At 43.4% G+C, this 128,528-nt stretch overlaps 7 protein-coding genes across 13 annotated transcripts in view; 2 read left to right on the forward strand and 5 right to left on the reverse strand.

Annotated features, from left to right (window-relative positions):
- Window positions 1–3,138: 3,138 nt before the first annotated feature.
- Window positions 3,139–11,579, reverse strand: icmt (isoprenylcysteine carboxyl methyltransferase). The gene is made up of 5 exons (XM_078254160.1): window positions 11,331–11,579; window positions 10,274–10,362; window positions 8,011–8,180; window positions 6,073–6,290; window positions 3,139–4,840 (listed from the first exon to the last, which is right to left on the reverse strand). Exons 1-5 carry the CDS (start codon window positions 11,547–11,549, stop codon window positions 4,661–4,663), a joined length of 876 nt encoding a protein of 291 aa, XP_078110286.1. The 5' UTR covers window positions 11,550–11,579; the 3' UTR covers window positions 3,139–4,660.
- Window positions 11,580–13,110: 1,531 nt separating this feature from the next.
- Window positions 13,111–59,234, reverse strand: rtel1 (regulator of telomere elongation helicase 1). Of its 2 annotated transcripts, none has more exons than XR_013502224.1 (33): window positions 58,886–59,234; window positions 56,920–57,118; window positions 55,371–55,464; window positions 54,238–54,319; window positions 52,793–52,853; window positions 50,042–50,117; window positions 49,351–49,435; window positions 46,295–46,360; window positions 43,517–43,670; window positions 43,347–43,385; window positions 42,272–42,347; window positions 40,310–40,407; window positions 38,086–38,141; window positions 36,893–36,964; window positions 36,713–36,794; window positions 34,832–34,964; window positions 33,635–33,748; window positions 31,373–31,413; window positions 28,862–28,947; window positions 27,148–27,225; window positions 25,600–25,677; window positions 25,032–25,178; window positions 24,597–24,712; window positions 24,329–24,452; window positions 23,030–23,198; window positions 22,769–22,923; window positions 21,326–21,421; window positions 20,348–20,558; window positions 19,459–19,596; window positions 18,270–18,386; window positions 16,194–16,336; window positions 15,941–16,063; window positions 13,111–13,336 (listed from the first exon to the last, which is right to left on the reverse strand). XR_013502224.1 is itself a non-coding variant. In XM_078254161.1 (33 exons), the coding sequence occupies exons 1-33, from the start codon at window positions 58,985–58,987 to the stop codon at window positions 13,272–13,274; spliced, it is 3,522 nt and encodes a 1,173-aa protein (XP_078110287.1). In that variant the 5' UTR covers window positions 58,988–59,234; the 3' UTR covers window positions 13,111–13,271. The 2 variants fall into 2 exon arrangements, 1 of the variants encoding a protein (XP_078110287.1); XM_078254161.1 differs by having other exon boundaries at window positions 16,148–16,336.
- Window positions 59,235–60,219: 985 nt separating this feature from the next.
- ndufb11 (NADH:ubiquinone oxidoreductase subunit B11) lies at window positions 60,220–62,252 on the reverse strand. Its single transcript, XM_078254162.1, has 3 exons — window positions 62,028–62,252; window positions 60,848–60,978; window positions 60,220–60,433 (listed from the first exon to the last, which is right to left on the reverse strand). The coding sequence occupies exons 1-3, from the start codon at window positions 62,199–62,201 to the stop codon at window positions 60,304–60,306; spliced, it is 435 nt and encodes a 144-aa protein (XP_078110288.1). The 5' UTR covers window positions 62,202–62,252; the 3' UTR covers window positions 60,220–60,303.
- Window positions 62,253–63,073: 821 nt separating this feature from the next.
- On the forward strand, window positions 63,074–71,909 carry LOC144520450 (large ribosomal subunit protein eL22). 2 transcript variants are annotated; one of them, XM_078254163.1, is made up of 4 exons: window positions 63,074–63,166; window positions 64,930–65,040; window positions 67,193–67,317; window positions 71,710–71,909. In XM_078254163.1, exons 1-4 carry the CDS (start codon window positions 63,155–63,157, stop codon window positions 71,852–71,854), a joined length of 393 nt encoding a protein of 130 aa, XP_078110289.1. In that variant the 5' UTR covers window positions 63,074–63,154; the 3' UTR covers window positions 71,855–71,909. The 2 variants fall into 2 exon arrangements, with proteins under 2 accessions (XP_078110289.1, XP_078110290.1); XM_078254164.1 differs by having other exon boundaries at window positions 63,081–63,166; window positions 64,933–65,040.
- A 3,355-nt stretch (window positions 71,910–75,264) lies between these two features.
- On the reverse strand, window positions 75,265–96,585 carry rcc2 (regulator of chromosome condensation 2). 2 transcript variants are annotated; one of them, XM_078254165.1, is made up of 13 exons: window positions 96,477–96,585; window positions 93,414–93,628; window positions 90,577–90,670; window positions 86,549–86,692; window positions 85,557–85,688; window positions 84,747–84,835; window positions 83,207–83,321; window positions 82,141–82,307; window positions 79,993–80,173; window positions 77,912–78,017; window positions 77,450–77,522; window positions 77,258–77,335; window positions 75,265–76,402 (listed from the first exon to the last, which is right to left on the reverse strand). In XM_078254165.1, exons 2-13 carry the CDS (start codon window positions 93,612–93,614, stop codon window positions 76,298–76,300), a joined length of 1,485 nt encoding a protein of 494 aa, XP_078110291.1. In that variant the 5' UTR covers window positions 93,615–93,628; window positions 96,477–96,585; the 3' UTR covers window positions 75,265–76,297. The 2 variants fall into 2 exon arrangements, with proteins under 2 accessions (XP_078110291.1, XP_078110292.1); XM_078254166.1 differs by lacking the exon at window positions 96,477–96,585 and adding an exon at window positions 93,851–93,872.
- A 3,952-nt stretch (window positions 96,586–100,537) lies between these two features.
- LOC144520170 (uncharacterized) lies at window positions 100,538–126,472 on the reverse strand. The gene is made up of 8 exons (XM_078253836.1): window positions 126,336–126,472; window positions 120,617–121,760; window positions 113,131–113,265; window positions 109,247–109,421; window positions 108,193–108,291; window positions 105,833–105,924; window positions 103,159–103,299; window positions 100,538–101,279 (listed from the first exon to the last, which is right to left on the reverse strand). The coding sequence occupies exons 1-8, from the start codon at window positions 126,470–126,472 to the stop codon at window positions 101,076–101,078; spliced, it is 2,127 nt and encodes a 708-aa protein (XP_078109962.1). The 3' UTR covers window positions 100,538–101,075.
- A 1,440-nt stretch (window positions 126,473–127,912) lies between these two features.
- Window positions 127,913–128,528, forward strand: part of phc2a (polyhomeotic homolog 2a (Drosophila)) — a 10,612-nt gene continuing 9,996 nt past the window's right edge. For 2 of the 4 annotated variants that reach the window (XM_078254171.1, XM_078254168.1), the window contains exon 1: window positions 127,913–128,250. The gene's annotated coding sequence lies outside the window, so the exon portion shown is untranslated. The remainder of the gene's footprint in view (window positions 128,251–128,528) is intronic. The other 2 variants (XM_078254172.1, XM_078254170.1) reach the window with 1 other exon arrangement.

Consider the following 128,528-nt stretch of genomic DNA (forward strand, 5'->3'; position numbering starts at 1 on the left):
GGCGTTATGCCGTAAACCGTTTAACCTTCTAAAACTGTTCCGGTCAAATATTTACACATTCCCTGTACCATAAATACGGCATTTTCCATCAGATTGCCTCAAGACTTTATGATATCCTTCGGTAAAAGGCATTTGAACACATACAATTCATTGTGACTACTTTTTGATTCGAATAGGTTTCTTTTTAAGATCAAAATAAGAGCAGTAAAAACTGTCCGCGAACAACTGAAGGGGGGGTAGCAACGAACAGTGTTTAAAGGTTAAATCTGAGCATGCGCAACTCATATCTGCACTTGACTCACATCGGGCAGCGACAGCCTTCCTCCAAGGGGGGAAACGTCTGAATTCTCGCTTTAGCGAAACGAGGCAGACCTGGTTGAATGTTTAACTTTTCCGTCTTCGGTCCCCCTACAGGTTGTCTCATGGAACTACAGCCGCGCCAGCGCTACGCCGTTAAGCTTTCCAGTGTACTAAAACATTTCTCAATTAAATGGATTACATTATAGCCAAACATAACAAGGACTTGTCTCTTTAAGCAGATTTATTAATAGCTAATATACCTGATAAACTTCCATTCAAACTGGGATTTGGGTTTCAGCCTGAGTGCGTTGACCCTCGTGTTGTCTTCCCGTCGACTATGCAACTTCTTGTTTTTCTGGGTCAACATTTGAAACTTTTTGCTCATCTTTTTCGACACTTTCCAACATTTTTGTCACTTTTTACGATGTTTTTGAAGCTTTTTTTGTCAATTATTTCAACGTTCTTCCAACCTTTTTTTCCCTTAAATGCTATAAAATTGAATAAAACACCCAAATTTACTTAAAGTAGTGAACTGATCATTTATTTTTTACTTGTGAAGAGCGTTGTATGGAACCATCCACGTTGTTTTTCTTCAATTTGGTTGAAAGAAAACCCAAATTTCTGATATAGAAACTTTGTAAAATGGGTCAAATATGAGCCGAGGACAACAGGAGGGTTCAGACGTAAATCAGGCCGCTATTATCTGTACATGATGGAGCTTCATCATTTAACTACATTTATACAGCCCCAAAAACCTGATAGAAACCCAGACTTTCTTTACACTTTCTATTCATTCTATCAGTTAAATAATGCATCTGATAATACATTCTGAAATAGAAAATGTGTCACCTATTGTTCCCTTTACCACCGTTTGGATGCACTGGAAAAGGAAACATTTAGGGACAATATTGACTAAACTAGGGACAGTGTTGACATGACAACTTCTTGAAAATATTTCCAATTTGCAGGGTCCAAAACTGGCACCAATCCACCAGCCAAATGCTGGTCAAATATGCAAGCGGCTGCTAGATTTGCTTCACTCACCAGCCAAAGAAACAATGGTTTCCTATCGAGTGGCTGGTGGACGAAAAGGTTAGTTTTGGACTCTGTTAAAGGGTAACTAACGTATTCAACCTGGACCCTAAGTTCCTATGTTCCTCTGTCTAAGTGACTGATGGGAACAACAATCTTTGACATTGGTCCAGTATTAAGAGATCGCTGCAGTTGGCAGCGGTGAAACAAGCTACAATGTAAGTTAACAGTAATTGTCCAGCTTGTGTTTACCTTCACAAAAGTGCTCGTTTAGCCGCTGACAGACTCAGATTCTTCTTCTAAGTGTCTGCAGACTGATCTCATGAAGTGGTGTATGTACGACACGCCAATTGGTATGCCATTATTGGTGTGTTATCAAGATGCATACTCGCTTTTCAGCGTGTTTATCAACAGCGTTTGGCCTCCATTGACTTACATTACCTTGCGATTGCGTGTGAATGGACACCGTAGCGAGTAGTATGAAAGGGCGAAAATCCACGTAGGGAGGTTGGTCGGGGGGGGGAGGATGGGTCAAACACAGGACTTTCACCCAGGAGACCGGGTCCCACATGTCACGTTTCCTAGACTCAACCGTCGCTTTCTTCTTTGAGGGTTACCCTAACCCAACCCATCCGCTGGATACGGCGCTCAAAATGCGTAAAGATAACACGCCACTTGGCTTTAGGAAAGTTGCGTGTTTACGCAATGACACGCCGCTTGTAGAAAGTGGTGTGCATGTTTACGTCCGCTGTATACAGCGTAGACATACACGCGGATAGCTCAAAATGCGTACAGATAACACGCCACTTGGCTTTAGGAAAGTGGGCGTGTATGTTTACGCAAAGTCATGATGGCGTCTGATAACATTATGGAAAGGATTTCTAAGGATGTTAAACCCACCAGACTCCATGTAAATAAACAGAAATTTTAGCATCGTAAAATACACTTCATTCAAAGTCAACAGAAACAAAATAAAGCTATGAAGAGCCGTTTTGGGTCGTCTTTCCTCTTTTCCAACCATCACAACTCTAGTTTTGGTTGAAATAAACACATAGTTTACCGATTTACATGTTAACAATATGTTGGCTCTATACACGTTAAAAGTGTTCCTTTTTTGAATGGAGTCTGGTGGGTTTAGCGCCAGCGACTTCAGAGCTGTTTCTGGTTAAACAGAAAGGTCTCAAAGAGGTTTTAAAGGTCTATCTCTGTAGGGATCCTTTCCATAATGTTGTCAGACACATTAATCAGACATGATTAATCACATTAATCAGAATATTAATCTGTGCCTGTCAGCGGCAAAACGAGCACTTTTGTGAAGGTAAACACAAGCTGAACAATTGCCGTATTACCTCACATCGTAGCTTGTTTCGCCACTGCCGACTGCAGCGATCTCGCTTAATACTGGACCAATGTCAAAGATTGTTGTTCCCATCAGTCACTCAGACACAAACACATGGGGAAAGGTTGGGAAAAAACGGTAGTTACCCTTTAATGATCATATCATTTAAAGAAAAGAAACAACAAGTGAACCTGGTTATCCTGTGAAACTCTTCAGAGATCATCGTTCATTTCCCTCTCTGCTGATATAAGACTGTTATGTTCCTTCAACACAACAGGTCATCAGTGAAAACACTAAGCATGGTCCAAGCATGCAAACACAATCAGACGCCAGGGTTCCCCCTCCCCACCTAAAGCCGCTGGGTTTTATTTTATTTTTTTTAAGTATTTAAGAATTTTGTTTTAAACTACTGTTACAGTGGTGCGGCTCGGTTGGAAACAGACGTAGTCTTATTTTCTAATCTCCAGTTAGCTTGTAGCTCTGACTTAATGTAGAGCTCTGAGGAATCGGTCTAAAGCCCAGTTCAGACCAAAGATTGGCGACGTAACGAGTTGAGACTTCTTGCAGCGCGTCGGTCTGCAGCGTTCTGAAAGCTGCCAGGTCACACCAACGAGACGAGACGGTGTCTTGTCTCCAGCAACGACTCTTTGTACTTCCGTCCTAACTTCCGACTTCCAGGCTTTTTGTAGATGAACATATAATTCGTTGTGTCTAAACAGTAGAGATGGTCCGATACCTGAACTTGCGTATCGGCCGATACCAGTGTGTCATATATTTCATTATGTTTTAACAGCTGTATACTACTATCCCTGTATGGATGATATGATGTATAACAGCTGTATACTACTATCCCTGTATGGATGATATGATGTATAACAGCTGTATACTACTATCTCTGTATGGATGTGATATTATTTCTATCTTTGTTGTCAGTCTGGCTCAGGTTAAACTCCTGAACGCCCCAGAACTTTCTGTTATTCTGCAGTTTGACAGTCAGTTATAACGGAGAAAGAACATAAATAAACTACTTTAACGTAGATTTTCTTACGGCTTTATTACGTGGTATCAGATCGGTGCATTAACTCCAGTACTTCCTGATACCGATACCAGCGTTTTAGGCAGTATCAGAACATCTCTACTAAATATGAATGTGGATAACGTTGGTGAGAGTGAGATGCCTTGCTACAGTTACATTTCTAGAGATGAATCGGCGAAAACACGTTTTATTTCTCCAATTCACGGCTTTGTTCTAATGCCGTAGGGCGCTCTCTCTCTTCAGTCACGGGCGCACGATGAGCCTCCGTTAACAGTCCGTAACAGAAATAAAATGGATTACGGATCATTTTATTGTAGCTGACTTTACCAGCTGACTTCTCCATTGGCTGTTGAAAGAGGAGACGTCTCTTACGGTCTAAAACCAGCCTCTGGAGACTCGACCAGCTGAGTCGCAGCGACGCCATCAGCTGGTTTGAGTCAAGCTGAGACGGGCCGGTTCAGACCGCTGAAACTTTTCATCTTGTCGCGTATCTTTGGTCTGAACTGGGCTTTATAGCTTTTTTTAAATGCTCAATTTTGCGATTCCTTCCATGATTCTGTGATCACAGAAACTACTGAGCTCTGCATTAATGCTGCCATCAGCCTGTGACAGGCCCCAGCCGCGCCCTCGTCAAAAAAAAGACATTTGCTCGGGCTATACTACTTTTGTGGGGGGGGGGGGGGGGGACCCTAGATGGTGCGAGTGCTATTGGAGTACATGTAGGTGTAGTACAGTGGTGGTTGTCTGGTCTTTAACTGGATTTTGGAAGTTGGTAAAAAAACAGCAGCCCAGCTGCCGGCTGGCGCCCCGACGGTCACGATCTCTGTCTGTGAGCTACAGGCTCTAAAGCCAGCTGCAGGGTTCCCCTTCTGGAGGGCAGCCGCACACAGACCAGCTCTGACCTGCCCGAGTGCTTCAAGTCTGTTATGTCCCGCGTCCCCGCCTCGGGGGGACTAGTTGACACGGATGCCTGAGATGAAGGGCAGCCCGGTGGGAACCTTCTTCTTGTACTCCACGTAGTCCTCGGCGAAGAAATGGATGAGGGAAAGCTCCTCCTCCTCGATGCGCTCCCGGAAGAACCGCCAGCTTGCTATCGTGTAGCCCAATATACACACCGGGTTACACAGCATGACCTGCAACAGGCAACACAACACGTGGGAAAGGTTGCTTCACAACCACAGAGCAGAAAACCATTTTTATCATTTCATCCATCAGTTATTAAGGGGCCGCACCACCAACAGTGTTGCAACCAAGCGGCTGGGTCTTTTAACCTTTATTTATTCAGGGGAGTTTCACTGAGAGGCAGCCTCTTTTTTGCAGGAACGCCCTGATCACATTCACACCTGGAAGCTGCCCGGTACAACCACAGTCTGATCTGCTGGCCACTGAGCAGCTCCACTGGAGCGGTTGGGGTTAAGGGACTTGCTCAAGGGCACCTCAGTGGTATTAATGAGGGAGGGACAAGCGCAGCTCTTTCATTTTCCCACCCAGATTTTATCCTGTTGGTCTAGGGATTGAACCGACCTCTCTTCTCTAACCTCTAGGCCACCACTGCCATCACAACATTTCTGGAAGATTTAGGTGCGTGTATCTGGCTGGGGCTTTAGGGGTCTCAATGCAATTTCCCCCATACATTTTGTGTCTCTTTGTTGGATTTTGTGTCTCTTTGTAGTCGTGTTGTGTCTCTTTTTGAATGATCTGAATGTCAGATTCTACGCTTACCAGAATACTTTGATTAGTTGGTAAAAGTAATTACACATGAATGAGCACGTTTGTTTAAGAACAAAGAGGTTTTTTGCTGAGAATCAACTCAAAAAAATGACACAATGTAGGTTTAAAGACAAAACTTGCTAAAGAAGTCCATCTACAATGATTAGCTCTGAGAAAAGTCTTTTAGTTACTTTCATTTGGCTTAGGTGCTGCACCTAAACCTTAGAATGGCGAAGAAATCTCTCTCTCTCTCGCTCTCTCGCGCTCTCTCTAACTTCCAGCAGGGGGAGACTCCACCGGCTCCAAACAGAAGTCTGTTTCTATAGAAGTCTGTGAGAAAATGAGCCTACTTCTCTCTTCATTTATTACCTCAGTAAACATTTTCATAATGAGTTTATGGTCTCAATCGCTAGTTTCAAGTCTTCTTCAACACAGCATGATGTTCATTTAGTAAATGATGCTCCCGTTTATTTTAAACCAGACGATAAAGCAGGGGATGCTTTAGGACCTGTCAGTCAGGACAGAGGCTTAGCGATGCTAACCATGCTAACACTATTTTGTTATTGCCAGTCTGTCCGAACCCTCTGACCTAAATAAAAAAACAGATGCGGACCTTTGAGTGGTGCGTTTGAGGACCCGTGCTGCAGCGGCTCACCTGTGTCCCAGTGCTCCAGTAGAACCAGCCCACATAGGACGGGTGTCTGAAGAAGGCGTAGACCCCGCTGGTGACCAGCACGTGGCTCTGGGCCTTCTCGTTCTGGACGATGTGGTTGAAGTTGGAGCCCGCCGTCAACATGGCCGCCTTACGCAGGCACTCGCCGCACAGCACCAGCAGCAGACCCACAACGCTCAGCCAGTTCAGCTGCTTCAGCTCTGAGAGAGAGAGAGAGAGGTTGATCAAAGGGCTCACAATGCGATATGTAGAGCTGTAAAGATTAATCCATTAGTTGTCAACTATTGAGTTCATTCAACGGTTTTGATAAACGATCGATTAGAGTCTGATTCCAGCTTTTTAAATATGAATATTTTCTAGTTTCTTCACGTCTCTGCAGGGCTGCAGCTATCGATTATTTCAGTAGACGAGTATTCTACCGTTCATTCCATCGATTATTAGCGTAATCCGATGAGACAAACTTTTGGTTTATTACAGAGCAATAGTAAAGAGTGATTTGTTTGGCTAAACATACCCGGTGCCCTACCCTCATGGCCCTTATCTGATAGCTCCTCATCCTCGGTCCGCAGCTGAACTGGAAGTTGTTCTGTCCCTCCTCGGTGAAGGCCGTCTCAGAGCTCTTATTTCTGGCCTGAGGAGCGAGCATCGAGGAGGGATCATCGAGCAGCCTTCCTGGAAGCCGTGCAGCTGAAGGAGTTGCTAACTCCGCCCAGACAGCTGACGACTTCATGGGACGCTTCAGAGGAAAGGACGTCTCATCTCTCTAAAACACATTTGCTCGTTGCCTCTCTCCACACGTGATTTCCTCTCGTATCTCCCGTGCCTCCTCGGTGGGAGGGACTAAGACGCGAGGAAGGGAGGCAAGTGGAGGACTCGAGGAGGAATTTAAGCGACATGAGATGCAGCTCCTATTTACACCAGGCGCATCATTAAAGATCCCAACCACCAGGACAACAGCCTTTTCTCCCTATTGAGGTCGGGAAGAAGGTACCGGATACACCGGGCCAGAGCTCCCTCGTGAGTCCGCTAAATCTGGCAGGGGTCCCCCGGTTTCCCGTCGCCCGGCAGACTTGGCAGATGACCTCCTTATCTCGGCTAACATTCATATTGATTACTTTACGATATTAGAACGTTAGACTGGATGCTTCCTGCTGAGAGCTGAGGCATCGACGTTGTGCTATTGTGCAAAGCTGGTTTGGTTTATACGCTGTCGAGTTTTCGTTTTGTTTCAGCTTGAAATGATCCAACGTTTGGACACTTTGTGTCGTTTTCTCGGGCCTGTCCCACCCGTCACCATTTCCCCTCTCTTCTTCCATTTTGCAATCCCCGCCGTCTTCCGTCTACGTCAACTGTACACACAACACCCACACACTTTACTGTTAAATTGAATGCAGTATAGGAGGTGGATGAAGAATGTATTTGTCATCATGTATTTTTGTTTGTTTGTTTGTTTTGTCAATGTATATGTCACCATTATGTGTACCTTTTAATGTATAGTGAATGAGTGCTGTACGACTGCTGGCTGTCTCTACGTTAGTCCTGTGTCACCTGCCTAGGGACTGCAGATGAAAGTAGTTATTTTTAATAATTTGGGCATATTTACATGGTGTTTTTTATACAACAATGTTCATAAATATGCATGGTCCATATCAAATAAACCAATACAATACAACACCGTAAGCGTGCAGTGCGGCAGTAACAATCGTGTGTGCCGAAAACCCCCCCTCTCTCTCTCTCCCTCTCTCTCTCCTCCCCCCCCCAAAAAACTATTTGCATCGATGATCTTTCTGACAAACTATTAATCGTTTGTCGACTACTGGTTGCAGCTCTACGCTGATACACTGGAACATTGTGCTATCAACAAAACACACACGACAGTTCTGAGTGCAGGGATGACAGAGGCTGAAGACACACACCGACCTGGAACGGTCAGCTTCTCCACGGTGAACTCCACCCATGATGAGACAGCAGCCAGGGTGTACTCCACGCTGTGGTTGAGCAGGAAAGAGTCCAGCGACAGGCTGCGAGGGTTGATGATGGCCGTAACCAGGTACTCGGAGTAATGGAAGAACGACAGGGAGCACATGTACCTGCAGAGAGGCACCGTTACTACACATGTTCAACTGCAGCAGGCCTGGATTACAAAATACACATCCTGGGCTTTCCCTCTCGTTGTAAGGTTTGGGAGCAGCACCCGAGCAGTTTTGGGTAGCATTTAAGCCGAATAAATGAAACTTAAAGACTTCTCTCAGATCTAATGATTGTAGTTGTTCCTCAGAGGACTTCTTGCAAGTTTTGTCTGTAAAATATTGGAAGGTTATGTATTTATTATCTGCTCTAGCTTTTCCAACGTTTTAAGACACAGACATTGTAATAATAAGGGTCCAAAATGATGAAACAGCATATTTTATTGAAAAACCTAACATTTTCTTGAGGACCCCCTAAACCCCCCACAACATAAATGCACCTAAAGCGTGATTTATGGTTAGTGGCCTGAAGTTTATACTTGTGCATTGGTCTCTTTAAGAGGATAGCAGGGCCGGCATGTGTGTTAGTGAGTGTGTAGGGAGTGTGTGTGTGTGTGTGTGTGTGTGTGTGTTAGTGACTCTAGAGTCATAGTGAGAGAAACAAAGTGTCTAGGGCTGCACGATAAGAGGAAAATATCTAATTGTGATTAATTTTGACTGATATTGCGATATGATTCACGATATTGGAGGTAATGATCATTTTTGTATCATTATTCTCACTTTCATTGAATATATATATATATATATATATATATATATATATACATACATACATCAAGTATGCTGCACTTTCGCCACATAAATTGCCGATTTCCGTGCAAAATACGCGGGGCTTGCATGATTTCATAATCCCCGCATTTTCGTTGCAAAAAAGTCCCAAATATCTTATAGAAAGATGAAAAATGTTGTGTTTACTTCACACAAGAGCAGCCGTTTTCCCCTGTTGCCATGAGAACGTTATGAAGTGATGTGATTACGCGACGTGAACGTCATCTAAAAGCTGCAAACCCCGCGATGAAGCCACGATGACGCCACAGTTTCTGCAAGTTCCCGCCATTTCATCGCATAAATATCCCACATATTCCATCACATTGTTTAAGAAAACGTGACGCATAATTAAGGAGTTTAGCCCAAAACAATCACAAAAAAACCTCATTTTTCTGGAAGGACTGATATATATAAAATGATTATAGTGTGATTTTTGCGAGGATCTGTACCAAACAAAGATGTTTTCTGTAGTCTGTTGATAGGATTTGTAGGCCGGGACGTCTCTGCAGCCCCAAAATACGTTATTTTAGAACGGTTTGACATATTTTGCCTTTAACAAATATTGCGTCCCCTCTGCAATTTGGATATTGCACTAGTTCATACTGCGATTTTGATAAAATTGCAATTAATTGTGCAGCCCTAGTGTCTCCTCTGTTCTTTCTGACCACGCTGGGAAATCTGGAGCAGGAGACGTTAACGTGAAATCAAGCAGAGGGTTGTTTATGGAGAAGGAGAACCAGGAAATGAGTCGGCGGGGAAATGCAACGCTGCCAAGCCACGGCCGAGCGGCGTGCGTCACAGTGACGTGTAGTAACATTTCTCGAGAGGTGACGCCAGGCTACATCGTAGAGTCGGTGTCTCCACAGCGTAGATTTAACGCAGAAGCATAAAAAAAAATATATCACACTTTGCTTTTTTGTCGTCGCGGTATCAACTGGCGAAATAAACACGAAAAGCTGCGACACATCGCGAAAGAAAATATCAGTAGAAAAAAGCCCTTTAACATGTAACTGTCATTCTGTTTTTAGTGGAGCCTTTTATGTTCAATCTTCAATAAAATAATGTTTGAAATGATTTCCTTTCATTCGTTTTTAATTCTACAACACTTCAAAAAAAAAATATGAAAGAAATATCGCTATCGCGATGTTCAACAATATTTTTTGGGATACAAGTGTCAGCTAAATGACATGTAATGAGCTTGCATATTTTCCTCCTATCGTGCAGCCCTAGTGGGTAACATCTATTATAGACATTGATATAAGCTTAAACAAAACATAAATAATAAACCCAACTACAATTTAACACATATTACAAAACTGCAGTCAGGTTACTTAAAAGAATAAAATATTCACAGTATATGAGAGATGTTTGAACATATATCTACGTACCAGCCAAAATGTGTCCAAGTGGTTTCAGAGCAGCTTATAATTAAGCCACAGCCAAAGGTAACTCCCAGAAAGCAGGCTCTCACAGCGACCTAGAACGAGTCAGGACACTCATGTTATCCCGGGTCAAACAGCTGGCGTCACGTAAACAAAACCCGTTTTCTCTCTACCTATCCTCGAGACAGGTTGGCCCCATTGCCGTTTCACCGGGCTACATTGGACCAGTTGTAATCATACAAATGGCCCCAAGCTTTTTTTTTAATTTTTATTAATTATTTATTGTACATACGTTCATATACAAAAAGGTAAAACACTGTAAATGGCCCCAAGTTGATTTCCTGTTGCAGTGTATGTGAATGACATCAACTGACAGTTAAGAAAGGGGCCAGGCTGTTGCCTAGCAATGGAATTCCATTGAAAAGGTCTATTCAGTGGCGCCCACCAAACTCATGCTTAATATCTGGCATTTTATTTGATTTCATTTAAAAAAAGAAGCCACATACTTAGCATTACATGAAGGAAGATAGTTTGCCAATCATCAGAGTACGCCCTTAAATTCGGTTGTTTTCCCCTCCATCTTCAAACAACAATAGCAAACCAACTCTAAAAGTTAAGATAGATGTTTAGGCCATGTATTAGTAACGTCAACAGTTTTATTGCTGCGAATTTCGCCTAATTTGTACCATGAGTTTGGTTAGACCTCTAGTCACACACCGAACGACTTACAACATGCCTGGGTTGAGTGCTGTCACATTATTGTAAGCCACTGCAGCTTTACCTGGCTTAGGTTTCTATCTCGAGCACATCAACGCCAGCTGTCTTGTTCCTCTTTAGCTAATAAGATTAACGTAGCCTAGTTAGCTGATGGTAGCTAGCTAACATTAGCAGTGCAACATTAAAGTTTAACTGCCGACGTAAATTACGTCAGACAACTGTGTCAACACAAGCTTGAGGAAGATAAAATACTTTACTGTTGGACAGCACTGACACTTATGTGCTTAAGTAAGAGATACAATGAGAATTAAAAGGGTTAGGTTGGCTTCCTAACGTCAATGCTTACCTTGTATAGAGGTCCTCTGTAAACGATTAGCAAGAGGCCGTTGGCAACTGCAACGTGAATACAAATCACTATTTTTCCGGGAGTTTCCGTCAGATTATCAAAGACCCAGTCAATATGTCCAAACCACGTTCTGATCAATGGGATTACAACCACGCTGAGTCCTAAAATAAATGCTTTTACACTCACTCTTCCTTCTAGCACCAACTTACTGCCTGCCATGATGGAAATACTGTGCTCAAGGAACTATCGCGATACCTAAATGTAAACCTCGCGATGTCAATTTACGGCTATTTAAATAAATAAATAAATAAATACATAAATAAGGGATAAATATATACTCAAGTCTATAAAATAAATCCTGTAATAAATAAATGAGGGAATAAATATATAAATGGGTCAATATAGTTTTTAATAAAATACGTTTTTTCAAAAGGACTCATTTTATTTATTTCAGGGCACTTTTTTTTTTTTTCCTAAGGCCACATTTATTTTACTCTCTTTTTATAACCATTTCTCATATTCAAATAAAGGAGGCGTGGATATGTCACAGACTCTCCGACTAAATCAAACAGCCAGTAGCCTGGCATCGCCAACATCTCACTAACTGCAAGAGCAAATCAAACATCATGAGCCCGGCAGATTTGTTTGGTTCCCAGGTTAAAGCTTGGTTTTGGTTCTGCTTAAGGCTGTTTAATGCTTCTGCGTCGAATCGACGGCGAACCCCCGCAGACCCCTCTGCGTCGACGTGAACCCCTCTCCGAGCCCTCCGCCGTAGCTCGCCCTGCACCTCCAAACAATTGTAACTTTTGCGTCGAGACGACGCAGACCGCAAGGACTGTGATTGGTCAACTGGTCCTGTGTTGATAGTCGGTGTTTCCAGCAGCCGACTGTGGGGAGTAGCAACGTGCTAGTTCACTGACGTCAGCTTTGCAAATAAACTCAGACATGTTTTGGTTACAATGTACAAACGGATAACCCCGTCATTGTAACCAAAACATGTCTGAGTTTATTTGCAAAGCTGACGTCAGTGAACTAGCACGTTGCTACTCCCCACAGTCGGCTGCTGGAAACACCGACTATCAACACAGGACCAGTTGACCAATCACAGTCCTTGCGGTCTGCGTCGCCTCGAAAGTTACAATGTTTTGGAGGTGCAGGGCGAGCTACGGCGGAGGGCTCGGAGAGGGGTTCACGTCGACGCAGAGGGGTCTGCGGGGGTTCGCCGTCGATTCGACGCAGAAGCATTAAACAGCCTTAAGCAGAACCAAAACCAAGCTTTAACCTGGGAACCAAACAAATCTGCCGGGCTCATGATGTACGCGGTTATCCGTTGGTAAAGTGTCTATACGTCAGTAACGGTTTTGAAATTAGCACTTCGCCAGCAAGCAGTCCTTTGTGGGCAGTTGTGCTGAAGTTTGCTTGCTCACATAACGCCATACACCCCCCCCCCCCCGCTTCGGTTCCTCTGCTAGCGTTACGGCGGTGAAATGCACCGTGATGCAAAGCAACTCCGACGCAGAACTCCGAAAGGGTCACGACGGCGTAGCAGCGACGGCGTAGCAGCGACGGCGTAGCTACAGCGTGGAGTTGACACAGAAGCATAAAACAGCCTTTAGGGGCCAAATACGACCCCCCCCCGCAGATTTTGGCCAACTTAGGTTCATAATACATTTTGGCCCACCTAGTTTTTGTCGCTTTTTTTGCTAGAAGACACTTAAAACTTAGATTTAATTAGTTGAAGACATTTCAAAACTTCACATGAACATAATATTCCTCCATATTACATTGTCATGAAACTCATTTAATACAAAACAATTGAAAACTGCACCTTATTTACAATGACATTACAAAGGCCCAGAACAGAGCCTGGCTGGCTTGTGCATAGTTCTGTCAGCAGCATCAGTTACGAGCGGTTTAAAAATACATGTTGTAACTCAGATTCTACTTTCTTTGGCTTTTTAGGAAAAAACTGGAGAGCTTGCTTTGTGTCTTCGGTGATGATGAAGCTGGAAAACAAACAGACAGACAAGTAAAAGGAGTATTAAGGTCCATAGCTGTAAGAAGTCTCGTTATCCCTAAAAGCTTCTACAGTATATCAGAAATTTGGGTTTTCTTTCAACCACATTGTCAAAAAAAAAAAAAGAACGTGGATGGTTCCCTACAACGCTCTTCACAAGTAAAATAAATGATCCGTTCACTACTTTCATTTATTTTTTTATTTTTTATTTTATAGCATTTGAAGAAAAAAAGGATAAAAAACGTTGAAGAAAAGTGACAAAAATGTCGGAAAAATATTCAAAAACGTGGGGAAAAAAAAACACAAACGTCAAAAAGTGCAGAAAAAAAAAAAAAAAGACAAAAACTTTGGAAATAGTGACAAAAAAAAAGTATCGAAAAAGATTCCCAAAACGTTGAATTCTGACCCAGAAAAACGAAGTTTCCTGGTCGACGGGAAGACAACACACGGGTTAAATGTAATGTTCATGATTGATTTTTGTTCTTTCTGAGAATGCAAATGAATGAATCAGAAAATATCTCTTATGGCGTTTTTCCATTACGTGGTACCTGCTCGCCTCGCCTCGACACACTGTGCTTCCGTTTTCCACTGCAGATGTTAGTACCGCCTCAGCGTGGCTGGTCGTTATATGCCGGCTCGACACAAACACCAGCACACAAGTATAAACATCAGGCCACTTGAGCTAGTTTTACAGTTCTGTGGAGGCTCCACGCAGAGCTTTCTCCGTATACTATGTAAGTGGCCTGATGTTTATACGTGTGCGCTGGTGCGTGCGTCGAGCCGGCCGTGTGTGTGTGTACGTGGCTACGGTGAAAGCTCTGCCTGGAGCCGCCGCAGAACTGTAAAACAAGCGGCGCCGCAGGAAACTGCCGTGACATAACGCGACACACAGAACGTGGACGGTGTGTTGTTGTTGCCAGAAGACACATTTAGTTTCAAATGAAGCTGGAGGCAGCAAAAAATAAAACAGCTGGCTGAACTATTTAAAGATAGCGGGTTTGTTCAGGACACCCCCGTCTGTCGCTTTCACGTCAGCTTTTCGGCTCGCCTCAGCTCGCTGGGAACCTCGACTGAGGTGGTACTAAAAAAAAGTACCTGTTAGCAGGTACCAGGTACTTTTTTTCGTAATGGAAAACCAAAAAAGGCGAGTAGAGGTGAGCAGGTATCACGTGATGGAAAAGCGCCATTTGTGTCGTCTGCCCGTCGACCACTTGTTGTTCTCCTGGGAAAACGTACCCTTATTTAGACCCTTTTTAAAATGTATTTCTTTTACGCTTTTTTCTGTTTCTTTCACTACCAGCAGATACAGCACTAACATGAACTTATTATTAAAAAAACCTTTTTATGGCTTTTCCCTGAAGTTTTTGTGAGTTCTTCAACATTTTGGTCACTTTTTTCAACATTTTTATGGCTTTTCCCCGACGTTTTTGACTTTTTGGTCACTTTTTTCAACATTTTTATGGCTTTTCCTCAACGTTTTTGTGACTTTTTCAACGATTTGGTCACTTTTTTTCTACATTTTTATGGTTTTTCCCTGACGTTTTTGACTTTTTCAACGTTTTGGTCACTTTTTTCAACATTTTTATGGCTTTTCCCTGAAGTTTTTGTGACTTTTTCAACGTTTTGGTCACTTTTTTCAACATTTTTATGGCTTTTCCCTGACGTTTTTGACTTTTTGGTCACTTTTTTCAACATTTTTATGGCTTTTCCTCAACGTTTTTGTGATTCTTTCAACGATTTGGTCACTTTTTTCTACATTTTTATGGTTTTTCCCTGACGTTTTTGACTTTTTCAACGTTTTGGTCACTTTTTTCAACATTTTTATGGCTTTTCCCTGAAGTTTTTGTGACTTTTTCAACGTTTTGGTCACTTTTTTCAACATTTTTATGGCTTTTCCCTGACGTTTTTGTGACTTTTTCTAAAGTTTGTAGGTCTTCTGTCAGTGTTTTTGACAGTTTTTTCATTGTTTTTGTTGCTTTTCCTAACGTATTTTTATACGTTATAAAACAAACGTTGAAAACAGGTCAAATTTGACCGGAGGACAACATGAGGGTTAATTCCAGGGTTCATACGCATTTAACCAATACTTTTTCATGACTTTTCCATGACTTTCCATGACTATGTATTCCTGAAAATGTCAGTCGACATTATACAATAAGAATAACAATCTGTTGAAGTTTCCCCTCAGAGGTTTAACAATAAAATGAATGACTATATGTGGTTCATAGTGGGAGTCGTAATATCGCTCCCCGAATAGAACGGTGAGGTTAGGACGACGTGAAATACATTTTCTGGGTCTTTTTATGTTTCCAAAACCTTTCCAGGCCTGGGATTTGCATTCTTTTCCAGGTTTTTTCAAAACGTATGAACCCTGTAATTCACAGTAGAAGGCTGCTTCGCTTCACTTCACTGACTGACTGCCAAAAACTACCTAAAGGGTTGTTACAGATATTAATGGTCTCCATGAAGATGATTTCAAATGATTTTAGTGACCACCGAGCTCTTCTCAAGAGGATTTAAAAAGTATAGGGCAAAGATATAGGAAATACAAACACGTTTCTATTATACAATAATACATTGCGTTGTTCTTTACCTCGTCTCTGCTGGTCTTCACTCACAGCAGGAACATCAGCGGCAGAGACAGAGTTACCTATCAAAGCATCCACCATCTCTTTGTACTGCTTCTTATGGCGAGCGGGAATAAACATGCCAAATCCTGAAGAAAAGAAAGATAAAAAGTGAGTCAACAGTGACAACCTCTGAAGAGAAATTCTCGTTCTAAACCTGTGAAAGAACTTACTGACTAGAAGGTTGAAGTGCTCATCTCTCTCTGTGAATAAGCTCACCACCGTGGTCACCAGGTTTTCATAGTTGTCTGTCTTCTTGTAGCTCTGAATGGCCTGGAAGAGCTGAGCTGACTTTTCTGCTCCGACGGCTTTTTTCACATCAGCCAGAAAGGTAGCGGGGACGTCACTATTTGGAGCAGCACCTGATACACGTAAGAAGAAAGTACTGGAATTAATTTCATACTTAAAACTGAGGAGCACAAAGGAGCACTCAGACTCAGGAGATCAGGATATTACTAGAGATACTGCCTAAAACGCTGGTATCGGTATCAGGAAGTACTGGAGTTTATGCACCGATCTGATACCACGTAATAAAGCCCTAAAGAAAATCTACGTTAAAGTAGTTTATTTATGTTCTTTCTCCGTTATAACTGACTGTCAAACTGCAGAATAACAGAAAGTTCTGGGGCATTCATGTTTCACAAAGAGTTTAACCTGAGCCAGACCGACAACAAAGATAGAAATAATATCACATCCATACAGGGATAGTAGTATACAGCTGTTATACATCATATCATCCATACAGGGATAGTAGTATACAGCTGTTATACATCATATCATCTATACAGGGATAGTAGTATACAGCTGTTATACATCATATCATCCATACAGGGATAGTAGTATACAGCTGTTATACATCATATCATCTATACAGGGATAGTAGTATACAGCTGTTAAAACATAATAAAATATATGACACACTGGTATCGGATCGGTACTCGGTATCGGCCGACAAGCAAGTTCAGGTATCAGAATCGGTATCGGGCCATCTCTAGATATTACATTACATGCCATTTAGCTGACACTTTTATCCAAAGCGACTTCCAACTAAGTGCTTTCAACCCTGAAGGTGCAAACTCCAGACAACAAGTATTAAGTGTAAGTACATTAGCTTTAAATAAGCAAAACTACAAAGAGACATGTGAAAGTGCAGCTTCAAGAAATATATATCATATTTTTATGTTTATCCGAGGTGTAGTCGGAAGAGATGTGTTTTTAGCCTTCGTTGGAAGATGCGTAGGCTTTCGGCCGTCCTGATGTCAGTAGGGAGCTCATTCCACCATTTAGGAGCCAGGACAGCAAACAGTCGGGATTTCGTTGAGTGATGAGTTGTCCCTCGCTGTGAGAGGGCAGCAAGCACGTTGGCTGATGCCGAGCGGAGTGGGGGGGGGTCGGGGTGTAGGGTTTGACCCCTCCTGGATGTGAGCTGGGGCTGAGCCGTTCGTGGCCCTGTATATGGCCCCTGGATATAGACTGTCTTCACCTGGGGCCTCATTTATAAAACTGTGCGTACGCCACGTTTATACATGAGGCCCCTGGTGACTGTCTAAGGCCTCATTCACACGGCCTGCGTCGGCCGTAGGACGGACTGGCAGAAACGCAGGTCTTTCCATTCATTTTGAATGGGGGTAGTAGAGCTGAGAGTAGATCTTTGCCCGAATGGGTTCGGTCTTAACAAAACTCAGGAAAACTCCAAGGCCCTCGCTTTAGAAAAATCAAAAAGCCTTTATTGTTATGGCTCGGTCATCTTAAACCTTTAAAAAAAACTCTGACGCGTTTCGGCATACAAGCCTTCGTCAGGGAGTCGACAGTTTTCAAACAGGAAAAGACTTTCTTATAAGCTTTCAAACCACCAATCAGAAGCCTCCATTTGGCAGGTTTAGTTGCGTCATGTTAATCATGCAGCGCCCGAGTGCATTTCGACCGGCATGACATCGGCATATGTCAGACTGACCGGCCTGATCACGTGAAAATCGGCCAATCGGTGCATCTCTAAGGCTGAGGCCTAACTTTTAAGGCCTGATTACAGCTCTAGGGGGTAGTGCATTTAAACTGCGGTGGGGTTGCCGCAGCGGGAGGGGGGGGCATGCACAAAAACACAACTAAATAAAGTCTACTTGTGCTACATTGGGAGGTTAAAGAACACGACAGGATGTCTCACAAACGGGCCGTTTGTGACACTCCCACACAGCCCGACTACCCTGCGTCTGAACGCAACCTTATGTTTAAACCTGCAAATGCACTGAATTCTTCAGAAGCACTGAATTCAAAAAGGTAAAGGATGTAATGTCCTACCAGTGTGAGGTTGTGTCAGTCCGTGCTGGTTTAGGTGGTGTCCTCCTTTGTTGAGCTGCTGTGTGTTCAGCTGACTGCAGGCGGAGCCTGGACCCCCAACAGGCTGACTGGCTGCAGCTTTAAGGAAACAAAAAAATAACATAACATGTACACGTCTCGTCTTCCTTTTCCTATTGTACTGCCAGTGAACTCTTGTGTCAACAGGACGTTTTCATATTCATTGAGTACGTTTACATGCACACTATTATTCTGAATATGACAATATTCAGAATTTGATACAGGTCATGTAAACAGCATATTCCGGTTAGATATTCAGAATAAGCCATTGTTCTGAATGTAGCATTTCTGATTAAGATGTGGGATATTCCGGTATTATTCAGATATTAGAGGCATTCTTTGGACATACAGCGCATTCAGAATATGCGTCTCAATTGGGGTTTTTACTGCAGTTTATGGTCAGCTCTGTGCGTTGCTATGGTTGCTGTACACAAACCAACCAGCCAACAGTTTGCAAGGCTGCAGACCCGATAAGGAGGAGAAACACAGCTACTTTTAAACATTATCAAAGACTTGGATATCTACAGGTTTTTGCATATGAGCTCACATCGCTACGCCGACCTTTTCAAGAAGCTGGTTGAAGGAATGAAAGAGGGACGCTGTGTTCACACGCTCCAACAAGTCCTCCACCGCTGGGAAACTTTAAAAAAAATCTTATTTTGCACGGCTACATGTAAACGGGAATATTAGAGGAATATTCACCTTTATTAACCATGTAAACAGATTAGTCAGAATAGCGTCTTTTTCTGAATAAGGGCAACAACCGGAACATTATGTGCATGTAAACGCAGTTAATGAGTTGTCATTTAATAGCAAAAATACCAAACATACTCTAGTTCCAGTTTCACCAATGTGAGGATGTTCTGCTGTTCTGTTTCGTATATCAGTATATCAGTTTATTATTATAAAGTCAATATCTTTTGGGCTTTTGGACTGTAGCAAAAGAAGCAATCAGACGGTGTCACTCTGGACTAGAGGGAGTAATGTCCATTTTATCGCACATTTCAGAAACTCTACAGACCAACATGAACTGGAAAAAATATAGACTATTGAAAAAATATTGTATCTCTGAGCTTGCCTGTCTTGTCAGACACATTTCCAACATGTAAAGAAGAGCGCAGTGTTTTCCTACCGCCCTGCAGCATCAGGGCTTTCTTCTCGTCCACAGAGAGCGAGTGATCAGGTTTGTATCCACAGCCCTTCCCCGTCAGCTGCTGGCACTTCTCATCAAACCTCTTCTTGTGGTGTGGGCGGATAAACTGGTAGAGGCCTGTGACACAACGAGTGACTCAACGAGTGACACAACTTCATATGGAAAGACAAACACAAACTGTCGGGATGCTCAGGCAAAAAAAAACAAGTACACTATAATACATAATAGGGCTACACAATACATCGTTTTTATATTGCAATATCAACTGGCACAATAAACACTCCAAAGGCTGCGACGTATCGCGGAAGACACTCAGAGATTTATCTGTTAGTTGAAGGGAAATATCAGCAGGAAACTGGACTTTAAAAAGTAACTATTCTTTGTTTAATGGTGCCTTTTATATTCAATGTTCAATAAAACTAAAGAATGTTGGAAATGATTTTCTTTCATTTGTTTTAACCCTCCTGTTAACCCACCCTCCTTTCTATGTCAGAACTATGACAAAAGAAAGTTGAAAAAAGGGACACATTTTGGAAAAAGCTACAAAAACACTGAAAAAAGTGACCAAAAAAAACATCAAAAACATCGCCAAAGGTGACAAAAACTTGTTAAAAAAGTGAGAAAAAAAAAACATTGGAAAAAGCAACAAAAAACGTGTTAAAAAAAATTGACAAAAACATCATTAAAAAAACGCCAAAAAAGTGACAAAAAAAATTGGAATAAAATCGACAAAAAAGACCCAGCGGAAGGGCGCCTGGGTAGCTCACTTGGTAGATCGCGCGCCCATATATAGAGGTTTAGTCCTCGCCGTCATCCCCCCCTCTCTCCCTCCTTCTTCATGTCTTCAGCTGTCCAGCAGAAGGCTTACCCCGCAGCAGACCGTAAGTATTGGCGTCCTCGGTTAAGACGGCCGTCTCAGTCAGCAGGACGTCCAGGTTGTCAGTCTTCTTGTAGGTCTGCAGAGCCTTGATGATGTGGTCAAAGCTACACTGGCTCAGGGACTTCTTCATCTCTGCCAGGAAGTCCTTCACCCTGCTGGCTGTCCCCCGCTCAGGGACGGTCCCCGACGCGCTCGATCTCTTCAACAAGGATGGAGGGAAATACACTGCTCACATTTGCAATGTAATGTACATTAAAAGTTACATTAAAAATAGTTTGATTTGCATTGGGATGGTCCTGGAATTCACACTATCAGGTACTATAAATTGAATAAAAAGATTATTTTCTGTACTTCTTGCAGATCTTAGCCAAACGGTTTGGTTTAACAACATACAATCATGACTTGGAGGTGGAGCTGTGCAATTAATACAGTTTTGGTTTTGGCTTTTAACGATCACAAAAACAATGTAATCAGGAAAACGGAAAACTTTGCAAGTAAACTCTTATTTTGTCTTGAGTTCTATGGGGGGAAATTCAAAAGAAAGACACACACACACACACACACACACACACACACACACACAGACAGACAGACACACACACACAGACAGACAATCACATGTACACACACAGACAGACAGACAGACAGACAGACAATCACACGTACACACACACACAGATAGACACACACAGACAGACAGACACACACACACACAGACAGACAGACAATCACACGTACACACACACACAGACAGACAGACAATCACACGTACACACACACACACACAGACAGACACAGATAGACAATCACACGTACACACACACACAGAGACACAGACACACACACACACACACAGATAGACAGACACAGACAGACAAACAGACAGACAGTTAAGTGCCTACGTACAACCATAATCTCACACCACCAAACACTGGTGCTCTTATTCTACTGTAATATGTATCCTACCTGTTCTTGGACCAATTTGATTTTACGTTTTCCTCCCCGCAACTCATCATCCATCCTCTTGTCACATTGAAGAGACAGTGTGGACAGACGGTGTGCCTTCAAAAGAAAAATGTTAAATTGAAAAATGAAGTACAGTTGTCTTGGAAATACTTTTCTACTGTCGTTTTATTTCACATCAGTGTTCCTGTATCCGTACCGGCCCACTTCACACACGAGTCCCTCCCCTTTCCACTGGACCCCATTCCATTTTGTGAATAAATATGTATGGAAGTGAACGGGGAGAGACACGAATTACAGATATGATGTTTGTCAATTTAAAAGAAACTTTGCAACTAAAGAAAGTCTCAGTTTGTCGTAGTACCACTTCATTTTAAGTGAAACCGCTCAGTGAACTACATCTCTCGTCTCGCACAATACATGTCACCTCGCTTTATGCTCCGCTGCAGGCGAACTGTAGCCTAGAAATCTAGACCACCCTAGCGGCAGCAAATGTAATTTACAGCCAGGGTCGTCTAGCAGCTCTCCGTTGCTTACGAGCTGGAAAAACCAAACTCTGGTCAGGCCAATCACATCGTGTATAGAGTCGGTGGGCGGGGCTTATGGCTGCTGCTGCTGGTGAACAGCGGTCTTCTGGAAGACTTCAGCTCAGCTTTTCTTTGAGAAAAGAACAAAGAACGGCACTGAAGTCATTCTTAAAAAAGGAAGATGTGTTCGGAGTTTTGACGACCGGATACGGCAGAAGTTTAAACTATCAACTAGCTCCGCTACCTTCTTCGTTGCTCTGATTGGTTGTAGAGCTATCCTATTGCGTGCAGAGGGAATTTGAAAGACAACCGTTTATCCCGCCCCTCGGATTGAGCTCAGCCAATGGGGAGTTCCCAGACCCAACATCTGGATGTGGTCGGGCTTGTCAGGCTAGGCAAAATTAGCTCGGTTCCTCAAAACATGTAATGTTATCTTACCTGATGTGTAACTTATTCACTTCCCGCTGCCTCAAGATAGCAATACGCCCAGAATGCACCTGAACACACCTCCCTGTAAGACCAGCACACCCATGGGCGCACACAGGGGCGCAGGTGCATTTGTTATTTAAACGACGTGGGCAACTGCGTCGGTCTTAGACTAGCAAGACACTTGCGTCGGGCTCTGCGCTGCGCCGGGTGCAAGATAGGGCCCCATATATGTCATTCATGGCTTAATTCAAACAGGTTTAAATAATTATTTGTTTCTCCCCGTTCACTCCCTTTAAAAGGGGACCACCGGAAGGGGAGGGACTTTGTCTCTCTATTATACACAGCATGATTCTCACTGCAAATGTACTGTACCAGACAAGGTCTTATTTATTTCTACAAAGCCTCTCTTTCTGACACACTTGATACAAACCAGTTGCATGTCAGAAAGACTGGTGGGACAGAAGACGGGTGTCTCACAGAAACATGCTACCTTCTCTTCTCCCATAACGGAGTCATCGTCCTCTCTGCAATGGTCCCCTCGGTCCAGAGCGTCCAGCAGGTTGGCTGGTCTCTTCTGACTCTCCTGCAGCTCACACTCGTACTCGATACAGATCCTGGCCATCCCATTGGCTCCAGTGTGTTCGTCTGATCACAAAGACCAGACAAAAGGCAACGAATCAACAGAGGACTAACCATTACTCTGTGGATTTAAAGCAGGCGTGGAAACACTCCCTTTATCTTTTATACTCACTGAGTTTCCTCCTCTTCAGGCTGGGGAGGTGGGCGTCCAGCACCTTGGCCTTCTGGGTGTGGGAGCTTTGGGAGGATGAGCAGGAAGTGAAGCCAGGGGACTGGAGAGTGTCTGGTAAAGACTCTGTCTCACAGCTTTCTGCTGCAGACTTCTTCTCTACCACAGGCCTCTAGCACATTCAAACACAACCATAAAAACACATTTATTGAAGGTTTTTGCCCTATCTTGCACCTGGCGCAGCGTGGCGCAAAGCCCGACGCAAGTGTCTTTGCTATTTTAAGACCGTCCAGCGCCCACGTCGTTTAAATAGCAAATGCACCTGCGCCCATCTTTGCGCCCATGGGTGTGCTGGTCTTACAGGGAGGTGTGTTCAGGTGCATTCTGGGCGTATTGCTATCTTGAGGCAGCGGGAAGTGATCGCGCCATTGACCAACAAAAACCTGGTCTAAAGTCAATAACGCAGCATTTCATCGTTATTTTAGCAGCACATTAGTAAAAAATGCTCCTAGGCTCGTGCACAGCGCGCGCACACTATGCTTGTTACACACACAGGGACGCACAGCAGCACACACACATGCAGAAGATTACAAATACAAATATTACGGTGCAAATCCTCCATCATAACAGCAATGCTCCAAGGTCCAAACGCGCCTGGCTTTTAAAGGGAATGGGAGATGATCTCTGATTGGTTGATTGCATGTTACGCCCAAAACACACCTCTGATTAATGAAGACACTAAGTACAACACTTTTGAACCACGCGCCCGGCACACGGACCCTTTTTTCCGCCGTTAAAGTAGCAAAGGTGGATTTGGACACGCCCTAAACGCACCAGGCGCTTCACACCGTGCGCCGAGATCGTTAAAATAGGACCCGTAGTGTATTCATCAAACAGACACAGAAGGCTAGAGTCACAGTTTACATTTTGTAGCGCTGCAATTAACGTAACGTCCACAGTGCCATGTTAAGCCTCTGTCCTGATTTACAGGTCGGTGTGTACCCATGCCCACAAATCATCCCCTGCTTTATCGTCTGGTTTAAAATAAATGGGAGCATCATTTACTAAATGAACATCATGCTGTGTTGAAGAAGACTTGAAACTAGCGATTGAGACCATCAACTCATTATGAAAATGTTTACTGAGGTAATAAATCAAGTGAGAATTATATATATATTGTTTACGCTTTCAGCATCAAAAGCCAAACACGAGTTACTGAGTCACAGCAGACAAATCAACCTCAACTAAATAGTTCATGCGAGGACTCGTATTTGTGTGACCAGTGTGAATGCTAGAACCTACCATTTTCTGTGCGACCCTGAAGAACTGAGAGACGTCACGGATTACGTTCCCAAAGCCGGTATACAGACGCACATACGGCCTGACCCACGATGGAAGCTGAGCCCTGGCATTAGAGCCTTTGAACCTGTGGAAGAAGTCTCATTATGACGGATGACAGACGATAAATTGACATATTGAATTATTGCTAGGGATGAAAATGACTAAACTATAGAGCAACTCTGGGTCAAATTGGGTCAAAGCTTACTGGGGGGGGGGGGGCTGGACTGACCTTTGATCACACAGCAAGATGGCTCCATAGTCCTCCTTGTGGCGAATGACTCTACCGATGGCCTGGTTCACAGCTCTGAAAGCCTGCTGTCTGTACCACTCCTGTCCAGACAGGTACTATACACACACACACACACACACACACACACACACACACAGAGAGAGAGAGAGAGAGAAACACACAGAGAGAGAGAAACACAGAGAGAGAGAGAGCGAGAGAAACACACACACACACACAGAAACACACACACACACAGAGAGAGAGAAACACACACACACAGAGAGAGAGAGAGAGAGAGAGAGAGAGAAAAACACACACACACAAAAACACACACACACACACACACACACACACACACACACACACACACACACACCATAGGATTGAGCATCCAAGCCTTTTTTCTGTAACACTCAGTAAACCGTTCCCGCTCACCTTGACCCCAGGAGTTTTCTTCCGACTCATCTCATCCAAGAACTGCATCTTCAGGATGACTCGAGGGTCCATCTTTGGAGGGAAAGGAAGGCCGGTGATGATCACACCCCGACCAAAGGTGTCTGCAAAGTCCAGACCCTCGCTCGCCTGGCACAGGAAGACATTTATAGAAACGCAGTGAGAGGGAAGCATTTGGGGAAACTTGCATGTGATGTTGTGTCCCTGCCGCTTGTCCTCATCTTTCTCTTTATCGCTCTTAAAAGCTTTTTGGTGAAGCCAAAAGCCAGAAGCCTTCTGAACCATAGCTATTACACAATCAACAATGGGAAAGTAATGGATGAAAAATAAATATATAGAGTGACAATGTTTTTGAGCTTAAAGCCTTTCCGGCAATAAGCCAAAGAAATGACACTAGAGGCAAGGAGTTGGGGCCACAAAAGACAAGATATCTCGTCTGGGTATATCATAAATATTCATAATTAATTGAATGACAATTATTACTTTTTGGAAACTGAGTTGTCATGGTAAAACTGTACATTTCAAAACATTTGACACACAGTAACCCCACCTTCCCGCGACACACAGCAAAGAAAGTTCCTCCTTTGGATGTCGGATCGTTGACTTTGTTGTAATATCCGTCAATAACCTGCGAACACAAAGAGAGACGAGATTGACTGTTGGTATCTGTGCTCACACCTGACAAAGCTTACTCTTGGCGGGAATTGTTGGGTCTCTGTAAATTAAAGAGTGTGGTCTAGACCAGTGGTTCTCAAACTGTTTTCAATAATGTTCCCCCTTTGAGTTGTTTCTAAGCCCCCCCGACCAGCGCTAAACAGAAAAAAAAGAGTCGTACGTACAGTACATTAGAGGGCTGGCATTTATTGATTTACTGAAAAACCTTTAAAATGCTATGTTTCAAATGTTTAGAATCCATCATATTTCTGATATATATGTGTGTGTGTATGTATATATTTTTTTTTTAAACTGGTCAAAATTTGACCCAAGGACAACACAAGGGTTAGGGTCCCATGGCATGAAAATGTCACTTTATGAGGTTTTTTAACATTAATATGAGTTCCCCCAGCCTGCCTATGGCCCCCCAGTGGCTAGAAATGGTGATAGGTGTAAACCGAGCCCTGGGTGTCCTGCTCTGCCTTTGAGAAAATGAAAGCTGAGATGGGCCGATCTGGAATCTTCCCTTTATGACGTCATAAGGGGAAAGGTTACCTCCCCTTTCTCTGCTTTGCCCGCCCAGAGAATGTGGCCCCCCCATGAGAGAGAGAGAGAAAGAGAGACATCATGGCTTTCAAAGGAGCAAAGTGGCAGTTGGTCAAGCCCCCCCCTCTCTCCTCCTCAATAGCATTTAAAGCTACAGACACAGAAATGTCTCATCCTAAGGAAAGCTCATTGTGGGACTGGCTCTAGTGGCTGTAATTCTGCACCAAGGCTGAATTTCAGGAAAGAGACTTCAGATACAGTATTAGGGGACCACTAAGGTCTATATAAAAGAGACTTCAGATACAGTATTAGGGGACCACTAAGGTCTATATAAAAGAGACTTCAGATACAGTATTAGGGGACCACTAAGGTCTATATAAAAGAGACTTCAGATACAGTATTTAGGGGACCACTAAGGTCTATTTAAAGAGACTTCAGATACAGTATTAGGGGACCACTAAGGTCTATTTAAAGAGACTTCAGATACAGTATTAGGGGACTACTAAGGTCTATTTAAAGAGACTTCAGATACAGTATTAGGGGACCACTAAGGTCTATATAAAAGCATCCAAAAGCAGCATGTCATGGGACCTTTAAGACCTTTACTTAAGGAAAATTCTAAAAAGTTGACTTTAACTTTTACCAAAGTCATTTTCTGGGAAGATACTTGTACTTAAGTATTACTTTCAAGTACTTTATACAAGACTGGTGTAAGCCTACTCTATCTGGAACGTGTCCTGAGATAACTTCTGTTATGATTTGAAACTATAAATTAAACTGAATTGAATTGACAAGCCCTTAAGGAAATGTTACCAGCTCACACCACGACTAGCTGAAGAAATATTGTTGTTGTTTGTTGCATGTACAGTATCTTGATATTTCACAAAACCAAACTCACCTCATTGAAGTTGCCCTTTCCTTTGGGTTCAACAAACATGGGTTTGACATTCTCGATGCGATCTGCGTGTCCGTTAGCCTGGTGAGACAACACGCGCACTGAACATGAACTAACATGGCAACATTCAACTCAATCATTTGGAACATCCAAAATTAATGAATCAACAACATTACAATAGACTATAACTAGGGGGATGTCTCGATCAGCTTTTTTTTTGGCCTCGGATCCTGATCCGATTTTTTGAACATTTGCCGACACAGAGTCCTGATCCGATCTACTGCTAGCGCCTCGCAAAAAGATCATATTGCAGATATTGCAAGTGGATGTTGGACTGTTTTGACTTTCTAGTTTAAAATACTTCCACACGGCTGACATGTTAGCCACGTTGCGAGTTAGTCTATCATAGCCAGACCTTCCTTCACAGCGCTGCGGAGGAGGGTCTGGCTAGTCCACACAGCATTCCTGGTTGGGAGAAAAACGGGCTCTGGTTTATTGGCATTTCTTTGAACCGATCACTATCGTCTTGGGCGGAGGATGTTTCCCAAATCGACTGGAGTTTAGAGCACCAACACAAAGAAAGCGGAAGGTGAGTGACATCCGGCCAAAAATGAGGGACATCTAGCGGGACCTCCGGCGGCAATGGAACAATTCCATAAATGAAACGTTGTCAATATAGACTACTTGAGAGTTCACGTTCCGCCGCAAGTTGTGCTCAGCTGAAGTAAGGTGATCGCCGATCAGTTAAAGTGCTCATATAATGCTCATTTTCAGGTTCATAATTGTATTTACAGGTTATATCAGAATAGGTTTACATGGTTTAATTTTCAAAAAACATCACATTTTTGTTGTACTGCACATTGCTGCAGCTCCTCTTTTCACCCTGTGTGTTGACCTCTCTGTTTTAGCTACAGAGTGAGACCTCTCACTTCTGTTCAATCTTTGTTGGGAGTCGCACATGAGCAGTACCTAGGTAAGGACTACTAGCCAGTCAGAAGCAGAGTATGAGGGCCCTGACAGTAGCTAGGTAAGGACTACTAGCCAGTCAGAAGCAGAGTATGAGGGTGTGCCCTGACAGTACCTAGGTAAGGACTACTAGCCAGTCAGAAGCAGAGTATGAGGGCGTGCCCTGACAGTACCTAGGTAAGGACTACTAGCCAGTCAGAAGCAGAGTATGAGGGCGTGCCCTGACAGTACCTAGGTAAGGACTACTAGCCAGTCAGAAGCAGAGTATGAGGGCGTGCCCTGACAGTACCTAGGTAAGGACTACTAGCCAGTCAGAAGCAGAGTATGAGGGCGTGCCCTGACAGTAGCTAGGTAAGGACTACTAGCCAGTCAGGAGCAGAGTATGAGGGCGTGTCCTGACAGTAGCTAGGTAAGGACTACTAGCCAGTCAGAAGCAGAGTATGAGGCCGTGCCATGCTAGCAGCTAGGCGAGCATTATAACGTGTGTTCCAAAGTGACCACGTTTGTCTCTGAAGTAAAGGCTGGACTACAATAGAGCTGTTTGGAGCAGTTTGTGAACAGTGTTTTCTGTTGGAGATGGTAAGTCCCTTTGGGGGGGGACTTTGGGCTTTTTCACTTTGTAAATTTATAACGTGCACAAAAAGATATATAACACAATAAAGGGAAGGGAAAAAGCCAAAAAGCATCATATGAGCACTTTAAATATAACGCTTTGTTTTCCTACAGGTGATTGTGCTGAATTCCCACTTACTCTCCAGAAGTCCAGGGTTTTTTCCATTAAAGGGAAGGAGGGGAAAAACACTAGGAGACCATGAGGAACCACACGGCTCAGGTTGGCTGAGGAGAGAACACAGCAAGCAGCACGTTCATGTGATGACCAAGACAGAAAAGATAATACATCTTGTACTACAGGCACAGTTAAAAATGAAGGGGAGAAAGCCGACAAGCCTTCTGTGTTAATAGGACATTTTCTGGTGAAACAATAATGGAGCTGAGAAAAGAAACATCTTAGGGCGCTTTTTCATTTGGTTGGGTTTGCATTCACAATTCACTATATCAAAACGCACCAAACACTGTAAACAAATGTCACATGGTAGAAACGGTCACTCCTCTATTGGACAGAATATCTGAGTCAAACTCTCCGACACTTATTAATAATAATAATAATAATAATGGAGCAACACCAGATTTATAACGTCTCTGGTTTTCTGGTCCTGCTTCAGTGTATCTAATATTTAAGAATAAGAAGAACGATGTGATCAGCTGACAGACAGCGAGAGAAGGAGAGAGAGATGATGATGATGTCACACAGACGACCAGCGATGTGCGCTAAGAAGTAGTTATGGATCTGAAAGTTATCGTCCCTTGTGGGAATTGTGTCCAAAATGAGGCCCTACGGCCAGTCTAATCTGACTCCAGTTAATTAATTCCCGCGCCTTCTTTCTATCGGGCTTAAGTTTACCAGAACACAAGGATCAATCTGAGACGAAGAGATCAGTTAAGCAAAGTTTACAGAGTCCAGCATGAGAGTTACAACACAGCTGTGGGTTCACAAAAATAGAGTCTAAGTTTCCCTAGCAACAGACATGAAGTCAGAGCCCGGTCCACCAGGATCTCGGTTCGAATGAGCTCCGATCTATTGTCTCCCTTCAGCTTTTATCCTCCCCTCACAGGGGGGTGTCTCCTGTTATCGTCACAAACACACACGCCAAGGTCGGGGCCTCTGTGTGGTGCAACTTCCTCTCCTAATCTCGTAACTTTAACTGTCTTTTCTGTTTTTCTGCTTATCTGTCCAGTACACAATGCACTTTTATGCCATATAAGGCTTAAAGTGCCCATATTATGCTCATTTTCAGGTTCATAATTGTATTTAGAGGTTGGACCAGAATAGGTTTATGTGGTTTCATTTTCAGAAAACACCATATTTTTGCTGCAGCTCCTCTTTTCACCCTGTGTGTTGAGCTCTCCGTTTTAGCTACAGAGTGAGACATCTCACTTCTGTTCCTATCATTGTTGGGAGTCGCACATGTGCAGTAAGTACTGCTAGCCAGTCAGAAGCAGAGTATGAGGGCGTGCCCTGACAGTACCTAGGTAAGGACTACTAGCCAGTCAGAAGCAGAGTATGAGGGCGTGCCCTGACAGTACCTAGGTAAGGACTACTAGCCAGTCAGAAGCAGAGTATGAGGGCGTGCCATGCTAGCAGCTAGGCGAGCATTATAACGTGTGTTCCAAAGTGACCACGTTTGTCTCTGAAGTAAAGGCTGGAATACAATAGAGCTGTTTGGAGCAGTTTGTGAACAGTGTTTTCTGTTGGAGATGGTAAGTCCCTTTGGGGGGGACTTTGGGCTTTTTCACTTTGTAAACCTATAACGTGCACAAAAAGATATAAAACACAATAAAGGAAAGGGGAAAAGCCAAAAAGCATAATATGGGCACTTTTAACCACTTCCTCAATGCCTGCACACAGCTCTTTTGCAACAAACACAACTTTAACTGCTAATAGTCTACACCCTTAAATCATATACAATATAAGACATATACATATATAAGTCTGTAAATTGTGTGCAAGGTTGAAATTTCAGGCTAGTAAATGCTCTGTTTTTGGTCCACTTCCTGTATTTGGGTTAGATCACGTTAAAGTGAACTGAACTATTGAGCACTTGGAAGCGAATCAAGAGTTCAGCTGTTTGAATGAGCTTTCACACCGCCCCAAACTGTTACTACACTTTCACTCTTACTTATTAAAACGGTTTGCATAGAATAATATCATACTGATTACTATTCTTGTCTCTCTGTTAAATTAAACTGCCGTGGATATTGTTAAGAAACCATAACACTACTTGAACTCACAAGATAACATGGGAACCACTGTCTTGTCCTTGCTGGAGCACGGTGTGATGCTGAGGAAGGAACAGGCGCTCCCTGACTAGATAAAGGAGACGTCATCGTCTCTCACCAGATAACAACTGACGACACCAACTCTTTTATCATGACTGTATTTCACACATAAATAGAGAGTTTTTCGTCAGGACATTGTCTGTGCTATTCTGTAGTGCGAGGAAGGCCTCCTTGCTGGGTTCACAAGTAAAATGAACTTTGATATAACTTCAGTGGTTCTGTCTATCCTTTGATAATGTAATTATTCCAACACAAACCAACCGGACTATCCCACCAAACGCTCCAGGGTTCGGTTAAAACGGCCGAAACTGCTCAGGTGTGAAAGCAATCTTAGAATAAATACATTTCAATAGTATATTCTTACCAACAGTGCTGCCTAAAGATGCCATGTTTTCAGGAACGAACCTGTCACAGAAGGAAAGATTATTAGTTTGATTTACATTGTTACAAAACAGAAGGTAAACCCTCTGTAGAGTAAAACTATTTTACTATTAAAGCAACTGCTTTAAAGGCAGAGTCACATCAGGACGTTGTGTCAGATGTACACAAAAGATACGGTTAGTAATGCATGTTAGGAGATACTGTATGTCTAAAGACACGAAGCAGAGTTTAGAAAGAACAGCGAAACAAAACAAAAGAGGAGTAGAAATTAGTTTTTTCAACCTGTTTTTGTCACGCCAGAATATCAGACTTCACAGAAGGCCAGATAAAAAAATAAAAAAATGTGTGACCATGGTCGGATATTAATCCTCGCCAAGCGCCAAATGCGGGAAATTTTCCATTTGGCGAGTATCCAAATGGAGGATTATCTGCTACATGGTGAGTAAATGTTTGTGCCAAAATAGTTCTGTTAATCGGTCTTAATTTTGGTAAAGCTGCAGCTATTTTCTTCTGTTCCTCTGATGTCTGCACGATGAGACACACACACACAGAGACACAGACACACGGACACAGACACACACAGACAGACACACAGACACACACACACGGACACAGACACACACACACACACACACACGGACACAGACACACGGACACAGACACACACAGACAGACACACACACACACACACACGGACACAGACACACACACAGACAGACAGACACACACACACGGACACAGACACACACACAGACAGACACACAGACACACACACACGGACACAGACAGACAGACACGGACACAGACAGACACACAGACAGACACAGACACACAGACACACACACACACAGACACACACACACACACACGGACACACACAGACACAGACGGACGGACACACACACACAGACAGACAGACACAAACACACACACAGACACACACACACACACACACACACAGACACACACACACACGGAACGCCAGCCAGCACGTCACTTCTGTTTACTAATAACCAGCGTTTAATTCGGGCTAATTAGTTAGCCAGTATGTGTTGATTTTTGTCAGCCAGCCTGTCACTGCCGATGTGAGTCGAGCACTGATGCGTGTCGCGCGTGCGTCACTTTGCAACAAGTAGCCTACAAGATGCTAACGAGAGACTTCTTTAACACATTAAATAATAATAGTAATACAGTAAAAATGGACCTACATAACGAAGTTGGTTCACTGCTGGCTACAAGTTAGCAATCAAACACAACGAAGGCTGTCACTGGAACGGCGTTTTGAGCCAACGTTAGCAATCAAACAATCATAGATGGCTAAAACGTTTTTGAAATGATTTCCATCTTCTGTTATTGTACGTAAAGAGAGAAGTTTCAGTATGACACGTTATGCCGTAAACCGTTTAAATCTCAGACTCACATCGGGCAGTGACACAGCCTTTCAAAAGAAAGGATAAACCAGCAGGACTTGCAACCCCAACCAGAAAGTTTTGTGAAGCATGGCCGGTGAGTCAACAAGTTCATTTTGGACACTGCTTGTGAGTCACGTGATGTCACTTCTCACACACAGATACACAAATACAAACCAAAGAGATATTTTCCGACATGGTTTTCATACTGTAAATAGGGACTGTGGCATGTGTGACTTATACGTAACTATCCATCCATCCATCTTCGTCCGCTTATCCGGGGTCGGGTCGCGGGGGTAGCAGCTCCAGCAGGGGACCCCAAACTTCCCTTTCCCGGGCCACATTAACCAGCTCCGACTGGGGGATCCCGAGGCGTTCCCAGGCCAGGTTGGAGATATAATCCCTCCACCTAGTCCTGGGTCTCCCCCGAGGCCTCCTCCCAGCTGGACGTGCCTGGAACACCTCCCTAGGGAGGCGCCCAGGGGGCATCCTTACCAGATGCCTGAACCACCTCAACTGGCTCCTTTCGACGTGAAGGAGCAGCGGCTCTACTTCGAGCTCCTCACGGATAACTGAGCTTCTCACCCTATCTCTAAGGGAGACGCCAGCCCCCCTCCTGAGGAAACCCATTTCGGCCGCTTGTACCCTGGATTTTGTTCTTTCGGTCATGACCCAGCCTTCATGACCATAGGTGAGGGTAGGAACAAAAACTGACCGGTAGATTGAGAGCTTTGCCTTCTGGCTCAGCTCTCTTTTCGTCACAACAGTGCGGTAAATATACGTAACTAGTCGTTGATTAAAATGTAGAAACGTGTTTACAGAATCAAAATACAAACCTTCTATCAAACGCTGAACTTAGCTGCACTCCGTCTGGGCCGCATTCAATGATACCAACAAAGATCTGGTCACGCTCGATCACATGGCTGTTCTCCAGAGTCACGGGGAACTTTCTACACCAACACCAAGCACAAAGAAAACATTGGGATCAAGACCAAGTGTAGGAGCTGGAGCCCGGCCGATAATATCGGCCGATATTAGGTATTTTCCAAACTATCAGCATCGGCTTTTATAACGGCCGATAAATGAATACTTAAAAAACAAAATAAAAACGGACGAAACCCCCTTCAACCATGTTGTGAGTGTTGGCGTTGCGTAGTTTGTCCACCAGAGGGCGCTCTACAACCTCCCTGCTGGCAGCACGTGTTTAACCCTTTACGTTTCATATCATACGTTTGTATTTTTATACATTTTATTTATCAGAAGGTTAATATATTTTGATGTTCTGTTGTGACAATAAAACAAACAAGTTTATTTTTAAACTGCATTATCAGGACTCGTATATAACTACAATATGTGTTTTACGTGTGGAGGAATAAATCATTGCAATACAATCTGGAGTGTGTCACGGTGTGTTTAAGCATCTCTCAGTGTTCAGTCTCTCGCAGCAGCACTTTGTTGGACTGCTTACAGCCGCAACACCAAGGTTTACCTATTGTTAACAACAACAACAACAACAACAAAATGACTGATGACTAGGGTTGGACTAATGAAGTGCTGGCAAGTTTTACATTTGCTATTTTGCATAACATTTCCTGATTTTGATGGAAGCTACTTTTAGTTAATAAAGCTTCTTTGTAGTCATTGAACATATTTGGACATATTGTTTGTAACACTAGATAGTTTTTCCTTTTGGTGTGTTGCAAAGCAATTATTTTTATTGTTAATTGTTGTTCGAAATAAAAGAAAGAAAGAAAAGATCACACATCAACTCCATATTGTTAACAACAACAACATTATTAATTACAGGGTTTCTGCAGGTTTCACCAAGTCAAATGTAAGACTTTTTAAGACCTTTATGAATGAAATTAACTAACATTTTAAACAGTTTTCTACTGATATTGTATGCGTCTTTCGCGATATGTCACAGCCTTTCGGGATACTGTATGTATATGGCGCCAGTTGATATTGCGATGACGATTAAAAAAAACAACAACCTGATGTATATAGTGCAGTGCTAGCGACAGGTGACTTACATCCTCATCTCAGAGGTGAAGGAGGACAGCGGGGAGAGGGTCCCGCTGGTCAAAATGATGCAGCGAACACCTTGATCCACCAGATCCTGCATGCTGAAGCCCGGAGAGAAGCACCAGTAACTCAGAATGTTGCCTACGAAACGGTGCAAAGAAACACATGAGGCCCATTGAATCAGGTTTACTCAGCATGTTTATCGTTGTTCTCCTACATAACGCGCAGATGTGGAATTATTGTTCAAATAATTAGGGGCCGGAATGTAGGAGCCACATGTTTATCCTGTATGTCCCCTGAGTGTGGACAGGTGGCTGGAGAGATGCCAGTTCAACTCCTGGGCACAGCTTGAGACTCCAAATGTGAACACAGCCTCGGGGTTTAGTGTTGGGGAAGTTTTTGCAGTCGTTTGAATACGCCGTTCTGAACCAGGGCTGCTCGACTACGGAAAACATAATCACAATTATTTTGGTCAATATTGAAATCACGATTACTCAACATGATATCTCATTGAGTTTTGGGAAGATGTTGCATTTATTGAAGTTAAAAAACAGTGAAAACACCTTGGACTGAAATTTCCCTCAATAGTTACTCCGTTATAAGAGTTTACTTGCAAAACGCAAGTAAACGTGATAGTTTACTCCCAGAAACGTGAGAGTATCTGCAGAAATCCGCAGAATTTTCCGCAGATTCAACAAATAAATATAACTTAATTAAAACTCAGAATGTTAAAACGAGGGGTGCAAGATATATCGACTCAGTGTCGTTATCGCAATATTATATCGAAAGCGTCGCGATAAGTATGCAATATTTAGTTCATTTTGTGGCTGTGTGGCTTAGCTGTGTTTGATTTAGAGCTTAAAACGCTGTAATGATCATGTTTCATTGGCCAGTTACCGTGGTTACTGTGCCACTTGCACGTCAGCGCACGGGTCCACTACGTGACAAACCCTATGGAGCGTACCACGTGTGTGCATGTTTCAACAGTGACAGTGTGAGTGAAGAAATAGATAGAGACAACTAAACAGAACCAATCAGAGAAGAGAAAGAAAAGTCATGTCCTGTTCTCTTTATTTATATATGATATACTGTCCCACCAGTAGAACATGTCCTGTTCTCTTTATTTATATATTATATACTGTCCAACCAGTAGAACACGTCCTGTTCTCTTTATTTATATATGATATACTGTCCCACCAGTAGAACACGTCCTGTTCTCTTTATTTATATATGATATACTGTCCCACCAGTAGAACATGTCCTGTTCTCTTTATTTATATATTATATACTGTCCCACCAGTAGAACACGTCCTGTTCTCTTTATTTATATATTATATACTGTCCCGCCAGTAGAACACGTCCTGTTCTCTTTATTTATATACTATATACTGTCCAACAAGTAGAACATGTCCTGTTCTCTTTATTTATATACTATATACTGTCCCACCAGTAGAACATGTCCTGTTCTCTTTATTTATATATTATATACTGTCCCACCAGTAGAACATGTCCTGTTCTCTTTATTTATATACTATATACTGTCCAACCAGTAGAACACGTCCTGTTCTGTAGACATGGTCCTTATTTATGTATTTATTCATGTTGGACCAGTCCAATATGACCGTCAGTTGAAATAAACCTTGTGTTGTATTTGTTATGAATCTATTTTGACACGTTTTCCCGAAACTTTTGTAATTTTACATCTGTTTAAAAATGTCGAAATTAATATGGATATCGCAATATCACATTGTGTCAACGTCGTGAAACCCTAGTTAAAACATCTCCACCCTAAGCAGATAAACAGTCGGCTAAATTTGGCGGATTGTGATTGTGCGTCAGCGCTGAAACCTGTAAAAAGACTCCAGATTCCATTCAGGTTTAATTATTACCTTGTTTCTTAGCTGAAGGCGCCGCCCACGCGTCGGCGCTCGCCGTTTTCTTGTGATGGCTGTTGTCTCGATGGATGTGAACCTGAGACCAACAGCAGACATCACCGTATACATGCTGTAAGTAACTGTGTGGAGATACATTTTCCAGATGGTCACGCGTGGTTTTTAATGAACACGCACCTTAAAATAAGCCGTGTTGGACTCCATCTGCTGCTGTCGCTCCTTTTCTGACGGCTCGCCGCAGAACACCAGCTACACCAAACGGGAAGAGAAGAAGAACTTCAACGCTGCTATTATTTCTCTCAACAGCTTCGTACTCTCTGCTCGCTTGTTTACCTACCTCCCTCCCTCCCTCCCTCCCTACCTTCCTTCCTTCCTCCCTCCCTTCTTCTTTCCTCCCTCCCTACCTTCCTTCTTTCTTCTTTCCTTCCTTCCTTCCTCCTCCTTTCTTCTTCCTTTCCTTCCTTCCTCCCTCCTTTCTTTCTTCCTCCCTCCCTCCCTCCCTCCTTCCTTCCTCCCTCCCTCCTCTCCCTCCCTCCTTCTCTTCCTCCCTCCCTCCCTCCTTCCTTCCTCCCTCCTTTACTAAGATTTACTAAACAACAGCCTTGGACCTGGAGAACATTTAGATGCTGATGAGAAAAGGAGACAAAAACTGTAAAAAAGACAAAAACTTGGAAAAAGGCGGTAGAAAGAAGGAAGGAAGGAAGGCAAGAATAGGTCAAAATAGTATCAAAAACTTCAAAAACAGTGACATAACTTTGAAAGAAGCGAGAAACTTGTAAAAAGTAGGATAGTAGAAGGAAGGAAGGCGAGAATAGGTCCAAAGAAGGCGACACAAATACATAAAGAGGAACAATGTTCTGGACAACAGCCTTGGAACTATTAAACATTTTGTTAATAGGACCCCTCTGCAGTCCTCCAGAGTACCCCTAGGGGGACACGTACCCCCTGCAGTCCTCCAGAGTACCCCTAGGGGGACACGTACCCCCTGCAGTCCTCCAGAGTACCCCTAGGGGGACACGTACCCCCTGCAGTCCTCCAGAGTACCCCTAGGGGGACACGTACCCCCTGCAGTCCTCCAGAGTACCCCTAGGGGGACACGTACCCCCTGCAGTCCTCCAAAGTACCCCTAGGGGGACACCTACCCCCTGCAGTCCTCCAGAGTACCCCTAGGGGACACATACCCCATTTCAGAAACACTGCTCTAGACAGAGCCAGGCTAGCTGTTTCCCCTAGCTGTCTTTATGCTAAGCTAGGCTAACCCCACGCTGAACACACCGACTGATATACATCTGAACATTTCACTCTCCAGAACAAAGATTTTATAACGTGTATTTTAAGAACCCTTCCTTTAGCTTCCCCGTGTAGCATACCTGTATGATGTTAGCAAGCTTCTGCAGTCCCGTTGTGTTCAGGAACACTCCTTGCTCTGATGAGAAACAGACGTCACACAACTCTTTTGTTAATTACCGTATTTTCTGGACTATAAGTCACTTTTTTTCATACTTTGGCTGGTCCCGCGACTCATAGTCAGGTGCAACTTCTATATCAAAATATATATAATGTAACATGTTATTTCATGCTGAAAACATTACCGTCTACAGCCGCGAGAGGCGCTCTAGGCTTGTGACGACTATATGCTGCTCCTAAAGACAACTGAGAAAGAAAAGAAGCTGCAGGAGACTGCAGGTAGTAAAACACGCAGCCGGAAACGGTCATCGAGCAGCAGAACGAGAGTTTGGAGTGAGAGAGAAACTTGTGAGGGACTGGAGAAAAGGTTAGTCTCACTGCAATGAAGAAAACAAAGAAAGCTAGTCGCGCTGAAATCCAGATGGCCAGAGCTGGAGGAAGGAGTCCACAGATGGGTGCTTGAACAACGTGCTGCTGGGAGAGGCTCGTCAACAGAGCTGTTACGTTACGTTAACATAGAGGACACCTACCGTGATTCAGCCCCTTGTTCTGGGGGGCTGTTGGGTAGTTTAATAACTGTTAATGTGTTACGTTAACATAGAGGACACCTACCGTGATTCAGCCCCCTTGTTCTGGGGGGCTGTTGGGGTAGTTTAATAACTGTTAATGTGTTACGTTAACATAGAGGACACTCTACCGTATTCAGCCCCCCTTGTTCTGGGGGGGGCTGTTGGGGAGTTTAATAACTGTTAATGTGTTACGTTAACATAGAGGACACCTACACGTATTCAGCCCCTTGTTCTGGGGGCTGTTGGGGAGTTTAATAACTGTTAATGTGTTACGTTAACATAGAGGACATCTACCGTATTCAGCCCCTTGTTCTGGGGGCTGTTGGGGAGTTTAATAACTGTTAATGTGTTACGTTAACATAGAGGACACCTACCGTATTCAGCCCCTTGTTCTGGGGGCTGTTGGGGAGTTTAATAACTTGCCTTTCCAGATTAAATGTCTGTTCTTGGTCTTGGATTTTGTGAAATAAATTTCTAAATAAATGCGACTTCTAGTCCAGTGCGACTTATATATGTTTTTTTCCTCTTCATGACGCATTTTTTGACTGATGCGACTTATAGTCCGGAAAATACGGTATACAAAATTACTACACAAACCCATGGCGCTTGATAACAGGTTCTGTGTGACAGAGCCAGCAGACTAGTGGTGGGGAGAATATCGCTACGGCAACATATCGTTGTCCGTTTTCGTGCGATACGAGAATCGATACGCTGGCTCCAAAATATGGATATAATGTGATTATTTAAATACATAAAATAAGGCGCTCTGCTCCCAGCATCGATACTTCATGGCTCCTCGAGGTGGTGGTTTTTATTTGAGGTTTTTGACGTTTGTTTTACAATGTTTTTTTGTTTAGACATTTTTGTCGCTTTTTTGGTTGCTTGACGATTTAGGGTTTTAAGTTTTTCTCTCTTTTTTCAAAAGTTTGTCGCTTTAAAAAACGTTTTTGTCACTGTTTGTCTCGAGGTGGCGCTCAACACTAGCCTTGAAGGACTATCCATTTGCGTACAGAGTCCTTTGAACTATGCCCAAAGTCAGGACTTAAAAAAGTCTTTCTAAACTATCTTTTTAATAAACTGTCTGTACACTCTCTACACAATGTTCTCAATGCTCCTGTTTACATGTAGGGACCCTCATTATGCCACCGTGGACGTGTGGTGATATTTTGAGTCTTGTTAGTGGTGTAGAAATAGAGATTTCTTTTTACTTTACCCTCTGCCCCGACGACTAGCGTTATAAGCTAATTAGCGGTTTGAGCTAAAACTGGTCACATTCGATTAGCATGAAAACATATCCCAGAGAACGGTCGACTCGGTACACACGTGTTATTAACACTTTTAAGACAAAACTTGCTAAAGAAGTCCAACGACAATCATTAGATCTGAGAAAAGTCTTTCAGTTAGTTTGACGCTTTATTCAACGTTTTTGGCGGGGTTTTTTGCCGCATTTTACATCCATTTGGCGTAGGTGCTGCCCCTGAGACTTATAATGGCGGGGGAAACCCTGGTATGAAGGGAAATGAAACTCCCATCTGCAAAAACTACACCACATGCTGGACAGCAGACAATGTAAAGAAAATCAAGTGACATAAATACGAAGGAATGAAGCCATACTGACGTCCTGCTAAGTATCCAGTGATCTGCTCCAGAGCTTCGTAGACCTCCGTCTTGCTCTTGTAGGTCAGGTGGGCTCTCTCCAACAGCTCATAGATGAAGCTGAGACGGACACAAGACACTCCATTACAAAAATCCATATTCAACTCACTCTGCAAGTCAAAAGAAAGATATCCACTGGAGTCTTATTGTAATGATTTAAAGTGCTCATATTATGCTTTTTGGCTTATTCCCTTCCCTTTATTGTGTTATATCTTTTTGTGCACATTATAGGTTTACAAAGTGAAAAAGCCCAAAGCCCCCAAAGGGACTTACCATCTCCAACAGAAAACACTGTTCACAAACTGCTCCAAACAGCTCTATTGTAGTCCAGCCTTTACTTCAGAGACAAACGTGGTCACTTTGGAACACACGTTATAATGCTCGCCTAGCTGCTAGCATGGCACGCCCTCATACTCTGCTTCTGACTGGCTAGTAGTCCTTACCTAGCTACTGTCAGGACACGCCCTCATACTCTGCTTCTGACTGGTTAGTAGTCCTTACCTAGGTACTGTCAGGGCACGCCCTCATACTCTGCTTCTGACTGGCTAGTAGTCCTTACCTAGGTACTGTCAGGGCCACGCCCTCATACTCTGCTTCTGACTGGCTAGTAGTCCTTACCTAGCTACTGTCAGGCACGCCCTCATACTCTGCTTCTGACTGGCTAGTAGTCCTTACCTAGCTACTGTCAGGACACGCCCTCATACTCTGCTTCTGACTGGTTAGTAGTCCTTACCTAGGTACTGTCAGGACACGCCCTCATACTCTGCTTCTGACTGGCTAGTAGTCCTTACCTAGGTACTGTCAGGACACGCCCTCATACTCTGCTTCTGACTGGCTAGTAGTCCTTACCTAGGTACTGTCAGGGCACGCCCTCATACTCTGCTTCTGACTGGCTAGTAGTCCTTACCTAGGTACTGTCAGGGCACGCCCTCATACTCTGCTTCTGACTGGCTAGTAGTCCTTACCTAGGTACTGTCAGGGCACGCCCTCATACTCTGCTTCTGACTGGCTAGTAGTCCTTACCTAGCTACTGTCAGGACACGCCCTCATACTCTGCTTCTGACTGGCTAGTAGTCCTTACCTAGGTACTGTCAGGACACGCCCTCATACTCTGCTTCTGACTGGCTAGTAGTCCTTACCTAGCTACTGCTCATGTGCGACTCCCAACAAAGAAGGAACAGCAGTGAGAGGTCTCACTCTGTAGCTAAAACAGAGAGCTCAACACACAGGGTGAAAAGAGGAGCTGCAGCAATGTGCAGTACAACAATATGGTGTTTTTTTTTGAAAATTATGTAAACCTATTCTGATATAACCTCTAAATACAGTTATGAACCTGAAAATTAGCATAATATGAGCACTTCAAATGTTTGATGATTCTGATTACAGTTTTGGGCTTTTTAACCAGAAGATGATTCCATTTCATACCCATCTAACCAGGAGATGGGTTAGACAGAAGGACTGAGCCGTAGGGCTGGGTATCGTTCAAAAACATTTGATACCGGTGCCGTGACTTCGATACCGGTTCCCGAACGATACTTTTTTTTCCAATTACATAAAACAAAAAGAAACTACAACATTACGGGACACATTTTTATTATTTTTCAGCTCCTACTACATGAGCCCGTGTGTCTCGTATGTAACGTGGAGTCTCTACGACGTGTCAACGTTAGACAGCCAATCACAGACATTATTAGATCTTGGTAGAAGCATGCTGCGTGCTTATTGGCTCGCTGACGCTGATGAGATTTACACCTTAGGTATTGAAATCGGGTATTGAATGACGAGGCATTTTTCGATACTCGATACTTTAAAAGGCAATTCGGTCCCTGCCTAAAAAGTCATCAAATCACATTTGGTTACCCAGCCCTACTGAGCCATTGACAGACACTGCTGTCTGCCTACTATCTTCTACACTTTCCCATACATTCCAGGTTTCGTGATGCCTTTTTCACTCGGAACTTCATAGGAATCGACGGCAGCTTCCAGATTCAGCAGTATCTCTGTCAAAGCAGACAAAAGCAGTTTGTAAAAAGTCCCACAGAGCATTGTTGATGACCCAAATTAGTTTATGACATAATCATGGCAAATGCTCAAAATATAGGCCGTTACATACCGGGGGGGGGCGTGACCAATAAACGCAAAATAATCGCCTGCGAACATTTCGCATCACAACTATTCATACGGTTACGCGGTGTAGCCTACGTATGTCTAGGGCTGTTATTGTGAAATGTAAGAACGGAAAGTAGTAGCCTAGTAAACGCCACCGTCAAGGTTGAAAGGAGTAATAAGTCTGTCGTCTATACGGCCTCCTGTTGTTGAATTATAATCATCCTAGTCTCGCATCGCCAGACCCTCCTCCACAGCGCTGCGGAGGAAGGTCTGACTAGTCAACACAGCATTCCTGGATGGGAGAAATACGGTTTATTGGCATTTCGTTAAACCAATCACAATCGTCTCGGGCAGCGCTAAACGCCACACGTCGTTACGGTGCCTCTGCAAAATAGTCTCAGGAAGGAACTTGTTCTGGTGGAACATTTGCACCCTGCTAAAGAAATCGCAACACATAATATTAAATGAAGTTAACTGTTGACACAATACAGTAACGTGAGATATTTAAATCAGCTGATACATGGTTAAACCTCATTTGAGGGACGAAATGAGGGCCGTCCGGCGGAATTTCCGGCCGCAACGGAGCAATCCCGGAAGTGGAACGTCGAGGATATAGACCAAGATCGTCACAATAAGTAAACAAAGCGACGTGATTGGTTGAGGTCTTTATTCGAGGTGCGGACAAAATAAACGACCTTGTTCCGAAAGATTACGCCGCTTTAATGTCGCTTAATATTTCACGTTCTGTGTAAAAGTACTCACGAAAAAAAAAAAACAAGAGTTCAAAAAAATGTATTGACGTGCGAATTAATCACACAACAAAAAAACCTCCCCGGTGCGTAAAGACCTTTAGGCTTTTTAATCTTCTTTATAGCTTTAAGAATACTTACGTTTGATTTTGGCAATGGTCTCTACTGTCATTTTAAAACCTGGAATTCAAGAACATTCTGTAAGGACTGATTTTGTGATAACAGTCAAATATGTGTTCAATGTTGTTTCAATCAAGTGCCATAGAGCCCGCCCTCCCCCCTCTACGTGAGAGACAGATCAGCCTTCTGACCAGAGTTGAGCGACTCCACGTTGAAGTCTTGGACAGAGTCTCCGTGGCTGACTTCTCTAGCCTGCTCCACCAGCAGCCGGTCCACAGCAGTGATGGCTGAGGCTACGTCGTAGGGAGTCAGGTCAAAGGATGTCGATTCTTCACACGTCTTCTCCTGCAGACCACAGAAACACATGAGGGGGGGGGGGGCAGGCAAGACCTGCTGTGTTAGCAGGTCTTGCCTGCTAACACAGGCAAGACCACAGGCACGTAGATGCCGCCTCCGGCTTGTGAGATGCATCTGTGCCGCCCGCAATTTGCGACAGACATCTGACCTGCTTGACCATAAGGCCGCGTTCAGACAGCCTGCGTCGGCCTTAAAAGTTCGGCCCGACAAGGCCCGAGCAGTACATTTTGAACGACAGCTTTTTAAAAGCCCGAACCCATTTACATCCCAACATTATTCAAATGTGCGCACGCACGCAGCTCTTTTGCCTTTTGTCAAGAATGAGTCATTTATACATTTTTTTACATAATTTATTCATGACTAACGGAGGCTATAGGCTCCTCTCTTTTCTTTCTCTCTCTCCTGTGTGCTGGGAAACGTCAAAGTCTATAAATGATCTGACAGAAAACATCCATCCATCCATCTTCATCCGCTTATCCGGGGTCAGGTCGCGGGGGTAGCAGCTCCAGCAGGGGACCCCAAACTTCCCTTTCCCGGGCCACATTAACCAGCTCCGACTGGGGGATCCCGAGGCGTTCCCAGGCCAGGTTGGAGATATAATCCCTCCACCTAGTCCTGGGTCTTCCCCGAGGCCTCCTCCCAGCTGGACGTGCCTGGAACACCTCCCTAGGGAGGCGCCCAGGGGGCATCCTTACCAGATGCCCGAACCACCTCAACAGAAAACAGTAATTGTGAAATATAAAACAATATTGTACTTGATTAGAATGTGTGTACACAGAGGAAAGCCTGGAGACGGTGCCATTAGCCTTCCTCTCAAAGTTTCTCTCTGATTTAATGACAAAGCTGACTTAATTGACCAAAATACTGAAGCGATTCGCCACGTGACAATTAAGGTTATCGGCTTACAAACTTCATGACCGAAAGAACAAGATCCAGGGTACAAGCGGCCGAAATGGGTTTCCTCAGGAGGGTAGCTGGCGTCTCCCTTAGAGATAGGGTGAGAAGCTCAGTTATCCGTGAGGAGCTCAGAGTAGAGCCGCTGCTCCTTCATGTCGAAAGGAGCCAGTTGAGGTGGTTCAGGCATCTGGTAAGGATGCCCCCTGGGCGCCTCCCTAGGGAGGTGTTCCAGGCACGTCCAGCTGGGAGGAGGCCTCGGGGGAGACCCAGGACTAGGTGGAGGGATTATATCTCTAACCTGGCCTGGGAACGCCTCGGGATCCCCCAGTCGGAGCTGGTTAATGTGGCCCGGGAAAGGGAAGTTTGGGGTCCCCTGCTGGAGCTGCTACCCCCACGACCCGACCCCGAATAAGCGGATGAAGATGGATGGATGGCTTACAAACTCATCAACTGAGCCTGACCAGAGCAAACAAACTATACGTTTGAAAATTAGCGAGTCTGCAACATTCAATCAAATTAAATCCAAATTGCTGGTGTAATTAGCCTGGCTCCGCCCTCCTACGTACTTCCGCTCAATTTTTTAATTTTCCTTCGGTCCGTCGTGGCAACGCTGCCGAATATCCAGAAGTTAAAGCCCGAGGAAGAACGATCTTTGCCGAGTTGTGTTGGGGGCCATGATGTTGTGGCCCTCCTCCCCACGAGGTCCGGGAACAGTTTGATTTTCCAGCTCGCTCCGTTAGTGGTGAAGGAGTTGGCTAAGGCTAACGCTAGCGATGCTAAGCCGACGTCACGACCAAACGTTAGCGATTGGTTATGGCAGATCCAGAGTGGGCAGATCTAATAGTTTTAAACTTCAACAGAGTACCCACCTTCAAGGAAGTTAACACTTGTCAATGGAGAGTGGCCAGACTCTCTGGACAAATGAAATGGACCAGAGTCTGGTAGGACCAGGCTAGTGGACCAGAGTCTGGTAGGACCAGGCTAGTGGACCAGAGTCTGGTAGGACCAGGCTAGTGGACCAGAGTCTGGTAGGACCAGGCTAATGGACCAGAGTCTGGTAGGACCAGGCAAGTGTACCAGAGTCTGGTAGGACCAGGCTAATGGACCAGAGTCTGGTAGGACCAGGCTAATGGACCAGAGTATGGTAGGACCAGGCAAGTGTACCAGAGTCTGGTAGGACCAGGCTAGTGGACCAGAGTCTGGTAGGACCAGGCTAATGGACCAGAGTCTGGTAGGACCAGGCTAGTGTACCAGAGTCTGGTAGGACCAGGCTAGTGTACCAGAGTATGGTAGGACCAGGCTAGTGTACCAGAGTCTGGTAGGACCAGGCTAATGGACCAGAGTCTGGTAGGACCAGGCTAGTGTACCAGAGTCTGGTAGGACCAGGCTAGGTGTAAACATGGATTGGAAAGCAAATGTGCAGATTCCAAGTGCTTGTTAGATTGTCTAACAGTGTCTGAAACCCCCTTTCCAATGATTGAAGCGTCAGACATTCTTTGTAACTTTTCAAAGCAGACAATCACGGCCCCTTCACACAGTCATAGGCCAAGGTGTGTAAAGGTCAGGAAAGTAGGCGGGGTTTCAAGTTGTCCCTTTAAGCTCTCTCTTCTTTTTTTTTTTCCCCACAAGTACAATCAAGTGCAACATAATGAGTGTCTTTGAAAAGTGTGTTTTGTTATCTCCATTTGTAAGATTTATCACGCACACAGTCTTACCACATTGTGAGCTTCATCAAAGATGACCACGGCTCCGTTTAGCTCGATGTTGTGCGCTCTGCGGCTCTGTGGAACAAAGGGAAAGAACAAAATAGCAGCATGGGTTTGGATATGTAACGAGAGGGCCATATCCATAAAGCGAACGATACTCCATTACTCCATTCAGTTGTTTACACCGAGTGCCTCCAATATGGCCGTGCATCCAGGTTACCGCCCAGAACGGGACGTCGGTGAAAGCCCTTCTATTCTTGCAATATCTTCGTCGATGCTGAAAGATGGCACTCAAAGGTCTAGTTTGGGACAACTAAAGTGAAGTTCATTCAGACATCCTTGTGAAAAAAGGGGGTCCTGGAAGCTTGCGAAGATGGTGTGGTGAATACTCAAGTAGGCAAACTAGCTTGCCAGCTAATCATATCATGCTTGTTATGTTAACGGAGGAAATGCTGGTGCCAATCCTAACTGGACACTTCTTACTTCTGCACACCAGTGTTTCCTCTCTGTTGATTTTGTAGTGGCGGCCCGACATGGCAAAGTTTCTGCCGCCACGGTATCAGAAATAGGGCAGACGCATAATGTAGTCGCAATGTATCCTGCCGACATAATGCACCCCCCCCCGTTGGCTGCCGCTCACATTGCAATTTAACAACAAGTAGAACTATTCAGAGGTCATTGGGCCCGTCCAGTTTAACGTCACATACTGTCGCGTTGATGTAGTTTATTGTCAAAACGTTCGCTTTCTTCCGAGTCGACTATTAAACCAACAGCCCCACCAAAAACGTCACCGCGGTGGGTCCGTTCTGATTGGACAACGTTCAACTCGTCAGTTCTGTCAGCTCATCGTCCTGATATCAAACATCTGGAAACACTAAAACGTTACGTGAGTCAGTGGAATATATCATTCTATACTTTGGGTTTTGGTTTCCCTATGAAGGATTTCTTGTAAAATACATTTTGTAGACCTGTTGTAGATGTGCCCTATAGTTCCTCAAAAAAATACAGTTCAATCACAACTGAAAATATGCCTCATTGTGCAGGGTTTCCCGCAGCACTTTGCAGTTAAGGCGGCCGCCTAAGCAACACACGCCTGCCGCCTTAACTACGTCGTCAAAAAAAAGAAATTATAATAATGTATATGAGCGATATCCGCCGTGTTACTCTGTCCCGTTTTCTCCCTTTCATTCCAAACCGTGACCAACGCCAGTCTCCCTTTTCTGCAGAACGTATTACTTTTTTTTTTTTTTTAAACGTGTCATGAATTGGAAAATAATCTTTAAATGTGTGATATGCGTCCGAATCGTGTGATGCGTCCGAACAGCGTAATCTGGTGGTTGAATGTCATCGCGCCATCTACCGTCGTCCGCCAAACATTCTACAACATTCTTTATCCGGGGAAAAAGAAAAAGAAAACATTTTTGGGGGAAGACGTTCATCTGGCATTTGGATAGCCGACAATCAACCTGTCGCATCGAGGTAAGATAATTACGCTAAATGATCTTGTTAAATGTAGTAGAGTCTGTAGTCTCTCTGTGTGATTCGGGGGTAACGTTGCAACATTGTTGTATTTTCATTTGGTTCGGTTTGCTTTCACACTTCACTTTTGGCGTTTTTCCATTACATGGTACCTGCTCGACTCGCCTCGTCTCGACTCGCCTCGTCTCTACTCGACTCTACTCGCCTCGACTCTACTCTACTCGCCTCGACTCTACTCGCCTCACTGTGCGTCCGTTTTCCATTGCAGATTTTAGTCCCGCCTCAGCGTGGCTGGCCGTCGTAGCGGCGCCGCAGTAAACTGCCGTGACCTAACGCGACACACAGAACGTGGAAGGTGTGTTGTTGTTGCCAGAAGACACATTTAGTTTCAAATGAAGCTGGAGGCAGCAAAAAATAAAACAGCTGGCTGAACTATTTAAAGATAGCGGGTTTGTTCAGGACACCCCCGTCTGTCGCTTTCACGTCACCTTTTCGGCTCGCCTCAGCTCGCTGGGAACCTCGACTGAGGTGGTACTAAAAAAAGTACCTGTTAGCAGGTACCAGGTACTTTTTTTCGTAATGGAAAACCAAAAAAGGCGAGTAGAGTCGAGGCGAGGCGAGCAGGTACCATGTGATGGAAAAACGCCATTTGTCGAATATCAGAAACTAGCCGATACGTCAGGGGGTTTCTGGTTCTGCTTTAATGTTTCTACTATTTTAGAAAAAGGCGAACAATGAGCAGCTGACAGACAGCGAGAGGAGAGATGATGATGTCACACAGACGACCAGCGATGTGTGCTCAGAATAGCTTACAGATCTGAAAGTTATCGTCCCTTAAATCAGATATAAGTCTGGAAATTGTATGCAATGTTGAAATTGCAGGCTAGTAAATGCTCTGCATTTGGTTCACTTGCTTTATTTGGGTCGGAACGCGTTCTCACCTGAAGGGAACCAAACTCTGGTTCACTTGGAAGGGAACCGAGACGCCCGTTTTTAAGCGGACCAAAGTTGGTTTATTTGATCCGCACCAGAGTTCGGATGAGCTTTCACACCGCCCCAAACCAACCGGACTATCCGACCAAACGAGGTCAGTATGAAAGCAAACCTAACTTCTTGGCCCTCCTAAGAGGATCATTTGATTACAGCGATTCCGTTAAATGAATTAATTACACTCCAAACTTTCCCTTTTCCCAAGAGAAGTAACACTAAGTGGTATAAACTGAGAGCTGGTCTCATTGGTCGCTTTTAAGAGGATGATGATTGACTTGGAGGCAGCCACATCTGGCTGCAGATGTTTTGCCTGATGTGTTTAGGATTGTGGTTGACTTTGAAAGCTTTGCTGTGTCAGTTGTTTATGTTTTTTGGTGTTTTTGCGTATTTTGTGTTTGTATGTACTGTATGTGAGGTTGTACTGCTGCCTGTCTTGGCCAGGACACTCTTGAAAAAGAGATTTTTAATCTCAATGAGTCTCTTCCTGGTTAAATAAAAGGTAAAATAAAAAAGGACGTTTTCATTTAGGACGATTACTTGGCAGTGGTCGTCTGTCAGTAGCAAAGCACTCTCTTTGAATCGGCGAGTCAGCTCACCTTCGGATCCAGCAGGTAGTTGTACGGCATAAAAATGATGTCTGCTTGCTGCTTCAAGGATCGGGAGAGGTAGTAAGGACAGACCCTGCAGAAAAATGTTCATTTTGAATTAATATGTACACACTGTATGCAAAAAGCTAGGACTAGTTTAACAACGCCTGGAGGGAAACTAGTTTTTTTAACCAAGAAGCTGCAGCACAAAAGGGACAAAATGAACTAAATATTACTTCTAGAGCAGCAACAGCAATACTCACTGAAAAGTCACTATATAAGCTCCTAAATATCACCCTGAAATCTAAACTGTCATATCATTTTGTCACATTGTAACATCTCACACACACACACACACACACACACAATCTCTCTCTCTCTTTGGGTTTTTGTTGGATTAAACAAGCTATTTAGGGAGGTCAAGTTGGGTTTTAGGAAACGGAGGTTGTGAAAAATTGTGATTCTTACATTTTTTGGTCTAAAAAGACAGTGAGAAAAGAATCAGCGGATATATCAATAATGAAAACTATTAGTTGCAGTCCTACATTCCACACACACACACACACACACACACACACACACACACACACACACCTATTCGACAAACACCAAGCATCCGCTGATTAAACTTCTAATGAAGCAGGACGGAGATTTGCTGGTGTAACTGACCAGAAGATGAACACGAAAACATAAATCACACCTCTGTTTGTTGCCGAATTTGACCAAGTCTTCCACGTCGAGGATATTATTCGCCAAGTCTCTGTCAGTGCTCTTCTCTAAGGAAGAAAAGACACAAAATGTAAAGACTTGTAAAAGCGATACAAGTAGCAGTTAGAGTTGGGCGATATGGAGAAATTATATTATTATAGAAAGATATTTTGGACCAAACACCTCGATATCAATATTGCGACGATATTGTAGGGTTGACAATTGGTGCTTTAACAAAACATTAACACAATGAGATGTATGATCAATATTCATCAGTAATGTGTATAAAATGACTACGTACTACAATAATAAAACTGCAAAAGCAAGTCTGGAAAGTTCAGGAAATGAAATCCCTTTAAAACCAAGAAAAGAGAACACTTACAGTATGTCATGTTACGATATCCAAAATCTAGGATATCAAGGGCCCTATCTTGCACCCGGCGCAGCGCAGAGCCCGACGTAAGTGCCTTTGCTATTTTAAGACCGTCCAGCACCTGTGTCGTTTAAATACCAATGCACCTGCGCCCATCTGTGCGCCCATGGGCGTGCTGGTCTTACAGGGAGGTGTGTTCAGGTGCATTCTGGGCGTGCTGGTCTTACAGGGAGGTGTGTTCAGGTGCATTCTGGGCGTATTGCTATCTTGATGCAGTGGAAAGTGATCGCACCATTGACCAACAAAAAACTGGTCAATAACGCAGCATTTCATTGTTATTTTAACAGCAAATTAGTAAAATGCGCCTAGGCTCGGGCGCCCACGCAGCTCGCTTGGTAGAGCGCGCGCCCATATATAGAGGTTTACTCCTCGACGCAGCGGGCCCGAGTTGGACTCCGACCTGCGGCCCTTTGCTGCATGTCATTCCCCCCCCCATCTCTCTCCCCTTTCATGTGTTCAGCTGTCCTGTCAAAAATAAAGGCCGAAAATGCCCGAAAAAAATGCAAACGACAAGTAAAATGCGCCTAGACTCATGAACAGCAGGAGACTAGGCGCACACACAGGGACGCGCAGCAGCACACAAACATGCAGAAGATTAAAAATAAAAACATTACATATAGGGCTGCACAATTAATCGCAATTTTATCGAAATCACAATATGGACTAGTGCAATATCCAAATGGCAGGGGGGGGTGCAATATTTGTTAAAGGCACAATATGTGTCAAACCGTTCTGAATGAAGTATTGTGTTGCAGCAGAGACGTCCTGGGACTACAAATCCCATCCTACGGACTACAGAAAACACCTTTTGTTTGGTACAGATTCTTGCAAAAATCACACTACATGACTATAGTACATTTTTATGTGTGTTTCAATGAGAATGATGATCCAAAAAATTTATCATTCCCTCCAATCTCGTGAATCATATCGCAACATCAGTCAAAATAATACTAATTTGACATTTTCCTCATATCGTGCAGCCCTAATAACAAATAGTATTATGATCTGATCTGCTCGGGCGCTTTCACTTCACGCACGAGCAGATCAGTTTCTTCTCTCCTTCCTGCTCAGCAAATCCTCCATCATAACAGCAATGCTCCAAGGTCCAAACGCGCCTGGCTTTTAAAGGGAATGGGAGATGATCTCTGATTGGTTGATTGCATGTTACGCCCAAAACACACCCGATTATGATTAATGAAGACACTAAGTACAACCCTTTTGAACCATGCGCCCGGCGCACGGACCCTTTTTTCCGCCGTCAAACTAGCAAAAGTGGATTCGGACACGCCCTAAACGCACCTGCGTCAGGTGCTTAACGCCGTGTGCTTAGATCATTAAAATAGGGCCCCTATAGTCTCATATTACGATATTGATTTATATTGGTATATTGCCCCGTCCTAGTAGCAGTTAAACAGATGTTCTGCCTTTGCCAGATGTTCTAAACATGTCAACCCAATAAAACAGAGAAAAACAGAACCCCCATCTGTGTTCTTATATTAATGATGCAGTAATCTTACTGTGGTAATGTTATTACATGGAGCCTGTTCCATGATTGTTGTGTGTGGTAGGAGTTGCTCATTATAGTCATGTTGTGTTGCCCCCTGATATCTACTGTATGTAGTTCTTCCAAGTGTTACCTTCACACAAAAACTGCAAAGAATACAACAGTTATATACCTGGCGTTTGTTTTAAATGCAATGAGGCGAGAGGAACATTTATGCACCGTGTCTGGGAGTGTGACATGAAAACATTCTGGAGGGTGGTGATCAATAAAACCATGTTCATCCAGTCTGCGAACATTTCACTAGACCCCAGAATGATATTGCTGCACCTGTAGCCAACAAACGTCAATCCGAAACCCCAAGAATACATTTTATAAATGTATTGATGTTGCTCTATTACAGGCAAAAAGGACTATAGCTCTTAACTTGAAGAAAATGGAGGCCCCTACGATTGGTGCTTGGATCAAGAATATAGCGCCATGTATGCCCATGGAGACAATAACATATATATTAAAAAAACAAATTGGGGGTATATGAGGAAATCTGAAAGCCATTTAACCATAAAAAAAGGAGACATAGGGGAGCTTCTACAGGAGGAAAATGCAGGACAGGATACCTAACAATGTAACTAATGGTGAACCCCAGAAGGGGAAGGGACTGGTCATTGCTGTATTTATGCATATCATAACTTTGCTAGAGGTAACATTGATCTGTACATACGATACTGTCATATCATTTTTTATTTTTAGGTCTTATAGTAAAACAAATGAAAAATAAATAAAGACATCGTTTAAAAAAACAACATTACCTTCAACGTTATTGTAGAAGAGACATGACCTGGTGGAAACTTTTGCTCTGCACATATGGACCTGAAAAGCAGCAAGGAATATATTAAAATCTGTACACATGGCAGTGTTTCCTTTAGGATCTTTTTTAGCAGTGGGGGCAGGTCTGTCCGAACAACAACATATTATATTACACTGACTAACTTACCGTTTTAATGTTTCCAAATGTTTGATATCAGGACGATGAGCGGACAAGTTGAACGTTGTCCAATTAGACGTGTTTGGTGGAGCCGTTATAGTCGACTCGGAAGAAAACATTTTGACAATAAGTTAAACTGGAAAAGGCAACCGCGACTACGTTGTGCATCTGCCCTATTTCTGATAGTGTGGCGGCAGAAGTTTTGCCATGGCGGGCCGCCACTACAAAATCAACATAGAGGAAACACTGAATGGGTTCAATGCGGACCTTTCTTCTCCAATGCCAGAACCGCGACTTCTTGCGTCTTCTTTACACAGAAGCAGAAACACGCACTCACCAAATACGGACTGCTGCATCAGCTCATCCACACAAACCCAGCAGGTACTCTTTTAGGTGTTTCCGTCTGATTTTTGTTAACGACCCCAAAGTCCCAAAATATTCTCCCAGCTCACTGTCGGTGCTTTGAATCTCAACAACACTTGAAGTTTGAAAGCATCGACAATGAGCTGGAATAAATCCAGAGGATTTGGGTGCGTGTCTGCATCTTTAAGACGGTTCAGTCGACATGTGACTTTGCATGTAATTACATCATGAACTAAACGGGTGGTAGTTCGCTAGTCTCGCATTGCCGGCTCTTATCGCCACAGGGGTGTAGAGTAAGGTCTGGCTACGCCACAGATGCATTCTGGGATAGGAGAAGAAACAAAACACTCTGGGTTGTTTGCATTTCTTTAAACCAATTGCAATCGTCTTGGGCGGCGTTAAGCTCCAGACGCAGCGACGGGGGCTCTGCTGAATAGTTTCGGGAAGGAACTTGTTTTGGTGGAACATTTGCACCCCGCAAAATAAAACTCCACATACAATATTACATGAAGTTAACTGTTGACACAATACAGTAATGTGAGATATTTAAATCAGCTGATACGTGGTTAAACCTCATTATCTCTTACCAGTGTATCTCCGTGTGTACTTCGTCCACAACAATCAGTCCCAAAACCTCCCAGTTAGAGAGGAAACGCCCTAAACATATTCTTTGTAAATATTTACAATCATTCCCCGAAAGAACCGAGCAGGTCTGCCTGGCTGCACGATGCAAGTTTTCTTCAAAACGTAACATTTTCAGTGTGTAGCTTGCTAGCTTAAAGTCTGTTGTTGTTTCCCGAAAGTGAACGGAGTTTGAGAACGGCAACACACAGAGAGATCCGGCGCGATGTCAGACAGCTATCCTGGAAATGTACTTCCGTTGATCCAAACTAGCAGATCACTTACCTTGACATGGTTGCTCTCCTGACGCATGACTTCCTGGTTGATACACAGCTGCTCTCTTGATCCCAGCACACACACCTTTGGCCTGAATCAGCAGAGACAGAGACAGAGAGAGAGAGAGAGAGAGACAGAGAGAGACAGAGAGAGAGAGACAGCAGCATTACATTGATATATGGGTTTGCCAGAAAGGTTTGCCTAAAACTCAGTTCATCTGTGTGGGACCAAGTACAGAACCCTGGGGGACACCGCGGGTGACAGAAACTATGGTCGATTTGCAGTGAACTGGCGTCTGTCCGATAATGGTGTCAATGGTCCATCCATCGACACCATTGGTGACATATTAAACTGTAATCATACTCTATGTTAAAGGGAGACCCTTTACAAGCCCCTTGGGGTTTCTTGTCTTCATTGCACATGTTTTTATGATGGGTTGGTTACTATGTACAAATGGTTTTGATGTGTTTGTGTATTTGACGAGGCCATTTGAAGAAAAAGGAGAATTCCGGTCGATTTCAACACGTAGCTCTGTTGTTTGCAAATGGAGTGCTGTCAGTAGCGAAAAAAACGAAAACAATCGGTGCTGCCTACACCGTGTTATCCTCCTGCTAGCGTTAGCACCCAGGAGGCTGAAACCGTGCAAGTTTTAAACGTGCTTTCAGCCTCTTAACATGTTCGAAATGTCATTAACAGTGCCTACCCACGTGCAGTGATTCCTTCCGAGTGAACACAGTGAATCTGACTGCAGTAGATGTGAAAGAAATGCATGAAAGTCGTGCTAATTCATACCTCGGTTTAGTTCCGGTGTTGAGACGGCAAGACGAGTGCTTAGGGACCGTCTACAAACTACAACACCGAAACAAACAGAGCTAAGTGTTGGAATCGACCGGAATTCTCCTTTAAGCCTTTTAAGTCAATGTTAAACATTTTTAATGTGTTTAAAGATCAGTCGATGATCCACATAACAGCAACATTGGCACGCATTTTAGTGTTTATCTCATAATGGTCGTAATAATGTTTTTAGTTATCCGAGCTGACCCTAATAACAGTACGATTCCATGGGAAACCACCGTACACATCAACATTCATCTTGCATAATCAAAGTGTATTTCTAACACTTTGTAAAAGTGATAGTTTACCTATATGAAGTGTTCTTTAACTCGTTGATAACCTGTGCCAGCTGAGAGTGCGTCCTGGATGCGTATATGATCTTGGGAACATCGGTGTAGTAGGCTGAGAAACAACGACAACACACAACAATAATTACATTACATTTCATAAAGTAACATGAATACCATAGCGATGCAGTAGCCAGGTCAGCTGCTGTTTCTCCTTAAAGGAACACGCCGACTTATTGGGACTTTGTCTTATTCCCCGTATCCCCCAGAGTTAGATAAGTCCATACATACCCTTCTCATCTCCGTGCGTGTCATAACTCTGTCTGATGCACCCACTGGGAACTATATTCTCAGAAGGCGAAGCACTGCTACTTCTGCTACTTGGGCGGAGTGATTTGCTCGCAGCACCTGAGAAGCTCCATGGTGAGGAAGAGAGTTCGCTCAGAGTTGGAGTAAAATCACTCCGCCCAAGTAGCAGAAGTAGCAGTGCTTCGCCTTCTGAGAATATAGTTCCCAGTTTATATACGGTTAGAAGATGGCTGTGTCTGGGTGCCCTGATAGCTCAGTTGGTAGAGTGGCCACCCATATGTGGAGGTTTGCTCCTTGACGCAGTGGGCCCGGGTTCGACTCCAACCTGCGGCCCTTTGCTGCATGTCATTCCCCCCTCTCTCTCCCCTTTCATTTCTTCAGCTGTCCTGTCAATAAAGGCCTAAAAAAATTTTTTACAGTGTGTTCAGGGGACAGGCAGCTGGCAGATAGTGAGGAGATGTTTGCTGTATGTGACAAAAAATGTTGTAGCCTAAAAAATGTGTGACATCACTTAGAGCACCTTTAAAAAAAGAAGATGGCTGTGTGTCATGTGACCTTGTTATTTGTAACATGTAAATAGGAACATGTTGGTGTTATTTTGTCACTTATTGGGAGCAGTAGGCTAGATGGAGTCGGTTAACTCCAGGATCTGTGCTAAGCTAGGCTAGCGGTTGGGGGGGGGGGGGGTCAGACAGTTACAACACGCACAGAGATGAGAAGGGTATGTATGGACTTATCTAACTCTGGGGGATACGGGGAATAAGCTGAGGTCCCAATAAGTCGGCGTGTTCCTTTAACGAGTATAATGGAATGACCAATTCTGTCAATGTAAGTGTAGAGTTAAAGCAGTGACTTGGGAGGATGTGACATTGCTGACATCATCTACCAGCTTAAAGGGTAACAGTTGTTTTTCATCCTGGATCCTAGATTCCCATGTTTTTGTGTCTAAGTGACCGATGGGAACAACAATCAGACTAACAAACTGGACCATTGGTCCAGTATTAAGAGTGAAACAAGCTGCAATGTAAGTTATTAGGTAATTACACTCCTTTTTGCCACTGACAGGCTCAGATTATTGTTCCAAGCGTCTGACAACATTATGGAAAAAATCCCTACAGAGATAGACCTTTTTGTTAAAGAGTAAGATCCTTTTTGTTTCCAAAACTAATTCTGGTGTTCACGTGTTAACCCAATACCAGATCTTGAAGAATACAACACTTAAAACTGCACTGAGCTGTCGGTTGATATGATATGAACATACTTGGCGTGTCACCGTCCGTAGCAGCCGTCCCCCAGGATGACAGGGGTGTTTTTGGGAACATGTCCTCCCCACCTAGCCTCTCTGCTATCTTGCGGGCAGAGATGTTGTCCTTGAAGGACTCTCTCCAGGCCAGGGTGGCACACAGCAGGCACAGAGTTTTACCAGTACCTGTGGGACTCTCCAGGACCCCATTCTGCTTCTGAAACAAACAGGGAGACACCAACACTGGTTTCATCTTTGGAGATGATCTGCAAAATTTTGCATATTGTCAGGTTAATGAGAATACAGCTATTAGAAATTAATATATAAAGTGATGCCGCTGGATGACTCGCATCAGAAGGGTTGAAAATCGGCGACTTTCCCTGTTTAGTGTTTAGCTTAGCGCAGCGCCATTGAAGCCACTACACTGGCTTAGGCTGCATCCCAGGTTCTTAAATTGCAGCCCCAGTTCCTTCACTTTCTCCTCTTCCTCGCGTCTTAGTCCGTCCCACCGAGGAAGCATGGGAGAGATGCGAGGAAATCATGCGAGGAGAGAGGAAATGTGTTCTTAGTGGGATGAGACGTCCTTTTCTCAGAAGTGTCACGTTAATTCGTCAGCTGTATGGGCGCCGTTAGCGACGGCTTCCAGCTGCACAGCTTCCAGGAAGGCTGCTCTCTGTATCCTCACTCATAGCTCCTCAGAGATCCCTCCTCCATCCTCGCTCATAGCTCCTCAGAGATCCCTCCTCCATCCTCGCTCATAGCTCCTCAGAGATCCCTCCTCCATCCTCGCTCATAGCTCCTCAGAGATCCCTCCTCCATCCTCACTCATAGCTCCTCAGAGATCCCTCCTCCATCCTTGCTCATAGCTCCTCAGAGATCTCTCCTCCATCCTCGCTCATAGCTCCTCAGAGATCCCTCCTCCATCCTCGCTCATAGCTCCTCAGAGATCCCTCCTCCATCCTCGCTCATAGCTCCTCAGAGATCCCTCCTCCATCCTCACTCATAGCTCCTCAGAGATCCCTCCTCCATCCTTGCTCATAGCTCCTCAGAGATCCCTCCTCCATCCTTGCTCATAGCTCCTCAGAGATCCCTCCTCCATCCTCGCTCATAGCTCCTCAGAGATCTCTCCTCCATCCTTGCTCATAGCTCCTCAGAGAGCCCCATCCTCGCTCATAGCTCCCTCAGAGATCCCTCCTCCATCCTCGCTCCTTGCTTCTTCAGCGGGAATAAGAGCTTTGAGACGGCCTTCACAACGGAGGGCCAGAACAACTTCCGGGAGATATAAAATAAGAGACTTCAGATCCAGCCTTCGTTATCCTCCCCAGCGCTGCCCTTAAGTCGAAATATGTTCATTTCTGGCTCCAAAATACCAAGATGGCGACGGCCAAAATGAAAAACTCCTGGCTTCAAAAGACTTCACAGTTGTAGACATAAACATTGTAAATGGCCCCAAGTTGATTTCCTGCTTCAGTGTATGTGAATGACATCATATCACAGGCCGTTAACAAGGGTCCAGGCTGTTGCCTAGCAATGAGATTCCATTGAAAAGGTCTGTAAGGATTAGCTAGACTGACACTAGCTATATGATGTCCGTTTCTTTATTCTTTCTAAACTTCGCTAAGTATTGTAATGTCAGGAATATGATTTACTTTATTGACATTTTAGATTTGTTTCTAGTGGTTTTATCTATATAGAGACTTTACTGTTGCAGCTCAAGAAACGACTAGGTTAAGACCTAGTTAGTATTGTATTAAAAAAAAAGCCAGTTGATTAGAAAAGGCAGCAACATTAATAAGACTGGTCGTCTATCCCACAGAGGACTGTAAATGACAAAGCTCTCACTTAACATAAAGCAAGAATTACGTTATTTACAACGGTTACGTTAACGTAACGCCAGATGAATGATTTCCTGCACGACTGTCCAGCGGAAAAAACATTACCAAAACGTGTGTTAACACATGACAGCATTACAGCATAGCATTACCTTCTTAAGACACTCGATCACTTTGTTCATGTAGTCCACCTGACAGCCATATGGAGGAAAAGGGAAATTCACTGTCACTCCATCGAGAGAGAGTGAAGGCATTGCGTGTATCTTAGCTAGTAAATCAGCAGCAGCAAAACTAACGTAACGTTAGTGCTAAAAATGACGCACTTTGTGACAATTCCTCGTAGCTCCAGGCTGTCTGTCAAACACGTTTACATGGGTGAAAAGTGTAACGTTAAGAGTTAACACCGACTGTCTTAAACAGCAGCGAAAAGTAGTTAAAGTCACTGCAGTAACCTGCTCAACTCTCTCTGCGTGAGCATGTCGAAGCTTGGCGCCAGCTGCTCAGTCCAGTGCGCATGTGCACTGCTCCTAGGAAACGTCTGCTGCGTTCAAATACTGTCAGAATCATGAGTTTCTCTATCTCAAAAAATGCAGAACTTATAATTCCTTAGAAACACAGACAGACACAAGTGGCTTTCTTGCTACTGGCTTATTTGAAGCTACGTTACATTTGTAAAAGGGGACATACAACCCATAAAATGCTTTTTACTTGCCTTTTTTTGCACTTGCCCAAAAGGGATTGCAGCTCCTACCTTGTGTTTGAAAGGTTGTTTCTGCCTCAAAATGACTTGATTTCATTTATGGAGGTTTATATCTGACATATTTTAGCCCACCCAGTACTTTTGAACTGTTGAAATACCTTTAAAAGGCCAATACATTCACTAACACTATAGCTTTAACTGTGCCTGTCCCATGGACAGCAGTTTTGGGCAGATGATCACTTTTTTGGCATGACACCTGTCACACCAGGCCAATAAACTAAAAAGGACACCACCTTAGACTGCAATCATACACAAATATGTATAATTATTACGGTTTTTATTGCATAAATTATAGAAACTGACAGGAAATATATTTCACTGGAATTGTAGTTTATATTAACATGACACATATTGACTGATAATGTTCTTAAGGCACAGATTTCCCACAACCCGGAAGTGGTAGGATGATATAAATATAGACATTTGTTACTGTCAACCCCCTCTCCCCTACTTCCCCTCCCCAATTTGATATAGTAGTGCCTATGGTTAGCATTTTCCACATTTTATTGTGTCATGCAGTGTAGGTCGGACTCACACTGGTCTGGTCTCGGTCTCAACCCCTCAAAGTCTGTCTTGTCTCCATACACTCTGATCTTGGCATTGACCTGGTCTCAGTTAAGGTGGTCTTGAAAAAGTTAACATGAAAAGTGTCCAATCACTGGAGATCTAATTCATGATTCAGAAACATTCAAACTGCCGTTTAAAAAAGTAATTGTCCACACATCATTATACAATTCAACAAATACATCATTTATTCTGTCATAGTGAAATACAATACTCCTGAAATACATTAGGTGGATGTTGGACATCCTACTCCTCTCCAGCTGGGGTCAGAATGATCTTGTTTGGGTCGTAGTAGTTCTCGTCTATGACAGGAAGTCCCTCATTCTCTCTCTGCTGGATCACACGCTCTGCCTCCCTTCTGGCCCACTGTCGCATACTGCACACACACACACACACACACACACACACACACACACACACACACACACACACAGAGAGCGACACACACACACACAGAGAGAGAGAGAGACACACACACACACAGAGAGAGAGAGAGACCATTAATAATAATAAACCCAGTTTGACTGGCGGGTGGGTGGCCACAGGACTGAAGACCACCACAAAAAAATTAAAACTAGGGCTGCAACTAACGATTATTTTCATTGTCGATTAATCTGTTGGCTATTTTCTGGATTAATCGATTAGTTGACAACTATTAAATGAATCACAAGCCATGTTGATAATCGATTAATCGGTTAGTTAGTCGTTAGCGGCAGCCCTACGTGAGACACCGTCCCATATTTGACACTAAATACAGCAGATTTAGAAAGACGAAGAACTGAGAACTCACCCGTGATCTGGTAAATAGTGGACAAATGTTCCTCCAATAACAAGAGCCACTGAGATGCCAAAGAAGAAGCCCAACCTCATGTTCCACAGGTCCACCACAGGGTCGCTGGAGAAGCCATGGTAATCTGGATTCTGACAATAACATGAGAGAGGCATCAGATACAGTACAGACCTTTGTCATTAAGAAGAACATAAGAAGAATAACAGGTTAGCTCACCATACGATACATGGCTCACGGCACAGTTAATATCACGATACAGCAATTCTGCGGTAATCAATGTATTGCTAGACACTCCCATAATTATACATAGGGCTGGGCAATATATCAATATTATATCCATATCGTGATATGAGACTAGACATCATCTTGGATATCGTGATATGACATAAGTGTCTTTTCCTGGTTTTAAAGGCTGCATTACAGTAAAGTGATGTACTTTTCTGAACTTACCAGACTGTTAACTGTTCTATTATTTGTTCCCACAGCCCTATGGTCCCTAAGGGCTGGGGGACCATAGGGCTGGGGGACCATAGGGCTGGGGGACCATAGGGCTGGGGGAACATAGGGCTGGGGGAACATAGGGCTGGGGGACCATAGGGCTGGGGGACCATAGGGCTGGGGGACCATAGGGCTGGGGGAACATAGGGCTGGGGGAACATAGGGCTGGGGGACCATTGGCACTCCTGTTTATGATAGGTAGCCATCCACAGATACAGTTAATCCTATGGATTGACTGTGCCACATGCATACATGCCAACAATTATTACTTTAATAGCTTTGTATTCTGTCCACTAATCAAAAGGTATGTATACAGGCTTTAGGCCGCCAACACGTTATTGTAGCCCCAGTTTAATGTGTAACTTAATGTTATACGATATATGTAGTAGGTGGTCCCTGATGTGTCTCTCTCAGTTAAGGGGTCCTTGGTTTAAAAAACATTGAAGACCCCTGCTGTATACAAATGTGTGCAGCTCCAGCTAGCTGTTAGCTATGTTACCTTCGTAGCAGCAGCTAGTGCCACACAACATAATGCATTTTACAGGAACAACACATTTTGGTTGTCAGTTGGGTAACCACTGTCTGCAGGTCTGCGTATGTGACATAAAGCTAACTTATGGTCGGTTAGTAAACGTTTTACGGAGACTACGTTACAGTATTATTAGCATGAAGAGGAACTCACCTTGACATAATGGCTGACCTCCCCGTGTCCAGCCTGCTCCGCGGCGGGATGCAGCTCCGTCACGGCGGCCGAACCAGCGGCGCCAGTCGACTTCGACTGGGAGACGAACCGGGCCGGTGGCTTAGAGAGTAACCGGGGCAAAGCGGGCCCGAACCGCAACACTCGGGTCAACATTTCGCCTGTTTGTGAAGGGAGTTATTGACCCCGGAACCGGAAACAGAAGCTTAACACACTCTTCGGCTTCATTTTCTCGAGGTTTAAAGTCCGTTTTACCGCCATCTAGCGGTTGCGAGCGGTAATGCACCCGGAGGATTCTTTCTCAAAATACATACACAGAAATAAACATACGTCTAATACCTTTATTTAGCTTATAACGATATATATAATGACAATTCAAAATATATAAAAAATATAATGGAAAGTATGTTGCTGCGTGTCATTGGGCATTTTTAAGTGGGTATATGGAAATCCTGGAGCTTTCTTAGTGGGTATAGTGCGTATACTGTACCTGCGTATCACGTAGAATACCACTGGATCTGGCGCGGGGTTTAGGCGTCCTTCCTCAAGAAAATGTTACGTTTTTGTTTTTCAACGTTTTCCCCATACATTTTGCGTCTCTTTGTAGTCGTGTTGTGTCCGTTTGTGGTAGTTTTGCGTCTCTTTTTCACATCACTATGGACCGCTATCATCACCATATCTGTGTCTAAAACGTTGGAAAAGCTAGAGCAGATAATACATAAATAATAACAAAACTTAAAGCTAAAAAAGTCCACCTATCATTAGACCTGAGACAAGTCTTTTAGGTGCATTCATTATATATAATATATAAATGCATATTCACACACATGTAAACGCACGTGAGGATGGTAAACAGTAGTGACAATTCATTCATTTTGAATTCAACATGTCTGTCCCCCTGCTAGTCTAGTCTTATTTTATTTAAACACTGTTGTTTTCAACAATTTTTTATTTTTGAGGTAAAAAAAAAAACAACAACAACAACAAAAAAAAATCAAAGTTTTGTTAATCAATCTCAGATGCACGGATTCAATCGATGGTTCGGCGTTCGATTCGTATACGTGACGCATGCGCACGGCCTGTTCTTCCTTTCTGCTAGCTTCTCCGCCATGGCGCCTATTGTAAGTAAAGTCGCGTGTTAATAAATTCAGCAGAATTATAGATTAGTCGTTGTGAAAGGCAGAGTAAACGAGCGGGATGTGATAACTGCTTTGCTACAACAATCTGGGTCCGAATACAGGGTTTGGGTTCGGCTTTAAATGGTTTTTAAGAGTACATAGCTAGGTAGCTGAGATTTTCAGTGGCCTATGGTTGCCTGTTAGCTTAACGTTAGCTCGGTTGGAGTGGAATATCCCACCACGTTGTTAACTCAGCTAGCTTGTTCGGATCGCTGCATGGCAACCGATTTTTTCAACGAGTTGTAAAAGTGCTATAGTTGTAGAAACGACTGATATCTAACGTTAATGAGTTGTACAGTTAGTTAGCTAGCTAGCTAGCTTGCTCCCTTGGTTATTTAGTTGCTCCGACACCAGGGCCCCGTCCCCGTGTATCTACAAATTAAACAGCTTAAAATGTTGACGATTGACATGAATCTGGATTTTTTTTCGGTTCTTCGAAGCTGGTTTTTAATTTTTTAGCTGGAACTGTTGTCAGAGCAACAAGTTATTAAGCCCAAACGGCAGTTTATTGACAGTTAGCCGAGTCATGATAGACTGACTAGATGATTTACTGTCAAATGACTCGCTTTGTGAGATTTATAGTACTTTATATATAATCGTGATTTTAGATGAGAACATGCATCATGATCTGTAATCATTACAATTGCATTTTCATAACGGACACTCACCTTACCTTTTGGGATAAAGTTACAATTATTTATAAACAGAAGAATCAAGCCGACTTTAGTTTGAGATAGAGACATTAATAAGGATTCACTCGTAGACTGTTATATCAGAGTGTGGCGACATTGTGGAGTGAAATCACACCAGTAACAATGCAGGGACACATACACGTTTGATTTATGAATTAATCTATAAGCCCAATGTTTCCTGGGATGGTTCTCAACACCCCTACCTCAGTGTCTCTACTAATTTTGCCTTCTTTCTTCTGTTTTTCAAAATAAGAGCACACTGTTACCCAAGATAACTTTATCCAAGACTTAACAGCTGACACAACTGATTTCAAAGAACCGAATGAGAGAACATGGGATTGGTTTATCTTGATATCTGTTAGCCCAAATTCATTTAGTAGTTCAGCTACATTTGAAGAACGGGGCCCTAAACGTTCCCTTAGGGGGAGTGGAAGCCATGCAAAAACTCTCGGAAAGGTATTAACGTTAAATTTGTATTTGCCTTCCTTTGATTGGTAAGTCAGCGCACCTCGTAGCTCGAAACCTATAACGAATACGTAGCGTCACAGCGTGTTTTCATCAGTTTTCTAGTCGTCGTCGCTCACCAACTTTGGTTGAAAACAGTGTTGACGAAGAAAAACACAGATTCTAGTTTTTGACTAAGCAGCTGCTATGTTCTGCAAAGCGCGGCGCAGGTATTCGTCATCAAGGATGGCAAGGAAGCTATTTCCCATTGCTAGGTAACGACATGCTGTTACCTCATTGGTTGCGCTTTGGAAAGGTCACCGGCAACTAGGTTATTTGAACTTTGAGCGCAGGGCAAAGCGGCCAATCCGAGCGGTATAGTTGGCCGTCACCACGCTCCCCGTAGGAAATCAATGGAGCGGCCGGCGTGTAGGCGGCTTTAGACCTGTGTGTCTGTCAACAAGCAATGCACCCTAAATATGTTTGCTTTAAATGGTGTATGAGTGAATGTGGCTGCTGTTTCAGCTAACCTTTCCTGTCCCGACATGTACATGGTTTGTGTTTTGTTAGCAGAAGAAGCAGAACACCGGCAAAGGTGGTAAAAAGAAGAAGCAGGTCCTGAAGTTCACACTGGACTGCACCCATCCTGTGGAAGATGGCATCATGGACGCTGCCAACTTTGTAAGTCCGCCACTCAACAAATCTTGTCAACGTGCAGCTGTGGATGTGTTTAAGTTCTCACCAAATAAGATGCAATCAAGTGGCCGGGTTAGCTCAGTTGGTAGAGCGGGCGCGCACACACACACACACACACACACACACACACATATATATATATATATAGAGAGAGAGAGAGAGAGAGAGAGAGATGTATGCCTCAACGCAGAATGTCCAGGGATCGAGTCCGACCTGGACAATTTCCTGCATGTCTTCCCCCTCGCTTTCCGTTAAAGGCTGAAATGCCCAAAAAAACAAAGTCTAAAAAATAAATAAATAAGATGCTGACTTTCCCCAGACAGAAATGAAAAGGGAACCACATCTAAGTTCTTTGGCTAAATGGAGAGAGGTAGCTTTGTACAAGTCGGCCACCTGTGCAGAATCCAGAATCCAGGGTTGTGGCAGAGACATTTGGTGTCGGCGAGACAACCGTTCACCGCGGTGTGTACGCGGTGTGCAGGGCCGTACCATTCAAGCTGTTGAACCAATTCCTCAATTTACCCGACATGGCGGAGGCACAGGCTTTAGCCCACCGCAACTCCACCACGCACCTTGTGCCACAAGTGTACGCCGCACTGGAGGGGACCCGTATCCCGATCCTTCCCCCATCCGATGGATACCGCGACTATAGTCACGTGACTGACATGTTCGCTACGTCACAACTTATTCTGCAAAGCTGTTTTCATCTCCCATTTTGAGCATTAACTCTTTTTCCAAAAGGCAAAAAACCACCTCAAGCTAACGTAATTTGAGGACGTTTGTTCTGAGGGGAATGTTCGGAGTATACATGGACATTTTCTGTTTTTTTGGGTGTTATTTATTATCTGTTCTTGCTTTTCCTATGTTTTACAAACGGATATAGTAATAATAATGGACCCCCCTTTAAGTCTTCCACAATCTGTCTCCCATTCATTGTCTACAGCAGCTCCAGACTTTGTACTTGATGACATCACAAATATTGATTGGACTTTCCTAGGTTTAGTTAACCCTTAGGAGTCTTGGGCTGTTTTGGCTGCTTTTGAGTAAACTAAACTACTCTCAAAATCTACTCAAACTCTTCGGTTTCGTTTCACACAGAGAGAAATCGAGGCGAACCTAAATGCGTCACTGCAAACCACACAGGAACGTGCACTTCTCTTATTGGACAGATGTGTCTGGGGGGCGGGAGCAAGAAAGTAAATACAGAAAGAAGGTCCTGTGTTCTGGACTCTGGTCTCCATGGTCCAACCAGCTCATTTCATTTAAAGTGCTCAAATTATGCTTTTTGGCTTTTCCCCTTCCCTTTATTGTGTTATATATCTTCTTTGTGCATGTTATAGGTTTACAAAGTGAAAAAGCCCAAAGTCCCCCCCAAAGGGACTTACCATCTCCAACAGAAAACACTGTTCACAAACTGCTCCAAACAGCTCTATTGTAGTCCAGCCTTTACTTCAGAGACAAACGTGGTCACTTTGGAACACACGTCATAATGCTCACCTAGCTGCTAGCATGGCACGCCCTCATACTCTGCTTCTGACTGGCTAGTAGTCCTTACCCAGGTACTGTCAGGACACGCCCTCATACTCTGCTTCTGATTGGCTAGTAGTCCTTACCTAGGTACTGTCAGGGCACGCCTCATACTCTGCTTCTGACTGGCTAGTAGTCCTTACCTAGGTACTGTCAGGGCACGCCTCATACTCTGCTTCTGACTGGCTAGTAGTCCTTACCTAGGTACTGTCAGGACACGCCCTCATACTCTGCTTCTGACTGGCTAGTAGTCCTTACCCAGGTACTGTCAGGACACGCCCTCATACTCTGCTTCTGATTGGCTAGTAGTCCTTACCTAGCTACTGTCAGGACACGCCCTCATACTCTGCTTCTGACTGGCTAGTAGTCCTTACCTAGGTACTGTCAGGGCACGCCCTCATACTCTGCTTCTGACTGGCTAGTAGTCCTTACCTAGGTACTGCACATGTGCGACTCCCAACAAAGATTAAACTATGTAAACCTATTCTGATATAACCTCTAAATGCAATTATGAACCTGAAAATTAGCATAATATGAGCACTATAAGATCTCAGAATACTGTTCACATGGCTGTCAGTGTGTGTGATGGTTCCTCTAACGTGTTTTTCAGGAGCAGTTTCTTCAGGAGCGCATCAAGGTGAACGGGAAAGCCGGCAACCTGGGTAACGGCGTGGTCTCCATCGAGAGGAGCAAGAGCAAGATAACCGTGTCCTCCGAGGTGCCTTTCTCCAAAAGGTAAAACCCAGTCGTGGTTCCCTGCACTATGGACGTTGAGAAGAAGTACTTTACTAATCCCTTATTGGGGAAATTCATTGAGGTTGTCAAGTTTTTACACTGTTACTATTCATGACACATGGAGGGTGGGCGGGGGCGCCCTGGTAGCTCAGCTGGTAGAGCGTACGCCCCAAGTACCAAGGCTCTGTCCTTCCCGCAGCAGCCCAGGGTTTGAATCTGACCTGTGGCTCTTTGCTGCATGTCTTCCCCCACTCTCTCTCTGTCTCTCTCTGTCTCTCTCTGTCTGTCTCTCTCTCTCTCTCTCTCTCTCTCTCTCTCTCTCGCTCTCTCGCTCTCTCTCGCTCTCTCTGTCTTACTCTCTCTCTCGCTCTCTCTCTCTGTCTCTCTCTGTCTCTCTCTGTCTGTCTCTCTCTCTCTCTCTCTCTCTCTCTCTCTCCCCCCCCCTCCACTTTCCTGTCTGCAACTGTCCAAGCCATTAAAGGCCAAAATGCCCCAAAAAATAATCTTAAAAAAAAGTAGGGTTGGCGCTATACCAGGTGTCCTGTTCTGCTACGACTTGAAATTTGAAATACCAGGGCTCAACAATAACCTTAAAAAGTGGCGCCGGGCTGAGACCATAGCATCCACAACAATGTTGCTAGAAGCTAGTCTCACATAGCCAGACATTACTCCACAGCGCAGCGGAGTAGCTAACGTTAGCTGCTGGCTATGTTGACAGTCACAAAAGCCCGTATGCTCACGCGGAGCTCTGTACCCGACTGACTGCAGATCGCTAAAAGCACCGCAAACTCCCAGTTCTCTCTACCCGACCTACAGCCACCTCTTCTTGGCTTAAAATGACTCGCCGTTTGTCGGCTACGGCCGCTGACCAGGCTACACGGTTGTTTTCCGCCAAAGTGAAAGTGCATGTTTCCATTATGAGGAAGTCAAACTCGCGGTTTCTGTCATAGGTCTGTCAAGGTGGTAGTAAACAGCCGTGGCCCGCTTGCCTGGTCCTCCAGTAACGTTAGCAGTTATCACGCGTTAGCCAGGATCACTTTACTGGCTGTGCGTCCATTGTTTTTGCGAGGAACCAACTCGGGTACTCTAGCTATATAACTCAATGTGAGTACACAAATGTTGAAATGACATCAAATGCCCGCCCCTTGTAGCCGTGATAAATTAGCCTCAAGCTAATGCTAAGCTACCTGTTCAGAAGGAAATTAGCCAACTCGTTGTCCGTTTGGGCTCTAAGCTGTCTCCATCTTTCACATACATCTCCATTATTTACCCGGGGTTTGTTACGTCTCTGGTCACACAACTATACATAAACTAAACATACCGGGGGTTTTTCAGGTGGGGTAGAATCTCTCTCCGTTGATCCTGTTTGTTTGTTTGCTGCCTCCATGGCTGTACTAATGTTACAGCTGGAGCGCGCTGGGTTTACGTTTCTACAGACCATCTGACAACCCAGCCTGGCTGTCAAACTGGGCAGTTGATACCAACGCAGGCCAAAACACAGACAGACATTACGTCACGGAACTGAAATCAAAAAGGAGAAACGCTGGCATTAGCATTGTTGTCAGCAAACGTAGTATTTCAGCTTAGCACGTTTCCTTAATATCTATGGTGACACATTGCAGTCATTTTGGGATTTAATACAGTAAATACAGTATCTCACAAAAGTGAGTACACCCCTCACATTTTAGAAATATTTCATTATATCTTTTAATGGGACAACACTGAAGATATTACACTTTGCTCCAATGTAAAGTATTAAGTGTACAGCTTGTATAACAGTGGAAATGTGCTGTCCCCTCAAAATAGCTCAACACACAGCCATTAATGTCTAAACCGCTGGCAACATAAGTCAGTCCACCCCTATGTTAGATTCCCATAGAGGCAGGCAGACTTTTATTTTGAAAGGCCAGTTATTTCATGGATCCAGGATACTATGATCCTGATAAAGTTCTCTTGGTCCCCCCATCATCACATCCCCTTCACCATACCCCCCCATCATCACATACCCTTCACCATACCCCCCCATCATCACACACCCTTCACCATACCCCCCACATCATCACACACCCTTCACCATACCCCCCACATCATCACATACCCTTCACCATACCCCCCACATCATCACATACCCTTCACCATACCCCCCCATCATCACATACCCTTCACCATACCCCCCACATCATCACATACCCTTCACCATACCCCCCACATCATCACATACCCTTCACCATACCCCCCCATCATCACATACCCTTCACCATACCTAGAGATTAACATGGGGTACTTTCCATAAAATCATCTCTCAATGCAAATCAAACCAGCTATTAGGCTAACTGAAATAAAACCATAGGGGTGGACTGACTTATGTTGCCAGCGGTTTAGACATTAATGGCTGTGTGTTGAGCTATTTTGAGGGGACAGCACATTTACACTGTTATACAAGCTGTACACTTAATACTTTACATTGGAGCAAAGTGTCATTTCTTCAGTGTTGTCCCATTAAAAGATATAATGAAATATTTCTAAAATGTGAGGGATGTACTCTCTTTTGTGAGATACTGTATATTACATGTTGCACTTTCCAATCAAATGAAACCAAATTAACTTAAATGTTGTCCTGCCGGGTCAAATCAACACTTTTTTCGGTGCTTTTTTTCATTGCGTGTTAATGTTTCATTACATTGTTAGTGCCTTGTTGTTTGACGCTTCCTTCAAGGCTTTATTCTGCTGTTTTTCTAGGCTTTCAATGCCTTTAGTCGCTTTTTCCAATGTTTTTGGCGCTTTTGTGTCATTTCAGCCGACATTCTTTGACGTTTTCTTGAACATTTTAATTGCGAAGAGCGCTGCGTCGAACCATCCATGTTGTTTTTGGGGCAGTTATGTTGAAAGAAGCCGACATTTCCGATATAGCAAACTTTGACGAGGGCTCAGACTCGACCAGAGGACACCAGGAGGGTTAACTAATACAGAATGGGATGTGGAAATCAGTGGATTCAGTGGCGTAGGGTGTGCATGAGTGACAGAGGGGAGTGTGTGCTGCTGCTGTAAAGTGTAAACTTAGCAAAAGGCAAACCTAGGAGAACCTAACCAAACCGAGCCTGGGTGTGACCGTGGAGCCAGCCGGAGCAGAGAGAGCACAGCTGACAGAGACAGCTGAACAGCAAGATTTTGGAAATCTTCACTTGCACGTAAACTGAGACAACTGAGGTTTAGGCAGCCGAGGAAGTGATTCGCTGTTGCTGTTTCCAGGATTCTGATTGGCTAACGTGGGCTTGAGCTTCTCGTTACACTGCCACCTACAGGTCTGGCGTGCTCTTGACGGCATATATAGAGACGGGCACGTGTAAACAAACACTTTTCTGAAAACTGACAGCTGTGCACAGTTATTTTTGAAAACTGAGAGGTTGAAATGTCCGTTTATGAAAATAGCGGCCAGGTGTAAACGTAGCGTAACCTCCGGTGGATTTGTGAGGACTATGGTTAACTGCTCCTCAGATCTCTGCAGGGTAAATCCAGACAGCTAGCTAGACTAGTTTGAGTCAACATATATGAATTTTAGTTATTGTTTCCCCCTAGTTTAATACTGCTTTTATTGTTCTTAATGGCTGTGTCTGTTCTTATTTTTTTCACTTTATATCGTGTTGTATTGTGTTTTTCTGTTTTGTTTTATGCTAAGTTGTGTGTTGTACTTTGTCTTGTGTTTTCTGTCTCTGTGGCGTTTGTTTGGTTTTGCTTGTTTTTTGGGGGTTTTTTGTATTTTAAAAAGCCTTTTTTAACATCAAAGGCAGGGGACTACAGATGGAAAATAGCCTTTTGGCTAATTCTGGCTTTTTTTAACCCATGGGAAATCATGTTTTATTAATTTGCGCTGTCCGCTTCCATAAATAAACTAAACTCAAACTATCTGTCCAATCTGAGTTTTCTGTTGCACGACTAAAACAACCTTTGAACGTCCACACGTTCCACCAAAACAAGTTCCTCCCCGAGACTATTTAGCAGAGGCACCGTGGCTCCGTCCGGCGTTTAGCCCCGCCCACGACGATTGTGATTGGTTTAGAGAAATGCCAATAAACCAGAGCAGGTTTTTCTCCCATCCCAGAATGCTGTGTGGACTAGCCAGACCCTCCTCCGCAGCGCCGTGGAGGAAGGTCTGGCTATGGGAGACGTCTTCGTCCACAGCAATCCCACCAATCGGTCCCATCACGTCCCAGCTGGATAGTAAATGCCGTAGACGGATATTTTTAAAGGCCGGCTTCATGTGTGGCATAAAATGAACAGAAATCAAGCTATTATTTGAATGGCAACGAATAAAATGACAGATGGTGACATCACTCATCCCACCTGTTCTGAGAGTCAATCTGACACTGAATGTTTGTTATTCCCGTTTCACAGATACCTCAAGTATCTGACAAAGAAGTACCTGAAGAAGAACAATCTTCGGGACTGGCTGCGCGTCGTGGCCAACACCAAGGAGAGCTACGAGCTCCGCTACTTCCAGATCAACCAGGATGAAGAGGAGGAGGAAGACGAAGATTAAATTGACAATTCATCAGATTTTGTACATTTAAATAAATGTTGTTTACAGTACAGAAGCGGTGTGCCAAGTGTTTTCTTTGGAGATGTAGCAAACTCGCTACTGCAAACCCAGACTCCATTTAGATAAACCCAGTCATTTTATCATCCTTAGTATAACCCTTAAACACACTTCAAATGCCGCCATTGTTCGTCTTTCCACTGTTCCAACAACAACCTGTTTGGTTGAAATAAACCCTTAATTCAGCCATTTGCATGTGGAAATATGCTGGCTCTATACATGCTAAAAGTCCTGATTATTTACATGGAGTCTGGTGGAGATATGCTGGCTCTATACACGCTAAAAGTCTTGATTATTTACATGGAGTCTGGTGGAGATATGCTGGCTCTATACACGCTAAAAGTCCTGATTATTTACATGGAGTCTGGTGGAGATATGCTGGCTCTATACACGCTAAAAGTCTTGATTATTTACATGGAGTCTGGTGGAGATATGCTGGCTCTATACACGCTAAAAGTCTTGATTATTTACATGGAGTCTGGTGGAGATATGCTGGCTCTATACACGCTAAAAGTCCTGATTATTTACATGGAGTCTGGTGGGTTTGGTGAAAGTGATTTCGGAAGCCGTTTCATGGTCAACAAAAGGGTTTCTACATGTTTCACAAAGTCAAATTTAAGACCATTATGAATGAAATTTAAGAAATATCACAACTTCATGGAAAAAAAAGTCAGATGTCTTGAGTCCAGAAACATTGAAACAATTCCCCGATTTACCTCGTTGGCATTATAGGACGAGTGTCTGGATTGGCTGCAGTATACAGCGCATGCTAAAGTCGACTAAAAAGAGGAATATAAAGAAATCATCTTTAGGAAATTAATCTTAATGCCTTAATTAAAAAAAATGAGGAAAAATCCAACCTTAGAGGCAGGCAGACTTTTATTTTGAAAGGCCAGTTATTTCATGGATCCAGGATACTATGATCCTGATAAAGTTCCCTTGGCCCCCACATCATCACACATCATCACATACCCTTCACCATACCCCCCCATCATCACATACCCTTCACCATACCCCCCCATCATCACACACCCTTCACCATACCCCCCCATCATCACACACCCTTCACCATACCCCCCCATCATCACATACCCTTCACCATACCTAGAGATTGGCATGGGGTACTTTCCATAAAATCATCTCTCAATGCAAATCAAACCAGCTATTAGACTAACTGAAATAAAACCATGTCAATCTCTAGGTATGGTGAAGGGTATGTGATGATGGGGGGGGTATGGTGAAGGGTATGTGATGATGGGGGGGTATGGTGAAGGGTATGTGATGATGGGGGGGTATGGTGAAGGGTATGTGATGATGTGGGGGGTATGGTGAAGGGTATGTGATGATGTGGGGGGGTATGGTGAAGGGTATGTGATGATGTGGGGGGTATGGTGAAGGGTATGTGATGATGTGGGGGGGGTATGGTGAAGGGTATGTGATGATGTGGGGGTATGGTGAAGGGTATGTGATGATGGGGGGTATGGTGAAGGGTATGTGATGATGGGGGGGGTATGGTGAAGGGTATGTGATGATGGGGGGGTATGGTGAAGGGTATGTGATGATGGGGGGGTATGGTGAAGGGTATGTGATGATGGGGGGGTATGGTGAAGGGTATGTGATGATGTGGGGGCCCAAGGGACCTTTATCAGGATCATAGTATCCTGAATCCATGAAATAACTGGCCTTTCAAAATAAAAGTCTGCCTGCCTCTATGGGAATCTAACATAGGGGTGGACTGACTTATGCCCCCTGTATTTTAAGGAAGAACATTTATTTATTTACGATACATTATTCATTCACAAAGAAAATTGGTGTCCTTAAAGGTTGGATTTTTCCTCATTTTTTTAATTAAGGCATTAAGATCAATTTCCAAAAAGATGATTTTTTTATTCCTCTTTTTAGTCGACTTTTGCATGGGTTCATAAACTTATGCGTGCCACTGTAAATTGCATGTTGGTCTCATTTGTAGTCATAATACAGCAAATTATATTTGGACTACAACAGAAAGAACTACAACACCAGAGAATTAAATAAAAAAACATTGTGAAACGCTGCGGGAACATCTCAAAATACACATCTGTTCAAAAGTTATTTAAAATGTAAGTCATTTTTACCACATAGTTTTAAAGGTTTCATTTCAACCTTATTTTCCCCGTGTATTGGTGTCTCTGGTTACTAATGTGAACAAAAGTCTTTAGGACTGGTTATCGCTGTGACTGGCAGCCACAAACCAGGCTGCAATGTAACCTTAGAGGACAACTGTGTTATTACTGTCTGACAACATCATGGAAAGGATCCCTGCAGAGAGAGACCTTTATATTCAGGGTTTCCGCAGGGTCTAAAACAATGTTAGGCTTTAAAAAGTCTTCTAGGTCTTAACCCCCGTGTTGTCTTTCATTGGACCGCGCACTTGTCGTCCTCCCGGGTTAAAACTGAAAATGTCTCCTTTTTTCGACCCTTTTGGCGCTTTTTTTTTTTCAATGTTTTTGGCCCCTTTTTCCACTTCCTTTCACTTCCATGTATGAACACCACTAACTAGTTTTACACTTATTTTTAAACAAAAAACCTTATTTATAGGAAACTATACCTAATCCTGGAGATAAAAAAAAAGCAGAAAGTATGAATTATTCAGACTAATAATAAAGGAAGGATAATCACAGAAAGGTATATGTCAAGTCAGGCAGGATACTGTTTTTTTTTTTTTTCCTAATGCTAAAAAATTGAACAAAAACACCCAAAATTCAATGAAAGAGATCCGATCTTTGTCGTACTCGCGAGGCGCGTTGTGTGGAATCATCCGTGTTATTTTGGGGTAATTACAGTTCGGTAGTAACAAAGAAACTCAGATTTCTGATATAGACATTTAGAAAACCTGAAGACAACACAAAGGTTAACCTTCCTGTTGTACTCGGGTCAAATCTGACCCGTTTTCAAAGTTTCTATATCACAACATTTGGGTTTCTTTTAACCAAATTGCCCAAAAGTAACACGGAAGGTTCCATGAAATGCTCTTCACAAGTACAATTAAGGAGCAGTTTACTACTTTTATTACATTTTTGGTGTTAATTTCATAGATTTTGACAGTCTGATTATCCATCAACATACGTCCCTTTGATCTTAAATATTAGTCAAAATTATTCATACTTTCTGCTTTTTTAACTCCAAAGTTAGATATAAATGCATATAGGCTACATGAGGTGTATTGACCATAAATTCCAAAAACTGAGTGTAAAACTAGTGGTAAGTTGTAAAGGTATATTGTAAGTGTATACTGGTGACCTGCAAGGAAAAACAGGACGGTTAAAAGGAAATAATACAGATATAGAACATGTGGAGAAGTCAAGACAACAAACTCAATTCACATGAATCTTTATTTAACCATTTCAATGAAAAAAATGAACCCAGAGAAATATCACCATAAAAAAGAAAGCAGTACAGGTAGGAGGAAACCCCCCCTCTGCTGTTTTTAAAACGACATGCCTTCATTTCCAGACACCTTGATATATTTAGAGACAGTGCATTATCGGTTCTAAAAAGTTCTGACCTGCTTGTGAAACCGCTTTGAGCGTTGGAACAGTTATTACTCAAATTTGGAAAACAAGGAAAGACAAGACCTAGTGAGACAACAGTGATCTTGGAAGAACCGAGGTGTGCATCCTTGATGCAAACGCTGGAAAAAAAAAAAAAAAAAAAAAAGAGGAATGTAACCATCGAGTGAAGTGCACGAAACTCAGAAAAACAACGTTCCAAATCCTGATTGTAATCTGTGGCAGCTGCACACACGCGCACACACACACACACACACACCTTCTCATACTGCACTTAAATCAAAGTGATCAGCTGATCCTCCGAACAACACAAACACTTCCATACCCTGAACGTACACGTAGAAAAAGGCACAGGTATGGAGTATTGGTCTTTGAAAAACCCCCAGTAGGAAAAAGACCGAGGGTCCCGTTGTAGCACCCGTAAATGTCACAAACAACTTTATCATTTCATATACTGCAACAAAGAAAAAACAACTGAACAAAACATGAATGTTTGGCTGTATTACAAAATGGGAACGTTATTTTTATTTTATTTTTTTTTAATATAGGGAAGCACGACTCTACTACTACGTGGGAAGTGCTTTGAGCAAACTGCTGCACGTTTACTCGACGTGGGAAGTGAAGGTATCTTGCCGTACAAGGAATCTGTCCGTCTCCAGTCCCATTTTCTCAGGTTTTCAGTGTCCAAATTGGTGTAGAGCCAGTGTGCTGGTAGTTGAGATGTGTGGATATCCTTCCGAGCCTCAACCATCCCACTAGTACACCGGCAGTGACTGCCGAGCATCGCTGGTCTGCTTCGAGGGGAACAGAGGTTGAGGTGTTGCTGTCGGACGCCCGGTCAGATCGTCCGGGGGTTGTACTCGGGCAGCTTTTTCAGTTTCTCCTTCTCCTGCTCGGTGTCCTGTCTGGCAATCACCAGAGAGTGACAGTAGCCCATCACCACCTGCAAAAAAACACAACATGTCGCTTAGTGAGGTTTTTCACCTACCTCTGACAAAGCATCTCAAACACCAGGTCTGATAAAAATACACAGAGAGCTTTCAGATACACGCTTGGTTAACACTTTACTTGAAGGTATCTACATAAGAGTGACATGACACTGTCATGAACACATGAACTCTAACCATAACTTGTCATGACAAAAACCAAATGACACGTACTGACAGAAGTCATAAACGTTAATGACTTGTTAATGTTTATGACACGTTCATGACAGTGTCGTGTCACTCTTATGTAGATACCTTTAAGTAAAGTGTAACCAATGCTTGTATACGTGTGTGTTTGTGTGTGCGTGCATGTCTGCCTGCCTGTCTCTCTCCGTGCGCCTTATCGCCTGTCTGGCTGACACAGCTGAGAAGTCAAGACAGCCAGACATCACCATAAACCTAGGCGTTTTATTTTGAAATTTATTTTATTGTGTAAAGTATCCGGCTGTGCTGTGGCCTTCCTGTATGCGATTACCTGCCTTGCTGGACACATTCGCGCGCAGCTTGTGGCCGTAACAGAGGAGACGCCAAACAACTGATCGCAGCTGCGGATCGCAGACGCTATGCGCCTGAACGCAGCCGGACAGACTGGATAACATGGACGCTGAAATGAAAATAGCTTTGCTTCACGGGGCTTCGTGGCTATTCCGCGTGCAGTGTGTTCCCGTTGTTAATGTGGATGAAAAACCCAAAACGGAGAGAGAGAACAGTTGCGTTTTTTTGCTGGATGTCTCAGTGTGGACATTCTTTAAGTGGCGTGTGATGTAAGCTTCCCCCGTTGGGATCAGATCCCTCGACCGAGGTTCATTTACCTGCTCGATGTAGACGCCATCCAAGGTCTTGACCTCCTGGGCGGTGGTGGAGGATTTGGGTTTGTTGTCTCCGTATCCCTGAAGGACAAAACCAAAAACCACAATTAGCGGTGGGCTTCTGTCTCCATCGCCCGTTTTTAACATCTGTAAACGGTGTTGCATCATTTCCTGTAAAGAGGCGCCGGGTCTTACCAGCTCTCCAAACGTGGGCGAGGGGCCCCAGCTGATCATGCTCTCGTCTGCAGCGATGATGATGCTGGTCTTCCTGTTAAAACCCAAAAAAACACTCCGTCAAACTCCACACTCAGTTTATAAAACGTTAGAGATAGCAATCTATCTTTTGGTCGACAAAATGTCAGAGTTTAGTGGGGAAAAAACTAAGAAATTCAATTTAATATTGCAACAAGCAAACATTCACATCTGGGAATGTTTGTATTTGGCACCTAAAATATTACTTAATCACGTTACAGCCATGGAGCATTTTTTCTCATTTTCCTCTGATCTGTGAAATAAGCACGTGGCCCGTTTCACCTCCACCTCTCAAAGAACCGAGAATCGATAACAGGAATCGAAAAGAAGAATCAAAATTGGAATCAGAAATGTTAAAAGTCCAAACGATGCCCAATCCTACAACCGAGTAACGTCGGCACTCACCCACACGCCAAGCTGCGGATCTTCCAGCCACACAGATCCTGAACAACTTTGGGGTACATGGTGGACTCTCTGGAAGTGTTCGTCACGCCCCAGAAAAACAGGCCGCCTGCAAACACAACATGATCACACATCTGCAAGTACAGCGGCACACAAACGGCATTCATTTGCTGTCAGACATCTCTCTGACCTGACTTTATAGCCTGCATATATCAGCCAATCGGTAAATCATCTGTACGTATATGGGGCGGTCAATCGCTTCAAATATTTAGTCGATTATTTACACGATTGTCCATAGTTGACTCACATTTGTCTGTTCTGAATGGACTTTGAGGGCCATTAGGAGTTTGTATTGAGGCACACCGGACTAGGGCTGCACGATAGTTTGTTTCATCGTCAACATCGCAGGACGTTGCGATGTTTTTTTTTTTTACAGCAATTCCTTTAATCATGGTGCTTGCTGTCATGTTTGTAGCCATTCTAAGGTACCCCAGACACCACATGTAGATGACGGGGCTCGTAAGCCTGGCTGTCATCTAGCCAAGAATTATCAACAAGAGCTGCATGGCACGGGGCACAGCAACTGCACTTGACTGGCAGAGGACGTTGCGATGTTGACGCTAAAACCTTTTTGCTGCTTGACAGAAAAGCAAACTTTCACCTTTTACAGGATTGTTCCCCTTTAAGACAGCTGGCCATGTGGGCAGCGTGTGGCTGTGACGCAATGTTAAGGCCATTTCACGGTTGTGGGCAAACTCCACGCCGTCGCTCCTACGCCGTTGTGACCCTTTCGGAGTTCTGCGTCGGGGTTGAACGTGTTTCTTTGCATCGCAGTGCATTTCACCACCAGAACTCCGGGGGGGGGGGGTGGTTTCACTTGTGCGTCGGTATGTGCCTCGAGCCGGCGTGCGTGTGTGTGTGTGATAGAGCGAGGGAGAAAGTGAGAGTGTGACGTGCGTCGGTATGTGCCTCGAGCCGGCGTGTGCGTGCGTGATAGAGCGAGGGAGAAAGTGAGAGTGTGACGGCAATTGTCTTCAGAGTGAGTAGCAGTCTAGAGTCATAGTGAGAGAAACAGAGTGTCTCCCCTGTTCTTTCTGACCACGGTGGGACATCTGGAGCAGGAGAAGTTAACCCTCTCCTTGATTTCATGTTGTTGATGGAGAAGGAGAACCAGGAAATGAGTCGGGGGGGGGGAATGCAACGCTGCCAAGCCACGGCCGAGCCACGTGCGTGGCCACGACGTGTAGTTACATTTTTCGAGAGGTGCACATCAGGCTACGGCGTAGGGTCGGGTGTAGACACAGAGGGGTCTGACGGGGGTACGCCAACGATTCTACACACGACTATAAAACGGCCTTTAGTCCGACGGGGGGGGGGTTGTTATGGGAAGTGAAGCTCTCCGTGTGTAGGAAAGTACCGTAAGCGCCAGCTGCCGCTGACACAGTGATGCACATGCTTTTCCATGGGTAGTGAAACTACAGTAGTCAGTGTTTTATGGTCGCTGCAAAGACAAACTAAATCACCTGATTAATGCAACGTAATCACAACATCTCCTGATCATTTTTCACCGCAGAAAGCTGCTACCAGCCATGCTAAAGCTAATACAGTTAGCCTAAAGAAACAAGGCTGCGACGCTGGAAACGTAACACTAATCTACAACAGCAGTCTGTGTCTGATAGATGTCATTTACACGGTTTTAAGTGCTCTTGGATCCACAGTTTGTTGCTAGTGTGTGACATGCAGGCTCTGCATGGACAGCAAACAACCAATCACAATCAATGTTGATCAATTTATCAAAACAACCAAAGTAGGCCCCGCTAGTCGACCACAACCTGAAATTTGGAAGAGGCAACCTGCATGCATTATTAATATCATTCACTTTAGCCTGGATTGATAGTATATATGAATACAATGGTGTCATGTGAGTCAACCAGTGTATGTCTAATCTAATGTCCCTCTCCAAAATCACTTCAGAAGAGTAGTCACACCGCTTACCTTAATTGTGATCATTTTTAAAACCAGACAACAATGTAACAGAGCCTACTTGAGTCAGACCGTGTCCAGAAATCGGGCGCCCTTCTTACCCATTTCACTGACGGCGAAGGAACACTGGTAGCCCGTACAGATCTGACCGGCGCCGCGTCCAGGAAAGTCAAACAGTTTGACCAGCCGAGGAACCATCTCGTCCTTCGGCTCTGTGTGACCCAGACGCCCGTAACCACCGAAACCCCAGCTGAACACGCGCTTCTGGGAGTCCAGCACCAGCTGCAAAACCACAGACACACACAGTTTTAATGCTCCATCTTAAAAGGGTAACTTCCGTTTTTTTTCAACCTGGACCCTATGTTCCTATGTGTTTGTGTCTAAGTGACTGATGGGAACAACAATCTTTGACATTGGTCCAGTATTAAGAGATCGCTGCAGTTGGCAGCGGTGAAACAAGCTACAATGTAAGTTAACAGTAATTGTCCAGCTTGTGTTTACCTTCACAAAAGTGCTCGTTTAGCCGCTGACAGACTCAGATTCTTCTTCTAAGTGTCTGACAACATTATGGAAAGGATTTCTAAAAAGGAGGTTGACCTTTCTGTTAAGAGTGAGATCCTTTTTTTAACCATAAAAACATCTGCAAAATTGCGTTTGTTAAACCCACCAGACTCCATGTAAATAAACACTAATTTTAGCAACGTAAAATACACTTCATTCAAAGTCGACAGAAACAAAATAAAGCTATGAAGAGCCGTTTTGGGTCGTCTTTCCTCTTTTCCAACCATCACAACTCTAGTTTTGTTTGATATAAACACATAGTTTACTGATTTACATGTGAAAACATGTTGGCTCTATACACGCTAAAAGTATTGCTTTTTTGAATGGAGTCTGGTGGGTTTAGCGCCAGCGACTTCAGAGCCATTTCTGGTTAAACAGAAAGGTCTCAAAGAGGTTTTAAAGGTCTATCTCTGTAGGGATCCTTTCCATAATGTTGTCAGACACTTAGAATATTAATCTGAGCCGGTCAGCGGCAAAAACAGAACTTTCAGTGGACGTAAATTGACGATGCACATTTGCCCCGTAGGGTTACATTCAGGGCTTTAAATTGACACTTTCCAACCCGACAAATGCAGGTAAAAATTTACTTTGGCTGCCAACATTGTAAAGTTACGAGACAGTCTGTCCGGTGATAAATGAAGAAAATAATTCTGCTTCAGTTTAAATCGGCAGTTTGATTCAGTTTTGCCAGACTGGTCTGATTTCCACCAAGAAGTTTGGGCGTTTTTTTTTGTGTTTGGCTTGGAAACTGGCAAAACTGTTGCTGTAACTGTAAAGTACTAATCCTACATTTCCCATGAACACTATGTGGTGACGTGTCACACGACCGTCTGCTACGTGTCAGCGTGTGGTAAGGATTACGACCTACGCTGAAACGGAGAAGACGAACGGAACAAAACAAACCAGAGGATCTGAAATTAAAAGTTGGGTAGGAAAAAAACAACCAAACATGAGTAGGAAAGTAGGAAATCTGATTGGCTGGTAACTTTAAAAAAAACTAGTAGCCATGTTGACTGGTGAACAAAAAAGTTAATTTAAAGCCCTGATTACACTGCAGCCTGGTCTGTCTTTGGGTAAAAATGGGGTCCTTTAAGAGGACATGGCAGTTTGTAAACCGTGTGATATGACTTGGTTCTAATTGCACTCCGCGCGCTACGCTGGTCGCCGTAATGACGGCGCCGTTGATTACGGGAAGGTGTTTACGTAGGTGGAGCGTTCAATGCAGCAGGCTGAGAGGAAGTGGAAATGGAACTGGTGAGCAGAAAAAGTGTTGTTTGGCAGTACTTTCAGTCAAAAGAAGGCCATTCAAGTCCAGCTACATGTTCAATCTGCAATGCTGATTAGTCTGGTGGTGGCGAGGACCCTAAACAATACACAACATCACCGCTGTTACAACATCTGGTATGAAACATCTGGAAGAATACGAGCTGAGCATGAAGGAATCTACAGACAGCAGCCAGAATGCAGCAACTTCAGGTACGGCAAAGGAAGGACAGTCACAGCTAAAAACTTGTGTAAACCAGACGACCATTACCAGCTTATTACACTGCTGTGGACGTTGTTGACTTCATTGATGTGTTGACTGTGTTCATGGACTGAGGATGGGACGAGGATTCGGTATTCGGCCAAACCCCAAAAATCTGGATTCGCTGCATCCCTAAATTAAACCAATGAGAGCACTTTCTCACCGTGTGGTTGCAGCCGCAGGCCACATCTCGGACCACCACGTTGGGCACCGGCGTGACCTGGCCATCCTTGGACTTCTCGATGAAGATGGCGACGCGGCGAGGGATGAGTTCACAGTCAAACTCGATGCGCTGGGCGCGGGCTATGAACTTCCCGTCACTGTTGTGACCTGCGATATGAGAGAGAGAGAGAGAGAGAGAGAGAGAGAGAGAGAGAGAGAGTGAGTGATTTAGGGCTGGGCAATATGGAGAAAAATCACACATCGCGATATTCTTCACCAAATATCTCAATGACGATATTGTAGGGTTGTCAATTGGTGCTTTAGCAAAATATTTTCACGATGAGTTATGATAAATAATCACCAATAATGTGGATATAAACGTGGGTAAAGGCAAATAATAGAACAGCTACAGTATCTCACTAGGGTGAGTACACCCCCCATATTTTAGTAAATATTTATTTATATCTTTTAATGGGACAACACTGAAGAAATGACACTTTGCTCCAATGTAAAGTATTAAGTGTACAGCTTGTATAACAGTGTAAATGTGCTGTCCCCTCAAAATAGCTCAACACACAGCCATTAATGTCTAAACCGCTGACAACATAAGTCAGTACACCCCTATGTTAGATTCCATAGAGGCAGGCAGACTTTTATTTTGAAAGGCCAGTTATTTCATGGATCCAGGATACTATGATCCTGATAAAGTTCTCTTGGTCCCCACATCATCACATACCCTTCACCATACCCCCCCATCATCACATACCCTTCACCATACCCCCCCATCATCACATACCCTTCACCATACCTAGAGATTGCGATATAACAATATCCAAACAACAATATCTAGTCTCATATGTTGATATATTTGCCAGCCCTACTGTTAATACTTTTATACCTGGGATGAAAGAGAGAGACGTAAAACTCCACGTAAAAACCAAAAAGTAGCGATGTAGATGTAGCCGGAGTTACTTAAAACACACTTTAAAACAGAGCTGTCACATTAAAAAGAACAGATAAAATTATGCAAGTATGTATCTAGATGTGTGTGCCGGTTTTGAGCGTACCCAGCTGTCCGTACTCGGGGCAGCCGAAGGAGTACAGGTTTCCTTTGCAGTCCACCACCATGCTGAATTCGGCACCACAGGCCACCTTCACCAGCGGCTGGCCGTTGTAGCATATCTAGAGGGAGCGAGAGAGAAGGAAGACTATGAAGAAGCCACTCTAACATGCTTCCTACGAAGCATCCCATTGGTCAAGACCTTACATTTGGTGGCCAAAGTACATTTTTGGTGGCCCAAATGTTAACTTTTGAAAACAAAACAGAGAAGACGTTTAATGCAGCTGAACACAGCTGTATACCTGTTAACACTTCCACAAATAAAGAAACAGAATGAGAATATATAATGATGTATTCAAATTGAAAACTAAAGTTATTTGTAAACATTTATATTCTCTCTCAGTCTCTTCTTCAGTCTGTTAGGATCTGTTTTGTCCAGAAGTGCTCACAGAAGGGGTTGAGACCGTAAAACAAAGCAGGGAAAGAGAGGAGGGCTACGGGTGGGCTAAAGCTAACTCCTTATTGGCTAATCTCGTTCCACTTCAGGAAATGCCGCCAGGTGCATGTTTTTTTCGGTTTCCTTCTGCTTTCTTTGTGATGGAATTTTAAATTTGGTGGATTTATGGAGGACTATTGTTGAGTCTCGCACAACTATTTTGCAGCGGCTCTGTGCAGAGTTTAGCACCGCCCATGACGACTGTGATTGGTTTAAAGAAATGCCAATAAACCAGAGCACGTTTTCCTCCCATCCCTGGATGCTCTGTGACTAGCCAGACGCTCTTCATCGCGCTTTGGAGGAGGGTCTGGCAGAGAGACTACATTCTTCCCCCCCTCCCCCCCAACTCATTTCCTGGTTCTCCTTCTCCATCAACAACATGAAAACAAGGAGTGGGTTAACTGCTAGGTTCTCCTGCTCCAGATTTCCCACCGTGGTCAGAAAGAACAGAGGAGACACTTTGTTTCTCTCACTATGACTCTAGAGTCGGTACTCTCTCTGAAGATAATCAACGTCACTCTCACCACACACACACACCCCCCCCCCCTAACGTAGGCTACGGCGAAAGCTCTGCGTGGAGCCTCCCCAGAACCATAAATCACGCTTTAGACGTAGCCATATTTTCAAATCTCCAGTTGAAATTAGAAAAAGATTTATTGCCAGGCAAGCAGCCCATACCAGGAATTTGCCTCGGTTGAAGGTGCATACATAAAAAACATTTATACAATAATATGAAATAAACAAACACAAAAACAAATAACACTATATATAACATTAAGAAGAAAAAAGGAGGCTGTATGGCTTGACTGCAGGGTGCTAAAACGTTAGCTTTTAGCACTGCCTTAATGTTTGGCCTCATGGAATCTGTCTTATAGCTATTTCAAATTCTTAATTTTGCGATTCCGCCATGATTCTGTTCTCGCAGATATTATGGTGCTCTACGTTAATGCTGCCATCGGTCTGAGACTGGTCCCACGGGGCTAAACAACGTTTGTGGGGGAAACCCTGGAGTTTAGTTTAGTGTGTGCCAAGTGTGACAGTGATGGCGTACCGGTGCTGGGCTGAGGACTGCGTCGGTCTGGTTGCCTTGGCCGAGCTGGCCCAGCTTGTTCTCGCCAAAAGAGTACGCAGTGCCGTCCTCTGGGGAGAAAAGAATGGCATCAGCAAACACAGCAGCTTATCACATACTCACATTCTGTCTGTTAATTAAGATCTGGACCCAAAGGATATCGTGGAACAGGTTTCTTTGCCACGGCTGTTGATGCGTTTTCGTCTTTGTACTATGTGTCATTGTTGTCTAACTGTGTTTGAGCGGAGTTGCTCGGGAACGAAAAATAAATTTCGGTGTGAACTGACAATAAAGGATCGTATCGTTATTGGAAATACACAGAGCAACGGAAAGTTGATTACTTCTGCATTAAATGATTATGACCCCAGAGTATGCTGCACTCCAGCCAATGGCTACAACAGATTAGAGATGGTCCAATACCATTTTTTTCTTTCCGATACCGTATTGGCCGATACCGAGTACCGATCCGGTAAAAAAATACATATATTTTATCATGTTTTAACAGCTGTACACTCCCTGTATGGATGTGATATGATTGCTATCATCGTGTGGTCTGGCTCAGGTTAACTTCTTTGTAAAACATCTTTTATTGTCTAGTTTGACAGTCGGTCATAACGGAAAAAGAACAAAAATAAACTACTTTATAGTAGATTCTCTTCGGGTCTAAAATATGTGGTATCGGATCGGTGACTAAACTCCAGTACTACCGATACTGAGACCAGCGTTTTGGGCGGTATCAGAGGCTTTTCCGATACTGGTATCAGAAGATACTCACGTCGTGGCTCAGCCTACCTGTGAGTGCCAGGGTGTGATTGCGTCCACAGGCTGCAGCAACAATCACATGCTCCGCCAGCCCCTCGATTAACTTGGGAGCCTCCAGACGCTTGGTGTCTCCGTGTCCCAGCTGACCTTTTTCGTTGCGACCTGCAGAAGCCAGAAACCAAGAGCTCAGAGATGGGTGACTCACCCCGCTCCAGACTCAGACACGGACGACGTTTACATGCACATATTATTCCGGTTGTTGCCCTTATTCCCAAAAAGACAAAATTAGGACTAATCTGTTCACATGGCTAATGAAAGTGAATATTCCCCCTTACATTCAGCCGTGCAAAACAGGATTTTCCAAAGTTTTCCAGCAGTGGAGGACTTGTTGGACCGTGTGAACACAGCGTCCCTCTTTCATTCCTTCAACCAGCTTCTTGAAAAGGTCGGCGTTATGTTTGTACATATCCAAAAACCTGTTGATATCCACGTCTTTGATAATGTTTAACAATAGCTGTGTTTCTCGGTCTTTTCTTTTGGCCGTGCATCTTTACTGCAGCCCTGCAAACTGTTGGCTGCTTGGTTTGTGTACAGCAACCGTACCAACGCACAGAGCTGACCGTAAGCCTTAAACAGGCGAGAGGCCATAAACTGTCACAAACTGTAAAAGCCCTAATTGACACGTAGATTTTGAATGCGCTGTATGTCCAAAGAATGCCTCTAAAACCTGAATAATCATGGCATATCTCACGTCTTAAATCGGAAAATGCTATACTGGGAAAAAGGCCTTATTCTGAATATCCAAACGGAATATGCTGTTTACATGACCTGTATCAAATTTGTAATAATAGTGGAATATTAATGTGCATGTAAACATACTCAGTGTGACACAAACCTGTTCACAAATCCACGTCCTTACAGTCAGTAATCCCAGCTGTATTTCCTGGGTATAAACTCGTAACCTCACACAATATTTTAAAAACAGGAAGTTCATTTGCGCCCGAGTGCAGCTCGTCACTTACCCCAGCTCCACAGCTTGCCCTCGGTGGTCATGAGGAGACTGTGTGCGGCACAGGGACCAGACACCACACAGCTGACCTGAATATCATTCAGGCAGCCGTAGCGGTGAGGACCCCACAGATTCTGGCCCAGGTTGCGAAAAGCAGCTGGAAAACAGACACAGACCACCCATCATATGAATCATTAGGTTATCCATTTAATGACCACACACACACACTATCTTCCAACACCTGTCCCATGTTATTTTCTGCATCTTATTACATCCCTTGGCCACAAGACTTGTTTTCAGGATATCATATCCTGATGAACGTTAGTACTTTAAGCACACGTATTCTGCGTTATAATTCATCAAATCCCTCTTCATGTCAATAGTACCGTGATGAGCTGGTCGTTACTAGAACCAAGCTAGATCACTCAAACAATCACAAGATTAAGGCTACGTTCAGACTGCAGGCAAAAGTGGCCCAAATCTGATTTTTTTTTTGGGGTCAAGTGACCAGGTCAGACTTCTTCAGAAGTAGTGTGAACACTCAAATCAGATTTAGACCACTTCCCTATGTGGTCCTGAATCAGACCCAGGTCTGATTATTATCAACGCGGCCGCAGCGTGAACAACCAAGGAGGATTTGATGCGACTTTTACGTCAATCAACATCGACATTTGTCACAATTATGCTCCGGCGGGAGTCAGTCCTAGACACAGACAGTAACATTAAAAACTAGACTAGGCATCCAAAAGTTTTGAATACACTGCATCTCTGTGAAGTTATTCACAACGCAGTCCCACCACTCCTGGCTTCATCTCTGCCTCCACACAGACCTCTGTAGTTAATTTGCAGCCCGTAAAAGGCCAAAATAACCAACTTGTCTCTCTCTCTCTTCATTCTCCTCCTCCTCAGCACCTGCTCATTAATGTTACGGCTGCCATTACACAAACACTTTGAAATGAAAGTGAAAGTGCTGACTTTCCTCCATAACCTCCCTAATGTTAGTGCAACAGCTGCTGCGCCTGATGTCATTGTTCTTTTAAAAATGTAAAAGCTCAATGGTGTTTTAAGCCCCCAACGTCTCCTTCCAGGCAGCGCTGCGACCGTTGACTTCAAGGCACCTAACCCTAACCACTGCCTAATCCTAGTGCCTTCCAGGCAGCAACGTTGGGGGCTTAAAACACCGATAAACGTGCTGCGTCTGATGTCATTGTTCTTGTTCTTTTGCACATGCGGGTCAGTTCGAAACTGCAAATGGTTCACGCTGGAATCTGATATAGGCCACATTTTAAAAAGGTAATGTGAACAGACAAGCAAAAAAAAAACGTAATTAAGCATTAAGACTTCAAGTCTACTAAGTCTCCATTTATTTGAAAACGAAGGCGGTTCAAATCAAGACAAACTACTGCTACACTTCCACAAGAAGTGCTGAACATACCCAACTAAACCTTTATATGCAAGCACACTACAAAATAATGCTTTTAATGTGTTTTGGTGCTCTGGTAGCCCATCCAGAGATAGTCTTTGTCTATGCAGCTGCTCCGGCTGACCCCCCCCCCCCAGTCTCAACAAAGCGTTATCAGCGCGTACCAGAGAGGCGAGGCGAGGGTGGAACAAGACACAACACGCATACATATGAATAGACATTACTGTCACAATCAATTAATGGGATCTCACCGGCTTTAGTCCATATGTGGCTTGTGCATCCCAAAGAAAGAGACACACGTACACCTAACATGTGGTCTTCCTGAAGTAGGGCTAGGCAATATATCGATATTATATCGATATGTGAGGCTAGATATTGTCTTAAATGTTGGATATCGACATCCTGATATGACACAAGTGTTGTCTTTTCTTGGTTTTAAAGGCTGCATTACAGTAGAGTGATGAACACACCAGACTGTTGTAGCTGTTCTATTATTTACCTTCACCCACATAGTTATTATATCAACATAACTGATGATTATTTATCAAAAATCTCACTGTGTGCACATTTTGTGAAAGCACCAATTGTCAAAAGGAGCCAGTTGAGGTGGTTCAGGCATCTGGTAAGGATGCCCCCTGGGCGCCTCCCTAGGGAGGTGTTCCAGGCACGTCCAGCTGGGAGGAGGCCTCGGGGGAGACCCAGGACTAGGTGGAGGGATTATATCTCCAACGTGGCCTGGGAACGCCTCGGGATCCCCCAGTCGGAGCTGGTTAATGTGGCTCGGGAAAGGGAAGTTTGGGGTCCCCTGCTGGAGCTGCTGCCCCCGCGACCTGATACCGGATAAGCGGACGAAGATGGATGGATGGATGGACCAATTGTCAACCCTACAATATCACCACGATCGAGGTATTTGGTCAAAAATATTGAGATATTTGATTTTCTCCGTATCGCCCAGCTCTACCCTGAAGCTTGATTTATGGTCCTGCATTGAATCTACACTGTAGGTGCGCAAGTAGGGACACGTAGATTAATACGGACCCTACGCTGTAGCCTGACGTACACGTCCACAGAAATGCACCTATACGTGGTCCGCTTGGTAGCTTGGTTAGCATTTGCCTCTACTCATTTCCGGGGTTTTCTTCTCCGTGAACAACGATAATGTCGAGGCCCTTTCGTCGCCACCGTTCTCACAGAGAATGAAGTAAATACGCCCCGCTCTGCCATTATTTCAGCTGCTTGTGGAAACCCAGCATCAGAAAGAAAGAGAACGACCCCTCCACTCTCTAACTGGAGCCAGACTGTCCTCATGTTGGGCCGGAAACTTCTGGTCAAAGAATGGAAAGCCCCTTCTGCACCAGCACTGGATTTGTGGGAAGCTGGCTGCCCTTGAACAACTGTCCTATAGGTTGCTTGACAAAGTGGAGGAGTACAACTTGAAATGGGGGAAGTATCACTCGTACACTTTGGACATTTAACGGCGTTCCCACTCATAAACATAGCATTTAACTAGAAAACATGACTGATACATTTTGATAGAATACTGTACCTACATATAGGCAAGGATGCAAACTCAAGGGCTCTGTGCATTATTTACTTTATCATTTTCTAAAATGTATTTATAGTTTAGTTTAATCTATGGTCACGCTATGTCTTCCTTTCATTCTATTTTGTTGTATGCGTACTGCTTCATTTTTGTGATGGATGTGTGTGTTTCCATTTTCTGAAAAAACAAACTGTTAATCATAAAAGGAAAGAAAGAGAACGAGTATTTCCTCGTTTATTGAAGGGGGGGCTTTGACAGGATGACTCGCACTGAACATCTTGTAAATCCCAACCACTCAATTACCATGTCACTTTCGTTAAAAGTGCTCATATTGTGCTTTTGGCTTTTCCCCTTTCCTTTATTGTGTTATATCTTTTTTGTGCATGTAATAGGCTTCTAAAGTAAAGAAGCCCAAAGTCCCCCCCCAAAGGGACTTACCATCTCCAACAGAAAACACTGTTCACAAACTGTTTTGGGCTCTGCACAGAGACCATGGTACCAAACGTGACAAACAAAACTCTGTATAGTTTCACGCAGTCACTGCACTGACTGTTGTTCGCCAAGAAATTGTTCCAGCATGCAACACCCTGTGAGACACGGTTGATTAACAGCGCGATACTGTAAAAAAAAAAAAAAAAAAGGTGACAGCTGCACTGGCTTTAAGTTAAGTTTCAAAATGTAAATCACAAAAAAAAAAGGCATTTCTTCTCACTGAAAAGGCTACACGTGGCTATACCATGCCGACGTCTTTCTTCTCTTGGATTTAGAGATGATAACAGCTAGGTCTCTGGGAATCGCTTTTGTATCCACGCAAAATTGGTATTGTAGCTGAAATTTCCCCAACCTCATTGACTGGACCTTGTGAATCGGGAAATCAGGAAATCATTGGAGATACCCGGCCCAAATAATAGCAATAAGTTCAGATGACTTTTATGATAGATATTTGATCATTGCTAGTGTGACAATCCATGCAGTAATAACGTTTGCAATCAACATTTGAGATGCAGACGCGTTAAACAAAGGCTGACGTTATCTGTCCTACTGTAGACCCGATTCAGCCAAAAAAAGATTCTACCTTGTTGTTTGGGCACCTCCTTTCTTCCAATCAAATCCCAGTTGGTTGCTCCAAAAATGAGCAGTTGACCTTTCACCTTTGGGCCCTCAAGTTTCTGTAGAAAAGGACAAAACGAGGTCAATGACATAAAAAGTGTTGCCTAAACTCAGAAAGCAAATCGTAGCTGGATCACAGCATCTGTGATTTGATCTAAAGAACATTCTGGCATTTGGGGAAAATAACACTGGTCATCCTGATTACACAGTTTGAAGACATGCATGTTTTTTGTTTATTTTCCCTCAACCAATGACTGATTTTTATCAATATACTGTGTGTAACTATCCTTCTGCATTCATATTTAAAGAATCCATCCTTGCAGACGGCCCTGTGGACATAAGTACGCGCTTGGAAGAAACTGTAAGTGTGCAGCAAAACTCATCCTGCGGAGAATATTCACTTTTATCAGAAAGCCGATAAAAGATGTTGAAGAACACTAAATCCCAAAAATGTCAAGGGTCAGACTGTCCTTCATCAAGAGGAAAACACTAAAACATAAATACATGCAGACATACGTGCAGATTTGAAAAAATAAGAGTAAACGACACTGACTGGTAGTTATCTAAAGGCGTTTTTCCATCACGTGATACCTGCTCACCTCTACTCGCCTTTTTTGGTTTTCCATTACGAAAAAAAGTACCTGGTACCTGCTAACAGGTACTTTTTTTAGTACCACCTCAGTCGAGGTTCCCAGCGAGCTGAGGCGAGCCGAAAAGGTGACGTGAAAGCGACAGACGGGGGTGTCCTGAACAAACCCGCTATCTTTAACTAGTTCAGCCAGCTGTTTTATTTTTTGCTGCCTCCAGCTTCATTTGAAACTAAATGTGTCTTCTGGCAACAACAACACACCGTCCACGTTCTGTGTGTCGCGTTAGGTCACGGCAGTTTCCTGCGGCGCCGCTTGTTTTACAGTTCTGCGGAGGCTCCAGGCAGAGCTTTCACCGTAGCCACGTACACACACACACACACACACACACACGGCCGGCTCGACGCACGCACCAGCGCACACGTATAAACATCAGGCCACTTACATAGTATACGGAGAAAGCTCTGCGTGGAGCCTCCACAGAACTGTAAAACTAGCTCAAGTGGCCTGATGTTTATACTTGTGTGCTGGTGTTTGTGTCGAGCCGGCATATAACGACCAGCCACGCTGAGGCGGTACTAACGTCTGCAGTGGACGCACAGTGTGTCGAGGCGAGGCGAGCAGGTACCACGTAATGGAAAAACGCCATAAGTAAGGTGGTACTAATTCAATATTCTGAGTTTACGAGCTACACGTTTGTTCTTTCTTTTCTATCAAAGGGAAATGAAACACACACTTTCCACCTCTGCATTTGGTTTATTTGTCGACTTTTCTGTCCCAGGGAACTTTCTCAAGATGTGTAAATAGACACGTAATAGTCTTGAGAAACGTCGACAAATAAACAAAATGCAGACGTGAAAAGTGTGTGCAGGAATTGGGTTTTTTCTCTTTTTTTTTTAAATATGGATCTTCGGCAGATTTAATTCCCGGCACCGCAAAGGAGACTAAGCAAGTGGTGTGCATGTTGCAGACTATTCATCTTTTTTTCCTCCCCATCAACTCATTTTCTGGAAGTAATAGTTATACATAAACAGGGTTTCTACGGGTCTTACCAAGTCAAATATAAGACTTTTTAAAAAGACCTACAGTATATCACAACTTCAAAAAGAAAGTCAGATGTCAGAGACCGGAAACATCGTCCGAAAACAATTCCCCGATTTCCTCGTTGGCATTTTAGGACGGGTGTCTAGATTGGCTGCAAACAAAGTTGCATGTTGGTCTCATTTGTAGTCATAATACAGCGAATTATATTTGGACAAGCGAAAGACAGAACTACAACACCACAGAATAAAAAACTAACGTAACGTGCTGCGGGAACCTTTCACTGAGCATTAGACACTGCGTTACATTGATGTAGGAAAATTAAGACCTGTTGAAAATTATTTAAGGCCTAGAACACAAAACTAGCCTGACAAGCCAGACCCACATCCAGATGTTGGGTCTGGGAACTCCCTATTGGCTGGGCTCAATCCGAGGGGCGGGATAAACGGTTGTCTGTCAAATTCCCTCTGCACGCAATAGGATAGCTCTACAACCAATCAGAGCAACGCTAGTTGATAGATTTCTTTTTAAAAGATAATTTTTTGGGGGCTTTTCCCTTTATTATAGTGACAGTGGATAGACAGGAAAGGGGGATGACACGCAGCAAATGGCCGCAGGTTGGATTTGAACCCGGGCCACTGCAAAGGACTCAGCCAACATGGGGCGCACGCTCCTATTGGGTGAGCTAGAGGTCACCCCGCTAGTTGATAGCGGAGGGAACACATCTTCCTTTTTTAAGAATGACTTCAGTGCCGTTCTTTGTTCTTTTCTCAAAGAAAAACTGAACTCCAAGTCTTCCAGAAGGCCGCTGTTCCCAGCAGCAGCAGCCATAAGCCCCGCCCACCGACTCTATACACGATGTGATTGGCCTGACTAGAGTTTGGTTTTTCCAGCTCGTAAGAGAGTTGCTAGACGACCCTGGCTGCAGATTACATTTGCTGCTGATAAGGTGGTCTAGATTTCTAGGCTAACACAATACTTCAGCGGATTTACGATTTTTTTTTAGGTTTAAAATGTTCATTTTGACCCCGCAGAAACCCTGATGAATGGGATGTCATATAATACAAACAAAGACAAAACAAAAAGATACACGTTTTAAATTACAAACACTGGTAGTTTTCCTAAAATAGCCAACTGGCAGCGTAAGTTTTAAAACAAAGTGCATCAAACCCACTATTTTCTCTTTGACGTCGTCTGCCACAGTGACGGGCTGGAGACCAGACTTGGCGGCGAGCTTTCCCGGTTTCTTGTTGTTTTCCTGTTCGTAATCAAACTCATCGTCGCTACTGAAGTCCCTCTCTTTCCTCTTGCCGCTGGCCCTCTTCTTCTTCACCCCACCGTTCCCTGAGACGTCGGTCACCTTCGTACGTGGCATGTTTCAATCCAAAGCTGTTTGTGGGAAGGAGTTTGTACAGAGAAAGACAACAGCAATATTATTAGGGCTGCGCGATATGAGGAAAACGTCAAATTGAGATTATTTTGACAGATGCGATATGATTCACGAGATTGGAGGGAATGATACATTTTTTTGGGTCATCATTCTCATTTTCATTCAAACACACATAAAAATGTACTATAGTCATGTAGTGTGATTTTTGCAAGAATCTGTACCAAACAAAAGGTGTTTTCTGTAGTCCGTAGGATGGGATTTGTAGTCCCAGGACGTCTCTGCTGCAACACAATACTTCATTCAGAACGGTTTGACACATATTGTGCCTTTAACAAATATTGCACCCCCCCCCCTGCCATTTGGATATTGCACTATTCCATATTGTGATTTCGATAAAATTGCGATTAATTGTCTCTTTCTCCTTTCTCTCAACTTTTCCGCCGTGTGTGGCGCGCTACTCTCGCACATGTAGGAACCTCGTGGATTAACCTGCAACATGTCAGCTGTTTGGAGACTCTTCAGCGTGTGTGCAGAAGATAACACGTTAGCAATATGCAACACCTGCAAGGAGAAAGTAGGGCGTGGAGGGACGACGCCAAAATCACATTTTTTTTAGTTGGATATCGGACGTGAAAAGAAGGAAATGGTTCTAACGTTGCTCTTTAGATGTGTGTGAATGTCCCACACCAGGAGTCATTTATATAGCTCTACTTTATAGTGGTCCATCATCTGTTCAACACATGTTCTATTAAAGAAAAGACTAGAAAGAAATAAATGTGTGTGTGTGCTGTAAAGAGGTTAGAAAAATGAAATCAGAATCGACCTAGAAGGTTGTAATCGGTGCATCTCTACTGAAAACGCCCCAAAAATAACCTTTAAAAAAATGGTGCAGCCCTAATTGTTATTGGCTGCAAACAGGAGACATTTGGGAGAGGAAGTCACTGAAAAAACTGTTATCTATCACGGTTAACCCCAACACACCCTCCCCCCTCTAAGAGGCTCCGACAGCTTCGATGTCGCACGGCCGCTACAGGAAACCATTCCTAGCACAGGAACTGTAACACTTCCATCACCGAGTGTTCAGTAAGAGTCATATACGTCCCAACACTGCACTAAGTGCAACTTGCAAACATCAGTTCTACTTACGTTTTAAGTAATACTATGTAAGTAGTTGTACATTTTTTATTCCCAACTTATAATATACGTTTGTACATTCTCCACTTAGTATTTTTCTATCTTGATTTCTGGAATATTTGTTCTTGTATTCTATCCTGTTTATTATTTCTTAGATTGTGTATGTGTGATGTGTGTCTGATAGGTGCTGTAGCGTCATTTCCCATTTTAGGATCAATAAAAATATATTGTGTAATTCAGACTAACTGTACTTGATAGAAGGGCTGCACGACATGAGGAAAATATGTAATATCGTTGTTAAATAACGCCGTAACGATAGTACTTGCGATAAATAAACCGATACGAGTGAACATTGAATTGAACATAAAGGAGGTACCGCTAAAAAAAAGAATGCTAGTTAGATTTTAAAGTGTAGTTTTCTACTGATATTTTCTTTCAACCAACACAAAAAACCTCCAAGTGCCTTTTTATGATGCGTGGCAGCCTTTCACCATGTGTTTATTACGCAAGTTGATATCACAATTTAAAAAAAAAAACGTGTTATTGCGCAGATCTACTTGAGAAAAAAATAAAGTATGGTTATTTCTCTGCATTTATGGTTTCCTTTTCCGCACTTTTGGTTCAACCTTCAACTAAAAAGGACAGATGTCCCAGTTTCTGCCTGTTATGGAAAACCAATTGTTTCTGATAAACTTCTGTTACCATTTTACTTTTTTTTAAATGCTAAATTCAAGTCAATTTAGCTCAAGAATCATTTAAGCAGGACTGCATGTCTAGTAAGTATGAATTATAGAAGCGTGTTTATAGAAAGGAACAATGAAGACAACGGAGGAGAAAAATCTAATGCGTTTGATGCGCTAAAATAAAAAGAACTAGCTGACTTTACATAAAATACGTAGCACGTCAAATAATACAGACAACTACTATGAACTCATAAACTCACACACACACGTGTAGTCTCTATGCGTTTACTGTTATTGTTGTGTATTTGAATAATAAAGTTTTGAAGACAAAAAAAGCGAGAACCTACTGTGCGTCTTTAAATGGACTAACGTTCAAAGAAGTAACGTAAGTTTTACGTTACTATACGTGATCCAAGCCTGGTTGCCTCTATTTTCAAGTACCAGTCATTAAAATTGAAAACGTGGCCACTTTTCTCAAATTACCTTCTTCAATGACAGTCAAATCATTAGTCAACGGAAACAAACTGCCAACTAAAACATGTACCGGTGTGCGTCTGGTAGCTAGCGTTAGCTGCTAGCTCCATTAGGCTAAGCAGCTAACGTTTACCACTGCCGTTCTTTGTTCACATAATGGTTAGGTAGCAAGCTAGCTGATGCGCTAACGTACCTAACACAAGTTACATAGTTAGCCGCTACACTAACATGCTAGGCAAAGTCTGTGTGTTACACAAAAAATAGCAAATTCTCAGAAACCCAGACTTAAATAAAGTTGCGCAAGAATTAATAATAGCTGACTGATAGGATTCATTAAGCTAACATCCCCCCCAGTTACTGTAGCTAAGCTAACAGGCAGTCTAAATAAAGACATGGAAACTAACGTTACATTAACGATGCTACGACAAAAACTTTTTCAATCTTTTCTTGAGTGGACACGTTTTAAGTTTAGCGTACGTAAGTTACAATGTCTGTGATTTCGAAAAAATATAATTGTAATTTCATAAAGCTACGGCTACGATAAATGTAACGTTACCGGTGATTTCCTGATTCAGCAGCTCTCTGGCCGTCTCCGGTTTGATTGATTTGAACAAAAGAAGCTGCAGTCTGCTTTCACACCACGTGGTTTGCATTAAGTATTCATACAGGAAACCAACCACTCACAACTGGACGCACAAACCATACATCCGTACGGCAGAAATCAGTCTTGTATAAAGTACTTGAGTAAAAGTACAAGTATCTTACCAGAAAATGACTTTGGTAGAAGTTAATAATAATAACAAGGTATACTTTATTAATCCCACAAAGGGATCACTCTGTTGTTGTTATTATACCCATTACACACAGGCCTGAATTACACACACATGCTCAGTACCTATAATACATGCACTAACAGAGAGATGTCAGAGTGAGGGAGCAGCCCATGGAGAGGCGCCTGAGCAGTTGGGGGGTTTGGTACCTTGCTCAAGAGCACCTTGGCAGTGCTCAGGCACCTTTCCAGCTATCTGTCCACCACCATACTTTGGTCCATATATCTGTCCACCACCATACTTTGGTCCATAGGGGGGACTTGAACCAGCAACCCTCCGGTTCCCAACCAGACTCCCTACTCCCTACTGACTGAGCTACTGCCAGTTTTATTCACAAAATGTAGGTTAGTGCAGTCAAAGTAAAGTTTCCAAAAATATAAATAGCCTAAAGAAGTAAAGTACAGATACGTGAAAATTCTAACTAAGTATTTATACTTCGTTACGATACAACACTGTGGACCCCAGGAAGAATAGTTGTTACTACTGTAACAACTAATGGGGACACTAAATAAAATATACACTGGTAGAAAAACTCAGGGCTATGACGCAGAAAGGCGAGTTAGACCCTTTTTAGGGGGGCTCAAGAGCGAGCTCCAGTTTTCCACTCGCAGATCAGTCTGGCATCTTGAGACAGAGAAAATTTGGAGCCGTTCGCCAAACGACCGACCAATCAGCGTTGGTGTTGAGGCGGGTTTAGGTGTGACGTTACGAGAAGCGACTGTTCAGTCTGAACAGCGTGGCGGCTTCCACGGATGAGATGAGCGTAGCTCTCGCGCAAGTTTTATCCGAATTAGAAAGTATTCCTTCATTGAAAGAAGAGCAAAAAACCGGCACTGGAGGCTTTTCTCGGAGGAAAAGATGTCGTTGCTCTTCTTCAGACGTGTACCGTGAAAACTTGGCGGGGATTGTCGTTGATGAGGTTCATGTCACATACAAATGGTACGTTTAAAAACGTTAGCGTTAGCTACGTTACCTAACTTAACTGTATGTTAAACGATGGCATTAGAAGAACTGCAAGGTCCTTGAAGCCAAACTAACGCTAGCTTCACTAACTTAGCTAGCTTTACTAACTTAGCTAGCTTCACTAACTTAGCTAGCTTCACTAACTTAGCTAGCTTCGGTGATCTGATTGGTTGATTTGGCCCGTCCATCACCAACATAGGTGGTGATAGACAGATGGTTTATCCAATCATCTAACCAGTATTTTCGCCCCTTCCCAAAAGTTCTACAACGGAAAGTTCCCAGATGGATATGCCGAGCAAATGCGAAGCGATCCATCTGGAGTCAGGTTACTTCAGAACTGCCTTAATTCTTTGTGGCATTGATTCAACAAGGTGCTGGAAGCATTCTTTACAAATGTTGGTCCATATTGATAGGATAGCATCCCCCACACATTACACCCCCACCACCAGCAGCAGCCTGCCCAGTGGTAGCAAGGCATGATGGATCCATGTTCTCATTCTGTTTACGCCAAATTCTGACTCTACCATCTGAAGGTCTCAACAGAAGTCGAGCCTCATCAGACCAGGCAACATTTTTCCAGTCTTCAACGGTCCAGTTGTGGTGCGTTCGTGCAAATTGTGACCTCATTTTCCTATTTTTAGTGGAGATGAGTGGTACCTGGTGGGGTTTTCTGCTGGTGTAGCCCATCCGCCTCAAGGTTGTGCGTGTTGTGGCTTCACAAATGCTTTGCAGCACACCTCGGTTGTAACGAGTGGTTATTTGAGTCAAAGTTGATCTTCTATCAGCTGGAATCAGTCGGCCCATCCTCCTCTGACCTCTAGCATCAACAAGGCATTTTCACCCCCCAGGACTGCAGCATACTGGATGTTTTTCCTTTTTCAGACCATTCTTTGTAAACCCTAGAAATGATTGCGCGTGAAAATCCCAATAACTGAACTGAAATACTCAGACCAGCCCGTCTGGCACCAACAACCACGCCACGCTCAGAGTTTCTTAGATCACCTTTCTTTCCCATTCTGACATTCAGTTTGGCGTTTAGGAGATTGTCCTGACCAGGACCACCCCCCTATATGCATTGAAGCAGCTGCCATGTGATTGGTTGATCAGATAATTGCATTAACAAGAAATTTAACAGGTGTTCCTAATAATCCTGGTGAGTGTATATAATGTAAATAACATTATACCAGAAACTATGAATTATTTTGACTAAAAGTTAAGAACAGAGGATGTTGAGTGGATCACAGACGGGTATCTGTCAAAGTTTAGTCAGGACACTGTTTTAAAACCATTTAAAACATTTTTTTCAAGTGCTACAAAATTGAATAAAACACCCAAAATGCAATGAAAGTAATCATTTGCTTTACCTGCGACATACATTGATGCATCCGTCTTATTTTTGGGCAATTTGGTTGAAAGAAACCCATATTTATGATATAAAAAACCTGAGAACAACACAAGGGTTAACATCTCACAATAGGCCCTATGAGTCCCGTATTACACAATGTAGCCTGTATACTTTACAAGGTAACAAGACAATCTAACAATTGTTAAAGACAAAAATAAAGTCTACAAATGACAGTGTTTTGTGTTTGTCTATGCTGCTCTCTGCTGGACAACACTGAGTTTTTCTGTGATTTGATTTAAAATGGCATGCTGAGTTCATGTCACCATGAAAAACAATCAAGGTAAATAATTGCGTTGATGTTTTTATTTTTTTATTTCATTATAACTCGGTACATGCATGCATAAAAGTAAAATATGTAGACTATATGACGTGATGTGCAAAAGAAATGGATGTCGCTTTGTCTTTGTCGTCGGTTTCTTTCTTTGTTTGATTACTTTTTTAGGCATTTTAAATCTCCCATAATTCATCAGGGTGAAGACAACAGCTGAAAACGTTTGACGATAAAAAAAACGGTGTAAGCGAGTTGTGGATGTGACATTTTTTTGGGGTCAAGTGACCAGGTCAGACTTCTTCAGAAGTAGTGTGAACACTCAAATCAGATTTAGACCACTTCCCTGTGTGGTCCTGAATCAGACCCAGGTCGGATTATTATCAACGCGGCCGCAGTGTGAACAACCAAGGAGGATTTGATGCGACTTTTACGTCAATCAACATCGACATTTGTCACAATTATGCTCCGGCGGGAGTCAGTCCTAGACACAGACAGTAACATTAAAAACTTGACTAGGCATCCAAAAGTTTTGAATACACTGCGTCTCTGTGAAGTTATTCACAACGCAGTCCCACCACTCCTGGCTTCATCTCTGCCTCCACACAGACCTCTGTAGTTAATTTGCAGCCCGTAAAAGGCCAAAATAACCAATAGCTCTCTCTCTCTCTTCATTCTTCTCCTCCTCAGCACCTGCTCATTAATGTTAAGACTGCCATTACACAAACATTTTGAAATAAAAGTGAGAATGCTGACTTTCCTCCATGACCTCCCTAACGTTAGTGCGACAGCGCGCTGCGTCTGATGTCATTGTTATTGTTCTTTTTATCATGCGGGTCAGTTCGAAACTGCAAACAGTTCACGCTGGAGTCTGATAAAGGCCACATTTTAAAAAGATAATGTGAACAGACAAGCAAATATTGGGATCTGAGCAAAAAATCTGAATTAAGCATTAAGACTTGCGGTGTGAACGTAGCCTAAGTGAAAATAAGTGCAACAAACCACAAATACACAAATCACCACTTTATCAAATAAGAAACCCAAGAAAGGACGGAAGAAAACTTTATTTATACTTCACATTTAAGACAGTGCTTCACACTGACAAAAAGGAAACTAACAAACAAACAATATATACATACAAATATACAGACATAAATAAATTAATGAATACATAGCACAGAGAAATAACAGCTACTACTCCCAAAAAAAAGTGAAGCTATTAGAGCTGCTTTGAGATCAGGTGACTCGTTTAAAAAAACTACTAACTAAATAATTTTTTTTTTTTAAGATGATTTTTTGGGACTTTTTTCTTTATGAGATATAAACAGATATGAAAGGGAGGAGAGAGAGGGGACGACACGCAGCAATAGGGCCGCAGGGCGGGTTCGAACCCCAGCTGCTTCCAAGGACTCAGTCTACACGGGGCGCACGCTCTACCAGGTGAGAGGTCGCACCCCCAAAAAAAAACTATTTTTAATAGAGTTTGTCTATCAAAAAGCAAAAAAAGCAGTTGTACTATTCCTTTAATGTGACAAGTAATCACATTATTCAGCAGTTATTACACTACCTACGACAAACAAATCACGGTCATTCTCCTGGGTCGATTGATGTTCCCGTAGAAGTCCCGAGCCGGTTCCATGTGGATGTTTGGAGTCAGGCAGTAGGTCAGGTTGGCATATGAAGCTGTTCCTATACGTTGGCTGGGTCGTCTCCTCCCTGCAGCCCCCCAATCATGGAGCCCAGGGTGCCGTAGCCGCCGCTGTAATGCTCCATGTGAGCCGCCACGCTCAGGCCGGGCCGGTCCGTCCGAGGCGGGGTTCGGTTCAACACTGAGGAGGGAAGGGAGACTGGGGTGGTGGTGTTCTCACTGAGGCTCTGCACTGTCACTGATGACTGGCATAGAGGTACGTATGTAAGGGAAACTCATGACATATACATCTAGTATATGTAGATAACACTTCATACATTTTCCTACAATTTCATAAAAGATTAAAAACCTAAACGTTGTATGTTGTACACTGTGCTGGTGGCAAACGTATTAAGTTCTTCACATAAAAACATTGTGTCACTGGGTGGAGCCATCCAACCATATCTAACTAGGGCTGGGTTGAAATAATAATTCTCTAACCAGGGGTGGAGGGACATTGTAAACATTTGGGGCTCAGCCCAAACCAATAGGGGGAGGGGGTAGGGGGTAGGGGGGCATGCTCCATTTATGCCAGCTATTTTCAAGCCATTTGATTAAAGAATGCAACATAAAGGCTGATTTATGGTTGTACGTATGCAGACGTAGCCTATGTAAGTAGAGGATTTATACTTGTGTGTTGGTGTCTATGTCGTTCTAGCGTATCTCTTTAAGAGAATGGCAGAGCCGGTATGTGTGTGTGTGTATGTGTGTGCGTGGGGAGTGTGTGGTAGAGCGAGTGAGAGAGTAATGCTGCGTTCCAGACACAATTTTTAGCCTGTAAGTTACGACTTCAAGTCACGACTTGGTAGCGCTCCATCGTTCAGGTTAGGCTACCTAACGTTAACGTTAGCTAGCGCTAGCTGATACTAGCGATTTCTAGTCGGCTAATTAATTTGGGCTTCATTTAATAAACATAACCTGTAGTAGTACACAGTTGTATGTGTATTGTTTTGATTACAATGTGCGGAATTACTTTACGTTGCCTATTTATTTCTATTTCTCACCGTTAATCACCGGCGTCTGTACAGCATCAACACGAGTTGACATTGTTGTTTATGTGGGTGAGACGTCAAAAACTGTAACTGGGAGTACGATCTGATCTGGTACGAGTTCACGGGGAGTAAGTTACGGGTTTGACTGCCGTTCCAGGGCGCTTTCACAGGGAGAAGGTTGTGAAAACACGAGTTACGGGTTGTCTGGAACGCAGCATAAGCTTTGGAGGGAGTACCGACTCCGGTGGCGGAGACAGAGGAACAAAGTGTCTCCTTGTGCTTTCTGACCACGGCCGTGAAGCTGTAGCATGAAAAGTTAACCCTCTCCTCGATTTTATGTAGTTCACGGAGAAGGAGAACCTGGAAACCAACAGGTGGAAATTAACCGCTACTGAGCCACGGCCAAGCGGACCAATCACAGTTGTCTGCGTCGCTGCGGCATATAGTTACATTACTGGGAAGGTGCATGACAGGCTACGGCTTAAGGCTCTGCGTAGAGCTACTGTACATACAAGCATAAATCAGCCTTTAAAGGACAAATCCGGTGCAAAATGAACCTAGGGGTTAATAACACGTGTACCGAGTCGACCGTTCTCTGGGATATGTTTTCGTGCTAATCGAATGTGACCAGTCTGACCAATCGAACGACGAACGCCGTGCAACGTAATTGGGAGCATGGAAATTATGGCGTTCGGCTGGTCATGACTGTTTTCCCAAGATGGCGCTCACCTGTAAACGCTAACGGTACTGTCTTTCTAAACTATCTTTTTAATAAACTGTCTGTTCACTTACAAAGTTCTCAATGCTCCTGTTTACATGTAAGGACCCTCATTATGCCACCGTGGACGTGTGTTGATATTTTGAGCCTTGTTAGTGGTGTAGAAATAGAGATTTCTTTTTACTTTACCCTCTGCCCCGACGACTAGCTTTATAAGCTAATCAGCGGTTTGAGCTAAAACTGGTCACATTCGATTAGCATGAAAACATATCCCAGAGAACGGTCGACTCGGTACACACGTGTTATTAACCCCTAGGTTCATTTTGCGCGGGATTTGTCCTTTAATAGTAAACACATGGGAAAAGTTTAACTCACATTGCCCGTAGAGACATCACTGCCCGCCACTGTCTTCTTCTTTCTGGCTTTGTTAGGATTCCAGTTGCAAACCAGACTGTCATTCTGCACACTGTAGTTCTTATGGCCGATCAACCAGTATGTGTTCATTTTGCCTTTACCCTGGCACGAGACGGAAGGACACAAGAAAGGAACAGTGACACTTAGGTGTGGTTACCAACCCGTCAGAGAGATAACTGTAAATGAGAAATCCAACTTGAAGGGTCTGTTCACCCAAATCATCGACAAACACAAAAGCCATCCAGATAGTTTTGGTTTTAAATGCCACGTTTTTAAAGATATCCATCCATCCAATACTAAGGGCGCTTTCACACCTGTAGTTCGGTAGAATCGGTGCGATTTGGGGGTGAAGTTGCGTTCAAACTGCACTTTGTCAAACGCACCAAACGTTGTAGACGAACGTCACGCGGTGGAAACGGTCGCTCCTCTATTGGACAGAATATCTGAGTCAAACTCTCCGACACTTCTGGTCTCAGAAATAATGGACCAGATTTATAACGTCTCGGGTTTTCTGGTCCTGCTTCAGTGTTTCTAATAGAGATGTACCGATACCAGTATCGGTATCGGCTCCGATACTGCCTAAAACGCTGGTATCGGTATCGGGAAGTACTGGAGTTAATGCACCGATCTGATATCACGTAATAAAGCCCTAAAGAAAAAATACGTTAAAGTAGTTTATTTATGTTCTTTCTCCGTTATATAACTGACTGTCAAACTGCAGAATAACAGAAAGTTCTGGGGCGTTCATGTTTCACAAAGAGTTAAACCTGAGCCAGACCGACAAAGATAGAAATAATATCACATCCATACAGGGATAGTAGTATACAGTTGTTATACATCATATCATCCATACAGGGATAGTAGTATACAGCTGTTATACATCATATCATCCATACAGGGATAGTAGTATACAGTTGTTATACATCATATCATCTATACAGGGATAGTAGTATACAGCTGTTATACATCATATCATCCATACAGGGATAGTAGTATACAGTTGTTATACATCATATCATCCATACAGGGATAGTAGTATACAGTTGTTATACATCATATCATCCATACAGGGATAGTAGTATACAGCTGTTATACATCATATCATCCATACAGGGATAGTAGTATACAGCTGTTAAAACATAATAAAATATATGACACTCTGGTATCGGCCAATATGCAAGTTCAGGTATCGGAATCGGTATCGGGAAGTAAAAAATGGTATCGGACCATCTCTAGTTTCTAATATTTAAGAATAAGAAGAACGATGTGATCAGCTGACAGACAGCGAGAGAAGGAGAGAGAAATGATGATGTCACACAGACAACCAGCGATGTGTGCTCAGAAGTCAGAATAGATTATGGATCTGAAAGTTATCGTCCCTTAAATCATATAGAAGTTTTTAAAAGTCCAGTGTGTAATGTTTTTAGTTGTTCATCATCAAAATCTGTTGCCCGTTCACAAACGTGTCCTTTATCATGAATATTTACCACCACCATCAATTCCAAGTATTCCTATTGGCTTGAAATGTTACATTTGCGTTTGCATGAACTGTTGTAGACGCTCCATATTCATGCTCCATCTTGAGATACGTTAGCCGGTAACACAGGACTTTCACCCAGGAGAGCGGGGTTCGCGTCCCGCTTGCTATAGTCGTTTTTTTCTTTCCTCCCGCGTGTCACAGAACCGTACGCCCACCCACGACCTTTTCCTTAACATAAGTGCGTCAAAAGGGACAGAAACAGTCCCGACCAAGCGCGTTTACTTATAGCGCTAAAGGGACGGCAATAGTCCCGACCAAGCTCGTTTACTTATAGCGCTAAAGGGACGTCAATAGTCCCGACCAAGCGCGTTTACTTATAGCGCTAAAGGGACGGCAATAGTCCCGACCAAGCTCGTTTACTTATAGCGCTAAAGGGACGGCAATAGTCCCGACCAAGCTCGTTTACTTATAGCGCTAAAGGGACGGCAATAGTCCCGACCAAGCGCGTTTACTTATAGCGCTAAAGGGACGGCAATAGTCCCGACCAAGCACGTTTACTTAAAGCGTTAAAGGAGTCTTTTAGCATCAATAAGAACGACAAAGGCTCCTGACCAAGCGTCCATATTTACGAGATGAGTGTGAGAACGTGTTACGGATCGTGTTCTCACCTGAAGTGAACTGAACTCTAGAGCACTCAGTAGTGAACAGAGACCCCCGTTTTCAAGCGGACCAGAGTTCGTTTGTTTGGGTCGCACCAGAGCTCAAATGAGCTTTCACACCGTCCCAAACCAACCTGACTATCTTACCAAACTGCTCAGGTGTGAAAGCAACCTGAATCTCTAAAAAACTAGAGTAGACAGTACTTGGACTGTGTGATAAGTGAATGTTGATTTGTGTGAACGGGCCCTTTCATTTTGTAATCGTTGTAAATAAAAAACTGTCCTGGGACATGACATAACATATGAAAACTGTGACTGGATTTAGTGATTTTACATTTCCAGTATGAGGTGTGGTTTTAAGTATTTTCGTTCAATATCTCATCTTGTTTTCATCCGACTGTTGAGAAAAACCAACAGCTTCCTTGATGTAACAAGAAACCGTAGCCTCACTGCTACACAGAAAAGGAGTTTGACGTCTCGGCTGGGATCTTTTTACCTTAACCTCGATCTCTCCGCGAAGCTGCAGCTCGTAGGCGTTGTCTTTGATCAGAGCCAAGTAGGTTTCTGAACTGGTGTGGATTCTTTGAGCTGACACATAAACAACAATACATACTGTCAAACACAACTAAGGTCAATTAAGCAAGGGCGTAACTTTGGGTTCAAATTTGGGTCGGACCTCTGTGTCGGCGAGCCGTGAACTGAGTGGGAGACGTTAACACGGACGTGAATGAACTGTTATCCTCAAATGTCAGCTCATGGGAAAGAAAGAGAGGTCAATACAGAGTGCCTAGTTTTTAAGCAAACATGGACTTCTAAGTATTTATTTACTGAAGTCAAAGGTAAAGCCTTGTGCTTAGTTTGCGGAGAACAGATTGCTGTGTTAAAGGATCGACTGATGCAGAGTGGGCATGGGCATCTGAAGCTTTGCTAGTTAAGCTGCAAAGGCAACAATGCATCCAGGGATACAGTGGTCAAGACCAGCTTTGTTATAGCCCACACAACATCGCCAAAACAGTAAGCCTTTTTCTGAAGGGGAGTTAATTAAAGAGTGTTTGGTGGACTCTGCTGCGCTAATGTGCCCATTGAAAAAAGAGACGTTTGAGAACGTGCCGCCTATTGGTCCGGCCCTCCACAACAGTCCCTGTTTCTCAAGTTGCCCCTTTGGGAAAATTAATAGCCCACCCCTGCCGTAGGACAACGTATGTAGAAGACTAAAGCGAAATGAATTCACATACTACATCTGATCAGCTCATACGGGCTACTTAGGTGTGTAGAAGCTAGCTGCTAGTCTGGGCTGTGAACAGTATAGGGTCTAACCCATTTATGAAGTCAAAACACGTGATTTAGCCTTGATTTGCATTATAACTGTTAATGTTTGTGAAGAAAAGAAGAATGGCCCTCAGAACTAACAATGTATGGTAGCCTACTTTCACTTTCCATTGATTGCTTGAAAACGTTTTATGGGATGGTCTGAACTAAAATTGCACATTATACCTTTCTAAGGGTCTTAAATGTCATGTGTGACATGTGTTATGTTGTTATTACACATGTGTATACATTTGTATAGATGTTTATACATTTGTGCAGATTTTTCTTTAATTAAAAACAAAATACTTTGGGATTTATGACCCCTTGTCCTATTTTCACTACATGGGAGAGATCCCCCCCGCCCCGTTTTACAGTGTTTTTTTAATGTAACTAAGTAACTTTTACTTAAAGTACATTTTAAATGAACTAAGTATTACTTTTACTTGAGTCATTTTTCAGATAGGTATTTTTACTTGTACTTGAGTAATATTTCATCAAAGTATTGGTACATATTTTAGTACTTTTTCCACCTCTGCCACTTTTGAACAACATTCACATTTTGAGTTTCACTTCATTTCCTGCATTCTGGCCCCAGTTTTTCAAAAGTAATCCAGTGGGATTTCAGATCACGGATTGGATCAACTCTTGGAAATGGGTTTTTCAAAAGCAAAAGAGGGATTCCGAAATAATATATAATAATAAATCAGATCATGTAATCCGATCTTACATTTGATCTGGATCAAACCTGCCCTTTGGGATCTATTTGATCCAAAAAAAAGAAAAAAGGATTATCCTGATCCCATCAGAAAGGTAGATTCAGCTGTGATTGTTTTTTTTAAGTGAATGATCACAAAATCAATGTTTACTGATGATATATACATTTCTTCATATTTAAGGCATCTGTCCTGTAAATAATTTTTGACTATTGGATAGTATTGTTTTTGTTTTGTTATTTAACATTATAACAAAATAAGGAATGTCAAATGTTTCTGTTTATTACAGTGTTTCTGTTTCTTAAAATTAAAACAAACAATGGCTATTTGTGGCCACCGGTATGTTGCCTACCTGTTGTTCTTTGCTGAGCCAGCAGGCTACACTGTTGGTTCCAGTTAAGGCTCTGGTAAACAGGATTTGGTTATCTTGAAATTTGGTGTTTGGATCACAGTGATCCAATCCAATGTTCCTTTAAAAAACGGGCATAAAAGTAAGATGGATCTTTTTGAAAAACTGGGCCTTGGGGATTTTTCTGCAACAATGTGTGCCTTTTCTGCATCAAGTTTTGTTTCAAATGTCTTTATTTATGTGAAGGAAATTATAATAGGTTTTTAGGGTGGGTTGCACTGGCCAGTTTTGTAAATTACGCCTATGCAATTAATGCATCTATTTACAAATTTAAAATGTCCATTACCAACAACGTATATATAAAGCACATGTGTAAATTGTAGAAGTTCTTAGAAAGTATATTTCAGAAGCGGACCTTGCAAATGAATAAAACACATATGCACACAGATGACTGTGTTTGTGTGTTTCAGGTGCAGGTACACATACGCAGGCTGGTCGACTCCATTCTGGATGCTGTGTTGACAGTATCTCCAAACAGACAGTATCTTGGCATCTTGTAGCCGACTATTCCCGCCACACATGGACCTGTAGAGAAAAAAGCTGTGCTTCACTATGCTGCAGAACCAAATGTTCCACCAAAACGAGTTCCTTCCCGAGACTATTCAGCAGAGCCCCTGTCGCTGCGTCTGGAGCTTAGCGCTGCCCAAGACGATTGTGATTGGCTTAAAGAAATGCAAACAACCCAGAGCGTTTTTTTGCTCCTATCCCAGAATGCATTTGTGGTGTAGCCAGACCTTACTGCACAGCGTTGTGGAGATAGAGCTGGCTATGTGAGACTATTGCAAACCCGACCTGCTGCATTTTACAGGGCAGACTGATCTCAATAAGTGACGTACGTATGACACGCCAATTCGTATGCCATTTTGGCATGTTACCAAGACGCATAATCGCTTTTTAGCGTGTTTATCAACGCCGTTTGGCCTCCATTGACTTACATTAACTTGCGTAAGTTCTCCTGAGAAAAGAACGGTAGCGAGTAGTATGACAGCCCGAAAACAGCATAGGAAGGTTGGTTGGGGGGGTGGATGGGTCAAACAACACAGGACTTTCACCCAGGAACCGGGGATCGTGTTCCACGTGTCACATTTCCTAAACCCAACCGTCCCGTTCTTCTTTTACTAAACCCAACCGTCCCATTCTTCTTTTACTAAACCCAACCGTCCCGTTCTTCTTTTCCTAAACCCAACCGTCCCCGTTCTTTCTTTTTACTAAACCCAACCGTCCCATTCTTCTTTTCCTAAACCCAACCGTCCCGTTCTTCTTTTACTAAACCCAACCGTCCCATTCTTCTTTTACTAAACCCAACCGTCCCGTTCTTCTTTTCCTAAACCCAACCGTCCCGTTTTTCTTTTCCTAAACCCAACCCATCCGCTGTATACGGTATAGACATAAACGCGGATATCTCAAAATGCGTACAGATAAGTGGCGTGTATGTTTACGCGAAGTCGTGATGTCACGTTGTACAGGGAGCTCCTCTCACCTGTGTGGATGCCGGCTCGGAGCTCCAGCCTGTGGTTGGGCATGTGAGGGACGGAGACCTGTCTGACGGCTGCTAACAGGTCCAGCGCCATCTTGGCGATCTCATCAGCATGCCTATCGCCGTTCCTCTCAGGCAGACCGCTCACCACCATGTATGCATCCCCGATTGTCTCCACCTGGTTTGATAGTTTGATACAAAATGTTGCTCAAAGTCAGGAGTAGAAATTATTCACATTGGGAAGGGAGCTGCATGGGGCGATGATGTATATACTCCTCTTATGCATGAACGGAAGGAGGTGCCAAATCAAAGAAAGCAAATAAGAGTATTTTCCAAATCTTTCATGAAAATAAGTGCTAACTTTTAGGGCGTGTCACACTTGGTCTGTTTCATTTGTAATGAAACCAAGATTTAACAAGACTGTTACATGTGCCTCTGGTGTGTGTCTTGTTTTCTCCCTCTGTCTCTCTCTGATGGAGAGCACACCAGCAGCACACTATGAATGAATTCATTTAACGGTCGTAACCAAAGGGTAGGGTCAGAAGCTTCAGCTTATATCAGGCCCCCCCCCTTCTCACATTTTTAAGTTTGAGTAACAAACAAATTGTCAAGGAAAATATTTACAAGACAAGAACGATAAAATAAATTATACAAAAAAAACTAAAGAACATATACACTTAGCCAGATACATTTTTACATACGTGCATACATACAGTGTGTTTGCACAACCCGGTCTCACGCCAGTTCGTGAAATGGTCACGTTATTTTGATTTATTGATTCGTGTACAGGTCACGATTTTCTCGTTTATTTCGTGTACAGGTCACGATTTTCAAACGTGACCATTTCACAAACTGCCATGACACTGGGCTGCTCTGGGGGACGCCGGCGACAACAACGCGACGGTTGTGGTTAGGAAAAGAAGAACGGGCGAAAGGTTGTGGTTAGGAAAAGAACGGGCGAAAGGTTGTGGTTAGGAAGAGAATAATGTGGAAAGGTTGGAGTTAAGAAGAGAATAACGGGGAAAGGTTGTGGTTAGCATCCCATGGGCCCACCACCTGTGGGAGGAACCGCTGGGGTCGGGTGCGCTGCCACATGGGTGGCAGTGAAGGTCAGGGGCCTCGACGGACCAGACCCGGGCAGCAGAGGCTGGAATGACAGAGAATGTCACCTCTCTGTGGGGGAAGGAGCTGGAACTTGTGCGGGAGGTGGAGCGCTACCGGTTAGATCTGGTGGGGCTTACCTCTACGCACAGTCTTGGTTCTGGAACCATACTCCTGGATAGGGGTTGGACTCTTTTCTTCTCCGGAGTTGCCCAGGGTGTGAGGCGCCGGGCGGGTGTGGGGATACTCACAAGCCCCTGGCTGAGCGCCGCTACGTTGGAGTTTAACCCGGTGGACGAGAGGGTCGCCTCCCTACGTCTGCGGGTTGTGGGGGGGAAAACTCTGACTGTTGTTTGTGCATATGCACCAAACAAGAGTTCAGAGTATTCGGCCTTCTTGGAGACCTTGAGTGGAGTCCTGCATGGGGCTCCAGTCGGGGACTCCATAGTTCTGCTGGGGGGACTTCAACGCGCACGTGGGTAATGATGGAGACACATGGAGAGGCGTGATTGGGAGGAACGGCCTCCCTGATCTAAACCAGAGTGGTTGTTTGTTGTTGGACTTCTGTGCTAGTCATGGATTGTCTATAACAAACACCATGTTCGAACATAGGGATGCTCATAAGTGTACTTGGTACCAGAGCACCCTAGGCCAAAGGTCAATGATCGATTTTATAATCGTTTCATCTGATCTGAGGCCATATGTTTTGGACACTCGGGTGAAGAGAGGGGCGGAGCTGTCAACCGATCACCATCTGGTGGTGAGTTGGGTCAGGGGGTGGGGGAAGACTCTGGACAGACCTGGTAAGCCCAAACGGGTAGTGCGGGTAAATTGGGAACGTCTGGAGGAGGCCCCTGTCCGACAGACTTTCAACTCACACCTCCGGCGGAGCTTTTCGTGCATCCCTGTGGAGGCTGGGGGCATTGAACCTGAGTGGACAATGTTCAAAGTTTCCATTGCTGAAGCTGCAGCGGGGAGCTGTGGTCTTAGGGTCTTAGGTGCCTCAAGGGGCGGTAACCCTCGAACACCGTGGTGGACACTGGTGGTCAGGGAAGCCGTCCGACTGAAGGAGTCTTTCCGGGATATGTTATCCCAGAGGACTCCGGAGGCAGTTGCAAGGTACCGAAGGGCTGCAGCCTCTGCCGTGAAACAGGCAAAGCAGCACGTGTGGGAGAAGTTCGGAGAAGACATGGAGAAGGACTTTCGGTCGGAACCAAGGTGCTTCTGGAAAACCGTTCGCCACCTCAGGAGGGGGAAGTGGTGAACCATCACCAGCTGTGTACAGTAAGAGATGGGACGCTGTTGACCTCAACTGAGGAGGTAATAGGGCGGTGGAAGGAGCACTTTGACGAACTTCTAAATCCAGCTAATACGCCCTCTATGGTAGAGGCAGAGCTGGAGGATGATGGGGGATTGTCATAAATTTCCCTGGTGGAAGTCGCTGAGGTAGTTAAACAACTCCACAGTGCAAAGCCCCAGGGATTGATGAGATCCGTCCAGAAATGCTTAAAGCTCTGGGTGTGGAGGGGTTGTCTTGGTTGACACGCCTCTTCAACACTGCGTGGAAGTCTGGGATGGTGCCTAAGGAGTGGCAGACCAGGGTGGTTCCCCTGTTCAAAAAGGGGGACCAGAGGGTGTGTGCCAATTACAGGGGTATCACACTTCTCAGCCTCCCCGGTAAAGTCTACTCCTAGGTGCTGGAAAGGAGGGTTTGGTCGATAGTCGAATCTCAGGTTGAAGAGGAACAATGCGGATTCCGTCCTGGTCGTGGAACAATGGACCAGATCTTTACTCTCGCAAGGATCCTGGAGGGAGCCTGGGAGTATGCCCAACCAGTCTACATGTGTTTTGTGGATCTGGAGAAGGCGTATGACCGGGTGCCCCGGGAGATACTGTGGGAGGTGCTGCGGGAGTACGGGGTGAGGGGGTCCCTTCTCAGGGCCATCCAATCTCTGTACGACCAAAGCGAGAGCTGTGTCCGGGTTCTCTGCAGTAAGTCGGACTCGTTTCAGGTGAGAGTTGGCCTCCGCCAGGGCTGCGCTTTGTCACCAATCCTGTTTGTAGTATTTATGGACAGGATATCGAGGCGTAGTCGGGGTGGAGAGGGGTTGCAGTTCGGTGGGCTGGGGATCTCATCGCTGCTTTTTGCAGATGATGTGGTCCTGATGGCATCATCAGCCTGTGACCTTCAGCACTCACTGGATCGGTTCGCAGCCGAGTGTGAAGCGGCTGGGATGAGGATCAGCACCTCTAAATCGGAGGCCATGGTTCTCAGCAGGAAACCGATGGAGTGCCTTCTCCAGGTAGGGAATGAGTCCTTACCCCAAGTGAAGGAGTTCAAGTACCTTGGGGTCTTGTTCGCGAGTGAGGGGACAATGGAGCGGGAGATTGGTCGGAGAATCGGCACAGCAGGTGCCATTTGTACAGGTCCTATCCCCTGACCAATCAGCTATCCTAACCTTAACCACTCAAGGTCAAATGCCTAACCCCAACCAATCGAGCTGCTCCGTAGGGCGGGTCTTGGCGTGGCCATAGTGGGATTCGTAAATTCGTGTCCTGAGGCCCTATCAGAGCTGTAGTGGACCAGAAATAGAACTGAGACATCTTTCAAGTAAACTAACAATGTGAACGCAAAAAGACCTGAGTCCCTTTTCTGTCGGTCCACAAGTTTGGTTTGTTTTAAAGAGGATTATATGAGAAAACACCTTTTTAAAAGTAGCCTACAATTTCGGAGGCAAAGGGCAGTGTGTGAGTTTTCTGTGCGTGCCTCGACATTTCATGTTTACCTTGTAGACATTGTAGGAGTCAATGCGTGTGTCGAAGCACATGTAGAGGTTGTTGAGCATCTCCACCACTTGCAGAGGAGCACAGGATGCAGAGATGGAGGTGAAGCCCACGATGTCGGAGAAAAAAATGGTAACCTGGAACAAAATGCATAGACGGGTTCGGTTGTACTGGACAAAACTGGGCAAAAAGAATGCAGCCTAGTATTACACAGTCCAACTAGCAAACTAATGCAGTCCAACACAACAATCCTACTATCCTTGTTAGGATAATTATTTATCAGAAAATTGACAAAATCACTGGAGTTCTCTTAAAAGTGTGTTTACTTGCAGCAAGTAGAGTCAGTTTACAGCACTTCAGCATAAGTACATAAAATGACTGTCGATAGTCTTTAACAGTAGCTTTTTATAGGGAGAAGGAGTAATATCACAGAGAAACTTTGTTATCTCTGGTCAGCAGGGTTCAAAATTAACTTTTTTGTCCATCAGCCAAATGGCAAGTGAATGTTCAAATTTTACCAGCCATTCAATAGATTACCATTGTTTTTTTTGGGCTGGTGAGTGAAGCAAATCTACCAGCCACTTGCATATTTGACCAGCATTTGGCTGGTGGATGGGGCTAATTCTGAACCCTGCTGGTCAGGCTTGACGTCGCCTCTGCGTGCCCTGCCCTCACGGGTTTTCTGTGCTTTCCATAAGGTCAGTGATAATCATGATTATTACGTGAGAAACAGAAATGGATGCACAGTTTATTATGCAAATAGTTTAACACTTAAATAAAGCAAAGACTATAGCAAGCATAACCGTTCTAACAATCCTCCTACTGTCAGTGTTGTAATGCAACGAAGTGCAAATCGCTACTGTAGAATGTTCACGTATCTGTACTTTACATCGTTATTTATATTTTCAGAAACTTTTACTTTTACTCCGCTACATTTCCCCTGAGCATCTTCGTTACTACAAAATAAAATCTGAAGAAATGTGTTACACTGGAAAAGAAACAGGTCTGGCGAATCATTGCTCCAAGAGGAGGAAGCATAATAAGTGATGATCATGGAAGCACCTGGTGCAGGCTCTGCCGCCATGGTAACAGACGATGACCCCCCGACGACAACAGTGGTGATGTAGATAACGTTACACACCTTTGGCCATAATGTTCATAATCAATGTTTTTTTGTACTTTTACTTCTAATACTTAAGTACATTTAATATCAGAAAATTACTTGTGCTACTTAAGTACAGTAAATATTAGATACTTTAAGACTTTTATTCAAGTATTTTTCAAAAAGGTGACTTTAACTTCTACCAAAGTCATTTTCTGGTAAGATACTTGTACTTTTACTCAAGTATTCAAGTACTTTATACAAGACTGCCTACTGTGCAATATTCCATTTCTATTCATCCGCACCTAACTCATCTGTATATATATGATATACTATATATATATATATATATATATATATATATATATATATATATATATATATACACAGTATATCATATATATATAGTATGTATATAGTATATATATATACACTGTATATATATACTGTATATATATACAGTATATATATATGTATATATATATACAGTATATATATATATATACTGTACATATATTGGTGTATATATATATATACCTGACTGTTTATAATAAGGGTGTTTATAGTGTACATATTACTATTATTACTATTACTCTTATTCTATTCTTTTTATTTCTTATAATACTTTTTGTATATTTTTCCTATGTCTATTTAATGTGTATTTGTCTTATTCTGATGTGTGTGAATTCTTTTGAGCTGCTGTAACAAGGGAACTTCCCCAGTGAGGGATTCATGAAGTCTATCTAATATTATTTTAGCTCATACATCAAACCTATGAGATATGAAATGGTAGGTCGGCCCTCGCTCAACACGAGACCTTTGTGTACAAATCAATAACACACTCCTTCATAGTTAACTACACTCTTAACATCTAGTAGATCTGAATACAATCTAAGATCAAGTAGATACATACGGTAGGATGTTGCACAAACTAAAACAGAGTTTGAATTGAATTCCTGAAGTCCTACTTAAATCAAATATATCAACATGTCTACACTTGTGTTTTTATTTCTTATTTATTTTTGCAGTCCATCCCTGTTTGTCTGTTATTTGTTGTCTGTTAAAGTGTGTCCTTAATGTACTGCCTTCTTGGCCAGGGCTCACTTGTAAAAGAGATTGTAATCTCAATGTGATTCTTTTCCCTGGTAAAATAAAGGTTAGAAGAGAGAACCTTCATGAAGATAAGATAAGATAAGATACCTTAATTGTCTTGTACACAGATACAACGAGACATTATCTGGAACAAACCTGAGATGCCTACAGCTAAAAAGACTAAAATACATAAATAAGTTAAGTAAATAGATAGTTACACATGATATGCAAATATGCAAATTGCACATGTACCCATAAAAATGGTTTGCAGTGACTAATGTGTTTACACTAGCACACAGGTTGGGGTGGTGGGGGGCAGAGGAGGTGGAGTGTGTTCATCAGTGCAACTGCATGTGGATAAAAACTGTTCCTTAGCCTACTGATGCGGGCGTAGAGGGCTCTGGAGCGCCTGCCAGATGGTTATAATGTAAAGGATGTCAAACTGACCCAGCAGTAAAAACCATAGACAGTATATAAGAATGGACCAACAGATCCTGTTGCTCTGGACGGAGACCAGTGAAGGATATTAGAAGCACTTTTCCGGTGAGCGCTGAGCGTTACTGCGCAGCCTCCAACTGAGAGAGACGACGTAAATGTGACGTGAGCAACATGTCTGAAAGTTGGAAGTCTTCTGGTAGCTGTGCCAAGAGAAATCTCAATCATTCCCAATCTAGCAGAGACGGAGAGCGTAGGTATATGTAAGGAGATAACATAGACACAGGCTCATTATTGATCACTAAAATGATAGTTAAAATTAGTAATTGCACTTAAACAGCTAATGGAAGTCCAAACTGCCTGAGAGCTTCTCCTGTACTATACGGTAATTCCTCTACTATGAGACAGGAAGTCTCGTGGTTATGACACAATCGTTAGCCTATTTTTACAAAAACATCTGCTACGGAGCCATAACGTGAGGTACAAGGTAATGGAGCCTTTTATACATTGTTGTGTTTCTTTAGAAATAAACAACGGACAAATAGAGTCTTTAAACGTTTCAGATGTAAAGTTATTCGCTGTCAAAGTGACGTCAAAATGAATGGGAGTCAATGGGATGCTAACGTCGGGTGATCGCTTTGTAGCATCAAAATGGCGCCATAGGAGGTTCGAGCTCTGAAGTGAAGCTTACCCCCTTGGTAAAAACAGGCTAAGGGCATGAAGATAGAAGCTAAAGCTTACAGATCTCAGTGTAAAAGTGAACATGATGAGAATGAAGTGAAGCCATGAAGTGCCATAAAGACATGCATGCTCGGTAACTAGGACAACAGTTGAAAATGATCCGGCTGGCTAACACTGGCACATTTACAGTAATGTTGATTAACCTTTGTGTTGTCATCGTCTGTTTTGCCTGCTTTATGAAGCATAAAGTATAAATGATCACCTAATTCTGTGTTACATCTTCATAGCCAACTTCATTCCAACTTATCACCGCTAGTTTTACACTTATTTTTGGAAGTCCTTTTTATTGTCCTAATAAATAAATCTTAAACCACCACATCACCTGGCGAGATAGTAAAAGACAATGGGAATTAAAAGGAAACTTTGCAGATTGTATGAGGGAGACAGAAGTGTCAATAGAACAAGTGAAACAAATGGGCAGCTATGAGGTAAACAGAATTGAGATTTTAATGTTCATAATTTCTAAATGATTCAAACTGACATACACTACCGGTCGAAAGTTTGGGGTCACTTAGAAATTTCCATTCCACTCCATTATAGACAGAATACCAGCTGAGTTTTTTTTTTAACCAGGGCAGCAGTTTTCAGATTACATTATGTGCTTACATAATTGAAAAATGGTTCTCCAATGTCTTCTCAGTTAGCCGTTTAAAATGATATCAGATTAGTAAACAGAATGGGCCTTTGGAACATTGGATGAATGGTTGCTGATAATGGGCAATGTAGATATTGCATTAAAGATCAGCCACTACTTTCTACAACAGTCGAGAACCCTTTTGCAATAATGTAAGCATAATCCTCCTAAGGTATTGATACTGCGTCTTGGAAATGCTTTTCCATGGTTACATATCCGATTTCATTTGTAATACCACCTCACTTTTATAGTAATGGCCCTGTGGCTCAGTGTTAAAGGTCCCATGGCATGAAAATGTCACTTTATGAGGTTTTTTAACATTAATATGAGTTCCCCCAGCCTGCCTATGGTCCCCCAGTGGCTAGAAATGGTGATAGGTGTAAACCGAGCCCTGGGTATCCTGCTCTGCCTTTGAGAAAATGAAAGCTCAGATGGGCCGATCTGGAATCTTCCCTTTATGACGTCATAAGGGGAAAGGTTACCTCCCCTTTCTCTGCTTTGTCCGCCCAGAGAATTTGGCCCCCCCATGAGAGAGCGAGAGAGACATCATGGCTTTCAAACGAGCAAAGTGGCAGTTGGTCAAGGCCACCCCCCTCTCTCCACCTTGCCCCTTTGATCGTGATTATTTTTAGTGCTGCATGTACGTGCTGTGTGCCTGTCTCAAGTAAAGCTCAAAGTCTAGGAACACCTCTGATTGGTGGATTGTAATTTGTTAAGTATGCGCAATACACTCGGCACTTTGTCGATTTTTTATTATTTTATTTTGTCTCTCTTTATCATCTTTGTTCAGTTCTTATTTCAAATATTTTTCTTGTTGTATACTTCTGGATCTTACACTTTCCCATATATGAATGCGTGTATGTGTTTCGGCGGACTGTAGAAACTGAATTGCCCCTTCGGGGGTAAATAAAGCTATCTGTATGTGTATCTGTATCATTTCCCCTCTGGTTTCAGGGAGATCTTTACCAGGCAGCATCCTTCTGGGATCAGCAAGTCATGTTTTACTGTGGGTCCTACATTTTCTTTATGAAAACACCCTAGAGCTCCAAATCAGTTAGTGCCGAGGATCCTATTCAGTAATATTCCCCCTGAGTGCAGAGTGCTTTTGGTACAGCTGCTTCAAACCTCTTCAATAAGCCAGATGCAATTTTCACCGAATTACTTGTTTTATCTGCTGATGAATATGGAACAGGGCAATTATAGGTAATTACGCCAACAATAGCAACAAAGGCAGGAAACGCACACATTCATTCATCACGTTTGCAGATCTTGCAGAGGTAGCCTCCCCGCAGCAGCGCCCCACAACCCTCGCTACATTACAAGCTCTACATTTACTCTGTTAAATGTTAGAAGTGAACAGGGAGCAGCGAGGGAAAGGTTATTGTCTTATCTGTCTCCAACACGGTTGACTATTTCTTCCATTTGCCTTTAAGTAAGGTTTACAAATGTATTGCAGTTGTTTTGTTGTGTCTTAGTTGCAGGATGAGTTACCCTCATGTCATGGACATTAAAAGTAAAACAAATGTATATTATCAACAGCTGTTGCAGTGTTAAAAAAAAAAATCACTTTAACACAATCACAGTTCCATCAACACTTAAATACTGTGGTTTCCATCTCCTCATTATTTATAGAAAGAAAGATTGCGGAAAGAGGGAGCAGTTGTTTTCCAAGTAACAAGTAATTTCAAGTCACAGCCATAAAATCCAGAGTCAAGTCCCAAGTCAGAACCATAGACAGTGAAAGAAATGAACACAGCGACGCCATAGACCAGTGAAGGATATTAGAAGCTCTTTCCCGGTGATGGCGTTACTGCGCAGCCTCAAACTGAGCTTGACGACGTAGATGTGACGTGAGCAACCTGTCTGAAAGTTGGAAGTCTTCTGGTAGCTGTGCCAAGAGAAATCTCAGTCATTCCCAATCTAGCAGAGACGGAGAGCGTGAGTAGGAGCTGTCCATGAGCGTAGGAACAGGAGCAAAACGTTGCTGAAATATTTTGTTCTGATGCTTTCATGGACTCTGTTTGGGCTTCTCCCTTGACTGTTATGCCTCCACGTCCCCCCCCGATTGCCTGCGAGCTTCTCTTGTACTATGCGGTAATTTTTCTACCTTGCAACAGAAAGTCGCGTAGTTATGACACAATCGTTAGCCTATTTTTACCAAAACAGCTGCTACTGGGCCATAACATGAGATACAAGGTATACATTGTTGTGTTTCTTTAGAAATAAACAATGGACAAAAAGAGTCTTTAAATGCTTCAGATGTAAAGTTATTTGCTCTCAAAGTGACGCCAAAATGAATGGGAGTCAATGGGATGCTAGCAGAAGGTGAAGGCTTGTTAGCCTCAGCATTTCCCCATAGGAGGTATGCTTTCCGGATGCTCGCTCACCACCTTGGTTGGAACCATTAAGTCTCAAGTCAAGAGCATAGACTCTAAAAATAACAGACAAAGCAGCAGTGATGTCACCCGTTGTTTTGGGACTGCCGTTTTCCAAGCCTTGAGTTTGGAAATTTGGATGTCGCCATCTTGGTTTCTTTCAACCGGACGTGACGATTTTGATGAAAGCGTGGAGCTGGGGAGGATGCCATTGTTGTTTATGTGAAATGGCGCCGCGCTAAGCTAAACGCTATAGAGGGAAAGTTGCAGATTTTCAACCCTTCTGAAGCGAGTCATCCAGTGGAGATTAAACGGTAGCTCGGTTGGCAGAACACTGAAGAAGATCATTTTAGGCGACCAAATGTCCCAGTTAACGTTGCTGAAGTGAAAACACACAGTTAGAGAGTCAAAGTTTAAGACAAAAACATTGACAACACCCAAAAACAAGTTGAGGTCTATTTTAATGTCCACAGTGTTAGCATGGTTAGCATCGCTAAGCCTCTGTCCTGATTGACAAGTCGGCATGTGCCAACTTCGAACTAACAAGCTACACGCTGAAAATGTCAAGTTTTGAATGAAATTTAGATCTTGAACAAGGCAGACCTGCTTGGGAATGATTGTAAAGATTTACAAAGAATACGTTTAGGTAATTTCCTCTCTAACTGGGACGTTTTGGGACTGACTGGTGGGATTGTTGTGGACAAAGTACACACGGAGATACACTGGTAAGAGATAATGAGGTTTAACCATGTACCAGCTGATTTAAATATCTCACGTTACTGTATTGTGTCAACAGTTAACTTCATTTAATTATTGTATGTGGTGATTTCTTTTGCAGGATGCAAATGTTCCACCAAAAGAAATTCCTTCCCAAGAGTATTTAGCAGAGCTACCGTTGCTGAGTCCGGAGCTTAGCGCCGCCCAAGACGATTGTGATTGGTTTAAAGAAATGCAAACGAACCAGAGCGTTTGTTTTCTCCTATCCCAGAATATATCTGTGGTGTAGCCAGACCTTTCCTCCACAGCGCCGTGGAGATAGAGCTGGCTATGCGAGACTATCTTGAGCCATGCTGACCCAGAATGAGAGAAGCAAAAATGAATACACCAACCTTTTCATAGCTCTCCGCCTCGACATGTTTTTGCTGGCGGAGCTGCTTGGCAACCGACTTGGGCAGCATTTGGTGCAGCAGATCCTCAGCGAGCTGCCTCTGGCGCTTTAGGTCCTCAGTCCTCTCCTTCAAGCTCTGGGCGTAGTTCTGTATCCACTCCGTCATCTGCTTGAAGGAGAACATCACCACCGGGTAGATGAGGCAGGCAATGGCCAGCAGGCAAACCTTCATACTGAGGCCCGAAGACACGGATCGAGACTCCAATCTGAGAGCAAGCACCGCACGATCAAACAAGCACCGCTGGGTGTTTGTCAGAGCCTGAATTCCAGTGTGAGACCCAGACAGAAGCTCCGTACCTGCTCCAGAGATCTGCCACAGACTTGTGTCAAAAATATAAGAATGTTTTACACGCTGGCTGGAGGTTAACTTGAAGTCTATGTTCTCTAACCAGCAGTCGTTGAGTCGTTCTGTCATAACCCTGGCGAAACCGAGGTAGCTTAGTTCGTAAGTCCACTTGTGTTGGAAGTCAGTGTGAGTTGCCACATGGGGGAAGTCCATCAACTGGTGGTTGAGCTCTATGAATTTGATCAGAAGTCTTGCGGACAGCACATCTCTCCAGTTGTAATTCTGTTTGACTTTGACTAAAGTTTCTTCTACCGTACCCCAGATGTCAAGAAGTCTTCCGATGGCCAGGGAGTAAGCAGAAGTACCGTTTTCACTCGTGCCGTTTGTATCCAATGAAGCATTTAGAAATCCTTGAACACTCCACAGCATCTCCTGGCAGAATCCAGCCAACTCAACACCACAAGGGACCCCGTGGCCATTGCTGTGACCCACCTTTTCACCACAGAGATGATCGAACACAGGAAACACAACCTCTGAAAAACTTGCCTCCAATGTCTCATTGGCCACGTCTTTGGTAAATAAGCGTCTCATGTTTTGAAGCTTCCTGACGAGTTGCAGGATAGCTATCGTCCTGCATGAAGTCAGCTCGTTGTAAGCGCCCTCTGTGGTGTGCAGCAGGTCAAAGTTGGAGCTGAGGTCGATGGATACGGAGCCAAGCAGGGCAAGGAAAGAGAGGACGCAGGCTGTCAAAATCCGACGAACAGTGAGACTACTGCCAGACAGGGAAAATATGGAACACCTGGAAACACAGGAACACAACTAGTGAATTACTTAGGGAGGCTTAAGTACAAAGAATCGATCAGTCAACAGAATATTATTTGACAGCAAGTGTGACACTGGATTGAATGTATTAGTTATTTATCAAGCAAAAGTGCAAAATAGGGCTAGGTTAAAATAATCGATTGTCCAATTAAAATAGATTTTTGTTTGAGTGATCTGATATCGATTCATAAAATCCAGAAATCAATCTTTTAAAAATGTCATTTCAAAATGGATGTTTTAAGTAAAAAGTACTTAAAGATCCAATGTGTGGGAATCTCTCCCATCTAGCGTTGAGATCATATATCGCAATCGACTCTCTCGCACCACGCAGTTCAAAGTACATGTTACAGCTACGGTAGCCTTCACGCTTCAAAAAGACGGTCTCTTCTCCATGTTTCCTTCTTCAAACTTGCCGGGGCCGGGAAGCTACGATACCCGTTAGCAGCATTAGCAGCACCTGTGAGTTTATCATGTGACAGCAAAAATGCAAAAGTAGGAGCAGCATGTCCTGTATGTCCCTTACCGGCTAACGTATCTCAAGATGGAGCATGAATATGGAGCGTCTACAACAGTTCATGCAAACGCAAATGTAACATTTCAAGCCAAAAGGAATACTTGGAATTGATGGTGGTGGTAAATATTCATGATAAAGGACACGTTTGTGAACGGGCAACACAGATTTTGATGATGAACAACTAAACACGTTACACACTGGACCTTTAAACAAACGTAATGTTAAACATTAACCTGGTGCAATATAAAAAAAATTTGAGGGTTGCTTCTTGCTTGTACAATTTACAGCAGAAGTTCACTGAGAATCTCTTTTTATATGCAACCTACATTGGTAATGTAACTGAAATTCCCCTAACCTAACTGATCTCACATCAGAAATGTAATCAAATCAGGATCTTGTGAATCGGAATCAAATCGATTTGGGAAATCATTGGCGATGCCTAGACCCTAGTGGAAATGTTTCTTAAAGCTTCTTAAATATGAGGATTTGCACCTGTGATGGGCATCTTTCACAATGTTCTTACCTTTATGTGACTAAACCATAAGAAGAGTAATAATTGGTAATAAGAAATAATTGTTAGTTGCAGCCCTAAATAATACATTTGGAAGAAAAACACTTTCGGTTACAGTCAGGGTTCATACGCATTTTAACCAATACTTTTCCATGACTTTTTGGCAAATTTCCATGACTATATATTCCTGAAAATGTCAGTCGACGTTATACAATAAGAATAGAAATCTGTGTTGAAGTTTCCCCTCAGAGGTTTAACAATAAAATGACAATGTATGTGGTTCATAGTGGGAGTCGTAATATCGCGCCCCGAATAGAACATTGAGGTTAGGACGACGTGAAAATACATTTATTAATCACATATTATTATACTGTGTTAAAAAAAGAAATTCCATGACTTTTCCAAAACATTTCCAGGCCTTGAATTTGCATTTTTTAAATTTCATAACTTTTCCAGGTTTTTAAAAAAACGTATGAACGCTGTAGAGTATAATCTTAAAGACATGACATCTTTAATCAATCAATCAAACAATCAATATTTATATGGAAATAGCACCTTTAGCACCCAAATGCTTGCTCGTGGGAAATAGTTGGGTCTTTGTAAATTATAGAGTGTGGTCTAGACCTACTCTATCTGTAAAGTGTCTTGAGATAACTCTTGTTATGTTTTGATACTGTAAACAGAATTGAATTGAACCTTTCAAACATAACAAAATGCATTTCAAAGTGATGAACAGTGATTAAAAAGGATCTGTACCAAAAGAAGATTTTTTTTCTCTAGACTTGTAGGCCGGGAAATCTCTTCAGCACCACAATACTTAACTCAGAATGGTTTGACACATATTTTGCCTTTAACAAACATAACCCCCAAACCCCCCCCTGCGATTTGGATATTGCACTAGTTCATATTGTCCATCCATCCATCTTCATCCGCTTATTCGGTATCGGGTCGCGGGGGTAGCAGCTCCAGCAGGGGACCCCAAACTTCCCTTTCCCGAGCCACATTAACCAGCTCCGACTGGGGGATCCCGAGGCATTCCCAGGCCACGTTGGAGATATAATCCCTCCACCTAGTCTTGGGTCTTCCCCGAGACCTCCTCCCAGCTGGACGTCCCTCCACCTAGTCCTGGGTCTTCCCCGAGACCTCCTCCCAGCTGGACGTCCCTCCACCTAGTCCTGGGTCTTTCCCGAGGCCTCCTCCCAGCTGGACGTCCCTCCACCTAGTCCTGGGTCTTCCCCGAGGCCTCCTCCCAGCTGGACGTACCTGGAACACCTCCCTAGGGAGGCGCCCAGAGGGCATCCTTACCAGATGCTTCTCACCCTATCTCTAAGAGAGACGCCAGCCACCCTCCTGAGGAAGATCTGATCCGTTGTTCCACGACCAGGACGGAATCCGCATTGTTCCTCTTCAACCTGAGGTTCGACTATCGACTGAACCCTCCTTTCCAGCACCTTGGAGTAGACTTTACCGGGGAGGCTGAGAAGTGTGATACCCCTGTAATTGGCACACACCCTCTGGTCCCCCTTTTTGAACAGGGGAACCACCACCCCGGTCTGCCACTCCTTAGGCACCATCCCAGACTTCCACGCAGTGTTGAAGAGGCGTGTCAACCAAGACAACCCCTCCACACCAGAGCTTTAAGCATTTCTGGATGGATCTCATCAATCCCTGGGGCTTTGCCAATGTGGAGTTGTTTAACTACCTCAGCGACTTCCACCAGGGAAATTTATGACAATCCCCCCTCATCCTCCAGCTCTGCCTCTACCATAGAGGGCGTATTAGCTGGATTTAGAAGTTCGTCAAAGTGCTCCTTCCACCGCCCTATTACCTCCTCAGTTGAGGTCAACAGCGTCCCATCTCTTACTGTACACAGCTGGTGATGGTTCACCACTTCCCCCTCCTGAGGTGGCGAACGGTTTTCCAGAAGCACCTTGGTTCCGACCGAAAGTCCTTCTCCATGTCTTCTCCGAACTTCTCCCACACGTGCTGCTTTGCCTGTTTCACGGCAGAGGCTGCAGCCCTTCGGGCCCTTCGGTACCTTGCACTGCCTCCGGAGTCCTCTGGGATAACATATCCCGGAAAGACTCCTTCAGTCGGACGGCTTCCCTGACCACCAGTGTCCACCACGGTGTTCGAGGGTTACCGCCCCTTGAGGCACCTAAGACCCTAAGACCACAGCTCCCCGCCGCAGCTTCAGCAATGGAAACTTTGAACATTGTCCACTTGGGTTCAATGCCCCCAGCCTCCACAGGGATGCACGAAAAGCTCCGCCGGAGGTGTGAGTTGAAAGTCTGTCTCTTCCAGACGCTCCCAATTTACCCGCACTAGCCGTTTGGGCTTACCAGGTCTGTCCAGAGTCTTCCCCCACCCCCTGACCCAACTCACCACCAGCTGGTGATCGGCTGACTAGTTCATATTGTGATTAAGATAAAATTGAGATTAATTGTGCAGCCCTAGCTGAACTATAGGTCTTGGTATTGCCAATTATTTCCCGAAGGTCCTGGTTCGATTACATTACCTATTCGATACCAATTAGGTGTGGTAAATTTCAGTTACAATACCAATTTGTCTTGGATATAAAAGAGATTCTCAGAGAAATTTACTACTGCTGTAAATTGTACAAGCACGAAGCAACCGTTAAATAATTTTAAAAATGCACCAGGTTAATGTTTACATTAAGAACTGAACCCCAAAAAGGGCGGTCAATTCACCATATCAATGGTAAAAAGGCATGAAAAAATATATTTCAATTTCTGGATTTAAATCAATATCAGATCATTCAAACAATTATTTTCCTTTTTAATGTTAAATAGTTATAAGTATGTGTATATACTGTATGTGTATGTATGTATGTATTTATGTATGTATGTATGTATGTATATACTGTATGTATGTATGTGTGTATATACTGTATGTATGTATGTATGTGTGTATATGTATATACTGTATGTATATATGTATATACTGTATGTATGTGTATGTATGTATATACTGTATGTATGTATGTATGTATATACTGTATGTATGTATATACTGTATGTATGTATGTATGTATGAATGTATGTATGTGTGTATGTATGTATATACTGTATGTATGTATGTATATACTGTATGTATGTATGTGTGTATGTATGTGTGTATATACTGTATGTATGTGTGTATGTGTGTGTATGTATGTATGTATGTATGTATGTATGTATGTATATATGTGTGTATATATGTATGTATGTATGTATGTATGTATGTATGTGTGTATGTATGTATGTATATATATGTTATTGGTTTCGGTATTTATTGTTTGTTTATTTTATATTGTTGTTTGTTGTATGCACCATCAACCAATGCACATTCCTAGTAAGACCTATACTTACCTGGCAATACATCTATTTCTGATTCTGATTTTAACCCAGTCCTAGTTTATTATTAAGACAAATCAAAGCTCAAGCAGCAGCTGCAACAATAGATTGCGTGTCTTTTTCTTCCAGTGAATTCCCAACTTTCAGGGGGGAGTTTTGTGTGTGTCTCACCTGCACAGCTGACACTCGCTGTCCGCATCCTGCTGCGCCCGCGGAGCGACCCTCCTCTTGAACCTTCTTTTTAGGGAAGCCGAGGACAGAGTCCCAGATGCGAAACACTCTTTTTTCATCAAGTCCAGCGATGACATGAGACCCGCGCTGCAGCTGGTTTACTCTCTCAGACAGGACAGAGACATAGCAGAGGGAGCCCCGCACTGAACACATGCACAGAAAGTACCAAGTCTGCATCAGCGTCTACTCAGCTTCCGGTTGCATACTTCAAAATAAACGTTTTAATATTAATAACTATAATATATGAAAAGCTGCCTAGGCCAAAATTGAATCCTTTACTTGCACATACATATACCAGTGCATGTGCAAGTGAAGTATATATGTATGTGCAAGTGTTTAATACCAGTATAGTATATGTCAAGTTATATGCAATTCAAGTATTCAATTCTGGCCTAGCGAGCTTTTCATAATAAAAGCCTACTATACAAATATATTTCTTTGTTTTTAAGTTGTTGTTTTTTGTATTTATGTATTTAATTTGTATTTACATTTCCAATACTTTTTTGCTTGTTGATTTTACTGTGAGTGGGTCTTTGTGACCACACTTTGTGACTTTGTCTGTGAAAGGTTAAATAAACTTATAGGCCCGGACATCGGCCGTAATGTTGTCCCGCCAACATACATCTTTCTTAAAACTGATTATATTGAAGTTGGTCAGACCTTCTGGCTACATCACAGATACATTCTGGGATAGGAACAAATGCTCTGGGTTGTTAACAGTTTAAAGATGAATCAATGCACCTCTGATAGCATACAGTGTCAACAACTGAAAGTCATTCACTTAAAGTAGGCTAAATAAATTACAAAACAAGTGTACAATATAAGAATAATTAGCAGCAAGATCACTTCCCTCCCAGCAATTTTACTTTCAAATTAAAACCACTCAAATGCACAACAAATGTTGCAAATATTCCTATCCCAGAATGTATCGGTGGTGTGCGAGATTGTGACTGGACTGTTTTCCATTCACTACTACTAACGTATAATAACAGAACTTCCGTAATAGGCCTGCGCTTTGCCTTCAAAATAAAAGTATGAAACGGCCCGAAATAAAGACAACCCTTAACGTTACGGTTGGCATACTGGCTTCGTTTTATGTGGCTTTTAACGGCATGACAACTGTCCGTGGCATAGACAGTACAGGGGCGCCGGCAGTCCAAATGAGTAAAGAAAAGTAAAAGATAATTTAAAGAAAAGGCCAAAAACATTGGGAAAAGCATCAACAATTTCAAAAAGCGTCAAAAACATGTAAAAAATGAAGAACCCCCCCCAATGAAAATGTAAAAAAGCGACAAAAACGTCGGAAAAAAACGACAAATGTGCGAAAAACGACAAATACACCACAAAAAAGAGAGACAAAAATAGCTGAAATCTTGCATTGGGCACCAAATTGGTTAGGGACGGCTCTGTAGCAAACACATTTTGCAAGAAAGAAACAAATATCCATTGATAAAAAAACTATCTATACATAAAGTGCTTTACTTTGAAATGTGTTACCGGAAGTCCTTCGTGTGACTCTGTCTGGCTTTCCAATGGAGGAGGACACGCACCAAGTGGATTGTTGTGTCTGCTGCTTGAATAAGTAGAAAGCCGAGGCGAGGTTATGAAACAGTTGCTAACTTTGCGTGTCCTCGTGTAAGGAGAGGATCCGCGGCTTTTAGCTGCTTAAACATTTGTCAGTGGTGTTAAAAGTGGCGGTGGCGGGCTGGCTCCTCGCCGTCTCGGCGGACGGAGTGTAAGTAAATGGAAGCGTTGTTTGGAGCCGTTGAACAAAGAGCTTTTCTTCCCTCTGCCATTGTTACCGAGCGGAGCGCCTGATTTCTGACTTATTCAGAGGTGGTTTCGGACTGTAAAAGTAAGAGAACTACTCTGAAGTTTTTCTGTTTTAGCACTAAAAAGGTCGGTTTTCATGCTGTGTAGTTTAATTCATTCATACACTCAACTAGCAAATCCCTGTAACCACTGGGCTAACGTGAAAGTGATTTGATAGGCTGTTAAGTTTAAAACAAAACAATGATATTGGACGTTAACGGTAACAAACGGACGGAACTGTCCACAACGGATACTTTTTAGCTAACGTTTTATCAAAATAAATGTTCAAATAGTATATAAATGAACACTTTGGTGTAATAA

The sequence above is a fragment of the Sander vitreus genome, chromosome 7, assembly GCF_031162955.1.
Source record: "Sander vitreus isolate 19-12246 chromosome 7, sanVit1, whole genome shotgun sequence".
In the NCBI taxonomy this organism is placed as follows: domain Eukaryota; kingdom Metazoa; phylum Chordata; class Actinopteri; order Perciformes; family Percidae; genus Sander; species Sander vitreus.

Excerpts from the sequence above, each read along its gene's own strand:
- LOC144520170 (XM_078253836.1), bottom strand. The coding sequence starts at position 126,472 with ATGTCATCGCTGGACTTGATGAAAAAAGAGTGTTTCGCATCTGGGACT. Across the intron at positions 121,761-126,335 it reads AGCGAGTGTCAGCTGTGCAG|GTGTTCCATATTTTCCCTGT; the intron begins GTGAGACACACA and ends CTGTGTTTCCAG. Across the intron at positions 109,422-113,130 it reads ACTCCTACAATGTCTACAAG|GTGGAGACAATCGGGGATGC; the intron begins GTAAACATGAAA and ends CTATCAAACCAG.
- rtel1 (XM_078254161.1), bottom strand. The coding sequence starts at position 58,987 with ATGCCTTCACTCTCTCTCGATGGAGTGACAGTGAATTTCCCTTTTCCT. Across the intron at positions 55,465-56,919 it reads TACGGACGGTGACACGCCAA|CCTACTACACCGATGTTCCC; the intron begins GTATGTTCATAT and ends GTTGTTTCTCAG. Across the intron at positions 25,678-27,147 it reads GAAAGGGCAACTTCAATGAG|GTTATTGACGGATATTACAA; the intron begins GTGAGTTTGGTT and ends TTGTGTTCGCAG.
- icmt (XM_078254160.1), bottom strand. The coding sequence starts at position 11,549 with ATGGCAGGCAGTAAGTTGGTGCTAGAAGGAAGAGTGAGTGTAAAAGCA. Across the intron at positions 8,181-10,273 it reads ACTTGGACACATTTTGGCTG|GTACATGTGCTCCCTGTCGT; the intron begins GTACGTAGATAT and ends GCCTCTCTGCAG. Across the intron at positions 6,291-8,010 it reads GGAGAAGCTGACCGTTCCAG|AGCTGAAGCAGCTGAACTGG; the intron begins GTCGGTGTGTGT and ends TCTCTCTCTCAG.
- ndufb11 (XM_078254162.1), bottom strand. The coding sequence starts at position 62,201 with ATGTTGACCCGAGTGTTGCGGTTCGGGCCCGCTTTGCCCCGGTTACTC. Across the intron at positions 60,979-62,027 it reads AGGTCAGCCATTATGTCAAG|AATCCAGATTACCATGGCTT; the intron begins GTGAGTTCCTCT and ends TGTTATTGTCAG. Across the intron at positions 60,434-60,847 it reads CACTATTTACCAGATCACGG|TATGCGACAGTGGGCCAGAA; the intron begins GTGAGTTCTCAG and ends GTGTGTGTGCAG.
- LOC144520450 (XM_078254163.1), top strand. Across the intron at positions 65,041-67,192 it reads TCATGGACGCTGCCAACTTT|GAGCAGTTTCTTCAGGAGCG; the intron begins GTAAGTCCGCCA and ends CGTGTTTTTCAG. Across the intron at positions 67,318-71,709 it reads GAGGTGCCTTTCTCCAAAAG|ATACCTCAAGTATCTGACAA; the intron begins GTAAAACCCAGT and ends CCCGTTTCACAG.
- rcc2 (XM_078254165.1), bottom strand. The coding sequence starts at position 93,614 with ATGCCACGTACGAAGGTGACCGACGTCTCAGGGAACGGTGGGGTGAAG. Across the intron at positions 80,174-82,140 it reads CCTGCGGCTGCAACCACACG|CTGGTGCTGGACTCCCAGAA; the intron begins GTGAGAAAGTGC and ends GTGGTTTTGCAG. Across the intron at positions 77,336-77,449 it reads CGCCCACGTTTGGAGAGCTG|GGATACGGAGACAACAAACC; the intron begins GTAAGACCCGGC and ends TTTGTCCTTCAG.